The 133,038-nt window shown below is 45.9% G+C and overlaps 1 protein-coding gene across 7 annotated transcripts; it reads right to left on the reverse strand.

The window, feature by feature from the left end:
- Positions 1–1,902: 1,902 nt before the first annotated feature.
- KCNQ2 (potassium voltage-gated channel subfamily Q member 2) lies at positions 1,903–119,325 on the reverse strand. 7 transcript variants are annotated; one of them, XM_039499123.1, is made up of 18 exons: positions 119,030–119,325; positions 66,224–66,314; positions 63,700–63,826; positions 60,086–60,261; positions 57,845–57,970; positions 51,333–51,443; positions 49,416–49,511; positions 46,679–46,773; positions 40,621–40,650; positions 35,077–35,145; positions 32,938–32,967; positions 27,267–27,320; positions 18,796–19,019; positions 17,811–17,919; positions 15,259–15,390; positions 11,990–12,097; positions 4,772–4,895; positions 1,903–3,894 (listed from the first exon to the last, which is right to left on the reverse strand). In XM_039499123.1, exons 1-18 carry the CDS (start codon positions 119,323–119,325, stop codon positions 3,157–3,159), a joined length of 2,736 nt encoding a protein of 911 aa, XP_039355057.1. In that variant the 3' UTR covers positions 1,903–3,156. The 7 variants fall into 7 exon arrangements, 5 of the variants coding, with proteins under 5 accessions (XP_039355057.1, XP_039355058.1, XP_039355055.1 ...); XM_039499124.1 differs by lacking the exon at positions 27,267–27,320; XM_039499121.1 differs by lacking the exon at positions 11,990–12,097 and having other exon boundaries at positions 17,811–17,916.
- Between the last annotated feature and the right edge of the window lie 13,713 nt (positions 119,326–133,038).

Below are 133,038 nucleotides of genomic sequence, written 5' to 3' on the forward strand. Positions count from 1 at the left end.
AAGGATCATGTGAAGAGTCATGGGGAGGATTAGACTGCAATTTGCAATGAGAAAAACTATGTAAGTGGATGAGCAAAAAACCATCAATTAGGTCCAAATTCTGTTCTGAGTTACAACATTGTAAACATGGGGGAAATCCACTGAAACTGTGCTGCGAGTTTTTCTTTGCTGTGTAGACGTACCGTAGGTTTACGTGCATGTGCAAAAGCACACGTGTTCCTCGAATTGGGTAATTGTTTACAGCTGAGCAGTCAGCTATGCACATGCATTTTTTTTGCATAAGTAAACGGAATCACCTGCAAATATCACGGGTGCATTTCTAGTGGTCCATTAGCAAATGCATCTCTGAGGACCCCATTGGAGTTTGCCAATATTTTTGTGCTCACCTATATACACCCTTTTTTTGCACATGCTTAAATACAGCTGCATGTGCAAAAGCCAGATTTACACATTCATTTGCAGCAATTTTCCAATGACAGTCAGGCCGGGTGAGTTTAGAGAGAGCGTGGGAATAAGCTGCCCTTTATAAATATGGATTTTAATGTATGATAGTTCCAAATTCAAAGCAAACACTCTTATAGAGGTCAGGTGTATCATACAATAATTACTTTTAGTTAGATACATCACAGGAGCTACTCAGAATTCAGAATTCTAGAGGCAAACGAAGGCTCCAGGCAACTTGAGTGGGGAAGAAAGAATTGCAGAATATGGCAGGAATGGGGAGGAAGCTCTGGACCTGTAAAGGTCCCTCCTCTCTATCCTTGGAGACATAGATGCACAGGACCCCCTAGAAAGAGGAGGTTATCTCCCTCTCACTCATATACTGAGGCTAACTGGATCTGAAGATTATACATCATTTTCCCCCACCACACCCAGGCAAGTGCTGCATGTTGCCCCTGATTAGATGTATACAAGAATTATTTTATTTTCCCTCCAGAAGCCATAAAGACCCACCTGTTCAGTAGGGGATTTCCTGCCCTGGTGGGTGAATCTCACAGACTCATAGACTTTAAGGCCAGAAAAGACCATCATGATCGTCTTGTCTGACCTCCTTCACACTGCAGGCCATAAAAACCTCCCCCACCCACTTCTGCAATAGGTAACCTCTGACTGAGCTACTGAAGTCCTCAAATCTCATTTGAAAGATTTCACATTATAGAGACTCTCGTGGAATCACATTGAGTTCCTGGACAAGAGCTGTATGTTTCCCTCTAGGTGGTGTTTTATGGCTGCCAGATTGTGTGCAAATGCCCCATCCCCACACACATACTGATACCACTGAAATATAGTGTGTTATGCCTAAATTTGTCTTTTCCCTCCTTCGCTTCTCAGGCTGCTTCTCCTAATGACCAGAAGGAACGAACACACCAGGTTTCTCCTTTCACCACCAGCAGGTCAACCTTACAAAATGGAGGGATTGTACCTGTATTGGGTGCAGCGAGGCCTAAGGGAAATGGGGGCATGCCATATATTTGAAATATCATGAAAACTGGCCATTGACATTGGCGGGGGGGGGAGAGGGTGGAGGAGAGAGGGACAGAAATAGCTTCAGAAAACACGCAAGGTGTAGGGCTCTAGTTAAATGGGTGGATTTGGTGGACATGGCAATGGCTGTTGTGTAGCTGCCCTGGCTGTGGATCCCATAATGCACCAGCAGATTTCCTATGACCCATCCCCTTGAGCGACCCCTGCAGCTCAGTGACAGGAAAGGACCACTTTGTGACTTTGTTTTGGTCCTGAAAGAAACCTTCTGCATCATCAGTTTTCCCCCAGCTTCATGCGCCAGTAACGATGCCATGATCTTTACCTGGCTTTCCAAGAGGGAGAGAAAGAGAAAAAATAGAAAGACTTCCGCCACCCGCATTTGTGGATAAATACAGATCACAGGTGTATTAAAAAAAAACCAGGAGGAAACAAGGAAGCACCTCAGGACTCAGCATGAAGGATCTAAACAAAACAATGGAGAAGTCATAGCTTTGTCATCCAGGATGGGGTAGTGCAGGAAAGGAGGAAGGAACTTTGCTGGGAGTCTGGTGCATGCAAAAGCATCCAGGCATAATGCGAACGGTGTACAAAATGGTCAATATTTTGAGTTACGGGGCCCAGCTGCTGCTAATGCTCTCGTTCCTTGCCGTGATCTCAAGTAACGTCCCTCTCCCTGTAGCGGTGTCTCTTGTAGCTGTAAGTTCACCACAGTGCTGCTGGCAATATCAAAAATTAGGAGAGCAACCTCAAGTTACTACAACCCCGTAGGTGGAATTATGGCTTCCCGTTCTGTACAGCTTGGCGGGTACACTATTAAATATAATACATGGTTTAAATGTAAAATGCCTTATCCCCCACCCTGTGTGGTGTTCCTCTTTGCCTTCAAAGACACATTTTGTGTCTTTGACCTTCCTCCTCCACCTAAGCCCTGTGACAAATTTAATTTGAAAATCATTCTGGTTCCAAATGGTGCCTGCTAACATTCTACCTCGACTCATCCTGACAGCATATGTCTTCTTAGGGCAATGCCGTAACGTGAATGTAAACACCCCAATTTGTCAAGAGCCAACTGGGCTTCCATGTATTATACAGTAATTACACTACATTCCCGAACGGCTAATGGAGGATCACATTCCATAAATTCAAAAGTAATCATCGTGTAACCTGGAATGTTTTACAAGGCAGAAATAATCATGTATTTGCGGTGCAACGCCAAAGTATTTGACTGTGTAATCACCCAGTGTCATGGTATGGTAATTAGCATGTAAAAGATATGTTCAGTCACCAGTTAACCCACTCCCTCCCCCCCCCCCCAAAAAACAAACCCACCTTGCAGGTGATATTTGTGCCCTGTACCCTAAAGGATTACCAAGAAATGTGGTTGCCTACCCTGTACTGTGACATCGTTTCACCTAATTATCTTAGAAAGATAGTATGAAAGAAATCCAGACACTTCAAGGCTCTGAATTATTCACCACAATGGCCTCTTTCTACTGAATGCTGGCTCAGTGTCTGTCCCCAGAGTAAGCTGTAAGAAACAATCCACAAGCTAAGTACATTCTGGATTCATAAAACCTTAGCTGTTGATCTTCTCCAGAAGTTCGACGTGGGGACTGCACGAGTGGGCGGTTGGCCAGTGCTCTGACTTGGCTCAATAGATGTCAAGATGCTTCACTGTCTAGGGGCTGACCAGCCCATGTCACTGAAAGGTCCTTCACCTGTGGCTGATCTGGGAGGTGGGCCACAAGGTGTGCAGAGGTCAGAATCAGTGTCTGACTCTCCTTCTGCAATGTAGGGTCTGATTTTGGCACAGGGGGCCACTGCTGCATAGCAACCGTTGTTAAGGACGTCCAAATTTTCTTTGGACTGGGAAATGCTAAATCCACTAAAGGAGCGTTCCAGTTCCTCGTGATCCACCGACGGGATGGAAATGGACGTGTCACTGTCTCTCAAGGCGCTATCATGGTGTTTAGCTGTAATGTCTTCGTTCCTCAGGTACTCGGCACTGGCCCTGTTCCCGCTACTGTAAGCGGACAAGGAGCGCTCATGTGACGGTGGGGGCGGGATTCTTACCAAAGAGCCAGGATCTCCAACTGGGGAGGATCCATGGCTATGCCGCTGGTATGGCTGGTGCTGCCAGGACGTTGAAGGGGGACATGTGTTGGTTGGCATTGTTGGGGCTGGTGGTGCAGAGAAATTCTTTTGTCCCATTGAACTGGTGGACCTGATGATCTTGATGATGCAGCCATTTTTGTCCATGTGCTCCCGGCTGTCTTCTGGACTGTGGTAGGGTGGCGCCGGGTCTGGTTCTTTGGACCCAAAATAGGCTTCTGCTTCCGTTGGTGCGATACCCATCCGCTGCATGTAAATGTTCACCAGAAAGTCCAGCTTCTTCTCCATGGACAGAACCTGCAAAATGCCACACAGTTCCCTGTGCTGGGTGATGTCTGTGGACCAATACCCTGTATACAAAGAGCTCCACTCCTGTCCATGCTCAAATGGGGATCTGAATTTCATAGATAACCCCTTCCTACACTGGCACAAATCGGACTTCCTTGAACTTTGAAAGAGAGCTGGGATCCAAATCCAGTCTGAAGTTTGGCAAGGGCCTCTCTGCTTTTATGGAAGATGGATTTTTTAAAATCTTTTTAAGCTGTACCCCAAAAAATCGTCATTTAGTGCATTGATTTGTTTCTGCAATGCCCTTTGTGTTCTCTTTAAGCAAGCAGAAATGCTTGTGAAATGTGACAGATTTCAATGGGACTGGAGAACACTCAGCACCAGGCCAGAGGTGCTCAGCACTTCATTGGGTCAGGCCCTTACAGTGTGTGTCTGGGGACTTGTGTGAGCCTTGTGCTCTGGGGTGAATTTCACCTTGAACGAGGCATGGATCCTGTGGCAATTAAAATCATACCCACAGCCTCACTTGAAGTTGTTTAGGTTAGAAAGGGAACATTTCAAAGGCCCCAAGGTCACTTTGGAACCAATGCTCTGTTTTCAAAAGGGACTTTGAGACTTAGGGCCTATGACTTTCAATGTGTCTTAGGCACTTAAGGCTCAGATCCTCAAAGATATTTTGGTGCCTAACTCCCATGGGAGTTAGGTACTGACATACTTCTGAGGATCTGGGCTTTAAGTACCTAAGTCACTTTTACAAATAGGGTTTAAGCTGCTAAATTCTTTAGGCACCTTTGAAAAATCTTTCATCTATTCTTAATCTTAACTACTTTTAAAATCTCAGCACACAACATGAACTTTTTCCTTATAAGAAACATCCCTCCCATACCTGCTTTTCAACTTTTCCAAGCCTGCCCATCATGCTTGGGTCTTCTGGAAGCTCCCCCTCTGCTGACCCTTTGGTTCGATCCTTGTCGGTCATTGATGTCCCTCGTCCAACAATCTGGTCCACTCTACCAGGAACAGAAACAACCCCCCCACCCAGAAAAGGCCGTTGAGTTAGTCAGATACATCAAGGAAACAGGACTCTGCTAGCTGCTGACTCTTTGTGGACAAAGCTACAACCTCTCTCCCAACGAGCACTCAGAATTACTCTCACAACCAGGGAGAGGCAGCTAAGTGTTATCTTTGATGGAAACAAGTAGCTATGTTTTCACAGTAGTATTAGCAGAGTTTGAAATCTAGCGATACTGTTTCTATATATATAATCTGGCACGTTATGCTCAGTAAATTTGCCCACAGGGAAGAATTTCACTCTAAGCAGGGTTTCTACTAAATTAATTAGCATTATATTTGTTACTGTTGATAATTTTGTTGTGAATAAAGTTGTCTGCCTGCTTTATCTAGATGAGATTCATGTTTTTTCACATCTTTACAGCCGATTCTTTTGCCTCTCTCCTACATACTCATGTCCATCGAGATAAGAGTCTATAATTCAGCACTGGAATGGTTACATACCTTATTTGTAATCCCTTTTCCCCTGTCTAAGAATTTAAGGCTCCACATGGACGGCAGAGGAGTCCATATAGGAAGTCACAAGCTAATTATATTTAATGCATCAAACCTAAATTTGCTCTACAGGTAATTAAACACGGACATCTCCTGATCTAATAAAAACCAATAAGACATCTTCAAGACGGGACATATTCTTAATCTTAACCCGATATATAGCCATCTCCCTAAATATAATCCTGGCAAACTTTACTCATGCATAATGTACCAGAAGTGTAGGTGACAAAAAACAGATTAATTAATCTAGTTGAAACCAAGTTAGTTGTCTTGAGCAGGAATAAAAAATGCTTCTTATGCAGTTCTGCAGTGTGGGTAATGGATCCATGCACCAGTATGAGAAAAAGAATGGGCTGAACGCAGACAGACAAAGGAAAATTAACAAACAAAACTGAAGGAAAGGGATGAGACACAAGGCCATTTTCAACAACAGAGCAGTCTAGTTGGTTTTGCTTTTGTGTGTGTGTGTGGGGGGGCTAGTTTCTTATACTTTCTTTTTTTTAAATAGAGGGTGAGATCATCAGTTGATATCTAGTAGAACAGCTCCCTGGACTATATTAGAGAGATAGCAGTTCACACCAGGTGAGGATCTGGCTCAGGGAGATAGGGAAGATGCGCACCTCATAGCTAAGGTAGCAAATATATAATAAGCAAAAAATATTTAATCCAGGTGAACTGATTTAGGTAATCCTTTATTTAGGCAGAAATTTTCGGTACTACTGCTTCACCTATAAAATAATGTCTGACCATTTACTTACATGGCGAGTACCATGTGCTATAATTACAAGAGTGAGTAACAAAACTGTTGTAACCATGTAAGGAAAGAGACTTTTAACAGGAAAACGGGGGCTACCTTGATTTGGAATCAGAGGCCATGATGTAGTAAAGTCACACTCTGATCTCCTTTCCTGCATGTATAAACATGGAGACCCAGTAAAACAATAGTGGGGGCATGTGTTTAAAGAAGCTAAACGTCTAATCACTCCTGATTATTTGGAGAGGTCAAGGAAGGAGGTTGCTTTCTTGTCCTGGTGTAATACCCTGATGTAGTCATTGTACTGGAAGAGCTTTATTATTCTATATGAAACCAAACCCAAAATGTCCTTCAATAATAATTGCTGACTAAGGAAACGAGAGAGAACAATTTGTAGTACGGAGGAAATTAAGGCAGCCCCACTGAGGTGCCTCAGAGCACACGCTAACCCTAGAAATACTCTTTTGCTCTTATAACCCTGATCCAGAATTCACAGATGACAATGTAAGACGCCTATTGACTTCGATGCAATGACTTAAGTTATCCAACTGTTCAAAGGAGGGAGTGAGGGGCAAGCCTGTGCAATGGAAAGCCTTCCTGCAAGTTCCTCCAAAACCAGCATTTGCCTACACCAGCTTACAAAAAAAGGGCTTAACACACAAGCAAATGAATGCACAATTTCCCAGCTGGTTTGCACAAATATTTGTCCTCCCCAGTGGTATTTTTGTATGTGCATTATTTGTGCATACAAATAAGCCTCCGCTTTTTTTTTTCTATTTTTTTTAAAGTGGCCCTTACAGCTTAACATTTCTGATGAAAGGGAAAAGAGATTATTTTATAGCCCTCAAGTTTCGTTTCCATTTTAGAAACGTCGTTTGGCTGCATTTGGTTACTAATGGCCATCAGGGACTTTCAGCATTGGTTATTAACAGGTATTTTGCAGGCTGGCTGCTGTGTAAATTTCCTAAATACACCTCTGCTTACGTGTACACATCCTTGGCCTACCGCACCCTTTATTAGTCTAGTCTTAGCCCTGGTCTCCATGAATAACGTAGCTGAAGTTGACATACTTAGATCTATTTACCGCAGTGTCTTCGCTGCGGTGAGTCGAGTGCTGCCGCTCCCTCATCGACTCCGCCTGCGCCTCTCGTGGCGCTGGAGTACAGGAGTCAACGGGAGAGTGCTCGGGGGTCGATTTATCACGTCTAGACTAGACACGATAAAGTGATCCCCGCTGGATTGATCGCTGCCCACTGATCCGGCGGGTAGAGTAGACATACCCTTAGGCTCTTGCAGGGCATAGATTATTAACGCTCCCCTGTTGCATGGTGTTTTTACTGGGATGTCACTGAGACTGACCATAGTAATTTCTGTGCAGTGATTTCTCACCCAGATTTTCAGCAATGAAATTTAGTGTTAGGATAGGATTTCTAAAGGGGCACATAAGGAAATTAGGCAGCCAATTCCCATTGACTTTCAGTGGGAGTTAGTCCCCAATGCTTAAGGCACTTTTGAAAATCTCGTCACTTACAGTACCATTAAGCCCCTTTTTCATCATTTTGTATTGCTGCTTTTTTTTTTTTTCAGTTCAACTCATGGAAAACTAGATGTGCACAAAAAGAACAGGAGCACTTGTGGCACCTTAGAGACTAACGCATTTATTTCAGCATGAGTTTTCGTGAGCTACAGCTCACTTCTTCGGATGCATAGAATGGAACCAAAGAACCATAGAATGCATCCAAAGAAGTGAGCTGTAGCTCACGAAAGCTCATGCTGAAATAAATGTGTTATTCTCTAAGGTGCCACAAGGACTCCTGTTCTTTTTGCGGATACAGACTAACACGGCTGCTACTCTGAAACCTGTAGATGTGCACAAAGTTTCAATGATAAACCATCACACTAGGTCTTCTTTTAAACCTGCCATAAACTGAAATCAAAGGCATCAATTCTTAAAGGCAGGTGCCAGAGTTGTGTCCCCAAGTGTTGTGTGCCAACCCTTTGTGCACCCCACTTCCAGTAAATGAGCATTTCAGCACCCAAGTCTGGTAATTATGTACCTAGCAATCCAACTGTCTGGGCAAATGCTGGATTGCAAGCAAATGGCCTGTGTGTGTGTGAGCATGGGTGTGCTTAAGGGGGCACCTTTTCCCCTCTTACATCCCTGTGCAGGAATCAGGCACAACTGCAGTCCCTGTGGTCATGTGAGTGCAGAAAAGGCTCCCTTGCCAGCATCCCTGGGGCACTAGCCCCCACACACAGGGCAGGAAGAGGACCAGAGAAGGTCGAGAACATGTTACATTTTCCTAAAGGGGCGGTACAGGGTGAGTATTCTCACTGCTGCTGGGGAGATGGGGGGAATTCAGGAGGCCTCAGGCTTTCCCTAAGGTGCACCATGTGTCCTGGGAGTCCCCCTGGAGCAGTGTGCTTCTGCACTAGCCCCAGGGAAAAGGCTTGTGCCATAAAGACACTATCTGGTCCCAAATGGGTGCACTCACAAATTCCTGGAGATTCGTCTTAGGCATCAGCCTTTGAAAAATCTGTCCCTTGCTTTAGATTTGTGACAAAAGAGGATCATAAGATTGCTGATGCTATGTGACCTGCTATATCACCTGCTAGGTTTGCCTGGTTCGGCTGCACCTTTAGTTTGAAAAAGCTTTATTTATTATTATTTGTTATTAAATTTTAAATAATATCTTTCCTTCTTTTGAATGATACAGAAAAATGTAAAATTCTTGCATCAGCCATGGTGCAGTTTTTCTCATGCTTCATGCTTACAGTTCATGCAAAGAGGTGTGTCGAATGCCACCCTCCGGCCAGAAGCAGACATCAAAGGTCAAACGGCTCAAATGAGGAAAATATGAAAAGTTTGGAAATATTTATTCAGTTTTTGTTTTTGTTTTTGTTTTTTAACACAATCCAGGCACAGACACCAAACCCCCTTCATCCATGTCACATGACTGGCTACTTAACTTCTGATTGGTTAATAGTATTTGGACAAGACATATTTAATCTAATAATACCAACGACTTATGTCTATGCTCTCAAAAATATAGCTGGGGCTACCTGGATTTTAAAGTAATTGTATCTTGAATCAGCTGAGCATTCGAAGTTCATGAGCATACAGTATGTGCTACACACTATAGGCTAAATTCTGCCCTCAGGTACAAGCTAACAGTCCGTTGTCCTCACTGTGAGCTATATACATGTATCTGAAGGCAGAATGTGGTATTACACATCGTTGGGCTGCCAAATACAATCCAATCGGTTGAGAGAGTTCATGTGACTTCCATTAGTTTGGAACCACTGTTCTTCTAGCTGACCAACAGGTGGTTTTTATTTTATTTCATGTTTCTGTAATTGTCTGGCCCTCAGTTGGCTGAAATGAGGACATGTGATGTAAGAGAAGAAGCTCAATGCAGGGTAGCTCTGCTGCTGTGGCACATTTAGGGCAAAACCACCTCAGAGCTGGAGTGATTATCTTAATCACCCGCTTTGGGCCAAATCTGGGCGCTCTGACTCAGCTATAATGTTTGCTGTAGTTTTGCCTGAATAAGAATGTCTGGATTTGGGGCTTGAATCCTGCAGGGTGCTGAAAGCTCTGGCCCCGATCCATCAAAGCACTCAAGCAGGCGCTTAACTTAAACATCTGAGCAGTCCCCATTCACATAAATGGGGCTATTCATGTCCTTAAAGTTAAGCCCATGCTTAAGTTATTCTGGATTGGGGCCAGAGTGGCCAGTACCCTTCAGGATTGAACTCTTGGTCCTAGGGTCCATTTGGGACTCTGCTGCTGCTTTCTAAGGTTGTCAGCTGCACCCTAGTAAACAAAAATGACGGGGAAAATTAAATGAAAATGGGGCAATACAAAATACCCCTAGGAGCCCAATAATGCTGCAGGTAACAGTGGGATTATTTTCTGGTGCTAAAGGTCAGAAATTGTTTATATAGCAAGGAAAAAATTCACCCCAAACAGTGACTGTTAATTTTAGCTCTGCAGTCAACTGAGGGAGGGTCAAAGTTCCCTGCAAGCTAAAAATGGAAGAAAGTAAAAAAAAAAAAAAATTTCCCAAGGTGTATTATAGTGTTATGCATATAAACATCCTGTTTTCGATTGCGGGAGTTATATGCTTGTGAAGGAGCAGTATTAGGCTAATACAAAATAGAATTTTTAACATACAGGAGATATTATAATGCCTTGGGTTGAACGAGTGACCTGGAAAGGATAATATAAATACCCTCAGTTTGGCATTTTGGGCATCCTCTCCCATTGTTGGTCATTTTTTTCAATCTGCAAGGCAGTAATTTTAGTGTATTAACCTCCACTCTAACCAAGATGTTTTGTACATTGTACATAATACGTAGCTACAACTATATACAATCTTCCCATTTTTTAAAGTGCATTTCAAAATATTGTTATGGCTGAGGAAACAATTTCATGTTTAAAACCTGTTTTCACGTCCTGAACTTTCAGAAACAACTGTTACCTTTTGGGTGGAAATTTCTCAAGCTAGACCTAAGTTCAAAGTGGGAGGTTTCTGCAAGGTGCAATCCAACTGGGTTTTTTCCATCTTTGAGTTAGCAGAGTGTGAATAAATAGGTTTGAAAAAAAAATCACACATATTTCTCAGGCACAGATAACTCAAAACAGCTTATATGGAAAACTACAGATCTGTCATGTATCCATGTACTTAGTTCTAAGTGAGGGCAAACATATTTGGAAAAATATTTTGAAGGAATAACATAATTGTGTTTGAAATCACCTACCTGTGCACAGAATATGACTTTCTACCAAATATATACATACGTATTCAGGTGTGATGTTCTAGATAAATGGGGAATATTTTGGTCAAAATGTTTGTCCCCATTCTTAAACCGAAGTTCATCTGTGAGTGTAAATCTGAGTAGTTACTTTGAACTATCTCGTTGGGGTAACTACTTGTGCTTGTGCCTGCAACACATTTTGTTCGTGAAAGTTCACAGACGAGACCTCCCTCCAGCTGAAAATGTGCATGTAACTGAGAACACACTATTGTTTATTTCACTGATAAGACATACAGGAGTAAAATTTTCAAATTCACTTGGTGCTTCTGAATATTTTACCCAGAGTGAATCCTCAGTAATGTCAATAGTAAAACTCCCATTGATTTAAATGAGGCAAGGATTTGACAGATAGTTTATTTTTGTACACATAATTAAGGATTCTTTTGAACACTTGGCCCAGCATATGTAACATTTTTAGGGATACTATACATTTACTCTGGTCAATAGAGTTGGACCAGAGGTGAAAATGGTTCAGTGCATTTATTCACTTCCATCCCTATAAATATGAAACACGTTTGATTCTAATGTTGCCCACTGAAAAAAACATGGAATAGGTAGATAGATACACACACAGAGTGAGAAGTTTTCCATTCTTTAGTTAATCTTAATTTGCCTCTTCTTCTAGATGAAAATAACAAATCTTGTTGCTTTTGAAGATATTTTTGTAATCTTTTATAATTGGCTGCAATATCATAACAAATTATGATTTTGCCATCCCAAACAACTACTTGAGGAAGACTGAATAATGCTCACAGAAGAAATCAATGGTTATATAATTTTTTTCCTTAGACTTGCCTTAGTGTGAAAACCCATCACCAAAAGTACATCCAAGGGATTTTGAGTTATATGTGTCAGCGAGCTGCCTTATTAAGTGATACATGCCGTCATATACCTGGCATGAAAGGGGTTTGACATTAAGCAAATGAAAAATCCAGAGAAAGCGCCATTTTGGTGAATCCTAACCTAGGCGAGTATTGGGGTGACTCTTTGGAAGAGAGCATGGGTCCTTTGGTTGGATACTTCTTATGCCGGGGAGTTGAAGGGGGCGGGGGACCCACAATCATATCTATCCTGGCAAAGTAAATAAGAAAAAAGACACCAGCAAAATGCATAATGAAGCAACACGTAGAAAAAACTTGGTCGGAAAGTTGCGGAAACATAAGGAACAACTAAAAAAATAAAAAATAAAAGACAGAGAGAGAGAGAGAGAGAGAATTGGAAAATATATTCCGCTTGAAACAGAATGCAGCATTATATTGCCTGATCGTTCATGGTTAATGCCAAATCTTATCTGGCCAAACATAAGATTCATGGAACTGGGCATCAAAAGAACGTCACTGCTGCTTAAAATGGGAGTCACTCTGCATATAATAGGCAACATACTGTACACACTGGAATATATTTGCATATATGTGGCAGTGTCCCATTGGAAATGTCAGATATAAGACAATATATATTCACCTTTCTATTACAGTGATAAAACATCCTCAGCAAGGTGTAAATGAGGTACACTGTGGAATTGTACGCTCAGTGAATGAAATGCATCCATGGTTGGAAAGGTGTTGGAAAGGGATGTGAGCCAGGGACAGAATACCAAAAAGAACCAATTACAGACACGTCACAAGAGCAGTGACAGAGAGTTATGAATGATTAAAGAGAAAAGTGCATGTAAAGACCCCCCACAAGTTTGCCTGAATAAAGCTTTAGCCCAACAAAACACTGGCCATAGAGAGCTAATGTTAAACATCATCACAAACTCTCTCTCTCTCTCTGAGAGAGAATGTATTGCCTTGGTCCCTCATTGATGCAGGGGGTATTCATCTATCATAGCTTTACACCAGTGGCAAATTGCATTGTCCCATTTCCCTGCCCCCCATACCAGCTCCACTGTGCTGATCAGCATATTGTGGGACACACCCAAATCTCGGCCTCTTCCCCATCCACGCCCTCCTCATTCTCCACCAACCTGTTCTGGGGACGGGGGAGTAGGTGAGAGCACAATGTCCTGCGTGCATGAGATGAAGGTCCAGGTAGCCTACATGGGGCTCTAGGAGATAGTTTTACTCCTTCCTTCCTTCCCAGGATAGAAGGAAGTATAGTCTACGTCACAATCTACCCCAATGACTACTGCATCCCACTGCACGGAAGCAACCGAGAGGAGCATTTGGCCTTGTCTTTCGAAACAGCCACTCCCTGTTCCACTCAAAAATCAACCAGCCGAACAACTTTCTTTTTGGAACACACAATCTCAGAACAAGAAAAATGGAGGCAGGACTGGAGAACCTTGCCAGGGACAAGGTTCAGCTGAAGACCCCAAAAAGTATGGGTGCCCATCTAGATCTTCCCTAACCTAGACAGACTACTTTACTGGGCACACCTCGCCTGGAAATCTCAAAAGGAGAGATTTTACTCAAGTGATTTCATACTCTTACAGCTAAACCTGGGCTTAAGTGCTTTGCTAGACACAGTGGGTTTGGGATAGAAAGCTCAGTCCTGCTCTTCAAATGACTCTCACAATGACATGACGAATCAAGAATTAAATGGGAATATAGGTAACACACAGTACTCTGGCAACACAAGTACTTTTATGGGGAATATGAGGTAACAAACATTGATTTATCTCCAACTGTGGCTCCATCATTTAGATTTTGAAATTAAAGAAGCAAAGACAATGTTCACTGTTTCCTGTCATAAGCCTTATCCGTGCAAAGGACCCAATCTAACTCCTTTTGAAGTCAATGGAAAAATTTCCATTGGCTTCAATGGGGGTTGGAGAAAGACCCTTTTAGGCTGTAGAGTAGCATCCACTTGAGCACCCATTTTTCATCTACAAGTTTGCAGAGGCAAATATTTACATGACATTACTTGTTTGTGTCTGCCTGATACACAGGCACAAGCAGTTAGTTAGGCATATAAGTGACATTCACTTTGATTGAAAGTAATTTAAGGTGCAAAGTCATGCCTTGAGTTACATGTATCTACACATTGTAGGCCACAAAGGGCAGGTTTTCTTAACTGACACGATTGAGGGTTATTTGTAAGGAGAGAGGGTAGAGTTCTTACTGTCAATGGCTTTTCTCTCATCCACGCTTCATAGGTTTGAATTCAAACATTTTCTGAGGTAAAATAATTTGGGTGTTGGAAAGGAAGGGTGGAGTTTAAAGTATCTCTCTCTCTCTCCCTCCTTTTATACTCTTCCTAGTGTTTCCTCCTCCATACAGTTTAAACACAAGGAGCTCGATCTTGTTCTGTGTTAGATCCCCTTTATGCCCTCCCTCGCCTACAAAACCAACTCAGTACCCCCGGACAGTTATACAGCGGATGCAGTTTAGTTCCTGTTTCATTGAGGCTACCCATCTGGGCTGATATGTTAAACTCCCATAATTTTAAGACATTCTTCCCCCATTCCCACCCAATCCAAACAGAGGTCAGACTCCTCCCACTTCCCAGAGCAAAAGATGTAAAATTATTACAAGAGCCTCTCATACTGGGGCCATTTTTCTAATAGCTCCTTTATTCTTAACAAGAGGGCCAAAAATTGTACTTTCAAGGTAGTGCCTTTATTTTATTTCACTGCTGGAAAGGACACCCGATATGCCACACAGCCCCCCAAATGGTGATGTCAAATCATAAGTATCCAACAACAAAGCACTGAGACATATGTTCCAAAATGCTTCTGAAAGATTTATGTACTCCCTGGTCTGTTCTTTGACCACATGCTGGGCCACAGTGAGGGAAGTTCTTAACATACTGTCTGTGGGAGGCTGAAATGTGAACAACCACCTTGTGTGTGTGGAGTGGGATGGCGGGGAGGGCAGGATACTTCAGTAAGGATTCTCTGGTGGTGCCATGCTATGGGAGGTAACACAGGTTTATTGGCACAAGGAGATGGAACAGGGTTTGCTTCTGTTTCATAACAGAGCCTGAGGCTGCTCCTGGAGCCTGTCTAGCACCCTTACCCAGAATGCACAGCTCCCTCCCCTAGACTGGACACTAGAAATAATGGGCACTGTAAAACTCATCTGCCCGCCCGGCACTCTGTGCCAAAAATTCACCCCTTGTGGCCACCCAGAATAACCAGAAGTTATTCAGAAATCCATTGTTTTCCATTAGGCTTTTTCTTAGAAAGAAAAATAGGATATGGCTGTTTAAAGAAAGGACTTTATCTTAACCCTCTCACTCCTATCATCCACCACTGGGGGTTTATCACAACAAACAGTGGAGTCTCTTGCCTGGACTGGAGATTTTTAATCCGGGACAGCATGTCCAAGTGACCGGCTGAATACTGCTCGATGACATCCATCACATCGTAAGGCCGAAGGCTCTCCTTGAACTTCCGTTTGGAAACAAGAAATTTCATGATGCTAGGGGAGAGAGACAGGAAAAAATAGATTCCCCATGCTGGAGCCGTGTACTGTAGAGTGATAGGCATGCCAATGCTGCAGAGAGCTACTTGGGAGTCAGCGGAACAAGACATTTGAAAAGCTAACACCATCTGAGGCTACTTTAGAGAAAGCAGAGAGAACCAAAGCTCAAGACGTAGGGCTCCGTACGCTTCCAGGGCTGCTGGTCTCACTAGCCAGCTTGGTGGAAAGTCTTCCAGGTAGGGGAGGAGGCTCAGTAATGCACAGCATCCACAATCCCCAGCTTGCCCCACTGGGGACCTTGGGGGCAGATTGGACCAACCCAGCTGACCAGGGGTAGGGTTTAATCAGGACACACAGAGACGGTGCTGATTCAGTGCCTCTCTTAGGTGGCCACAGCAATTTAAAGCTGCTCCCCCTGGCAGAAGCCCCATAGTAGCAGTCAACCCTCCCAACCCAGAGGTGTGCAAATGGCAAGCCCCAATGCCTCAAAGGTGTAATTGTTATCTGTGGGTTAAGGTATCTAGGATGGGGAAAGGACCAGCATTTTCTAGAAGCTCTGTGCTTGCTTTAATATCCTCCTTGTGCCTTTCATGCTGATGCCAGCAGGAAGCACAGATCCGGCCCCAAAAAAGTTAATAATTGGACAATATTCTCTGGTGGCTGTATATTTTTTCCTGCTTATTCTTCGATCCTCATGCTGGGCAGCAATGCATTTAGTGAGGGCAGGGAAACAGCATCTATAAATCCCTGCCTCACTGAGGATTGAAGCACAACTCCCCAACACAGCAAAGGGCCCACTCATAATCCAAGCAGTACAGAAGGGCAAAGCCCTTGGTATTTGGATGGTGCACATTAGGTGGGGGTTCCCACTATCTGAATACTGTCTGGATCTCAGATATGAGCCAAATAAGAATAATAAGCCACCCCTTAGCCACAGAACTTTCCTCCCCTAACAACAAGCCCTGTGCTTCTCTTTCTCCGCTTACCTTTAGCCATTTTCTGAGGAGAGACTGATTTTTCAACCCCTCCCAGAAAATTCTTAGGGAAAATGGCTCCTCCTTTAAGACAATGGAGAGGAGTGGGAAAGACAGCTACTAGGTTTCTATCAGTAAATGGCTGAAAGTAATGGAGCAACCTGGGCCTGTGTGGGGTGGGAGTGGCAGGGGCCTCTGGGAAAGGAAGGGAATGGCTATCCCCTTCTGACCAGGATTGCTTTCCTCAGCCTCTGATGGAAGCCTCCTGTAATGACATGATATAGTGATAAAGGGTTAGGACATGAGCTCCAGTGATTCCCAGTGGCTCAGAAAAAACTTCCTGAGCTGGAAGGCATGTATTATACTGGGTGATCCTGTGTGAGTGTGCCTGCATACCCCAGTGATCTCTGGCTGCCAGATGACTAGAGGCTATAAATCTTAATATTGCTATTACTATAGCTAATAGAGATTATCATTTAGGGCGAGTCAGAGAAGCCCATGTTTTGAAGCCCAGGGGCCTGTGTCCCCTCCCCAGATCTGCACGTGTGCGTTGTAGATGATGACTCTTATGTCTAGATATGTGCACCTATGGATTTGTTACAATGGCTCATTTGCAACATGGTGGGTGAATTCCAATGTTTTCACTTCTTGAACCTTGCCACTCTTGAGGCACCCTCAAGGCGCTGTTCTAAAGCTACCCCCACCGTCCTTCCAACAGGAGGAGGCCGGGTCTAAGAATAAGACCTGGATCCTCTAGGTGGCAATTCTGTTTGCTAGGGCTTAGGTCACAGGAGAGGAGTGGAGATGAACACTGGTTCTAGCACCCAGGCCCCAAACAATAAGTTTGGCTCTGGGTCCAGAGCTGTATCTGAATCCTCCAGCTCTGGAAGGAGGAGGAATATCAGTGCTAGAAGCTGCCAGATTTTGGGGACGTTCTGCCTAGGATCCAAATCCAAAGTGTGTGGCTTATAGAGAGGGGTTGTCCAGCTGGACTCACCAATGTGAGTGGGGAAGAAGTGGGGATTTAGATAAGCATTTTGTGTCCTTACTTCTGGCAGCTAAAAAGGACATCATAGCCTTTTTAGCTGCCAGCGCCCAGCGCCCTTCAGTCCGTCAGCCTTGTGTGTCCTCTCTCCATCTGGTTTTGTAAATGTCAGCATTTAACCATGAAGCGAGTGATATGATTTGGATTTAACACTGTTAGGGTGTTTTCCCATTTCTCCCTTTACTCCTCCTCCAAGCAAAAACTGTTTTCCCCGCTTAGCTTTATACAAAGGAAAACAGAGCACCTGGGGCGGATCCAGCCAGCAGCAATGGGATTTGTGCATTATTCAATGCTGCTTGGTTTACAGATATCCTTATTATTTATTTTCCTTTAACATTTCACTCTGTAGGGAGGTCTCTCCATCCTCCTTCCTCCCCCTCCTCCTTTTCCTTTCTTACCACACTGCCCTGATGCCGACTTTAAGTCCTGGCGTTAAATCTTCCGTCACAAACTCGCAGTTGCAGCTTTTGTTATCATCGGGAATGTCTTCTCCAGGGAGGCTTGCTTCTGGGTTTAAAAGAAAGAAAGAAAAAAAAGAATCCACAGCTAATTAGAGTGTCGTTGCAGCAGGAGGAATGGGAGCGTCAGACTCCCGAAGTGAGCACATGGAAGACATAAATGGCATGTTACCTTTGCATCTTAACAAAAGCTTTCTCTCCCTCTGAGCTAGGCTAAGATGACATCTGATACCACCAGTTTCAGTCCCTATCTGTCTTTAAGGGCATCACATAAGTGAATGAAGCTCTCTTCTTTCCTCTCCCACCCCAGCATCTTCATGTGGATAAAACAATACCTTATGACGTGCTAATAAAGGAGAGAACGAAACAGTTCAGTAAGTCTAGATGGTTCAAATCCCCTTCATCTCCTCCAAACCGGCTGGGCCAGTAAGGATCCTGTTTAAACGAACTGCCTATTATCAAAATCTTCAAGTAAGAGTAAGAATCACTGGGTATAGAGTAAGAATCACTGGGTATAGATTCTCCAACTTCCCCTGCTACTGGGTAATCAGTATCTGATCCCTTTCATGGTAGGCACATAGATGGCTGGAGACAAAGAGAGATGCACGGAATATCCAAAGACAACTCTTGATCAAATTATTCTGAGAAGCTTAAATATCTAAATCAGAAGGTAAATAATTCAAGGATCAAAACCCCAATATCTCCTATGTGAAGCAGAATGCCTTATGCTGTACCAAGTAATGGAGATATTCTGATTGACTATCTGCTGGATTCACACCTGCCAGCAAAATTCCTGTTGTGGCAGCACCATGCAGATCTTCCATCCAAGCGCTGACCCAGCCTGACTCCACTTAGCTTGGGAGGAAACCAAGAGGATGGCAGTCCATGGTGACAAGGCAAAATGGCTGCCCTCAGAAGCTCTCACCTTCAGAGTTCTGTCGAGACGCAGCTCCCTTGATCCGGAACGCTTGCCGGGCTCGGCTCCGGTCTCCAAAGCTCCAGCTTTTGGGCACTTTGCTTGGGCTATCGTCAATGCTCTGATCAGCGCTGGGGGATCTCCGGAGGCTCTGAGCCTGTGGAGAGCTTTTCCCTTTAGTTCCAGAACCTCGGGGACTGGAGAAGACACGGTCTTTCAGGCTGACCTTCTGACTATTCATGGAAACAAATTGAAACAAAGACAAAAAGGAGACAGCAGGGGGAGTCACTCTGGAAGCCGCACATCCCTTCCCTTTCAGTCCTTAGAAACCCACGGCATTACAAAGCAGCAGTGAGATGTGTCCAGGTTTTATTTTTTTAGAGCACTTCAGAATGGTTTCCATCATCGTGAATGAAATGCGAGGGATCGTTAATTGGGAAAAAATAATGGAAGTTAAAACAGAAACCCCTCCTATTATTAGAGGGCTTGCTGAACAAAATGGCATGAAACAATGATGTTGACGATTCCTTACATCATTTATTGGTTCCTATCATGAGTTATGATGCTTTTTTCCACAGTTTCCCTCAAAAATCCTTTTTCAATAAGAAAATATTAACAAAAGTTTACCAAAAATGTTTCAAAGCTAAGTTAAAAAGCTATTTATGCCTTTTCAGGCCAGTCACCTGTTTCTTTTCCCCTTCCACTCACGCCATCTTTTCTACAGACTGAAAAAGTTCTCAACCCCTTTTCTATCCTCAGGTTAAAATAAAAATATTTTTCTGTACATGTAATGAATGTTAACTACACAGTTGTGAATTAAAATCCTAATAAGGATTTGAGGTTAAAAAGCACTTGCATATTTACTAGGGCTGCTCAAATATTTGCAGCAAAATTGGAACACTTCAAAATCTGACATGTTTGCATTTAAATGCAATTTCTTTAAAATGATCCAATTTTATTGCACAATATTCTGGTTTTTGCTTCAAAACCATCCTGATTCCCATTGATAAACAGTCTTCTTGTGGAACCAAACCTCTCTATTTTCAAATTTCTGAATTCTGAAATTTCAAATGAAGATGATGAATTTTCACATGAAACTTGCAAAAAATGATTTTGTGAAACTTTATGAAAGGAGCAAAAATTGATAATTGCAACATTCCCAGGAACAAAACCGAAAATATTTTTAGTTTTGCATAGACCTAATATTTGCCAAATTCCAACTGATTATTAACAGAAGATACTTATTGAGAATAGATAACGACTACAAAGCACTTCCTTATTTATCCAATATTTTATATGAATGTAAATTCAAGCCTGAGTAAAGTTCAGACCTAATTTCCAAGTTGTTTCTACCACAATAACAGTTAACATTCTGCATTGGAACATCTTACAAATTCAACAGCAGAGGTGCACATGAACTGACTGAATCAAGTAGCTGATTATGATTAGGAAAGTGAATCAGAGAGAAGGGTATTGTGGGAACTTATCCAATCTCAATGACTTCTAGGTCAAACTTGCTTAGTTAAAGTAGCAAAGATTTATTTTTTCTAGCTGTCAGTGCCGCCACCTCAGATCTAAGAAATAAGCTGCTTCTTATTTCATCGTTAATAATAAAAATTCTGCAGTTACAATATAGCTGTGGATATGTGAGACAGCTTTATCGGCTGCGCTGTGCTGCCAGGAGTGAGCATTTGGTTTTGTCAGTGAAGGAACCAGACACGCAGGGAGCAGATCCGGTGTGCTATTTTTACATAGTTGCTTTATATTGTGAAACTTCATTGTACAGACTGATCCAAATGCTTAACTAGAACTCTCATGCTAAGAGCAAAACACAGGTGCCCTAAATTAGAGGCACAGGTGAGGCTACTTTTTTAATCTGATTCTAAACCAGGGGTCGGCAACCTTTCAGAAGTGCTGTGCCGAGTCTTCATTTATTCGCTCTAATTTAAGGTTTCACGTGCCAGTAATACATTTTAACGTTTTTAGAAGATCTCTTTCTATAAGTCTGTAATATATAACTAAACTATTGTTGTATGTAAAGTAAATAAGGTTTTTTAAATCTTTAAAAAGCTTCATTTAAAATGAAATTAAAATCCAGAGCCCCCCGGGCCAATGGCCAGGACCCGGGCAGTAAGAGTGCCACTGAAAATCAGCTCGCATGCTGCCTTTGGCACACGTGCCATAGGTTGCCTACCCCTGTTCTAAACAAAGGGTGTTCTTGTAGCCTATTCATTTGTAAGGCTCATTTGTGTTGCATGTACCGTTCAAATTTCTTTATTCTGCAAGGTCTGTTTAAATATTTTATCTGACAAAGTCTGCCAAAAGCAAAAATCCAGAATTCAACCCTATCTCTTAGTGCTTCATCCTGAGAGGTGCTGCATGCCCGAACTGTTCTTCTTGAGAATTGTGCATGCTCGGCATATAAAGATTGTTTATCCATAAGAACAACCAGACTGAGTCAGATCAAAGGTCCATCTAGCCCATATCCTATCTTACAACAGTGGCCAATGCCAGGTGCCTCAGAGGAAATGAACAGAACAGGGAATCATCAAGTGATCCATCCCCTGTCGCCCATTCCCAGCTTCCGGCAAACAGAGGCTACGGACACCATCCCAGCCCATCCTGGCTAATAGGCATTGATGGACCTATCCTCCATGAACTTATCTAATTCTTTTTTGAACCCTGTTATAGTCTTAGCCTTCACAACATCCTCTGGCAAGAAGTTTCACAGGTTGACTGTGCATTGTGTGCAAAAATACTTTGTTTGTTTTAAACCTGCTGCCTGTTAATTTCATTTGGTGACCCCTAGTTCTTGTATTATGAGAAGAAGTAAATGACATTTCCTTATTTACTTTCTCCCCACCAATCATGATTTTATAGACCTCAATCATATCTCCCCTTAGTCGTCTCTTTTCCAAGCTGAAAAGTCCCAGTCTTATTAATCTCTCCTCATACGGAAGCTGTTCCAGACCCCTAATCATTTTTGTTGCCCTTTTCTGAACCTTTTCCAATTCCAATATATCCTTTTTGAGATGGGGCTACCACATCTGCACGCAGTATTCAAGATGAGGGCATATCATGGGTTTATATAGAGGCAATATGATATCTTCTGTCTTATTTCTATCCCTTTCTTAATGATGCCCAACATTCTGTTCGATTTTTTGACTGCCGCTGCACATTGAGTGGATGTTTTCAGAGAACTATCCACAATGATTCCAAGATCTCTTTCTTGTGTGGTAACAGCTAATTTAGACCCCATCATTTTATATGTATAGTTGGGATTATGTTTTCCAATGTGCAGTACTTTGCATTTATCAACATGGAATTTCATCTGCCATTTTGTTGCCAAGTCACCCTGTTTTGTGAGATCCTTTTGTAGCTCTTCACAGTCTGCCTGGGACTTAATTATCCAGCACTGAATAAAACTAGGCCCTTCTTCTGGTTGCCCCAATCCCATTTCCCAAGTAAATATGTTGCAAAAGATTCCATGAACTAAGGATGGCAAATCAAAAAGCACTGAATTTCCTACAGAACATGAGAGAGAGGAATTTCATATTAGGACATCACAAGGTGCAATATTTTACTCATTAAAAATATCACTTATGAATCTGAGGAACATTTAAAATCCATTCAGGTCTGATCCCTGAGTACTCAAACTCTCGACATTTGGAATGCCTCCAACATTCCTTTGTGTTAAACAAACAACAAACATTAACAATAAAGACAACATTGGTAATCCATTACGGTTTTCCTTCTGCCATGCAATTTTTTCAATGTAAAAGCTGACTAGAATCTGCATGCAGACACAGGCCCTGCAGTGGAAAATGCAGTTGAGAGGCGGCCGGAGCTGGGGAGGGAAGAATGCAAAAGAAAAGCAAATGCTTTCAGCTAATCTAAGATCATGTCCTCATCCAAGCAGAACATCATGCAAGGTGAGGTGCAGTGCATCAGAAAAGTGATTCTTAGATGCCAACCACGCAGATGGTAGATGGACATTATTCGGTAGTACAGTACGTGCGCTGAGTGGAAGGGGGAAGGGAATGGTTATCCCGACACACACAACTGCAAGAAAGGAGGCTTGTAACTGTGACACTTGCATGAACTGAGGGAGAATGGGACATTCGTTCTGCCTGTTCTAAGGGGAAGGGAGGATAAAGCGAATCACAAGGTTTTGTAACCTGTACTAAAATCTATGGGAAATAATCATAGAATCAGATGGTCTGGTTGGTTCCTGTATCAGAATGAGGTAGCTACTCTTGGTTAATATTTGTTTAAAACCCATTTTTTATTATTATGATTAAAAAAAGAACCCTACAGCGTTACTGCACAGACTTAAATGAGAATTTGCTCAGCGTTTAACCTGAATCCAGTGAAGAGTGGAAATGTATAATTTACCTTTTCTCTGCTACCGAAATGTGCTTTTACTTTCTAAGGCAGATTCCTAGCAACCATCTACTCCGATAAATGAAAGTCCATTCTTGACTAGCACGCTTAGGGGTCCAATCCAAATTCCAGTGAAGTTAATGGAAAGACTCCCACTGACTTGGCCGGGCTTTGGATTGGCATGTGATGGTTACAACATTCACCAGAAAGTGGTTAAGAACTAACCCTCTGTGTATATACACAACACGGAACAGTTGGTTGACACACAATGTGTTTATGGATATTGATGGTTTAAGTTCTTGTTGGAAATCTCCTGGGTTTTATGGGTTTGTTTCATAGCCTTAGCAATCTCCTGATGTTCCGGTTTTGCATTCCCTTACTCCTTGAGGACTTCCTGCATTCACCGTAATTTTGGATCAATAAAAATGATGACCTACTGTTTTTTGTCATGTATTTGAAATTACACTCGTCCAGCTGCTTCATTTTCTCCTTTTGCCTGCATATAGCAAAATACTAACCAGACTGATCAATACCATCCAGTAGGCAGTGGTATTGCAGCCATGTTGGTCCCTGGATATTAGCGAGACAAGATGGGTGAGGTGATATCTTTTATTGGACCAACTTCTGTTTGGTGAGAGAGACACAGAAGTTGGTCCAAAAAAACACAGCTCACCCACCTCGTCTCTCCAATACCATCCTGGACTAAATAGTCATTTATATACGAACCAAGCTGGCAATAATATTTGTTCTACTGAAAAGTATATCCAGGAGACAGAGGGACAGAGAGAGGAAGATTATGTCCTGTTGGAAATGGGGCTGTTGTTCAATCCACAGTTTGTGCCGAGTTCATGGCCTGTCAGACCAGTTTGTTAAAGGTACGCAGAACTGCTGAGACTGAAATAATAGCCATTGTTGACCACCAGGTTTCTGGTGTGAATAATGGGTAGAAGCCAACTGCTGAAAAGATCAAGGAAATAAAATGTGGGTACACAATGCTTGCCCTGGCTGGCTTAGAATTCAAAGAGGACAAAAAATCATGCCTGGTGTATCTTCACTGGCTTCCACAGAGTTAGAGCAGGGGTGAATATAGCCCAGGGAACAGAGGAGAAAGCAGGGCTCACAGAGTAAAAATTCCATTTAGAATGTGGTGGGAAATCACCCTTTCCCCTGCTATAACCTGAGTGGGCAGCAATGCTCGTACTGGGGGGACTATCTTCATACCTACAGCGCTGAGTTTGAAATAACTGAAAATGCTCGAGCTGCATTGGTGCCTGAGGCCTAAATATGTGAAGGTATTTAGGCATTGCTGTGCTCAGTGCCAGAAGGCCTCACTGATTTAGGAGCCTAGATCTCATTTTCAAAAGGGATTTAGGCACTTAGGAGCTAAAATCCCACTGAGAGTCACTACAATGCTACCTACACCCTTGAGACCAGACGGAGCAGGGAAGCCAGAAAAGAAACACTTTAGAAATGCATCTGGCTCTTATAGTGAATCAGGAAACCTATTTAACCCTGTGGTTAGGTATTTTTAAAATACTGCTGACTTTTTCCGCTGTTCTCCGCCTCGGCTGTTTCTAGCACACAGCTTTTGTCCCCCATGTTTTTTTCGGCAGTTAGAACTAGTATTATGGGAGAACATTCTAGAATGCACTATTGCATGAGTGAGAATCTTCTAGAAAGTCCTGACACCCTCTGCTCTTCGCAAATTAAGCCAGGTTTGTGCCTGTTTTGCATTGCTGGAACAGTGCTAAGCCTGCAGAGCACATCAGCAAATCTTGCCTATTCTTTATTCAACCAGAATCACCTAAACTACATTCCATTTCAGGCATCCCCCCATGCTACCCCATTCTTCTGCAAACACCCCTTGTCCATTATCAGTCCACACATCATTTCCTCCTGTGATTGGTAAGAATCTCTTTCTTGCTCCACTCTGTCAGGGTAGACTCCAAACATGTCTTTCCCTTCTACAAAACAAAATATGGCATCAGTGGTTGATTCAAATAATAAAAGAGATCTAGCTAAACCAAAGACCAAGATTCCTTTATGGCTCTGCATCCCCAATTCTTAGAGACTCCCTCTTGAGATCTTGTATAGATTTGGAAGGATCCTTAGCTAATGAATTGGTTCCTTTCCTCCTCCAGCAGAAGTCAAGAAGAGGGAAATAAAAGAAAAAGCCGAGCAGGAAGAAAGGAGGGTGAACAGCGATTTACACTGCCTTTGCATATAGGAAAGTATCCATCCCTAGGAAATCATACAAATTCACTTGGCCACTGACGCCAATGTCAGAAGACAAACAAGAGAAGATCAGAGTTTCCAGTTTTCCAGGAGGCGGTATTGTGCAACGACAGGCAAGAAAGAAGTGTTATTAATATTATTAATAGGTGCCAAAAAGAGCCCTAAAATTAAGCAACTGACACCATCAGTGCTCACAAAGGAGGAGCTAGACACACACACCTCCAAGGATAGAAAAGTCGGCACTGGTAGATGGGAACATTGAAGATAAGATAAAATTTAAATGTTCAGAATGAAGAAATATATTAATAATACCTCTAATTTGAAGCAGACTTTTTGTGAGCTATTTAAGTAATCTCTATGTAACTGACCATGCACCAATGATATTTAAATCAGACAATCCTAATATAAACTCCAGGGGAGCCATAGAACGGCCAGAACATACAGTGGGAGACCATATGAAGATTCTGGCTATTCATTTAGCTACAGAAGTATCTCACTATGGAGAATTGATTTCTGTGAACCTTCCCCTTTGTCACCCATTCAGACATGGGATTTACCTCTGATTCTGAGCTTTTGGTATATAAAAATATTCTCAGATAAACTAGAAGCTATCCATTCATGGCAGGTGTATATATATATATACATATAAAAACAATAGCAATAAAGGAAAAAAATATACAGGGTGGAATAATTCATTGAGAAAACCAGAGAGATTTCTTTAAAACTCTACTGTAGCTGCTTTCTAACAAAGACACAAGGACTTGTGATTTTGAGGATTAAAATGGATTCCAAAAAGAGCATGCATAAATCCCATGTCACAATCATGCTGCATCACTCAGCTCCCTGCTGCCCCTGTGCTTGTGATCCTGCACTCATTGCAAGAAATACATGGGAATTCACTGTCACTATTCAAAGCATGCAAATGCTGGGGATTAGTTGTTCAACCACAAGGCACTTGTTGGCTGCCTATAAATTCAGTGTTGGGGAAGGGGGAAATTGAATCTAATGTGAACAGGCGAATAATGGACATATTTATATGTCAAGAAAAGAAAAAGGACACTGGAAATTCTTTAGGATCCTCAGACAAGTGTGTCAAGGAACACAAGTTTGGGAGAAGTCTTTGAAGATGGTTAGCAGTCAAGCTGTCACCTTGATAAAAGATACTGTGTGTATAAGACTCTAAAGTCTATCTATTTATTCCTCACTCGACCTATATGCAGGATCACTTTTAATGCAAATAGGAGATATGCCCACAATAGGAGAGACAATATATCTCCTATGTCGATTATAACAGGTTGAAGATTAGTCCTTCTCTAGCTGCGTAGTAGAGGTGCTAGATAGGCAAGCCATGCTTCCAAATGCCACACGATTAGGAAAGGCCCATTCACAGGGATTCAGAGAGCCAAAGGAACAATGTTTAGTGGAGGTGGAGAGCTGGTGATTTTTCTGTTACTAAATTTGTATTGCTTTATAATACACAATTAACTGTGGAAGGGTTCCCTGTAGCTTAGGGTGGGGTAGAGAGATGATGAATGGTTTTTTTTTTAATGTTCTATTTTCCAGCATTATTTTAAGCTCAGTTCTTGGCCTCCTTCATTGCTACCAGTCTCTGGCTTGCTAGCCCATATCCAGTGTCAGCATTACACATTTCCCCAGCTTCTGTTGATTCTTGTGTGCCGCATTTTTGGAAAACGAGAAAGCCTTTGATTTCAGAGAAGGACATGGGGAGGCTCTTCAATTTGTTTTACTCATCTAGTACCTCTATTAAGCAGCGAAGTGATCAGAACGGGTGGTAGCAGGGTAGAGAGAGAATGAGCCGTGCAGCTTTAGATTAGTTCCGTGCGACGCATTTCCCGTGGTACCTAGAGTTTCCTGAGCAGCATCCACATAGTGACTCTCTGCATGGTTTGCTTTTACTGGAAATGAGGGGAGAGTAAAGATTAGACCCGGAAGCAAATGCCAAACAGGAAACTTTGATGATCGTTTCTAGGTTTAAAAGACAGGCTGTTTTGATGGCTGAGTTTGTGATGGGATATTAATATCTGACCATTTAATTAAAAAATGGGTTTTATTTGTTGCAGTGAGAGTAATGAAAGGAATTGTTCTGTAGTAAATTAGGAATGACCCGCTATTAGGAATGACCCCTTCTGCACTCAGTTGGTTGCATTACTTCACCAACTGTTGACTTTACTAAAAAAATGAGTCTGGCAGATAGAGCCTACCACCTGCTTGGAAAAAAAGTAGTCCCGCCTTAATTTCTTGTAAATAAATTTAATAGCTGATTTTTTCAGTTCCCCAAGCATGTGGAGTCCACGTTAATGTCCTAGGATAAAAACTTTCCTGCAAAGCCATTCAAGGGGTTTATTTCTCTTCTTCCGAGTATTTAGTGATTAATGAATTGCTCCTTCTCTGCTTGCCACAGTGCTATGTGAAATTAGGTGTTAAAAACCCACATCAGTGGAATGTGGCAAATCCCCCCAGGCTAAGGAATTGGAATTTCAAAATTCACAAAATCCATTTTTCGTATCACTTGCAAATCTGGACCAAAAAAAGTGTGTGTGGGAGGAAGGCAGTTTTGGACTTGTTAATGAATCAATAAAGTTCCCATGAATCTGACCCGGATCACGCTCTTTTCTGTGCTCAGGGACTTGCATATTGTTAGCCATTCACCAAGATAGGGTTCCCTTGACACGGAGCTGCCTTCTCTTTGCAAAAAGGTTACGAGGTAGCCCACTGACAGCTGTGCTCAAGCATTACTAGACAACTTTGCAAATATATTTAAATTTCCCCCCGTTTTCTTAAATTTGAACTTGGCAGCCTGAGGAGCTCGTGTTTGGCAACAGAAGGAATTTGCAAAATTCTTTCTGCTCTGTAGCAGCCAGGGCAAGTTCAAATGGAATCCACCCTCTCTTTCTTTAGGACTTGGAAGGCCTCTGCAACAAGTTCAGTGCAGACAGACCCTGCACCCACATAGAGCCCAAGTGACAGGTTAGCTGCCTGCATAGCCATACTGCTGGGCTCTGTAGATAACCTCATAGACAGAGAATATTCAGCATGCACAGATTCGGAGAGACACACTGGTTACTTGGGTTCTTAATCTCCTTTTCAGTCTCTAAAGAAAGTAGCAGTCCCATCTTTTCAAATAATCAGCCCCCATTATGGCCACTGATTATTCCCAGATTACACACAGTCACAGCATGAATATCTGACACCAGTTTTAATAACAATATCAGTCTAATATTATATATAGATATATACACAGATATATTTTTTTAAATAAATATATTGCAGAGGGACCCAATCCTGCACCCATTCAAGTTAATGGTAAAACTCTCTCTGATTTCAATGGAAGTGGGATGGGCAACCACAATCTACAGCTTGATGGAGACCTTTTAAACTGGTTGCTAGGGTTATTTATACAATCTCAGGTGACCCTAACTCATGCTGGAGCATGTAATCTGCTTCTTCTAACTCTACAATTCCCTAGAATTCTGTTTCTTTGCACTCTGACTTTGTTTTCAGTTTGCCTGATCCTGTCCTGAAAAATACAAAAGGAAGGGCATAAATCTCATCACAGATGCCTATAGATGTTCAACAAATCATTTTTAAAGAACATCTGACATATATTTCACATAGAAATCTCCACAACCCTAGCTAAGCCATACATGCGCCCCTTAATACTTTGGTCAGAAGACAAAATAAGCAGAGACAACTTGCCACACTGAATTTCCAGCCTGATTAGTATGTGAATAATCACATCCCATTACCCTCTCTGAACGGTAAGCCTTGCTTAGTAGGAGTAGCGAGAAAGTCACACCACATCCCTTCGGCTTCCCCTGAGGCTATCAGACAGGGTAGCCGGCTGGCCAGACTTCCATCTCTACACTGAGTGAGACACAAGAGACGTGTGCGCTTTTAGAGAGAGTGAGCATAGCTAGCTACCCTGTGGAGGTCAGCCATCAGGACGTGAAGAGCGCTGCTCCCCCACCCCTGGCATAAGCCAATTGCGATGCAGATGGACAGACAGCACCCAAAGCACTTTGCGACAGAGCAGACTGTATGAGGAGTTAAAAAAAAAAATGTAGCCAAATACCAGCATGGTTTGTGTCCATCACAACCTGCACTGCAGGTCACGGAGAAATGAGCTTATGTTTCTTAATAGCTGATCAGCAAACAACTTCACAGCGCTTGGTCACGGGATGAATGCAGACAAGTTTGAGTGTAAAACAAAACAGAGAAATGGCAAAGACAAAACCCATCTCCAAGCTGCGATGCCTAATTCAAATCCAAGGCAAAATAAACTACCTCCCTTGGTCATTAAAAAAAAGATATTAGAGTGCTAGACAGTAATAGGATAACCCCAAATAGTGTAACTGCATTATGTGTGAAGGGGCCATGACTGTCAGTTCGGGACAGCCCCTAGCATAGTGGGGCCCTGATGCATGATTGGAGCCCTTATATCATAATACAAATAATAAATACATTAATAATTGAATCCCTGTGGGCGTAAGTGCACTGCATATGAAATTAGGGGCGTCGTCCTGCAGAGTATACACTGGCTTCTATGAGACCTTCCAGTGCTACTCAATGTAAGGGTATTGGGTCTGTTCCGAAAGGGTCCTGACATCTATCTGAGTGGAAAGAGTTTCTTTATGAGCACTGAGAGTGCTGACAATTTCAGCCCTCAAGCAGGAAGATGTGCTGATCTTTGTCAAGTGCCTTCATCAGTTCTGCAGCAGCGTCAGAGTAATGAGGTTGGAAGGGAGGATTATTGCTCTAGCAAAATATTGGGGGGAAAGGTTTGGCTGCGCTAAGGAGGCTATTGAGAACGATATGGAAAATATTTTAATGCTATTATAAAAGTCACCAGCACACCCTGCAGCCACTGTCCTAGAAGGGCAACAACAATGATGAGAAGCATGAGGGGAATATTATAAGGACTAAGAAAACTGAGTCTGGAAAGGAGACAGGTGAGGAAGTTATAGAAAATAATGAATAGGAAAGAAAAGGCCAGTTATGCGACTCCGATTTACCTTCTCCCCTAACATAGGAACAAAAGGGTGCTGGATACATTAAAAGGGAAAAAATTAAAACCACTAACAAATATTATTTTAACACGTGTATTAACCTGTGGAGCTTACTGCTGCAGGATGTTAGTGAGGTTAAAAGAAAAATGCTTCTCTGATTGAGAATAGCATCTGCAGTTACAGTTACACAGGCTAATATAAAATCACAAAGGGCTTTCAATCCTCAGACTTCAGGGTCTGAACAGAACCTTGGCCGAGACCAAGTAGAGATTCTTCTGCATGGCCCAACTAGGTGCAGTCTGGGGATTTTAATTCTTCCTCTGAAGCATACAACATATGCCACTGGCAGAGACAGGAGACCAGATTAGCCAGATTCTTGGGATGACATCCTGGCTCCACTGGACTCATTGGCACAGGGGCCAAGATTTCACGCTTGGTCTCTTCCAGGAAAGCACTCCTGGGTTGTTTTCCTTGCTGATGATATTTGAAGTGGAATGGAGGACGGGAGGTTTCATTCCTTCTCACTGCACAAGGTTAGGCCTCAAAGCAGGAGGAAATAAGGTCTGAATTGTGAAAACATGATGTTGGTGATTAGATTTAGTTGGCAGCTTGTGGATGGAGCACTTTGGAGATCCTACATGCACAGAAAAGCTCAGATGAGTGACAGGAAGGAGATAAAGTGGAAATAACAGTAAAGCTGGGCACTTAATCCTCTTAGCTGGCACCTTATCTACTTAAATATCCTTTACTGGATTTTGTGCCAGGGAAAAGTTAACTTGTTTCTAGCCCTTAGATTGAAAGGTGCGGCAGATACAGGAACACCATCCTTAGACAGTTCTGGATGTCTAACAACTGTCTTGTTATATTTAAAATGTTAGTGATCTGCAAGAAGTGTTTAGATCCAACAGCATTTCCTTCTTAACATATATAGGTCATAAACTAAGTTGGGTGGGGTGGAAGGTTAAAAACATTCGGTTTGAAACTCAACCTGAAATTACTGCCAAGTAGAAGTGGTAGGATACTGAAATGCAATTAACTAGGTTGAGCTGGATGGAAAATGAGGAACATTTGTCTCAAAAATTGTCATCAGCATTTCCCCCTCGCCCGTTTTTCACTGGAAAATCTGTTTATGCTAAAACTTTCCAGCAGCTCTAGTTGACCGCTAGCATGCAAAAACATCGGTCGCATACATTATTCAGCAAGCTCTAAGGCAGAGAGATCTGGGATCCAATGAGGCGTACCCTACTTTAGGTGATTCCTCAGTTCCAGTACTTGCTGCCAATCATGCTAATGGCATCCTCTGTATCTTGCAGTGATGGTTTGAAACAGGTATAAAATGTATGCCTGTGCTCTTTAATTATATTGGGCCAAATCTTGAAGCTTTCCTTATTCATGCAAAACTCCACCTGAAGTCAATGAGTAAAGACTACGGCAGGGGTCGGCAACCTCTGGCACGCAGCTGCCGGACTAGTTTGTTTATCTGCCGCATCGGCAGGTTCGGCCAATCGCGGCTCCCACTGGCCGCAGTTCGCTGTCCCAGGCCAATGGGGGTGGTGAGAAGCCGCAGCCAGCACATCCCTCGCCCGCGCCGCTTCCCCAGCCCCCATTGGCCTGGGACGGCGAACCGCGGCCAATGGGAGATGTGATCAGCCAAACCTGATGATGCAGCAGGTAAACAAACTGGCCCGGCCCGGCCTGCCAGGGTGCTTTCCCTAGCGAGCCGCATGCCAGAGGCTGCCAACCTCTGAACTATGGGATTGAGTCCGTAGAGTATAATCAGTTATTGCACACAACGGGTTCTGGCAAGAAGGGCTAACAGGGGAGTGCTGGGAAGTATTTGGAGCTGTTGAGGTACAAAGCGATTGCATGGCATGGAGGGCCAGTGGACGTAGGCAATGCTCCATTTCTCCTAACTCCACGGCCTGGGAGAGTTCTGAGGGTGTCTGGCTGAACATGCTCTGGTTTTTGGTACAGGGGCTGAAAGAAAGGCAGAGCCAGGCTTGGGCTTCAGTCATGGGACGTGCAGTGGCAGGGGAACAGAACATAAAGTGTTAAAATTGGGTCTACATTGTTATTTCAGCTCCCGGATTCTGGAAACAGGCGGAGGAAAAAGAGGCATAAAACAGTCCCCTTTTCCCATGTATCCTGGACACTCATTTGCCAAAAACTCAGAAGACATCAGCCTGTGACAATACCTTTCTGAGGGCAAATTTGACACACCTCAAACTTCATCTGCTGCCAGCACAACCCCCTTAAACACTATCCATACACATAGCTACAAAATATAGTCACGGTATACTGCAAAGAAGGAAAATCTGATTTAAGGCCCAGCATTACATATATGTATGACACACAGAGACATGTTCCACAGCACAGAACAAGCACGTACAACCCACTATGCTGGTTTTAATGGCGCTCAGCTCCTTGTTGGTTACAGGCATACATAGTGTGCGCACTCTCACGTACATGTAAAGCATGGGAATGGCATGTTGGCAGTGATACAGACCTGGGTGATGGCTCAGGCTGCTGCTCTTTCCTTTAAACAGAAGCAATAGTACATTATCAGTGGTGTCAGGTAGGAAGGATGCTGCTGCATTCACTGTTAAAACATAACGCAAGGACAGTACCAAACAGTACAACTAAGTGAGGTGGATAGAAGGGAGGGCATGGAGCACTTACTCCTGGGGCTTCCGGACTGGAGAGAACATAGCCGCAGACTCACACCACCTTGGGAGGAGACACACGAGACGTATAGGGTCAAAAAGTCACAAAACCCACCTCTTTGTGCACACAGATTCCTATGGAGCCCCGCGGTTACACCACTCGCATGAGCAATGCGGGACAGCGAATGGTCATGCTCCTTTGAAAATTTGCCCCCCGCCCCGAGTTTGTTTCTGAACAACTCCCCAGGACTTTCACAGACCTTTCATAAACTTTTCTTTCAGTTCTTGGGCATAGAACTGACTGTGATGGGGTGTAGCCGGCATTTGCTGCCCCCTACCAGAGGCCCTGTCCAACCTTTGCACACCCCTCTCTACAAAGTGGTCCTTTTGGAAATGACAAAAAGTGAGTTTGGACCTCCAGGAATTATCTACAGAGATCTCCCAGGGTCAGCTGACGGTGGAACCAATGAGACTTGGTCCTCCTGCAGCTAGAAGGGCTGGGAGCAGGCAGAAGCCAAACAGGGCTCAACAAGTAAGATAAAAAGAATTGGCTGCTTCTTTCAAGAACCAGTTCTGGGTGAAGCTGTGACAGGGAAGGCAGGCTCTCTCTCTCTTAAACTTAAGAAACCTGGCCTATCAGGGACCTAGCTCTAACACCATTTTGCCTCACTCAACAAAGAGCCAGAACACCAGATTTCTCTGGGGAAGTTCTGCTGCAAATCCAGGGACAGATTTCCTAAAATGCTAGTGGAAATACAAATGCAGATCTCCTGGGCCTGGCTCTACTCAGCAGTGACCATTTTAGGTAGTTAAAAAGTGGTACTGATGAGCTCTGAAGAGAGTCCCATCTAAATTCCCCTGAGCAGAAGGAGAGCAGCCATGATACAAGGCCAGGGGGAACATAACACAGATGCCATTTACAAACAAGCCAGGAGCCATGCCCAATCATAGGATTAAATATACAAATTGTAAAGTCCTTTAATCAGGCATGTTAAGCTCCTGATGCTTTAGCAAATTTTCTGAAACATGAGAGAACTCCCGAGGTCTTGAAAAGCCCCAACCCCCTTCACCACTTTGCTCAGTCTGGCCAGGTAGCCAAAGCAGGAACCACTCTTAGTAAGTGCAGTATTGTACCTTCCAGGGACCCCTCCTCTGTAGGGGATCACAGTCCACTCGGGTAGGGAGCCTTGTTTAAAAAAAAAATTACAAGGGGACCCCCCCCAAAACTCACTCTGAAGATATAAATTGCAGTGGGACAGTACTTCCAGGTGTGGTCATTTCTAATTTATCATAGAGGGCCTATCAAAAATGAGTTGGATGCTTCTGATTTACATTGATTAATATCCATTGGCTAGAGTTTTTCACCTGGCTAGTTAAGGAAAGAAAAATAAATCCGCAAATAGCGTCCAAGCTTTGTGGCTGGGGGAAGACAGACCCCAGTGAACGTCCCTTCCATTTCTGGGTTACTAATTCAACCTTCCTGGTTCTGAGGGAGCAGCGGAGGTGAGGGATTTATTGGGCTGCAGAAAGAGCAGCATGCTAAGTAAGGACTCTGACTCCAGGCTGGGCTTAACACTCCTCTCACACCAGTGAAAATTGGGTGTAACTACACCCAAGTCAGTGGAGTTATCCTGGTGTATGTGAGAGGCGAATCAGGCCCTGTATCTCTTATCTACATCAACTACAGGAATCAACGCCAGGCTTTACCTCGTGACATATTTCTTTCTGTTGTCAGCTGAACACCCAGACGATGTTTAATAGAAGATGATGTAGGAAAGGGTCTAGCAAAGGAATTTACAAGCATCACCTGGGGAGAGGGATGGGTGCCAAGGCACCATGTAACCCGTTATATGGCAGCATCCAGATACACAGAATTCTCCAGGGCTGTGCACACACCAAGGAAGGAAGGAAGGAAGGAAGGAAGAAAGGAAATTGGATTGCCAGCTGGGTGTTTTCTGAGCTCTCCCAGCTCTGTTGCTAACCTGAAAGTCAGTCCCGATTTGCTCTTCAGGTTCCTGAGGAGTTCCAGCTGGTTCAGAGGTGGGATGAGTCTAAAGTGAGAAAATGAGAAACGGTGACGTTCAGGCAGAGACAACATCACAACTTCCTGTCGCGGGAACTTCCCCACCCACCTACTTTCAACCAACCTGAGCTTCGTGTCGAGGTTTGCAAACACTGGGCGGCTTGGGGAGAACGAACGGGGATTGGACCTCTAAGGGCACTTTTCAAAGTGCCCAAAGGTAGGTGCAGGAGAGATAGCAGGAGAGTGAGAGAAAGAGAGAGAAATTTCGTCGGCGTTCTTGTATCTCTAAACTCTCCGAAGTTGAGCAGTGGCCAGCGTTCCTATACAGTACTGTTACGTTTGGCAAGGCAGGTGTTTATAGCATGTTGTTTAGCAGTTGGTCCTACTTTGTTAGAGGTTCCATGCAGGCCCCAGAGACTACGGCTGGCAGAACTCAAAGTACAGTGTTGTGTGGTCCTATTGCCAGGGGGCAGAACTCCAGAAATTGGGGGTATCCTGGAGGAAGAGGCAGAACCTTACAGTGTGAGGGGAGACAGACTCCCAGAGGCTGCGAGTATCCAAGGAAACTGGCAGCAGTTTTGAAAACTTTAAACAAATGCTCGGTCCAGCTTTGAATTTGGTTGAATGTTTGATTCATACTTCATGTGTCCAGTCCCGGTGAAGACAAAATAAATGTATGATACGCCTTGTATCTTAGGGTAGAACTGAGGTTTCTTCCTCATCTGTGATCTGAAACTTACCGAACAAGAGACTGACCCTACCACCCTGATCATCCATTGGTTCATGAAAAATTCTGCCTCTCTGGCTTTATCTTTCTAACAACATAAAACCCACTGAGTTGCAATGGCACGGCAGGTATTAACTGTGCTGCCCACACTTATGTCAGCTGGCAGAAGCGTCGGAGAGACGTTTATGTAACGGGCAGAAAGAGTGCTACTGTGAGTTCATGAAACCTGTAGGGATCTGAGGATGGCTCTATAAATGTTTTACGTTGATATTCACAGTTGAGTTCTCAACTGCGAGAGAAGCAGACTGGAAATGTCGGGAGACGGGATTCGTCTCCGTAAAAGACACACTTGGCTGGAAAGAGCAGCATCCACTCAAGCGTCTGCTCAGGGACTCTGTGCTCAGGGTCAGGGACTGATGGGATTAATCCAGATGCTTATTGAAACTTTCTTTGCACTACCCTGATGTGTCCTTGTCAATATCTGAAACTGCTCCTTCCAGCATGTCTTCCTGGAGGTCAAGAAATCAGCACAGATAACCCTCCGTCCTGCCTGTGACAAGTCTCAAAATATTTATACTCGTCTGAAATAAATGGGCCCAGATCCTAGCTAGCTAAGCCTGGAATGGGTGTAAGAGCTTGTCTTCACTATCACGCTACACTGGTGCAGCTGCGCTGACAAAGCGCGTCTGGTGAAGACGCCCTATGTCGCTGGGTGAACGCTCTCCTGTCGACACAATTACTCCACCTCAATGAGAGGCGGAAGCTCTGTTGGCAGGAGCGCACCCCTGAACGACGTACATTACCTTGGCTTAGGTAGTAGTGTAGACAAGCCCTAGCTAGCCAGACCCTAAGCAGCTCTTGGCATTCAAAGGCAGCACAGCAAGGAATTTATACTCATTCAAAGGAGAGTCACCCACTCTGGACTGCTGCCCCCTCCTCAACATATACAGCACCTCCTACATGGCAGCTGACAAATGTGCCACTCGCAGCATGTAGGGGAGGGCAGTTCCTAACATCAGAACATCAGTGCAGTTAGCAACTAAGGAGGGCAGAGCATCGAAGCAAGCTGCACCTTCCCCCACCATGCTCTCTCGGATGGCCACTTCTGTGACACATCCAGACTCCTGGCAAAAAGAGCAGGAACCGTGAGGTGTCTCCTGCAAGGGCATGATATGGCCCAGCAGTTCAGATCTAAAACTGGGCTCGACACTTCAAGTAAAGGAGATTCTGCATTAGCTGTCAGCAGCTGCAGGACCGATGTCTACTCATTACAGGGCAAGAAGCATTACAGCACTTAGATGTTCCACATGGATTGGATGCACCTGTTCTTCCCAGATAAGCTATCACACTGGTCATAGACACTGGCCCATGTTTCTTATGCACCTGCTCAGACAATCTTGGAACAAAGCAGGGCATAATTATGGACAGGGTTCTTCAGCAGGTTTAAATTATAAGGGCAGCATTTTCAGTGGTCTTGCTTGACTGAACACATGATTACAAGAGCATGTGTGCTGCATGTACAGAACTCACATTTAAAAGCACAATGATCTACTCAGTGAATGTTATTGGGTGCACAAAATGGAGGTGATCACAAAGTTTCTAAAGAGGTTGACATAAAAATAGGGCCTCAAAATTTGGCCTGGCTTCCTTTACAGAGCTGCACAGCCACATTCCTCTTACATCTCTCAGCCAGGTTTTTTTTTTTCCCACCTAAAGCAGCGGTTCTCAAACTGGGGCTGCCGCTTGTTCAGGGAAAGCCCCTGGTGGGCCAGTGTGTTTACCTGCCGGGTCTGCAGGTTCGGCTGATTGCGGCTCCCACTGGCCGCAGTTTGCTGCTCCGGGCTAATGGGGGCTGCGGTAAGCGGCGCGGGACAAGGGATTTGCTGGCTGCCACTCGATGCTCAACTGCTGGCCAGGACGCGGACGCATTTAGATGCCCCCGCGGGCGCCATGGCGTCCGTGGGCACCAGGTTTGGGACCCTTGACCCCGGGGGTCAGGCGGGCTTGTACTCAGGCTGCTAGGCCACGCTACTGCCAGAGCTGCAAAGTCCCACATTGCTATTTTTAGTGCACAGCTCAAGCTGAGCTAGAGTGGGTCTGTCCACCCAGGTTGGGAGGCACGCGCCCAGCTGCAGTACAGAGGTCCCCTGAATGTGCTCAAGTGGAAGAGAATTGTGTGTGAAGTAGGGTGTTGTGTTTTGTGCTAGGACGTGGAAAAGAACCTGAGATTGTGGCGTTTGACATTTTCTCTCTCTTATCCCAACGTTCGTTTCACTTGCTTGAAGGCTGCATGTTTAAAGACCAGCAAGGCAAGAGGATGCACGCACCAAGGTACACTACTACACAGAGCTCATGGTACCCAACATAGCAACTGTTAGAACTGCTGCTCGCTGCACAGGCTCCATGGGTTTGTACTTGTGGCTCCAGAGTGACTCGTCTCATCTTTCTCATCAAACTGGCCACCCTGCTCTTGTTGATACATCACAAGAAACACAACACTAACATCAGGCAATCCCTAACCCCAGCAAAGAGCACAAAATTACTGTTGCTGGAAGCACAAATATTCAAGCATAACAGAGCCAGGACCATAGGGTTCTCATGCCTCAAAGCCCTCCACACAAAAAAAATACAATACCATCGCAAAACACAACACGGGGAAGAGAGCTGAACAAGGCAGTGCGCACGCACGCACACACACACACACACACACAGAACTGATAGTCATTATTTCATAATGCAGCCCCAGGGAGTGAGAAAGACTGAGCAACAGAGAGATGAGAAGAAGTGGATGTCAGAGCTGGGTGGACAGCATGGTACCGTGAGAGGCCCAAGATGCAGCAAGTCCTGTCTCTGAGAGGAACCCACACTTGCAATGAACCCTCCTTTGCATTGTGGTTTTGTCTTTATGGGACAGAGAATGATATACACAAAATTGATGAGGAACCCCATCTTACAGCTTTTACTCACACAATCAGTCCCATTGACTTCAATGGAATTACTCGTGTGAGTAAGGCTTTCAGAATTGGGTGCTATGAGCCGGATCTTTGTTGGTGTCTCTAGAGCTATGCTGATTTACACCAGCTGAGGATCTGGCATTGTATGCACATGAATTTTCAGCTGCAGTCCCTGATTTTTGCATGCCCATGTTTGCGTATGCAACTGATTCTGCTTGCAAAAATGCATAGACTCATTCTGCACTGAAATATGGGTACTCTGGGCACTGTCGTCAGGGTAGGCAGAAGTGCACACGCAAAGTTGAAGGCCAATTTGATGCTGGCGGAAGTTTGGGCCCAGTAACTTGCATAGGGTTTTCTTATTTAAATTCCACTTAGTCTCTGCAAAATTGTTATGTACTGTAGCTACAGGGGCCTGATCCTTATTCCAATGAAGTCAATAGCCTATATGGCATTCAGGACAGAAATAACCAGGCAGTTGGTCTGTAATTGTAGAGTAGTAAGTCTGTACACAAATGGCTAAAATATAACAATTGAGGTGAAGTATGTGTCCTGTAAAATAAACTATTTTCTGAAGTATGACTCTGTGGCTCTGACCTGAACAGCTCTTCATAAATTTTCCAACTTCGGGAAGTTTGTAAATACCTTTATTTTATGGACTGCAAACAGGAGGCCAGTTTTTTGTCTCAACTATACGAGAGTAAAGGCCTGATTTTCAAACTGAGCTTCCATTCCGTGCCGCAGTGAAGTATATCTACAACTCTGTACCTGCAGTTCATTGTTGCTTTTTTTCCTGTAAATTAACTGCAGGGACAAAAATGTGACTGCAGTTCACTGTGGCTGTAAAATGTGCAACTGCAAAAACTCAGACTGGGTTTGGAAAAACAGGCCTTCAATCAGATTGACATCAATGGAGTTTATGTAGATTTACACTGTCGTAACAGAGAACAGAATCAGGCCTGCAATTTTGAAATGCAAAGCAGCAAATAGGTGATCACTGTTCTCCTTCTTAAAATAAGTATTTACTTTCCTTTGGGATTTCTTCATGTTTAACATATCCCTGTGATTTGAAAATCCACTTTTAGTAGCCGCTGAGATCATATTTATTCATAATAAATCTTTTACATGTATCATATATAGATCCTTTCAACCTGAACGACCCCAAAAGGTTAGACTCACTGAATGAATTATTTATTGCAAACAGTTCGCTCAGCTCTAGCTCTGACTCAGAGGGAAAAGCGCCACCTACTGAATTGCCAATAACTCTTATAAACCTTGTTGAGGTTAAACTGCCCTTTCAAAAGCCAGCACAGGCTGTCAGGTGCGGTCAAAACCAGTCATTTCGGTTTAACATATCTTCATTGGTAGCTAGCGGCCACAGCTGCTACAACAAAGCGTGGATTGGGATAAGAGAGGGTTGGAGAGGAAAAGTTGAGAGATGGAAATAAGAAAAAAGGCTGGGAAAAGGGCAGAAAAGAACAGGGAGTTTTCTTGTTAACTGTCCTATGAATTTGAAGATGCTCATAACTTGAGCTAAGAAAACCAAGCTCATTGAGAAACCCTCCTGTTCTCCTTCCTGACATTGCCACTTAGATGTACAGTTTCCCAACTCTTGTGCAAACCACCAGCTAGACTGTTGATGAAGATGTATGGAATTAGCCTACAAACAGCTGAGCAGGGAGGCTGATTTTTGAGCTTTTTTTTAAAAAACAACAACAACAAAAATCGGGGGGTTGGTTGTATTACAGGCTTAGCGTGTTACGGTCCCAGACGAAGGAGGAGTGACATAACACATGGTTTCAGATTCACATGCAATTCATACCTGGAGGCACCATAGGTTTGCGTTTGCGAGCTTTTCAAGTGTTTTCACCAAAGAAAACAAAAGGGGTCAGAGAAAGAAAAACAGCAAAAGGGGTGGAGAGAGGGAGAAAAGAAACAGAAGAAAGAAAATTAGCATGTGAGCTACCTGTATTTCAATAAGCAGGTGTACTGTGAATCAGGCTTATGGGTGGCTGGCAAATCTGAATTGGCTCCAGCATTCCCAACCTCAGTAGGACTACAAATTGCTGCATATCCGTATCACTTTCAATAATGGCTAGTCTAGCGTTTGCTCAGAAAGCAAAGGTGGGCAAAAGAGATTGAGGCAAAAATGTAGAAACCTCCAACCTTTTGAGGACATTCCCTGGGGGAATTGTTACACTCTGTCAGCAAAAAGTTGGGGCCTCTTCCTGGAATCACATGATATCCTCACTCTGAAATGCTGACTAATGAGGTACCTCTCCAGAAGCATAGCTCCTGGGTTCAATGTATCCGAGAATGAGGTTCAGAGGACCTACACTAATTCCATACCATAAGCATATCTCTAGCGGCCATTGATTTATACTCTCTGAATGCCAATACACAGGGAGAGCATTCCCATCAGGGATAATAATGCAGTCAAGAGCTGGGTATCGTTATAACTGGTGGTGATGGACACAGTCCTTTTAAACAAATCTGGTTACAAATTTACACAAAAGTTTCTGACGTCTGGGTGTATAAGCATGTACATGCATAAATGTCCATTACAATGTGCTTTTCTATGAAGACTCAATATTGGCATGTATCCATATGTTTCACACGTGGTACTGACATGCTTTGAGTGTAAGGGTTCAATTGTAGATTTTCTTAGGGAATAAAATATCCTCCCAAAAGAAGTGAGCCTAACTCTAGTGCAGTAGGTCACTGCAATGAGAAATCTGCTGTTCCCCCAAGGCGTACGTAATCATTTTCCAGTATGAAACAATCCATTCTTTGTGGGAGCAACATCGAGAAGACATGTAAACCCGTGTCATAGGGCTCCTGCTGACAGCTACTTCTTGAGGAATAAGCAGTACAATGTGAGCAAAAGATGTGTCAATGCCAACCTACCTGCTTTGTGCCAAGGTACCAGTCACCACAACTTACTTACCACGCGGAGGAAATACCCACTTCCCCATACCCACTTCCAAAACAGACTTATGCATCCGCTAGATTACAGCAGAGGTAACCCACAGCAGGGCTGTCCTGTGTCATTTCAGGCCATGTGCCATGCCACAAGTGACTTACATTTTTATTTCATTCGGCAGTTTGAAATAACATATGAATTCCTTAGGGAAGTGTGTAGAAGAGGGCAGAATAGACACTGTGCCTTTGTGTGTGATGAAAGCTACAGCCAGAATATAAAGTTAACCCCCTGTCTCTTTTTTTTAAGGAGGAAAAAAAACAATTTGTACTGAGCTTAGCCTAACAGATTTCAAGGGATATTGACATGGGAGGTGATACATTATAGAGTGAACCCCATACATTAAATCATTCACTGTGGACGGCTACTGATGTTTCTGTGCAGCATCCAGGAGAATTTCAGAGGATGTACCACATCGGATGAGTGACACTGACACCCAGTGTTCAATTTGTAATGAAAGAGGTGCCAGGGCACAAGCAATTTTGTTAACTTTAATAACTGATGTGGCCAGAGGCACTGGGGGGCTCTGAACTGCCCAGCCCAGAGGTGCCTGGGGCGGGGCTGGGCCGGGCCGACTATGAACTGCCAGGCCCAAAGGTGCCAGGGGGCTATTAACTGCCAGGCCCAGAGGTGCCAGGGCTCACCCCTGGCACAAATGAAGCTTTGCTGGCACAGTGTTTTATCCAGCGTCTCGGGCACATTATGCAGCAGCACTCTGGTGGTTCATTTATATCATGGTAATTTTGGTTAAATGGCACACCTCTGAACATGTCAATTTAGCAGCTATAATAAGAGGATCTCTGATGGTTTACAAACATTTATTAATACTGCCGACACCCATCTGAGGCCAGGTTTATAATCCCCATTTACAGTCGGAGATTTTGTTATGAAGAGGTTACCGTAAATGACTTTTCCAAGATCGCACCACAAGCCAGGGATAGCGCTGAGAACAGAACTCTGCTGTCCTGGCTCCCAGTCCCATGTCTATAACCTCCCAATCATACATATTCCCCTGGATATGGTGTTATGTGGGACTTCATAGTAATGACAGTATTGCTACATTTAGAAACTGTAGTACAATCGAAACCTGTTAAGCATTAACAAGGTGCAAACCAAATCCCTAGACATGCAGACCTGCCATTTGGGGAAGTTCATCAGATCTTGTTCCACATTCAGATCTGGCTCCAAACTATATGTGGCTTAGGCCATATGTAACATATTGGTAGGACATGGTTTTCTTTTGACCTTTTGAGTGACATTCACTGTACCTGCACACAGCACAATAATCAGGGTTGATGCAGGTGAAATTAGGTGGGAGAGGAAAGTGAATTGGAGACAAAATCTACGCTCCCCATCGCAGGGAAAATGCATTGGGCTTCAGCCCCAGAGACTCAATAATGGCCACCATTTGTGAGGGGTATGATAGCCAGTGAACCCACGTATTCAAATGTCCCCAACCCTTAGTCACCTCCAGCTCCACCCTCTGGGCCAGCCTGTGCAGGACTAGTGGTGACACCTCCTCCAGGGATCACAGCTCATGCAGTTGTCCCTCAAACGGTGCTTAATTGACTTGCATCAACCCTCCACCCCCACCCACCACGAGTAACTCTCATCCCTGAGGGGGTTTTATTTAAGATGGCTCTACTCTTTCATAGGCTAAATTTCAATTCAATGCATCCAAAAGGTCTTCATTTAACAGACCAGATTAGCGTTCCACCTGAATTTCAGCTTGTGGTCCACGTGATGCAACGATTTTAACAGGTCAATTGCTTCAGCAAATAGTCATTGGAAAGGGTTTCACTGTATGTCCGGCTCTGACCATAGGCTTATTCTTTCAAACAGCCTCCAGGCCTGATCCACAGCCCACCGAAACCAAGGGCTGTGCTGCCACGGATCACAACGGACTTTGGATCAGATCCAATGCCCTCACCCTCGCTGAGAGCTGACTTCAGCAGGAATTATTTACCCTCAATTAAAGGCAAGGAGACGGGAGGGAGAGACTCAATGAATGAGTGCAATGCTATTGGAAAACAGGTTGTTTAAATAAAACACTGAAGGTGGTTCATAAATGTCTTCAGCTAATAGAAATAAACATAGGGAATGAATCCGGTGCAAAACTTGCTGACCATAATAGTAACGTGAGTTCCAGTGGACTTTGAAAATGGATCAACAGACTGGCTGCAGGGTTTCTGACAGGCCCACCCACCCTAGGAACCATATTCGGATTGTCTGCTAGGATTCCAACACGCACCAATAATCAGGGTGAAGAGAAACAGATTTAGATTTCTAATAGGCAGTTCTACTGTCTGACAGTTCCTCCCTGGGGTAACAGACCTCCCGTTCCAATACTGTACCATGTTATTCTCTAGTGGGGTAAATAAGAAATCCGTGAGCTGTCTCAATGCCCAACAGTGAGAATGACAAGACAACAGCTGGCACCATCAATCAATTCCTACAGTGAAACTAACCCGGTTGATTCATTCAGCATCACAGACCGTCCTGTGTAGCTCCAGGTAAGCACATTAAAATGACAGGGATGCACAATGCTGCCTGGTCAGGCAGTGCACGTTAAGCCTTGGATGTGTAAAATGACACTCAGTTTTATTTTTGGCATCAAGGGAAATCCGTAAAAAAAACCCACATCTTGGCGTTGCCATATTGTGGAGCCTGCCTGTGGGGGCGGGGGAGCACGGTCTGTTTCGCCACGTGCAGAGGACAGAGCGGGACTGCTGAAAAGGATCCTTATTTTTGTGAGCTTCTCTTCAGGGCATCATGCCTCAGCCTGGGGATTTCCTGGGATTTTCCTAGGGAATTTCAGTGCATCTGCAAGTCCCATCCTGAAGGGAATGCCACTCTCCAGCTATCCCCACTCTAACTGGGGTCATTTAAGCTTCAAGGGCTGCCTTAGTATTAGCAAGAGGCCATTCCATTGAAATCATGCCAAACTGACACGGATGCCATTCAGATGTGGTCGCTGCCCTGTGGCCAAGCAAATCAGATTTATTTCTTGCAGCTCTTCAGTCTTTCCCAGGTGTGTGGAGCTACTCATGGTGGGAGGGAGGGGCAGTGCACCTGGAAATCTGAATTTTCCCCCTTTGGGAGAAATTGCAAGTGACGTGAGTTGCGGGGAGAGGGATCTGGCCCATTTGCTGCCTGGCCATGGGGCAGGGCTGTTGCTGGCTTTCTGGGGACTGAGGATCAGCGCATCAGCTGGGGGCTGCATAGAAGATGGCTGGTGGGTAGGTGCTGAGAGCTGTATGGGAAGTGACAGCGTCTGGGGATTGTGAGGGGAAGGATGGGGGCTGAGGGCTGTTTGGAGGGCGTGGGGGGGGGTAGGGGAGAGGGCTGTGCGGGGACTGGCTGGTGGGTGAGGAGTGGGCTGGGCGCTGTGTGGGGTTCGGGCCTGGATTAGAGGTGAGGCCTGAGAGCTGTCTGAGGAGCGGCTGGGGACAGATGGAGGCTGGGAGTTGCCTGGAGAATGAGGGGGGTAGGTGGGGGCTGGCTGGGAGAGCATGATGACACTCCTTGAGCCCTTCCCCTTCAGTCCCTGCCGATTGCCTCCTCCTCCTCCTGGATAGCAGGCACCACAGCTCCTCCCAACTGCCAGGAGAAGCATCTGCAGCCCTGCCTGCTGTGTATGGGGACCCAGACGGGCCGTGTGACAGCACGATGGCACTGCCAGCTGGGCTCCTGGCAACCCTAGACTGCCCCCCTACCCAGGGTGAGCTGCAGGGTCAGTTCAGGATGCAGGCAGAGCTGTTACATACACAAGCAGTTTCTCCTATAGGTCTGATACTGGCAAAGCTGGGAAGTCAAACTTATCCGCAGGCCTCTGATAGGATGGGTCAAGCCTCAGGTCTTAAATAAGCTGTATACCCGCCCGGCGTCAGAGCTATGGAAGATGCCTGGGCATCCAAACCAGTTATCTGGAAACAAACTTTTCTGCTGCTCTCCTCTTGAAGATGCAGGAGAACTCACTGGGGCTGCGGCAGTCCTGCCTACTGACATGTCTCTGCTATCAGTCTGAGAGACGCGGTTATCCGATGTCACAAAGGCAAGCATGGGTTTCAGGCTGGGAGCAGTGTGTCCCTGGTGCCATGACTGTCAGAAAGTGTCCACTTGCAGGGAAGGCTGCAATGACTGTTCTTTTCATCAACATCAATCTTGGGTTGCCATTTCCCTCCTATTGCAAGCAATTACCCGGTCTCAATATTTGGAGACACAGAAGGGGAGGCTTTGCCTCATTCAAGCCCCCAGAGAGAGACGTGTGCTCTGTTTAATTTCTGACTGAGAACCATGACAATAAAAATTAACGTGGCTGTCCCAGGCCCTCATCCTCTCTTTACCCCACCAGTCTAGGTGGAATCAGAGGAGGCTGCCAGACCCTGTGAATGCCAATCACAACTCAAGTAAGCAGTAAACTAAGTGCTGCACTGTGGGAGAATGTCTGGACCAGTCAAGAGATGGGAGCAGAGGTTTGCTGAAAGGCAGAAGACCCATTAGAATCTGGTTACAACGACATGACAAGGCAACTCAGAACTAAGATCTGCATGGCAAGGCAAAGGACGCATTTACCTACTTTCCAAGGCTGCTCTGGTGGAAGTCTTCACACTGCCGTAGCAATTGTCACAACACAATGCAACTACCAATGGATACAGAAAAATAAAGGTGAAAACGACAACACACACACAAAAGAAAATTAATATCATGGACATTAAAATAAAGCAAAAAATAAATACAAAAGAACCCCAAAAAGAAACTTAAAATTACACCAGCTCTTGCAAGCTTTTCAAATCAAATTTAAAAAAATGCATTTAATTAATATAAAAAATGAATGGGCTGGATGGAGTCATTGGCACTGTGAAACAGGAACCTGTAAGAAGGGGTTTAAAGCAGGTACCTGTACATGGGAACGGTGACTGTCCGTTCATAGTACTGCCAAGTAGAGTGCAGGTCAGTTCGAGAGAGGTTGGTGGCATAGAACCTCCAAGCAGCCTGTGGAGGAGAAGGGAGCTGTACGTGTGAGTGAAAAACAGCTATAACTGTCCTTCCCACCCCAGCCCTCCAATCCACAGCAAGAGAAATCTGATCAGCAGATTCATCAGAGGGCCAGAGTGCTAGCCAGCTGCTAATGGAAGGGTTCTTCCGTTGATTCAGACCAGTATTTTTAAAAGCGATGACCAGGCGATGAGCCTGTGAAAATATACAGTAATGATTTGTACTGCTGCTCAGTAAACAGTTTAAAATTGAAGCTGTATCCCTGGCTCATGGCACCCACCTCTGAAAATGCTGCCCTCGCTCTGTGGCTGGTTACGTTAAAAACAAAATAAAACAAACAACCAAGTCTTAGAACCTGATGGTTAGAAGTACTGGTGCTTACAACCCCAGCTGAGTCAAGGGGAGCTGCGGGTGCTCAGCATCTCTGGAAATCGGACCCTTCAAGACTCTCAGAGAACACCATCCTGATAGTCAATTTCCATTCAGCTGGAACATACATCAAAGTTTTTGAGTGAAAGGATTGCATGGCTCACAAGTAGCTCAGTCTAGTAGCTGAAGAGCCTTTCCGCTCCCTAAACCCACCGAGTCAGTCTGTCACAGATCCACTCTTTGAGTCTGATTCTGATCTTAAATTGGTGCATCTCCATCGACTCCAACAGCGCTGGTACACCTGATTTATGAGAGTGACTGAGATCTGAATCAGACCCTCTGCCTTGAAGCGGCAGCTCTCACTGGGTTCCTGCTCTGCTGGGTTTTATTTATTAAAGAACAGGGTCTCCCTGTAGACTGGAAGACCTGACTGTCTATGGCTTTACTGCTGCAATAGCAGACTATTACTTAGATTACAATAGTGCCTTATGCACAGACATCTGTTTCCATCAAAAAATGCTCCCAACTGCAGCATCACATTCACAGAAATTTTCTCTTTGCATAAAACCAATTTGGGGAAAACAGGCTGAATTAATGAATTGTCTGCATCATGTATTAACTAAATCAGCTTGGATTTTGTCGTTTCTCCCCCCAGACTGGCTGACAGCATCTGCTGTCATCCTGTGGATGATTTCCTTGCATTTATTTTCAGGCCTGCTGTCTAGCACCTTTTGAGCTGCCTCAAAATGCCACCTTCCCTCCTCCTCCAGAGAGTCTCAAAGAATAATGAATTGGAAACGATTCGTCTGAGACAGTTTAATATAAAGTTTCCTTTGCTTGAGTCCCAGATGTTGGTCCCTTGGGTTCATTTCCCTCCTGTAATGTTCTTAAAACGTGTCACTTGCACTGTTTCATGCCTTAGCAGTATTCTTCAGTGCAAGAATAAAGGGTACGTCTACACTGCAAATCTCCCCCTCCCCCGGCACCAGTGAGACACAGAGTCTGGGTCAACTGATTTGAGCTCACAAGGTTTGCACAACAGGGCTAAAAATAGCAGTGTAGACGTTTGAGCTCTGGGTTGCTGGGTTTCAGGGCCAGAATGTCCAGCCCAAGCCAGAATGTCTACACTGCTATTTTGAGCCCTGCAGCCCGAGCCCTCAGAGCCCCTCAGTTGACCCGAGCTCGGAGACTAGCTGCCATGGGTCTATTTTCGCAGTGTAGATGGACTCTATGTGTCAATTCCTAGGAGGCTGGTTAGACTGAGGGTTAGGATCTGTTCCACAGCTCAAGAAAGTCCATGGGAAGACTCCCATCGATTGTGATGGGAATTAAGCAAGGCCCACAATGAAGAAGACCTTATAAGGAGAGGGAAGTGCACCTGCAACTCTTTACTTTGCACTAGGATGACTTTCAAATACTCTAACTAGAAACAGCATCCGTACCTGGAGGAGACAAAGTGGCTTTTTTTTTTTTTTTTTTACACTGGTCTTTCTACACTGGAGACGTGGGGCTAGACCATCAGCTGAGCTGAGCAGGGGTGAAGAAGCCACCTTTCTGTTCCCCAATTCTGGACTGGCTGGGGGCCAAAATGACCCCATAGGGACCACTGCACCAGCTGACGCCCAGGCAGAGCTCTGGTCACTTCACCCCAGCCATGGGACGACCCCTCCCCACCCCCTACATGTAGGCGATGTGGAGCCTCTTTGCCAGCAGGAATCTTCGGCTGTCCCATTAGGGGAGGTTTCTGCCTGAGGCTGTGGAAAGCAGCCAGAGCAGGGACCGAGGACCTGACCAGTCGAGTCAACTGTGGGTGAGGCCAGGAGTGGAATGAATGTGCCAGTCTCAGCTTAGCCCATAGCAGACACATAGTCACTTCCCCCAGGGCGCGATTTCCAGGCTCCAGGAGGGCAGATGGAGATGCAGTGACAGAGCTAAGTGGAGAGAACATGAGCAGCACCTGCCTGCATGGTGCCTTGTCTGGCCGCCCAGGAATCCTCTCAATTCTATGAGTGTAAAAAGATCTCCCTTCATTCAAGACAATTAATCAGAAGCAATTCTGCTGAAACCGTCCAGATAGACGTGGCTCCTTTGTGTCAGTTCATTCCTAGCCAGGTATCGTTACCGATACCTAAATGTAACAGACAAAAAACCCAGCCACCCTGGACTGTCATCTCTGGGTTGCAATGTCTGCTGAGACAGAGCAGCTGCTGGCATCGGAGGAGTTCATGCAGCACATCTGTGTCGTCAGGATCGGGGCACTGTTTGCTAACCTGAATCAGGCCCGCTGCAGGGTTTCGCCTCTTCTCAAAGTGCTTTTGCCGATGCTGTTCTTGAACCTTCAGGGCAAAGCCAGAACCTAAAATGCCCTGGAAGAAAGAACGACACCATTTAGAGTAATCTATGCGTTAGCCCTGCTCTGAAAGGTTGAGTTTGTGATAGCCCTACCCTGACAGCTCGCTCTCTCCTCTGATGTGTTCTCTTCTCATTTTCTGTCCCATTGAGATCATGGCGTACTCCCCCTCTCCCTAAGCTAATAATTTCCACCCACCATAAAATGCTATGACTGTGTGACATGGAGTCTGGGGGTAAATGCTTTACTTCTCTCAGGTGTTGCAATAAAGTGTAAACTGTTCACCCAGTGCTGCAGCTCCATCAAGAAAAAAAGCAGTTTTCTGCAATGAACTCCCAAACGTGTGCAAAAATGATTGTGGTAGCTTAATAAAATCTCCCCAGTGGACAAGGGGCGAGAAATGGCACTATCACTGGATTGTGACTATCTAGGGACAAAAACAAGGCCAATGGTTTCAGTTGCCCAAATATTTGTATTTATTTTGCAGCACACAATCCAGAATTTTTATCCTGTCCTATCATTCCCACCATGACCCTTATTCATTCATATCTAAGGAAGCCACTGAGTGCACGCAGTATGAATATACAACTGTGTCTCTCTCGTGTTGTCCTCTGTATTGATTCAAAGAAGTATGTGTAGCCAGAATACAGAGATGCACGGAACATATTATTCTATTGTTACTTGGCTGTTTTTCTGTGATCAGTTCCAGTCCACACAGATGTAAGCCCAAACAGTCTTCAGTATTATGTGGTTGTTTTCGTGTTTCGTGAAATGCCATGTTAGGTGGCAGGAAACAAAACACAAAACCACAGGCCCAAACTTTCAAAAATGTGCAGCCCCCACCCCTGGGACCAGGTTTTCAAGAGAGCTCAGCACATTTTTAAAAAAACGTGCAGTTCGTGGGAGCTGGGAGCTTTTGGAAAGTCCGGCTCTGACAGAGGAGTCCAAATGGGAACTGAGGTTCTTGGAAAATCTGGCTCCAGTTATGGGTGCTGGGCACTTGAAAGCTAATCTGAAGGGCTTCCGTGCAACTAATGGGAAAGTGCTCACCAATGCTCAGTCCAACCCTTTGTGTTTCTCTCTCATAAATAAGGATTAATTAAAAAAACTCCTTTCGTGCATAAGCCTTGGAACAGCCTTTGCTGCTGTAAACCAACGTGGCTACACTGATTTACACCAGCTTAGAATCCGGCCCTATGTATCTTATCTATGCAAAAGATGGAACTGTTCTAATCTTTTAGTTAAAAAGACTAAATCCTGAGAGGCACCAAGCAGACACAATGCTCACTGCAGTCCCTGGGCATCTCAGGGGTCCTGCCCCTCTTAGTCAGTGTTGCCAACTCTCATGATTTTATCACAAGTCTCACAATATTTGATGTTTTTCCTTAAAACCCCAGCTTCTGGATTCATGTGATTATGTGTGAGTCTCAGCTTTTATTCAAAACAAAAATAAGTTTGTCACCCTCATGATTGCACAGAAAAGCTCAAAAATGTAAACCCTAAAAGTTAAAAAAACAGAAAGTAAATAAAAATGAATCCCAAAATGTGTCCTTCCCCCTGCCCTCCCAATCTCATGACTCCATAAGGCAGCCTCAGGACCTTCTGTGCCCTGACTCGTGAATTTTGAACACTGGGTGCTGGCAGTACTGGGATTTGGCCTCTGAGCTGAAATCCTTTTCCTGCAATAAGTAATTAAATGTCTGCAAAGTTAACAACATCATCAAAAAAATTGGAGAGAGCCGTACAAGCGAGATGGCAGCCTCGGTGAATGTAAGCAGGACTGTCTAGAGAAAAGCTGGTGTTCTGCTTTCACGGTAATGTTTGGGTGCTTACTTACAGCAGGGAGGGCAAAAAAGGAGACCCCGATGAGGGTGAAAGTTGCAGCCAGGAGACGCCCATTCCAGGTCTGTGGATACTTGTCCCCATAGCCGATGGTGGTGAGTGTAATCTGAGGAAAGAGAGAGTCAAAGTCTGTTCACTCCAGTGCCTTTTGGCTGGCCCCGTATTGAAAACTGAAACAACAGCTGAATGCAATTCTCTCTTCAGCATAATCTCCCCCTTCCCTGGTTATTCTTATGCCAGCTCCCAGGATTCTATCCTGTAGGGTACTTCACTGGCATATTCATCACAGTGGCTATTTCTATAGAAATACATATGTACAGAGGGGTGTTGGAGCCCCATAGAGAAGTTTACAGGATCTTTTATGTTCTCTAGAGCGATGGAGCCACACTGCTGAGTACTTACAGAGGCAGTGCAAAGCTCCTCTGCTTGCTATATCTGTGCACAATGGAAACTGGTTTACAAGAATTGAAAAACTGGTTGAAAGAATTGAGTCTGTTTAGTCTAGAGAATAGAAGGCTCAGTGGGGACAGAACAGTCTTCAAATATGTAAACAGGGACAGTGATCAATTGTTCTCCAGGTCCGTCGAGGGAAGGAGAAGAATTAATCAGCTTTGCAGCCAGGGAGACTTAGGTTAGATATTAGGAAAAACTTTCTAACTATAAACTCTGGGTTAGGTTACTTAGCTGGTGGTGGAATCCCCACCCCTGGAGGTGTTTAAGAACAGGTTAGACAAATATCTGTCAGGGATGATCTAGGTATACTTAATCCTGCCTCAGTGTGTGTGCTGGACCCCATGGCCCCTCGAGATTCCCTTCCAGCCCAGCATTTCTATGATTCACTCACAGCAGTGCCACAAATTCTTTCTTTCTTGTGCCTACGTATCTGCCCTTAGCACGATGGCTGCCACCAGCAGCAGCCACAGAAACAACCAGCTACAATCAACAAGGTACTGCCACAGACACTCTGCCTACAGGGGGGGAACAGCATCTTGCCAAGGCAACTTCAGAGGTGTTCTAGCCATCTGCTTCGGCACGTACAGCACCCCCATCACCCGAGTATCTCAGCCCCTCCCAAAGATCTGTGGATGTATCCTCAGGCACCCCATGTATTGCTATCCCCATTTCACAGTGGGGGAAGCTGAGGCTCAGAAGACCAGATTTAACCCTTCCTTGGGGCCACTACCAGGAGGCAGCTTGTATCTCTCCTACTATGGGGCTGCCCTACTGCCATTGGCACAGGATCACCCCAGCCATGCCTCCTCCCATCCCGCTCTCTCCCTTCATTCTCTGGATCACCCCAGCCCGTCCCAGACCACCTCTGCGGTAGGAGGGAGGGGTTCCAAACGGGTGCTGGGGAGTTTACACCAGTCCTAGAGCCCCTTTCTACCAGCTTATCTTGCCTATGTTCACCCAGGGAATCTGTGGCACAGCTAGGCACTCAACCCAGAGCCTCTGATTGCCAGTCCAGTGCGATAGCCACCAGGCCATCCTTCCTGCATGCTGTGCGGAGGGGTATGAGTTTTTACTTCCGTCCCTCAGAATGGGCAGCTTTTCTCATTAAACAGGCGTATACACATCACGGCCTTCTGGGGAGAAGGCTTATGTGTTTTACTCCAAAGCATCCATGTAGGAGATGGAATGGCTCCTTCAGGACTGAGAACAATAACCCAGTCTTCCCCAAACTCACATCAAGCTTTTCAGCTGTGGCTCTTTCAGATGAGGCAGTGTTATTTCCATGCATAAGGGTCTGAAACTGTTTATTCCTAATCTTTCCAAAAGTGCCTATTAACTGGCTTCCCTTCCAATTTCCAAGCACAGTACCCTGAAGGTACGAATTACTGCTGCTTAATACAGCCTAATTCACAACTGTGAATATATTACTGATTATATTGCTATAATATTCCAAGCAGGGTTTCGGATGTTGGCAGGTATGTGTGTTGTGGGAGGAGGTGGGAGATTTGCACAGATACCCTTGAACTCCAGAATGCAGGAGAAGAGACCAGTATAGTTTTACTTCCAAGTGTCTGCTGGCAAAGGATGGAGAAACTTAGGCTTGTAGCCTCCAGCAATGGAGGCTTGTAGCCTCCTGCCCAGAGCAAGGTCACAGCGGGCTACAACCCTCCTTCCCCAGGTGGTCCAGCACAGCCCACAAAGTGGGTGGAGCAAGCCAGGATGGGGCGAAGCAGGCAGGGATGCGGTGATTCAGAACATCTTCCAGGCAGCCTGTGCAAGCAGCACTCCTATGTATCCCTCGCCAGAATTGAATCTGCCCCACCTCTTCAACTGCTTCGGGCACAGCTGCCTTTGAGGGTTCAAACTGCACCCCAGCCCTGCACCAATGGGGTTAATTAAACCTACTGCACTTTAATTTAAAACAAACTCATTTTTATATGAAGAAAAATATAATCAGTGGCTTTCCCTAAAGCATTTTATAGACATAAGCACTATAAACTCTTTCCATTAGATGCCATTTAGACAAAATATTTAGCAAAAAGTATCTTAATGATTGTTCTATATTGAAACACATCTTGGAAAGAGTTTTATTCTACATTCACTGAGGTGTTACTACACAGATTTCAGCAGGGAGTTATCTAGGCCGGAGTCACTAAGTGCAGATCCAGAAAAGGATCTACACATTCCCCAAATATGGGGGGTGCTTGGAGTGTGAATTCAGACCTACCTCTTTGTTGTTATTTATTTGTACTGAAGTAGTGCCTACAGGTCAGATCCCATTGTGCTAGGCACTGTATAAATCTATAACAAAGAGACAACCCCTGCCCTGAAGAGCTCACAATCTAAGGAATATGTGATCAATCACTCCTCCATTAAAGACAGTGTTGCTACAGACATAAAAACAAATACAATCCTGTAAGGAAGGATTGAACTTAGATACAAACTCGTCTTAGGTCGTTCTTCTGCCCTGTACCATTCACCGTCAGTTCCAGGGCCACTGATCAGTATTTCAGGACCATGGTCAGTGACCAGAACAGTGGAAGGTCAGATTTGTTCTTACCCAGAGACAGGTCTAATTTGCAAAATTTGGAACTTTGGTGAAATCCTGACCCCACCAACATCAATGACGAAACTCCCATTGATTTCTATGAGGCTAGCAGATCACCCCTGGATTTCAACCCCCCTGTGGCCGTCTGCTCCCTGACTTCCAGCAATCAGGGAGTTACATCTTTATTTAGACCTCACACAAAGTGAAATATTGAAGCAAGGCTGGGAGTGACAGCTCGATAAGGCTCTCAGAGGAATACCAGAAGCTGTACAAACAATTATTTGATAGTATAACTGTTCCAAATTTTCAATGGAAATTTTCATTGCAATTTTGAATATCAATGAAAAAAAACCTACATGAAAAATATTCAGTGAAGTGTTTGCAATATTTTCCCCATTTTTGAGCAACTCCGTTTGACAGATAAAAAGGATAACTCCAAATCTAGTTGTCTTGGAGGGGAGGGAAGGGCAGTAAACTTGGCTTTGAATTTTTCTCATTGTTTTCTAGTTACTTCAAACCACGTTTTGTTTTCCTAACCGTAACCAATGTGCTTGAAAACCTTGATGAGCAATTTACTAACAACAGTCTTCCCATTGTTGAATCAGCTGATTCCTCCCAAAGCTTGGAGCTGTTAAGATCTCGGATTTTGGTTCAGGGCCCATCTCTAGGTTTTAACAAGCTTTGTCTTGAAGCCGAGACTGGCTTCCAGAAGTGTTGGAGCAGGAGAACAATAGACAAAGTAGATTAGAACCTCGTTAATTCTCCCTTTGTTAATCTGCTAATCCAATAATTCACACACTCACACACACAAAGAAAAACTAAACAGCAGTGTCCTCTCTGCACTTGTCAGCAAAGATTTAATAGCAGAGCGACTTCGTGACTGAAAGCATTCTATTACTAAGACCTCATTACTTTTTACAAAATATGCTCCAGTGCATTTAACAGCACATTATGATGTATTATTATGAATAATTAAAGTAAAAAGCACTTGTCAAAATACATGCTCAAAATGCATTTAGAAATTCAGTTTCTCTGTTAGATATGGCTCAACTGTTCTGGTGCAACCAAGTCCCTGGATTTGTAATATCCCAGTGGGAGGTCCTGGAAGCATTGTGCCTCTGGTATTCCCAGTGACCCCACAGAGTGCAAGTGCTGTACCAACCTTAAAAGCCATCGTCCAGACTCCTTTGAAAAGACTGGAATGAGGAGCATTTCCTCCAGGAAGCCTAGGAGATGTTCGCCAACTAACACCGACTTGGCTGAAGCACATTAAAGGACTGAGGCTATTTAGTGCTTGCTAAGTAAATATTCTGGTTGATTGTGTGCTTTATCCCTTCCCACCAGCCCTTTGGAAGAAGCTTATTGTCTTCGGCAGCCAACTATTCAGGGCTGGAGCTTGGGTGAGATTCTCCAAAATGCTGAAGCCCAATGGGACTTGTGTTGCTAAGTTACGTAGACCTTGTCTACACTTGCAGGGTACATGTGGCTACACGCTGAAGCATGGATGCTGGAACAATTTGTATCGTGGGGGTGCTGAGAGCCACTGAACCAAACTGTAAACCCTGGATATGATGGAAACCACTTCAAGCCAGGGGGTGAGGCAGTGCCCTCGGCACTCCTAGATCCAGCGCCTATGCGCTGCAGTGAAAAGCAGGATGGGTCCCCGCTGTCTGCAGTGTGTTGCAACATGCAGCAGTGCAAGGCTCCAGCAGAGGGGAGCCTTTCTCTGCTTCCAGAGTCTTTCACTGAGATGGGGAAAGGAGCCAGGAGGCAGCAGGATGCTACAATGCTAAAAATAGCAGTTTAGATGGGGTGGGCACTGCCTAGGCCTTCAGAGAGCCATGTCGGGTACAGAACCGAGGGTTCAGACACATAGGGCACTCGACTTACCTAAGAAATGCCTCACCATCTACACGGCTATTTATACCCAGGCTAGTTGGGCATGCAGGGTCTGTACGCTCCACGCCACCATAAGTGCAAACCTGCCCTTAGGCACCTTTGAAAATCCCATTCTTTGTCTAGGGTCAGTATCCAGCACTTTTTGAACACCAGTGGACTAACAACAGCAGAACTTGCCTCCGACAGCTTTGAACTCCCAGCGTTTAAAGACTACGGTTGGGTCCAACTTGTATGAGGCTTAAGTAGGAAGGCCAGTGAACTCCTTCTCCATCTTATGTGCCTGCATAAGCGCTGAGCTCACTTTGGTCCACATTGTTTGTTGCTTATTCACTAGGAGTCTACTCCAAAGCCCACTGAAGCCAATGGGAATCTTTCCATTGGCCAAATTCCATCACCAAGCTGAGTCCCTCAGGCATTAGCATGAATTAATTAGGTTCTGCTGAACTGCTCTCATCGCAGAAGACCAAAGCTGGAAGGCAGATCGCATCCCAACAAGGCTTCCTAAAGAATAACCCCAGTTGCATGGGAATTGCCTGAGGCATAAGGGACCCTTATAAGTGAGGAAAATTAATTGAGAGAGGATACAGAGAAAGGATGACAAACCCCCTTGTGGCCACAAATACAGAAGAAACGTGGGTAGTAATACTTAGCACCTCTAGGCAGCTTGAAGTGTTCAAAGCACTTTACAAAAAATGAGTCAAATTCTCCTCTCTGTTGCCCTCAGGTAAGAGGAGAATTAGTTAACTAATCCTGGCCATCCCTCTGCGAAGTAGGGGAGCATCGTTATTCCTATTTTACAGGTGGGAAAGCTGAGGTACAGAGAAGTTACGAGACTTGCCCCAGGCCACGTGGTGTGCTGTAGCAGAGCTTAGATTGGAAGGCAGGAGTCCTGGCTCTCTGCTCAGCTCAAGCCACTAGACAATGCTGGTAGTTTCATATCCCAATGGCACAAGACTGGCATAGGGCAAGTCTGAATTGATTTCCATTCCACTCCCAGATTTTCAAGTATAATCGAACATTGTTTAGAGTCTGAATCTTCTTCTCCTTTCCTGATTTTGCTCACGTTTCCTCCCTTTCTTTCCACTCCCTTGCTCATGGTGCTAAGCTTCCTTGAACCCTACATGACTGATGTCCAAGATCAACCCAGCTCTCTCCAGACACACACCTACATGGTGACATCCCCGAGGTGCTCCCATGGGGGAGCCGCTGAGTGGCACTTCCTATAGCTCAAGCTTCATTTTACCAGGATTAACCTCCCGCCGGCAGAGCTGAACACAGCTCCCTTCAGAAGCTCATTAAAACAGTCACTTTTTGGGCAGCTGGTGCCAAAGTTGCAATGGTCAGACTGTCCTTCCCTAGTCCTGGGAGCAGAGGGTGCCTCTCCTATAGCTGTCCATGATCTGGCTAACTCAAGGAATGAAATAGTGTAGCATTCTCTAAGGGCAATATTTGTGAAAAGTACTTAACTGAGTAGCCGGAAACCATTTAATAATGATGCTAGCTAAACACACATCAGTCAACTCCTCACATAAGTGACAGAGGATGGGAGAGTTAATGGCCATTTCATTTTAATAACCGGCAGCTGCTGTTTTGTGGAAATTACTCACCAGGCCCCACCAGAGCGCATCTGCGTATGTATCAAAGTGCTCATTTTCTCCTTTCTCGGCCAAGTACACCAGGAAAGAGGCCAGAATGAGGCACAGGAAGCCAATATACCAGGCAGTAATCAGCTCCTGCAAGATAGTTAAGGAACAGAACAGAAAAATGTGTTTTCATACGATGCATTTCATACTCGGGGTGTTCCCGAATGCAGAGCTGGGGTTCAAACCTCAACTTTCCCAAAGTCTGTGGGTTTGGTTTCAAGATTATTAGTAGATGCGGTATTACAGTAGTGTTCAGACACTCCAAATGGGCAGGGCCCCATTGTGCTAGGAGCAGTATATACACAAAAGGTAGAGACAGTCCCAGCCCTGAAGCACTGACCAGCTGAATAGATAAGACAAGGTAGGAGACAGGAACTATTATTATACCCATTTTAAAGATGAGGAACTGAGACAGATCCCAAAGGTATTTAGGTGCCTAACTCCAATTGATTTTTAGTATCTTTGAGGATCTGGGCCAGAGACTTGCCTAAGGTCACATGGAGAGTCTGTGTTAGAGATGAGAACTGAACCTAGTTCTCCTGGGTCCCAGTCCAGTGGTCTAAGCACATCGGGCTCATGATGGAGACCACCTACAAAGTGTGAATATGAATCTGGATCTTATCCCCAAATTTCAGGGGTGATTGGATCCCAGGATTTTAGTCTGGGCTTACCTTTGCTAGAAACTTTATAATAGTGAATTATATACTGAACTGGTAAGATCATGCCTGCTAGGCAGCTGGAGCAGACATTTTAAGCTGAGCAGCAGTAGCCACATAACCTTATTGGAACTTTCATTATTTCTTACTTGTTTAGGAAAACCACCACTACTCGGATAACCCTCAGGGTTTGAACCAAGAGAGCTTGGTCTAACGAAAGCTGTATAAACAATGGCCATTTGGATTTGCATGGTCTTGGCTTGAGTTCACATAGCTTCGTGTGCACGCTTTCTTTGGTTTGGATTTGGGTGGGGTTGGTAACTCCGGAGTTTTGTGTAAAGGTTCACACCCAAGTGAAGCAAATGCACTGGGAAACATCAAGCTTCATTCACCAAAAAAGAGCCCAGATTGGCTTTAAATCTTCTAATGGAACCTGGATGAAGTCTGTAACACATCAGGAAACTGCTAGGTATTATATTGTATCTGGTTTCCTTGGAAACACTTTGTGCAGCTCTAGGTTTAATATTTCACCTGAATGACAAAGCATCTAATGGTGCAGAATCAGAGGATACCACCTAAATTTCCTCTCTTATTTTTCCGCTAAAGTCATACAATGTCGGAATGATAACATACTTGATCCACACCTAAGGAAAAGGTTTCAATAACCAAAGTTGCTAGATCAAATATTGAGGTATCTCTTCATCACATTAAACTGCAGATACAATAGGATGATTCATGCTTTCCCATTTCCCCAGCCTCAGAACCACAAAATTATTCTTTAAGAGTCCTTTGTTGAGACCCACTACATCCACATTTCAGCAAACTGCAGAAGAAAGGTCGCATTAACTACATAGGAAAATATGGCAGAGGTAAATTCTGCATCTTTAAACTGTCACATTCTTGGACAAAGCTAATACAAGAGCAGATGAAGGGAACCTGGTAGACTGTAGTTTTCTGGGATTTTTTACTAAGCTTTTGATAAATTTGCGAAGGCTTTTAAGGAAAACAAATAAACCTCAAGATAAGGGACAAAATATTGTCATGGATTAAGTGATAGGAAACAAAATATTGTTGTGAATGAATGTCCCTCAAACTGCTGAAAGGTGAATATTGAATACACCAGAGTTCAATTCTGGGCCTAGGACTAGTTAAAACATTCATTCATGATTAGGAGGAGGACATGGTCAAGATGGTGGTATCTGCAAATGGATGACCCCAAGGGGTAAATTTTCAGACATGCAGCCTCTTTGAAATACATCCTTTATATAAAGCATTTGCAACATCATCAGCATTTAATCACATATATATTGGCTGCTGCCAGATGCAGTTTAACCAGCCTCCCAGCTCCTTCATGGCCGTGGGTTTGTGCAGGCTAATTACTAACCCACATCGCTTCTGAAAATAGCCACTGCAGCCACCTTCAAGGTACCTCCCACAAATGATAATCACACAGGCATCAAAATACTGGGGGGTGGGGAACCAAAGTAGTGTTCATTGTGGGAAAAACGTGTAACGAGCTGATCGGTCCAGTTGTCCAGGTCTCACTCACCTTGCTGTGGGCATAGACCACAGACCCCAGCAGCTTCCAGGTGCCGCCTCTACGGTCCATTCGTATCATGCGCAATATCTGCAGGAACCGCAAACTCCTGAGAGCCGAGGTGGCAAAGACATTCCCTTGGGAGCCCGCTGCCAGAACGGCGATGGAGGCAATCAGCACCATGATGTCTGCAAGGAAGCAGGGCATAAGAGGAAGGATTTCATGGCCCTCACACACCAACCCTCACCACCCCCGGATGGGCTTTTACAGACTCCTCCATCGTTCCTACCTCTGTGGGTGATGAGATGTCAGGCTGGTGCTACTCTAGGGTGAGCCCCTTGCCTTTGGTCTGGAAAGGACCCCTCACACATCACCTCTGTTCTCACCTTCCCTTATTAGCTGGAGTCCGTTTGGTGGAAAGAAATAAAACAGTTTTGCTGCCATCAGCCAGGGTTGGGGGTGACTCTGCTACTGACTGACCATGCCAGTTTAGTGATGGATGCTTCTTCCTCAGGCTAAAACCTACAACAGCATCTTTTATCCACACAGGCCACCAAGACTCAGAAACCCCACTTCACTGCTCAGTGTTAGGCAGCCACATCCCCCAGCTGGCCTCCTGAACACCTCTCCCTCTTCCACGTCTTTCCTATCCAGGTATTCAGGGCATTACACTGACCCATCTCCATGGTATCTGAGCTCCTAACTCTGCAGAGCTGGAGAAAAGATAACATGCCACCTCAAAGATTCCGACACGTAGAAACCGCTAGTAAGCCCATTGAGAATGGGGTAAGTGCGCGTGTTTGTCTGTTATAAAAATGAGTGATGTGTCTGTCACATCTTATGGAGGAAGTACATGGCCACGTACAACTAATATTAACCCACGCTGTGTGATTCACTGCACGGTTTAATGAAATTCACATTCCTCTTCTCCTCACACCTCCTCCACCGGGAGAAAGGTTGCCAAGACTCCAAAGACTGAATTCTGGCTTGATGCACAATGCAGCATTTCTAGCCTGGAATACGCCTCTCCTAAGTGCATCAGCAGAGGTGCACGATCTTCTTTAGCCAGGCAGAGCAGTGTACTGCCGTTTCTAAGGTCCACCTTGGCATGGGAGTTCCCACTGCCCGTCGCATTCCGGAAAACCTAAAGGGCTGGGTTTTAGGAAGGCCTGTTTCTGCCACCGATGGAGGAAAGGTGCGGGGGGGGGAGAGTACTATAAGCACTCACCTTTGCCCAAAGCAAAAGCCTAGGTCTCAATACCCCAGTGCTTTCAGGGCTCTGAAAACCATCCTTCAGATCGCTACATGAATTATGTAGATGCCCCTGGTTTTATAATGGGCTAAACCAAAACCCTGCATACAAACATCCCCAGCTCTGTGAGGGTCAAATCGGCGTCCAGAGCCAAAGGTGGTAGCTTGAGCCCATCTCTAGAAAGCACTGAGAACAAATGCATCCCTTCTCTCCCTGCCCCCTCTGACCCCTCCTCACCCTGTTCAAAATAACTGCTTTGCACAGAGACAGCCCCTTCCACCACAGGATCTCGAAGAACTTTACAGCCAAGAATTAATTAAGGTCTATAACTCCCTTGTGAGGCAGATAATCACTGTAATATCAGCCTTATGGAACGGCAAATGGAGATACAGAGTGCCCTGTCAGTGAACCAATGGCAGAGACAGATACAGAACCCCAGACATTAGCTCCCATGCCCATGTTCTAACCGTCAGACTACTTCTCCTCTCAGAGGAGACCCAAAGGGCCTGATTCTGATTATTGCATCTTTCTCACACCCATGTTGGCACAGAGGGAAGACACCCGTCTCTTCCATCCCCCTCTGTCATTAGCTGCTGCTTCCATCTGGTCCAGGGTATTGAGCTCAGATGTTCTGCCTTTCCTGCTAAGATTTCTCTCCGGCTCCCTGTTTCCTCACACCAGTTGGTTTTCACTTGACAGCTTCATGGAGGAGTCTGTGCATCCAGAGTACATGCCCCAGATATGGCCAATGCTTCCTTCTAAATCTAGTGGAGACTAGCTGCAGGTTGGTGAGTTCTCGGATCTCTTGGTGGGTGGTGAAGTCTCTGCAGCCTATGCCCTGAATCTTTCCTAGGCACTTGTTTTCAAAGGGATCTAGGTTTCTAGCTAACATTTTAATAAATCTTCAGCTCTCATGGCCGTATGTTGGCTCTGAGCTTACGTTCAAGTGGAAAATCCTCCCTTTTGTTTTGGTGCTGTCTAGCTTTGATTTCCATACACTGCTGAGTTACGTGAATGCTGCGGATGCCTCTCCTATCCTTGATGTCACTTCTTTCTTGAGGTTTCCATTGGCTAGTATGGTGCTGCCCAGCTAACTGAGCTGTTCTCCTTCCTGGATCTTTTTGCCCTCTGATACGATGTTACTGCTTGACGTCTGGGTTTCAAAGATATTTGTTTTGGTGTAACTGATTTTGAGCCCTGCTATTTTTGCTAAGGATTCTATCTCTGTAGCTTTTGGGGGGTACTGCTCAAGCATGTGACATCAACAGCAAAGCCAAGATCTTCTAGGTGTTTGCCATCTACCCATGCTATGTCAGTGTTTGTGCTGCTAATACAATTCTTCATTATCTAATCCAAGACAATGCCAAACAACAGCGGAGATTGAAGGCAGCCCTGTTTCACACCAGCGTCCACACTGAACCACTGTTATCTGGTCGTCCACCCTTCCAGTGCTCTTTGCATTGATGATGTTGATGACTTCAGCTAGAATTCCGTAAGACTGAAGAATATTGCACAACGTCTGCCTATGCAGGCTGTCAAATGCCTTTTGACAGTCAATGGCACTGATAATACGTTCTAAGCGTTGTTCTATGATGGCCCTTAGTGTGAATATCTGATCTACCCAGGATCATTTGGGCCTGAATCCAGCCTCCTCTTCCCTAAGCTCTGCATCCACTGCCTCTTTCATCCTGTATAGCATCTTACTACAGAGGACATGAGGGGTCAGCAGCATTCTCTGCTGAGCAGCCACCATTACTGGAATGGCAGCCTGGTTTTGTTTCTATAACCATGGAGTTTGGGCTTGGTTTGTCTGTTTGCTTTTTATGAGGCTGGGTGATTGGCCTTGCACTCAACCCTCCCCCGCTTTATCTGGGCATGGGAGCGGCAGCCACATCAAAGTGCACTTTATGCCATTCTGAGGCTGCTCTAACTTTATCCAGGACTGGGCAGGGCCCGGCACAGGTCCAGAACACAAAGAACTCAAAAGCGCAACCACCTTTGTCCCCTCTTCCATCCCTGGTCCAGGCATGAGAATGCAGTAGCTCAGAATCAGGCCCAGACATACAATAAGCATGAATACTCCATGGTGGACTCACTGTCCTCTAGCTCCCCGTAGGACCTGTACACCAATAGTGTGCATTCCTCCCAGGCAGGCCTTGGGCCCACGAAGCAAACCAGACAGTTCCCCTTGACCCTGGTGGAGGGACTGGCAGAGCTCACATGCCTGGCTGAAAAGCCAGCTGCCTGTTCTGATAACATTTATATGTTCTCCCAAAGTACAGCAAATTCAGCGATCATCCTGAGCATGACCCACAAGGCCCTTATCCCATTCGTCGTGCACTCTCAGCAGTGGCTGCGGGGCGGCAGTTCTTACCAATGACGCAGAAGGGTTTGCGGGCAAATTTTAACCTTCCCCTCCAGCCCCGGTATCGACAGCAGCAACCGGCAGCCCAGATTCTCACAAAGTATTCCACACCAAACACCACGATGGTGACTATTTCCTGCAGGGAAGACAATGCAATTAGTCCAAGATGAAGGTGCAGGGAAGAAAGTGTTGCAGATTCAATGCAGAGGGCTGAAACAGTGTCTACTAATAAAGCTCATTTTGCTCCTCACTGTTAAAGTCCTTTCAGAGGAGAATTGTGACTCTGACCAAAAAATGGAATCAAGCCACAAAACTGGGATCTGGCTCTTGAGTTCTAACAGTTACAAAGAGATGAGATTGTGGCTACGTCTACACTACCGCGCCGACGCGCGGGCGTAGATTCGATTTTCGGATCGATATATCGTCTCATCATCTAGTATATCGATATCGATCAACCCGACTCGCTTCCGACCGCTCACGACGCAACGCCGCGCGCGCGCGCGGACATGGAGAGAGCCCTGGACATCGATCTGCCGCGGGTGAGGGGGAGAGTTATATAATCGAGATATATCGACTTCAGCTTCAGCTTCGTTTATTCACGTAGCTGAATTCTTTTTTCTTATTTTTTTTTCCCCTTAGTGTAGACCAGCACAGAGATGCACGATAAAGATAGAGGCTAATTGCTAGAGTCAGGTCAAGATCCAGATTCAGCTTTCAAATTCATCCAAAATTTGGGGGAAGGGGTTGTAATTTAGCACGGGTCCCTGTGGTTTAGGTCCATCCCTATTTTGAAACCTTCTCCCTTATTACAACGTTGATCTTACCCTTGTCAAGACAACTTTTCTGCTCTGTAAGGAGACAAAAGTTTAGCTTTGTCACAGAACTGATGGTTTCCTATTTTTGTCCCTATCGATGGACTTCAGGACCTGAGGGAAGTGGTGGGGAAAAGAGAATTATGAGCTGGATTCTTAAAAGAGCCCAATCCATTGGGCAGTGAGCAATTCTGAAAAATCTGGGGACAAGGGTCACAACGGGAGCAGCTGGAAGGTGAGCACCTTACGTCCTTAGTTCGGTGTCTAAGTGGGAGCTGAGATCTTCTGAAAATCTGGCCCAACTGTCAGTGCTGAGCAATTGAAAGTCTGGTCCTAAGCCCCTTGGAAAGTCTGGGCCTGTGTTCTTCTGTGTCTAAATACGTTTATATCGGTTTCTGAACTCTAATGGGTTAACCTAAACTACCTAAAAATCCACACCAGTCTCGACTGAGTTCCTACCCTGTTACAACAGCCTTCTGCCTCGCCAGCTGAGACGCTTCACTATTGACCTGCCGTTTGTACCAATACGCAGTTGCTTTTCTCCCCACAAACAGAGATACAGAGGGAATGAGCCCACCGTGCTGCAAAGCTCTGCTCACTGTCAGTATGTTACACTCTCTGTGATTTCTTCACTCACGGTGTTCACCTCATGTGGGCTGACGCTGAGCCGTACAGGGCTCTCATTAAGCTTTCACTAGCTTCTGGTATCTGGTTGATGTGCAGAGTGGGAGTGGATAAAGGGAAAGGCAAAGACAGGGAGATGCAATGAATTCTGGGAGCTCTATGAAGTAAGTGTCTATGCTGACAGGAATTCTGCTAGCTATCACTCAGCACGTTACCGGAAGCCAGATTGTCAGTGTAAGGCATGCCAAGCTTTTTAAGTAGTAAAACCATTCGACTTTATGTCAGCTCAGATAAATGCAGAACTGTATAGCATGGGGAACAGAGGCTACCATCTAGGCTGATTCTGCTGTGGTACAATGTCAGTTTAGCCATTTAGGGCCATACTTTTAAACGGGCATCAAACCAGCTTGTAAATGCGGGCCCACAATGCTGCAGGATTTTGCAATCGCAGAGAAACACACACACACACAAACTGAACATGCACCAGTTCCAGTTTTTAAAGTCATCCTTGAGACTGTGAGCCACATTCTTTCCTTGTTTACACTGGGGCAAATCCAGATAACTTCAGATTTACACTCAGTGTAAATAATAATTGATTTCAGTCCTGTGAGTGCAGGCTAAATGCAGTGCTATTGTTACCCAGACCTGAAACAGAGACAAGAAAAATTAAAGATGATTCAAAATGAACCAGGCGGCACCACGAGCTAATACACCAGCTTAGATTTGGAGTCATATTTGTCTTTCACCTTAAGAGAAAGTTGTTATTGCTGGATCTTCAGGATTTTTACAGATTAATACAAACACTCCCCATTCCTTCCAAGGGGTACTCTTAGGTGCTTGCTTTTAAAGATTTACATGGCTTTGGATTGGAAAGCATGTCAAATCTAGACAAATGTTTGCAGAGAGAGAAAATACTTATCCCTCACTTAGAAGGCTGAATCCCTCCATGCCCCAGTGACATCTCAGCCAATTCTTAGATATGGCCTCTGCCCCATCCATCCTGACCGCCGCAGCTCAAATGCTTGCCATGTTTGAAAAGCCCAATATTGTTTGTTTCTTGCTCGTGCTCTGTCTTATGTTTGCGACTCCCAACTTACCAGTATGTAGAGGGCCCCTTCAGAGCTGTCCTGATATTCATCGATGGTTGAAAAGACAGATAGTACCAGGCAGGAGAAAACTAGGAGAAAACTGGATGACACAAAGAAAAGGAGAGAAAAAATAATGCCAATCTTTAGAGTGTAAATTTTGAGTAGTTCATCGAGCTATTTAACCTACATCACATTTTGAAACTTTCCACGCAATGCTATTTTAACAGCACTGTCTCTCTTTATAAAAGTGGTCTCTAACAGATCGTCAGTGGAGTATTTGACCTGTGCACTCCAGGCATTCTAAAATGGGTAAGTCATTGATGAAATCCCATAGTTTGTTGCAAGCGTGCAAACTGAGCAGAATGTGGCTCCACAAAATATGATCAGAGTTCTCATTCAACAGCTATTAGAAAAGTGTGTGCACTGGGTCATTTCCCAATTACTTCACTTTACTTGACCAAACAAAATTGTTGCAAGTTTTGATAGCAATTGCATGGAAAGCAACTGTGAAATGAGTGCATATCACCACTGTAGATGCCAGGCAAATATATTTCCATATATATTCCCATAGTAATTATGTACTCCTGCACAATTTCTCAGTTATTATATTACTCACAAATCAATTCAAAATCTCTACCATGTCACATGTTGTTTTTAGCTCTCCAAAGAGAACTTCAGTTTAGGAAACAAACAAAAAAATGACCTCTGATTAACCTCTGATTAATTTTTAAGGCCAAATAAGCCTATGCAGAAGGAAAAATTTGGCTCTTAAAATTCAATTCTGTTCTCAGGTATGGCAGTACAGACCCAGTTTCATCCCACTGAAGTGAACGGAGTAACTCCAGATTCACACCAGCCTCAATGAGAGCAGACTATGGTCCTCAACCTATCCCTGAGTAGCTCAGTATTTACAGCATGGGGAGAACAGGTTTGGGTGGGACAGGAGAATGAACAGTCAAAATTTGCACTTATCCCTTTAACTGAATTCAGATCTTTTCCCCCATGTTTGAACAGCACCCAAAAGCAAACAAATGTTAGAATGCACAAAATACTACTGAAAATATTATGATGCCATTACATAATTCAATCATACACCCTCATCGAGAATATTGTGTTCAGGTCTGGGCACCCCATTCTAAAATAGGTACAGCAGAAACGGCATGAAAAGATTTCCAGTGACTGAAAAAGATTCGGGCTGCTTAGTTTAGAGAGGAGGCTAATGAGGGATGACATGATAAAGGTATATGATATAAACACTCTAGAGAAGGTAAATCAAGTGTTCCTATTTACCCTTTCTCGGGTCACCAGCAGAAGTGGATATTCAATTAAACTGAATTGCAACAAATTTAAAATTGATAGAGATTATTATTAATACGACGCAAATTTAACTTGTGGAATTCACTGCCACATGATATTATCGAGGCCAGCAGCTTTACAGGATTCAAATAAACATTAGATTTGTACATGGAAAAATGGGAGCATACGTTTAAATTAGGATAAAAAATATAAGGGATATCAACCCTCATGGATCAGGGCATAAGCAAATCAGTAATTGATGAGAGTCACAAAGAAATTTCCCTAGGACAAGTTATCTTATACTTGGTCCATTACTCTGGATTCTGACACATCTGGTCTTGGCCACCATCAGAGACAGACTACTCTATCTATCTGTCTTAGGGTTCTCTACTGCTAATAGTATCTGAGCACCTACTATTATTAAGGCTGAATATTGGATTCCATGGTCACTGCTCTGATATGGGACGGCAGTTCCTGTGTTCCTATGGTGGAAAAAGATCCAGCCTTCCTCTTTTCCAAAACAGATGCCTCTCCTTCTTCACAGCCTTCCAGTAACATTAAAGGGAACCATGTGGCTAAATCCTTGCATCTCGCACTGAATATTTAACACTGAATCTTACTTTAGCACAGTCTCTGTCCTGTTTGCTTTTCCCTGGGGAGTGAACTTTCTCTCTGTGAAAATGAAGAATTAATCTCGCTGTCTGGCAGCAGGCTTGGTGCCATGCCTCGGGGAGGAGGGCGAGGAGAAAAGTACTAGGCTAATGATGGAGAAACCTTACCCTAGAGGTGTCACAATTCATTAACCCCACTGATACAGCCCAACAAACCCCCGGGGAAACTAAAGGGATGGAAAAGTTAAAAGGCCAAAGGTACTGGGAGACTATGGGGGCAAAACACACAATCCACTTTTAGGCTAAAACATTAGCAAGCCACTAATAATTTGAAGGCGTTTAATGGCAACCTCATGCTTTGTACGACCCATACATGTTGGCAAGTCAGCACTAATGTAGAAATTACAAATATCGACCAGCCTTTTGAAGAGATAATTTCACCATAATCCAATTCCCATATGCCCAACCCTTTTGACTTTCCCTACGGCCATTCTGTCCTCCATGCAATCCCTAAAGAATGGCAAACATGTGGCATGCAAATCACCAGCCACAACAGAGCAGGTAGAAATATTCTTTATCTTACAGCAGCAGCTACTTCCAACAGAGCTATCAATTGGCTAACTCCTCATCAGGGCATAGGAGGTATTTTTTAGGTCACTCTCCTTTTAACTGGATAATGTATAATATATGTTAGCTATCTACAGAAACGACTGATATTATTGTGATTTATGTGTATTGCAACAGCGCCTAAGAACGCCAGTCACAGAGCAATGCCCCATTGTGCTGGGTGCAGGTGCTGTACGGACATGTTTCAAGGAAGACAGACCTTACCCTGGCCAGCTCACAATCTGAATGACAGACTGGATTCAACATGTGGAAGAAACAGACAAGCTGAGGGGGGGGAAGATAAGGTGACAATAAAAATAATTTATCAGAAAAGATACCACCGGCGCCTTTTTATATAGCGACTAGAAGTGAAAAACTAGGGTGAAAATACACCATTCAAAATAATGTCAAGAGGGTTTTTTTTAAATGGTGAGGAATAGTTAATAAGAATATGACTCAGTAGAGAACAGCATCTTTCTCTGAAAGAGCTTAACGCATTTTACATACATTCATAAATTAATCCTCCATGTGAGAGAAGGGTAGTGTTATTGCCAGTGTTCGTGGGGTAAACTGAGGCACAAAGGAGTTATATTAGCAGTTCTCAAACAGGGGGTTGGGACAGGTTATTACATAGGGGGTCGTGAGCTGTCAGCCTCCTCCCCAAAACCTGCTTTGTATCCAGTATTTATAATGGGGTTAAATATATTTAAAAGTGTGTTTAATTTATAAGGGGGGGATCACACTCAGAGGCTTGCTATGTGAAAGGGGTCACCAGTACAAAAGTTTGAGAACTACTGAGTTGTATGATTGTGACATATCACATCACTAGCGATACCACCCAGGAGTCCTGCATCAAAATCCAAGTGTGTAACTACTAGACACCATTTTCCCCTATAATATTAATTGACTATCTAGGTTTATCTGCAAAAAAATAAAGACGACTACTCTGTATTTGTACAGCACCTAACACAATTTGGTGCCAGCCACTGCCATAATAAACATGATTAATTAATTAATTAACAAGTGTAAAAATAGCACTTTGGGCAAATCCTACAAATGCTAAAACCCAGGGCAAAACTCCCATTTACTTCAGTGAGATCTGGATTTGGTCTTTTGATACTCAATTAGCCTAGCCAGTGCGATCTAGCGGGCTTGTGGAATGTTCAAGGGATGAGGTTACGAAGATGCAGATATGGTGCTGTCAATAAAGCAGTCTCATGAGTCCTCCTCCCCATCTCATACGCGCTGCAAATGAATGGAGGATCTTCGTCATCCCTCCAGGAGAATGCAAAGATTAATAGGCCAAATGGAGGATCACAGCTGATGACGTCTTAGCTGGAGAAGACGGCTGCTATGTTTTCATTTGCACTGTGAAAGGGAGGGGCTGACTGCACTGGCTTTAAGCAAGACATATTACCAGCAGGCATTGTACCAGCTTCCTCCACAGTGCTGTCGAAAACTCAGTCCTGACCTAGGCCACAACCTGTTTAACCCAGTCCTACACCTCCCCTGAGTAAAGAACGCTGGCCGTGCATAACTGAACAGTGGAGCGCCAATCACTAGAGGCCGGGACAAGAACCCCAGTAAACTCATCCCTGGGGTAACCTCATTGACTTCCCTGACCTATTTGCTTTTTAAACGTGTTCAGAATGTGGGTGCAGATCTCTCAGTGCAGAGGCTTAGTGGACCAGCCCTGAGCACCGCTTCATCCAGCATCTCTGTTGTGTTCCATGAAAATTGTGGGTGAGGTTTTCAAAAGCACCTAAATGATTTAAGAGAGCATGGATGGCCCAGTGACTGGGGCACTAGTCTATGTCTTGAGAGACCTGGGATTTAGTCCCTGCTCTGCCACAGACTTCCTGTGTGACCTTGACTAAGTCCCTTAGCCTTTCTGTGCCTCAGTTCCCCATCTGGAAAATGGGGGCAATCCCATCCCTCTGCATCCCAGGGGCATCATGTGCATCAATACATTAAAGACAGGGAGGGGCTCTGGTGATGGGGGCCATGTGACTACCTGAGGTTGACAGACGTCCCATTAGCTTTCACTGGGACTCACGTTCTTAATGAAATTAAGCACTTCTGAAAATCCTGCCCCATCTGGATTCTCTGAGATGAGTGGTGCTGAGATAAGGAGCATTTTCCCACTCAGCCTCCAGTTTAGAGCCAGCCCACAGCAGCAAAAAGTATTATCAAGTAAGTAATATTACCGTCCAGTGGCTCCTTGGTGGCCTAGGGAAAACAAGGTGGTCTCTGTCTTCTAATCCCTAGTGGTCAAACACCTACAAATCCAAAATCTACTCTTAGGATTGAATCCTGTGGCACCTTATAGACTAACAGACGTTTTGCAGCATGAGCTTTCGTGGGTGAATACCCACTTCGTCGGATGGTATTCACCCACGAAAGCTCATGCTGCAAAACGTCTGTTAGTCTATAAAGTGCCACAGGATTCTTTGCTGCTTTTACAGATCCAGACTAACACGGCTACCCCTCTGATACTCTTAGGATTGGCATCCTCATGAGCACACTCAGCAGAGAAAAGCCAGGGACTAGCAGGGCCCTGGTTCCAGCAATCTTGTCACCCACAGATCCGTGGATAAAGGCAGAACTTCGGTCTCCAAGGCTGTCTGTTTTGTACTTTTTTCAAGCACGAGATGCACTAAAACCAATTAAAAGACAGAAAGAGAATGACCCTGACTCTATTGCCTGAGGACGTAATGAAATCTCAGGCTATTCGGAAGCCTGGGACGCCTTGTTAAGAAGATATCTGGCATCAAATCACGAACCAAGCAGGTATCAGTCAGTCAGCAGCAACGAGAACTGGCTCAAACAAGATGAGTGGAATTAATTTACTAACAATATATTTAAAATACACTCAAGGACGCCAGCTCCGAGATAAACTAAAAGCCTGCACTTTGTAAAAACATTCAATAATTCATCCCGCTGGCTCCGCTTGACGCCGCTGCAAATTGAATTTTGACTATTTCTAAGATTATGTTCGTTCGGGGGGCTAGCGTTCGCTTCTGTGTTTTGTTCCACTGAGCTCAGTCGATGCCACAGATCTGTAGATTCGCCCTGGCCATAAACATGACAGCAAAAAGTCCAGGTGGGATGGAATGACAGTATTTATTTGAACCCTGGTATACGATGAAAACGTGCTGCCTCCCGTAGGGTGACAGACATCCAGAGAAACCTCAATAATGCTGCATTTTCGTGAACACAGGCCCTACCCCCGCAGATGTCGTGCAGTGACTGTGAAGACCCGGACAGGATCCAGTATATGCTTGTTCACTATGGAATCCTTTGTCTGACATCAGGGTCAGCACACAAAGGCTGAGGACAATGAGGGCGAGTAACTGAATAGCCGTTCGATCCTTATAGGCGAGAGCTTTTGTACATTTTCCATACGGCCCCCAGTGGCCTGTCTAAACAGTGGCTCTAGACCAGTGGTCCCCAACGCGGTGCCATCTTAATGCGCCCGCATCCTGGCCCCTGGGAGAGCACCCGCCAAAATGCCGCAGCGGGGACGCCTCTCGATGACGACACTTGTCGCCAACAAGTGATGTCATCGAGAGGCGTCGCCCCCGAATTTCGGCGGGGACGCCTCTCGCTGACACCACTTGCTGTCGACAAGTGATGTCATCGAGAGGCGTCGCTCCCGAATTTCGGCGGGGACGCCTCTCGATGGCGTCACTTGTCGACGGCAAGTGGCGTCATCGAGAAGCGTTGCCGCCGCGGCATTTTGGCGGGTGCTCCGCCGCCGCTGTGGTCCTTCGGCTGGTGCCCGCCAGCCAAAAAGGTTGGGGACCACTGCTCTAGACAACACAGCCAACACACCTGTGACTTCCATGTCACTCAGCGGGAGCTTCAGGTGTGCCGCACCTCTCAGGGTCTGATCCCAAGTATTTCCTCCTAGTTTATGTATCTGTGGGAATGCTCAGCACTGGAGCGCTGCGTTCAAATTCTGAGCTCAGTCACAAGTGACATTAATGACGGTTCCATCCTAGCGCCTGTCCCCATCGCAAAAGCATCATGTCACTAAGCACAGCTGGGGGATGGTGCTGCAGATCAGGAAGGAGGCCCCAGCCTCTGCCCCTAGTGCTCTGAGCGGCAAGGGCGTGTTTAACCACAACCTCTGCTTGGGTAGAGAGTGGGGTTTAAGGCAAGAAACTTTAGTGCCAAAAGCATGAGCCTCCACCACTTGAGCTAAAGAACTAAAACCATTCACTGGAAACATCAAATAATCCTGTCGACACAGGGACCGGCCTCTGGAGAGGGGGAAGAACCGAACTCGCACCTTATATTTCTGGGAACTCCGCTTATCTTTGCGCTAGCTCTGGCAGATGGGCACAGCCAAGCATGGGCTCCCTGCGATGGAGGCAGATAACTAATCAAATCAATCAGAAAGGAAGATGAGAGCTTCTTATAGACATGCATGTTCACCAGACGATCCAGAATCCTGGGCTGCAGAACTCAGGGGGTCTGTATGAGGATGAGCCAGCCCCAGTGTCTCTTTAACCCTAACTAACCATTGTGACTCATCCCTTGGGCTACCCACGGCTACAGCACAGAGGGGGGTCCTCCGGGCACCACGCACCAAGAAAGCAGTGTCCTTGGCCAGTAACATACGAGGCTGATGGGAAGTTGAAGGGGTCCAGTCACAGGATTAATCTCCACAGTGAATCAACCCAGGTGGGTAGGCAGCTGTGCACTGAGGCCATCCCTCTCTTTCTACAGTGGAGAGAGGGTAGAAGGCTCTGACTGGGTGTCTAGGGGGACCCATCTGAGAGCTCCTCCCCCCTCCCCACTGTTTCCTGCCCAATTCCCATCTCTCTCCTCTTCCTGCTCAGCATATTTTGGGCAGGAGCTGGGGTGGAGATGAGGCTTAGGACCCCCATCCGGCTGAGCAAGCTGCATTGCTCTAAAGTAGCCAGCGGGTCCCTTTCCTAAACGGAGCTGTGGAGCAGGCTTGCACGGCTGCACTGGGAAGGTTGGCTACAGTTCCGCCCAGCGGGCCCAGTGGGATCGACAATCAAACCCGTCACCCCCACCGAACACACTCCACACTGGCAGAACAGCAGTGTGAGGTGTTTAGCTACAAACACAAACGGTGTCAGAATCAGTCCCCATCGAGGAATGGGGGACAAAGGAAGGCGCACTCAGCACTACGCTTTCCCCGTCCAGTAGGAGCGTGCAGATGCTCTTTAGCCGCACATGAAATGTTCCAGCCACTGGTGAGCCCAGGGTAAGACATCGCTGTGGAGAGAGACCTGCTCCCCGGAGGGACTTGCTGCTGTCCTTTGCTACAGCTGCCAAACCCAATCCAGAATCCTTTGCCCCTCTGTATTTTACAGTGCATCCACCACAGAAGAGGCCACTGATTTGCAGCAGAGTTTTACTGGGGGACCATAGATGAGTCAGCCACCCCTCCAGCGTGCACCTGGTACAGCACTCAGCTCCGCAACCCAGTCTAGCAGGCAGCCACTTGAGTCCACTAGCTCTTGATCCCCAACCCGCCCCCCGTTGCTGAGCCAGCCCCATGACAAAGCAGAAATAACGGAGCAGTGCAGCCTATAAGGGAGTGTGGGACGGGCACCACAATGGGCTGAGAGACAAAGAGCAGGTGGCCTGTGGCTGCATGATGCATCAGCAGGAGGGAAGCTGAGCGGAGCAGCAATCCTGGAGCAGCCACAGCTCCGAGTTGCAATCAATAGATGTGGTGCTACCCACATGCCAAAGAGGTTTGACACTTTAGATCTCAGAGTCTCAGCATTTGGCTCCAGTCCCCAGGCCTTCAGCTTGCCAAACTCAGGCAGCTTCTGGTTATTCTCCCGTGCCTTGCCAGATGTGCCATCAGTTACAGCTGTGCAAACTGGGCGTAAAATGCTACCACTCTGATTTAGCCGGATCAGGCCCGGTGTGTCCCTAAGATGTTTTCTCTTCCGCAGTGGATATTGATTCCCGGATCAGCTCACCGTTGTTGAGATGAACTGCTCTGGCCTCAAGTGACTCACCCAGCTGCACAAATGCTCCTAGAGTAAAATTATTTCCTGACTGCACAAAGCCAGGTTATTTCCGGTTCCTGCAAGGAACTCCACAAGAATAGGGATATGCGACTGGCACATCTCCAACCCACAGGAAAGGAATCAGAGTACAGCACAGCCCCTCCGTGGCTACGTCCTCTCCGCTAACCCCTACGTAATGTATTGGGGCCACTGGAATACCCCCTGGCCTGCCCAGGGTCCACCCCAAGTGACCTGTACATCCCTGCCTATTCAGGGATGCTCAAAGCCCTGCTTCATGCCGTAAGTGGGTGCTTTGTATGGGTGCTTGGCGAATTTCTCCCTTTGAGACTAGCTGCTAGATAGAAACAAGAGCTCAGGTCCCATAGTGGAGGAGAACGAAAGTGAAAACATACAGATAGGCCAGGCCTTCAGTGCTAAGGACAACGCTCAGAGGAAAGGCTGTATTACCCTTCAGAGGCAGGAGCTAGGGGCCAGTAGTTGCTGGTGGTGGATTTCATCTTTACCCAAAGCTTAAAGTAGGAAAACACAAGTAATACTGCAGAGCTGGGAAGCAACACAGGGTAACGCATGAGGGACAGCACCGCGGGACAGTTTCTGAGTTAAAGGGACATTGGCAAGAGAGGCCTGAATTGGACACCCCAGCTGCACTTTGGTTTTCAGGAGCACAATTCACACAGCCCCAGTGCATTCCCTGTGCACAAAGACAGGGCAAACCGGCAGGGCGAAGGGGTGACGTGTAACAAGCTGGCACAGAACTGGAGAGGGACTTAGTGCCCTGGGCTTGTCGCTGGCGAGTCAGTTGGATTTTAACTTTTGCAGCAACCTAGTTTCAGTCACTGTGCCAGTCCCATTCAGGGCACTGGAAACAGGCAGCCCCACGGCACTCCAGGTACAAGAGACACCAGCAGGCTCATTTGTCTCCAAAACTCACTATTCATTGTAAGTGTTTGTAAAGTTTCCAACAGATGGTGCTCGTTGGCACTGAATACGGCTTCCGTTATGAACCACACGGAGCCTGAGCTGTCAATCTGATACCCCTTCCCTAGCTGTTAACCCCGGCCCTGCTCCAAACAAGGGTAGGAAATCAGTCAGATTTCCCCACCCCTCTGTAAGCCGCCTGGGCTCATGGCACTTCACTGGACAGGCAAACAAATCTCCAGGTGTACACAGGAATGCATTGCCCGAGTGAGGAGGGAGCGTCCAGAGGACCATGACCAAACACATGGCTTTAAAAAAGCAGGTGAGATGAACACACTCCAAGTGACATTCCGTATCCTGATGCACGTCACAGCTGATCTTGGCGATGAAGCTTGGGGGCTTGCAACAAGTGAAACTCCTCAGGCCCCAAGAGGTCTTTTCATCCCTAAGTCCTAACCATGTCCTGAGAGTGCTTTTAATGAAGACGTATGGGCCCCTAAATGGAGGTCCCATAGAATAGACCCCAGCCTGCAGCCCTTCTGGAGACCCAGGCCTGATGCCTTTTCTTGGCTTCTTCTATCCGCAAGAAGCTGAGGTCAGGAGCACAGCGGACGGAGCCCCTCAGCGCTGGCAGAAGCACTGTCGAAGAGAGTTGCCCAGCACTGATTCTTTAGAGGCTGATTAAGAAGTAGAAGCACAGTCAGGCTACGGGGAAGAGCTGTCCAATCCTCCCATGCCAGGTAAACTCCACCATCGTTTTTTTTTCCCCCTAAACTTGCCATGGAGCTGATCTAAGGGCAGAGCCAGAGTAATTCCTCAGCAGGTAATAGCTTCCCGCAGTACTCGAGCTATTTCAGAAGATTTGGAGTCTGCCAGGAGATTTACAGCTACTCATCTCATTTACATGGATCAACCCCCTTGAAGTGGCAGATTGTAGCAGAGAAGCCAACCAAGCATTACCGAGTGAAAGAAATCAGTCTGGGTCAGCCAACCCTATTTGTGGCCTGGCCTAGATTTTGCTGCAAAGACCTACTTTGGAGCAAGAAAGAAAGAAAGAAAAAAAGAAAGAAAGTTAGTAACTTTCTTTCTTTCTTTCTTTCTTTCTTACAGGGCCTGGTTAGTGAACAAGGAGGTGGGTTACATTTTTGATAGTTTTATTGATAACAGGCTCTTAAATGTCTCAGCAATAAGTGCTGATACGAACACACACGCAAACCATTTCGCCTACCTAAGCTGAAAATATAATTCAGTGTGTGCAATTGCTGGGCAGGAGGCACAAAGAAGACACAGACCACGTGTACAGAAATGACTAGTGATCTTTCCTTTGCACATGCAAAGTGGGTGTGCAAATGAGGTGCCCTGCAGTATGGGGGGTTGCTGATGGTGCAGCAGCCTGGGTCAGGGCTGCTGCCATGGGACACTGGCACTGAAGGGTGCTGGGGCTGGTTGAGGCTGGTGCAGGAGGCGATGCTGGGTAAAGAGGGCTCCTTTTCCTCCATCCCCTCCCCTGCCACTCAGCCTCTTGAGGTGCTGAGCATGGCATGAGCGTGAGGAACTGCAGCAGAGCATGATTAGGGTAGAAGTGAGGCAGGGCACGAGAGGAGCAGGAGCAGCAGCAGGAGGAAGAGGGAGGGAGTAGTTTCTTTCATCCCCTTCACTGAGGCCTCCTGAGACCTCTCCTCCATGGGAGTTTGATGCTTTTTTTTTTCTTTTCTCCACCCCTGGGGTGCTGCAAACCAGTCCAGCCCCCGTGCATCTGGCCCCAGAGTGGAGATGTCTCAGGCCCATCTTTCCCCTTCGGATGCCGGGGTATAGAATGCAGCATGCATTCCTTTACAAGACAAAAGGCAATTTTCCCGTATGCAGAACTGCTGCCTTTCCCATCGGTCCCCAGCTGCCAGCTGCATCTCTGACATCCGAAGAGGAGAGTGAGATGGGAGCAGTGACATGTGATTACTCTGCTCACTGCCAGTGAACAGTCTCCTTAGTGTTATAATTGATGCGAGCTAATGACACAGGTGCTTGCTGGTAAGCGTTCCCCTGGGCTCCGACTGCCATGGAGCCCAATTAAGAACTGATGCCGATGACACTGCCAGGTCCAACATTAATTACAGCGTCCCCACGTCTCTGCACTGTGTGGGAGGCTGCAGGAAAGACACTGGCAGTCTGATGGCCAGGCTACTGGGAAGCTGCTACTTCCTGCTCTCAGCTCCATCGGTTCTATTCATCGCTGAAGTTCCACAAGCAAAATCCCCTCGCATGGACCAGAAACCAGAAACCCCAAAAATACAGGGGTCCTCCGGGAACCAGAGCAAGACATGGTACCTCGTGATTGGTACAATTGTTAGCAGCAAGGCTGAATAGTTGTGCCATCAAGGAAATGGCTTTCTTTCTTTGGCTGTAACAGAAAGTGCTCGCCCTTTAAAGGCAAGGTGCCACCGTCTCCTCCATTAAAGGGTCTTTTAAGGGATTCTGAGTGCATGATGGCTGAGAGACAGGCCTGCTGGGATACGAAAGAGGCAGCCTTTCTCTCAGGGAGAAAGGGTGTCTCTCCGATGGGACCATAAAGAGCTGGCAGAAGAGGGGCTATACCCAGAAACCTGTGAGCAGCACAAGGGCAGCCTGAAAGGGGCAATGCAGACCCTTGCAGGCCAGGGACGATGGAACACTCTGCAAACCGTAGGGCTGTGGGAAGAAGGGTTATTTGCAACCCCTAGGGAGTGAGTGGAGCGACTACTACGCCCTGGAGTGGTGGGAAATGCTAGAATGCCTGTGCAGCCTTAATTCAACCCTCTTTACTATCCACCCTTCAATTCCATAATCTCCTTTTTTTCTCACCGGACCCCTGCCTCATTCCGTGCACAGGCCGGCCCTACTCTGGGGATGGATCAGGGCTGCGTAGTGAAGGAGAGTGTTGTCTGCAGGACCCCTCTCTTATTTGCTATCGAAGTTTTGTAGTGGGAAGGCAGGGGAACGCAGGAAGAGAAAGGATGATCGCATGGTTAAGGCAAACCGATTGCCACCCGGGAGGACTGGATTCTATCCCCTGTCTCTGCTACAGAGTTCCTACCTGATATGCTGAGCAAGCCACTTCAGTCAAACTTTTCACGGGTGCCTCATTTTTCGGGAGCCCAACTTGAGGCACTTGAGATCTGATTTATAGAGGCTCTGGCCACTCACAGCTGCATCTACATTCACTACATTATTACTAAGCACCAAGACACAGCACTGTCTGCCTAAGAGAATGTCAACGAACGGGTGGCCCGACTCTCCAAAAGCAACGCTGTAATATAAAATAGCCCTCAAAGTACCATCCTAGACCAGGGCTTCTAAGCATTGTCACTGCACAATTACTAATAATATATAGTCCTTACTGGGTTTAACAGGCAACCAGCTGGTATACCTTAACCGCCATGGAATGATGCGGATTTCACCAGATGGAGAATTGAAAGTGCCTCCCCACTATGGCAGAGGGGAGAAACAGCTCTTAGGAGGGCTCCATTTCTAAGCATTAAGATGGTGTCTGTTCCTACTCCACTCACACAGATGGAAAATCTGGAGAACCATAATTTTTGAGCCTCGTTTAATTTTGCCTAATCCACCATGACAATACAGGAAAGAGCTAAGGACAGAAATGGATAGCTGGGGAAAGGGAAATGAACCAGCAAAGGGTGTGGAGGTTGGAATGAAATCTAATTTTTAAAGCAATACATCGAATCAGAGCCAATTATCTCTGCAGCCCTGACTCTGGGTAATGTTAACATGCAATAAGGAATGTTAATGTGAAATTCATTGGCGGGGGCCTCATTAAAGGTGCCAGTTCTGGTTAGAACCATGGTGGAGACAGTAGCCTGCCCCAGAAGAGGGGGTTGCGAGGCCCGGCAGGATGTTATCACTGGAGGTAGCAGTATTGGCTGGCTCTCATGTGCAGAGCTGAATATTTATCAACTGGGCTATATAAGAGGGAGGTATTTATTATTAATTATTATTATTATTATTATTAATTATTACTACTTGTAGAAATACAGCTTCTGGTAGGATGCAAAGCTCAGAACTGGTGAAACTTTCTGAAGAGCAGGGGTACTCAGATATGGGGTCATGGTTTTGAACCTATTTTTAAGGCAAACATGGACCAGCGGGTTAGAGCATTGGCCTGGAAGTAGGGAGATCTGGGTTCCATTGCTGGCTCTTCTGTGTAACACTGAGCAAACTGCTTCACCTCTCTGTGCCTTGGTCTATCCTCCTACGCTTTGTCTGCCATCTCTGCTCAGACTGTAAATTCTTCATAGCAAGGTACGGCTCCTGCTGCAGGTGTACAGTGCCAGGCACCATGAAGCCCCAACTTAGATGGGTCTTCTAGGTGTTCCTCTCATAGAAATAACTAATAACTCCAAAGTCTGCTGAAATCAATGCGTTTCTGTCCAAGAGAGATCCAGATGCTACGTTAAAACAACCTTGCAAACTGACAATTGACCAGCCCTGGCACAAAATCTGCTTGCCACTCTGATTCATGATGATAAATGATAATGAAACGTACGTTGTATTTAACGTATCCTCTCTGGAAAAAAAGTAAATAAAATAAAGCTACTTGCCCTATGAGATGAGTGAAAAGATTTTTCCAAGGCTATATTAATGAATCAGTATAAAGCTAAAAAACTGACCTGCCTTTAAAGAGGTATGTACTTGTGACTCCTCTGACTCTAAACACCTCTTTTTCACAATAAAAAGTGCATCAATTTGTTGCTGAACTAATTTTTTATAAATAACCGCTGTTTACATAGGTCCTACAGAAATGCAGTGCCATGCACCTGTGCTCCCTCTGGTGATGCAGCCACCATATCATTTTCACCATATAGTTATAAAATAAATCAATTGGAATATAAATATTGTACTTACATTTCAGTGTATAGTATATAGTGCAGTATAAACAAGTCATTGTATGACATTTTAGTTTGTACTGACTTTGCTAGCACTTTTTATGTAGCCTGTTGTAAAACTAGGCAAATATCTAGCTGAGTTGATGTTCCCCCGGAAGACCTCTGAGTACCCCGGGGTACATGTACCCCTGCTTGAGAACCACTGACTTAAACAACAGGAAAGGGGAAAATTGGAAGGGAAAAAGCATTTTGTTTTATGGTATTTTAGAGCCACACAATAGAGAATAAAAATAAATTTCAAAATATTTTTTAAAGGACTTGACAATGGTCTTTTGGGAAATAAACTAAACAGTAACTGTTGCACTACAATAAAACCAAAATGATTACTGGCAATGTGCCAGTAATTCCAGTAATTCTGTGCTGCGATCTCTGGAAACTGCTGACTTTAAAGGAATTCAAGACTTAGTGTAAACTGAAGGCTATGCAAATGCACCCATGACGATAAACCAAGGTGAAATGGCATTGACATTTAAGGTGACCAGAGCTGTAAAACTTACCCTGAAAGCCATCAAGTACCAGAGGCATTTACAGCTACATTTTAATCATCTGTAGCTCTTTAAAAGGCTGTGATGAGAACCCTGAAGACGGTATGATTTTACGCAATGAAGTTTTTCACCCATTTCCTGCAATTCTTTAGCCACAGGAGTAGTCCAAATTCACATGAGTAATCTCAGCATCCCTTCAAATCTGGTCACTTAATTTACATGCACAAACATGAATTTAAGTGCCAGATTTTAGGCTCCCACGTCTGAAAATTCAGGAAGCACCTGAATTTCTGGGAGCTTTGGATATCTTTCTAAAAGCTTCTCTCCAGCTCAACCACAGGTCACTGGAGCTGATGAAGAAATCACTGGGGAACGTTCTAATGCCTGTGCTGAGCAAGAGGTTGGGCTAGATGATCTCAGTCGTCCTTTCTATGACTCCAAACCCAAACCCAGCTCCCAACCTTATGAGATCCATTCATCACTAGTAATGGATGGAAGGAAAGCAAGAGGATTATGGATGAAACTAATAAAAAATACCTTATACCTTTATCTGTTCCCAAACAAAGCCAAGTTCTCCAGCTTTGCACCAGGCCAAAAAAGGATCCATCCCCTTTTCCCAACACCCAGCATGGTTGTGGCCTCCTTCTCTCTCCATCCATTAAGACTCAGATCTTTCTTGCCTTCCCTTTCACGCTCCAAAAGGACCCAGATCGCCCTCCTTTCCAACCTGCAGTCTTCTAATTAGTAATAAGAACCACCTGTGTCAATGGCCTAAGAAGTGGCAGGGAACAGACTTGCTTGTTTGTACAGGTACAGTTACCATGTTGAACTAATGCACTGAGAATGAGTTTAGTCCTGGTGAAAGTTCCCAAAGCCCCATATAACCTCAGCTTCTGTGGCAGGAAGAGCTGGCAAGACCCAAGAATGATTTTCATGGTTTATAAACTTTTAAATAGCTAAATCGGTGAGCAGAAGCCTGCCTGGATTAATGTTCGCATTTTCTGTTCCATCTGAGCGTATTTAATATCCTGTCAGATGAGAGCCTCAGCTAAAAGGTGTTCTGTAAATGCAAAGCCCTGAGTATTATGAATGACAGCAGCATAAAGTGGGAAGCGTAACATCTACAGAGCCCTCCAAAAGGGACAACTTCTGGCCGCAGCCTAAATATCTGGGCTGTGCTCTGGGGAAGTCCATAAGGGGTAGGTTGGGCTGGATCGCCAAGCTGCAGAGGGGAACCCCTGCACAGCGCAAGCAATATGGCTGCTCCTCTGGATACTACTTGGGGGTGGCAGCAACCATTCCCCTCGGACGCAATGGAATCATGTTGCACCAGTGGAACCAGACTGCAGTCAGTGCTGTCTGCAGATCCAGAGAGAACATGGGTAGGATTCGCCCCACAGAGCATGTCCTAATTTTCAGAGACAAGTCGAGATGAATGATGACACCCTGAAATTAACCTTTCATCTATTTCCATCATACTACATGAGGCTACTACGGGAGCCTCGTCAGGGCACTGGGGTTTGAAAACAGACAACGTATCATTAGTCTCCCTATAACAAGTCAACATGCAAGAAGACAACTTAATCAGGCCCTTTGCTAAAGACACAGAACGACGTGCTGGAAAGGTTAGACGGAGTCGCTCGGCATTTCTTTAGAGCTGCGGGGGAGGGGAGGAAGGGGTCATTCTGAGTAGACTGAGGCTTTTTAGGAAGTAATTTTAAAGAATATTTGGTTCTCTGGGGATTTTTGTGAACATAAAGATACCGGTGGAAAAGTGACTCTTTAAACACAGCACTGTGTTTGCACACACCTCTGTCTCCCCTCATGTCTATCTAGGCACGTCTCCCTGTTTGCTTCCCATGACCATTTGTGTGAATGAGGTTTCGACTGCGCCAGTTTTCAGGGTGAAGCTCATTTTCGTTTTTGTGCAGGTATCTGCAGCTCAGTGGCCCACGTGGTTGTCTTCGACTGGCACTGAGGAAACAGATGAAATGGGCATAAAAACAAGCGGCCACAACCGTCAGAAAGAGGGTCTGTAGTTGTACTCACACAAACACAATAACCTGGGTATGGATGAAAGAAGAATAAACTGAACATAAATTCTGCTGGAAAAGACCACTACTCTCAAGGAGTCCTGTGGCACCTTATAGACTAACAGACGTTTTGGAGCATGAGCTTTCGTGGGTGAATACCCACTTCATTGGATGCATGCAAGCTCATGCTCCAATACGTCTGTTAGTCTATAAGGTGCCACAGGACTTTTCGCAGCTTTTAAAGATCCAGACTAACACGGCTACCCCTCTGATACTTGACTACTCTCAAGAGCTCATATCACTCTCTCCTCAGAGAGGAAAGAACTTTGTATTTTAAAATCTGAGTCCCGTGTATTTAACCAGTAATGCTTTTTTTTTTAAGGAAAAAGGGCAGGATATTTCCCTGCCCCTTAGAGAATTAATTTCCCCTTCTCAATCCCAAGACCTACAGCAAGCATGTCTACACTACAGTCACACTGCCGCAGCGCCATAGTGTAGACACTTTCTGCATCGACAGAAGGGAAATTTCCATCGATTTAGGTAATCCCACCTCCCTGAGCAGCAGTAGCTCGGTGATGGAAGAATTCTTCCACCAACCTAGCTGTGTGTGCACCGGGGGTTTGGTCAGCTTACCTATGATCAGGGCTTACTAGGCCTTTTCCTCCTGTTTATAAATTATAGCCACCCAACCAAAGTACAAGAACAATGCCACATGGCTTGATTTCCCAGTCATACAGCTCAAAAATTGAATGGCAACTACTGAGAAGTTGGATATTAGTGGCTCAGTCCATGAGCCACTCTTAGGCTGAATTATTATTATTATTATTTTTTTTTGCACAGCGGATCTGGACCCAAGCCCAGGAAAGCATTAGGCACACGCATACCTGGAATGCATGTGGTTAGGTGTTTTGCTGGATTGGAGCCCTGTGAAATAAATGCAAAGAAAGAAAAGAAAAATTAAAACCAAGACCTATTAGTGGAAAATCCACTAGTGGGGTGGAGGAAAGAGTTCAATCTGAGAACTGAAGTGTTAAGAAAAGTTTACCTGGCGCTAATCATTTGACTTACTTGGGGCATCTGATCATGGAACAAAAACCTTATTAATAAAAAGCAATGCAGGCAAAGTTCCAGCCTCATTTGTTTCTCTTTGTCCTAATCTAACATGAATTATTTGCTTACGCTCATCCGCATATTCACTTTGCACTGTGCAGACAGCCACAGAAGAGCCAGATGTCTGGAGGAAAACCCTCAGTATTAATCAAGACACTGCAGCTGCCAAGAGGGTCTGTGCTGTGCTACAATGCAGCTCCAGAGTGCACTGCTGGGCTGAGAGATCTTTCTATAAACTATGCACTTGACCAACTGGTATGTATGAGAGACTCGGACAATTACAGCACCTTATGAAGGGAAGTGCGCATTAAGTCCATTTATGTTTAGCACCCGTTGTTTGGCATTTAACCCATTTCAAAGCAGGCTGTGTGGGCGTTTATTCAGAGCCCATCCTTTGAATTTAATATGAGTTACAAGGCTCAAACCTCATGCAATATTCTACAAATGTTATTCACCCTGAAATATGAGTGAAACCTTTGATTCTACAGCGCACTCCGAAAAGGGTGTCTCCTCTTCCCCCACCCCTTCTGAGGCCACGTTTACACTTACCTGCTGGGTCGACGCGGCAAGTTCGACTGCTCGGAGTTCGAACTATCGCGTCTGATCTAGACGCGATAGTTCGAACTCCGGAAGCGCTAGTTCGAACTCCGGTACTCCACCGCGGCAGGAGGAGTTGCCAGAGTCGACCTTGGAGCCGCGGAGTTCGCTCGCGCGTCTGATCGGTAAGTGAGTCGAACTAGGGTAGTTCGAATTCAGCTACGTTATTCACGTAGCTGAATTCGCGTACCCTAGTTCGACCCCCGACCTTAGTGTAGACCAGGGCTGAGAAACTATCCATCCCCGCACCAGAGTTCTCTTCTTGCATAAACAAACCAAACCACTTTGCTCCTCGGATGTCAGCCCCTGCTCTGCCTTGGTCTCTGATTTCTCATCAGAAATACACAGTAACTCAGAAGAAAGTTGAGAAAAATGCCGTGTGATCTAATGGCTCAAGCATGTGAAGCATCAAGGATCCTCCTGCATTCTTCTCCTCCTGAGGTCATGCTTCTCTGAGTGACTTCAGGCAAGTCATTTGACCTGAGTTAACTCCGCTGTAAAACTAGGTGAAAAGCATGATTTTGGTGACAAGCCAGATGTTGCATCTGGTCTAAACATTCCATGGGGGGAAATGAAATATACAAAAACAGGGACTCTCCACAGGATGCAGGCTAAGTGCAGGCAGGACGACTGTCTCAAAATGCACATGTATTGGACCTTACTGCATACCGGAATTGTAGCAGTCCTGCCCCAGAACATGAGATTCAGCTTGCGCCTGTAGTGTACGCCATATGAAGGACAAGATCTCTACCTCTCAGCCCACCTAGGCTCCATTGTGTTCTGCTTGGCTGTGTGTGTGAGAGCAACCCAGATTAAAATGCCTTGGAAACAAGCACCAGACTCTGAAAGCTTACGTCGGGGATAGTTACGGTTGCCAAGCCTCCAGGATTGGCCTGGAGTCTCCCAGAATCGGCATTGATCTCCTGGTGAGTGTTGGAAGCAATCTGGGAGATTTTAATAGGATACTTTAAGAAAATGACACCACGTCATGTTGGGGGGGGGGGAGGGACGACTCCCGGAATAGCTTCAGGCTGAGTTGGCAACCCTAGGGACATAGCCATGCCTTTCCTTCTGAAGTGAATGCAAGTTGTATCGCAAAGTTGGCTTTGCAAATTTCAGCCTATAGGTCCCTGGTCCTGGCCTGCCCCTAGCTAATGCTTTGTTCAAGGAAAATCAAGTCAGCAGCCACAGAACTGAGGTCCTGGGTGCACTCCATGAGAGGATGGAGCTTTGGTCTGACCCAGTATGGTTGTTCTTATGTTCTTAAATGAGGAGGCGGTGTGGCCTAATAGATAGAGCAATAGACTGGGACTCAGGAAACCTAGGGTCTATTCCCAGCTTTGCCTCTGGCCTCCTGCATGACCTTGGGCAAGTTCTGTCCTGGCTCGGTGCCTCAGTTTCCCCACCTGTAAAATGGAGATAACGACACTGACCTCCTTTGACAAGTGCTTTGAGATGTCCTGATAAAAAGAGATGTACAAGAGCTGGATATTATTATTCAATGAACAACTAACACTAAGAAATAATTATTTAAGGTCCCTGAGTGGTAATTCTGATGGTTCACAGGAGATTTCATCAGTGCAAAGAAGCCTGTGCTCCACTGTAACTTAAAGGCTTTCCCTTCTTAAGGAACAAGTGAGATTCAGGCCCCAGCACCATGACTAGCAGCAAATTATAGCAGTTGCCTGCAGAACTGAGAGTCAGGAGACCTGGGTTCTGTTCCTGACTTGGGCAAGTCACTTCCTCTCCCTGTGATTCTCTATCCCTGCTTGCATTTTGCCTGACTTGTCTAGTTAGATTGTAAGCTCCGCAGGGCAGGGATTGTCTGTTACAGTGGGTGTGTACAGCTCCTAGCGCAATCGAGTCTCGAGTTCCATTGGGGTTTTTAGGCACTGCCATACACATAAGAGCAACCATTTTTATTGTGGAATATCTGCCCTGGCTTGTTCGAGTCATTTGCCAGCTGTCTTGTTCCTCACACTGCCTGGATAATGCACGAAAATAAGAAATTGGTGTCTCTGAGCCACAGGCTAATGAGCAGTGCAGATCTGGGGGGAGGGACACTTCATAACCACAATTAATTTAATTTGCTCTTTAGCTAATTTATTGAATTAACTGAGTTCAGGGGAGGGGGTGGGGGATATTTTCAGGCATCTAATGTGCCTTATACTTGGTAATTCCTTCATCTGTTTAATTGTATTTTCTGCTGTCTCACTTAGTGATGAAAAGAAACTCTGGGCCAAGAGCCAGTAGCTCTGATTCCTGGCATTTTTCTCATTTGCTCTCCAGAGGCGGGAGACCCAGGAGATGGGCGCGAGGAGGAATGTGCACGATATAAAGAATAATGGCTGGGGCGGCGGAGAGGGGAGTCACATTCCTGCTAGAGGTTCGGCAACATTAAAACCCACAAGACCAGACTGAATGAGTCCGACTCTCCTCTCCTTCGTCCCAGCATAAATCATTAGTAGCTCCACTGAAGTCAACGGAGATGCACTGATACAAGAGGAGAACCGGACTGACTGTTACCAGAACGCGGTGACGTGGTATTTATTCCCTATGCCTTGCTGCAAGGCCAGTTCAAAGAATTAAAATGCTAATGCTCACAGCTTGTAGAAATGATTGGAACTATTAAAAAGGGCCCTGGATTAGAGAGTTCTTAGTTGAACTCTGTGAATGAATTGAGGCCAATGGGAATTTTGCAGGGATGATTCTGGTAAGAATAAAAGTGAAAGTACTGAAGTCACTTTCAAACTCGGTGTTCTAGCTGCCTGTGTATCCTGCAGCCCTTACTCACATTGGCAGACGTGCTACTTCTCGTGAATGTGCGTGGTGGCATCCAGCCCTTAGTGCATTATATGAGCAAAACGAGGTTTCTGTCAGGACCAGAACATTTCCCATCAATTCCCCACAGGGATGAGTATATTAGAAACGCAGGCAGACTGAGCAGCTAGGGGCACCAATAAAGAAGGGCTGCAGAGTGAAGCGAGATTCCTAAACAGCTCTGAACAACAGGGCAGGACCTCTGGCCCCAGAAAAATACCTGCAGCAGTGAGTAATGCTCCTGGAAGTGAGGTGCGTGAGGCCGGAGGTGTCAGAATCAGAGCTGGGAGTCGAAATGAGCAGTTCCCGGCTCCCAGCCCTGAACATTTTCACGAAGCACAAACCCCTCCCGCATCTTGCTCGCAGCACACAGCTGCCTGGCTCACCACGGACCTTCTGACTGAAGCTCCAGTAAATCTGCACCGGTGCAGAGAGAACAAAGTCAGATCCACCATAGCGAGGCAGCGCCCTTTCTTTGCAAAGCAGTGTGAATTAATCCCCTGTGTCAGCCAGGGATTAATCACTGCTATTACCTCAGACTTCTTCCCTGGCATAACTCAAACACAGCAAGCAGGTGAGAGGAGGGGTTGGGCTGGGTGCTAATTGGAGAATCAGCCTGCATCATGTATCTCCTGACTGTCTGGAGAGTGAGGGAGAGAGGAAACTATGCCTGGCTGAGCGGTTTAAGGCAGTCAGTAGCTACGCGCATTAAAGCAGCCCCAGTGGCCCTAGCTCCCGACCTGTCCACACTGGCAAGGCACTTAGAGCGCCTGGACTCTGCAGCTGGAGCGCTCCTGGTACTCCACCTCCACGAGAAGCAGAGCGCTTGTTGCGCCTTGGCTGAGCGTCAGTGTGAACGAGGTGTTGCATTACAGCGCTTTGATCGGCCTCCGGAAATGTCCCATAATCCCCTTAAGTCAGGTGAAAAGAACGAGGAGTATTTGTGGCACCTTAGGGTACGTCTTCACTACCTGCTGTATCGGCGGGTAGCAATCGATTTCTCGGGGATCGATATATCGCGTCTCATCTAGACGCGATATATCGATCCCCGAACGCGCTCCTGTCGACTCCGTAACTCCACCAACGCGAACGGCGGTAGCGGAGTCGACATGGGGAGCCGCGGACGTCGATCCCGCGCCGTGAGGACGGTAAGTAATTCGATATCAGATACTTCGACTTCAGCTACGTTATTCACGTAGCTGAAGTTGCATATCTTAGATCAATTTTCCCCCATAGTGTAGACCTGCCCTCAGAGACTAACACATTTATTTGGGCATAAGCTTTCATGGGCTTAAAACCGGTTTTAGCCCACGAAAGCTTATGCCCAAATAAATGTGTTAGTCTCTACGGTGCCACAAGGACTCATTCTTTTTGCTGATACAGACTAACACGGCTGCTCCTCTGAAACCTTAAATCAAGTGGCCACTCCTATCATTGTTCTGGAACCGGCTGTAGGCATGCGGATATGCCCTTTCAAAGCTCTGTTTCTGACAGCCGGCTGCTTATCTGCTCCGGGACAAGCAAGTCATTAGTGTGGAATGCGGCTTGCTGTGAGTGTGTGAGAGAGAGGCGGGGGGAGGGGGGTCTGAACTTACGAGACAGCATGCTGACACACTCTCAGCACCCCAAAAACCCACTCTCTCTCCTCCCACATACACACAACACACTCTCTGTCTCACTCCACCCCACCTCCCACATTTGAAAAGCACGCTGCAGCCACTTGCACACTGGGATAGCTACCACAGTGCACTGCTCTCTGTGGCGTTGCAAGAGCTGCTAATATGGGCACGCCAGTGCGCTTCCAGTTGCGGTCTCTGGAGGCTGGTTTAACTCCCAGCGCTCTATATCTGCAAGTGTAGCCATGCCCAAGATCCGGGGTCGGCAACCTTTCAGAAGTGCTGTGCTGGGTCTTCATTTATTCACTCTAATTTAAGGTTTCAAGTGCCAGTCATACATTTTAACATTTTTAGAAGGTGTCTTTCTATAAGTCTATAATATATAACTAAACTATTGTGGTATGTAAAGTAAATAAGGTTTTTAAAATGTTGAAGTGTCGCCTAATAGAGCTGCTGGAGGAAAAGATCCAGGGCCTAGAGCTGCAGGTGGAAACCCTGATAGAGAACAGAAGGGGGTTTGAGAGGCTGATGGAGCAATGGCAAGCAGTAACTGAGGGGGAACGCCCAGGGGCACAGGGGGGAGCAGGGGCTGAGGCCAAGGAAGGGGGACCACCAGAGGAGGAAGATGGGCGGTGGAAGCATGTGACCGTGAGAAGCAGGCCAAGGAAAAGGAGAGCCAGTGAGGGGGAAATTGAGCTAAGGAACAGGTTTGAAGGTTTGGAGAATGAGGAAGGGGTACAGCAAGTGGTAACTGACAGTGAGAGGCCAAAGAAAAAGAGGCGAGCGGCCAGTCCCATAGATAAAGGGGAGGAGTCGATGGAAGTAGTACCAAGTTTGGGCCCAGGGGAGATACAGGATGGCCTAAGGGGAACCACAAGGGATGATAGGAATGGAAGGAGCTTGCGACCAGGGGGAACGGGGGATAGGTCAGAGGACCGTGCTGTCCCCAGGCGAAGGCAGGTCTACGTGATTGGGGATTCCATACTGCGAAGGTTGGACAGGCCTGTGACCAGGGCCGATCCGGAGAACAGAAGGGTGTGCTGTCTACCGGGTGCTAAAATACGGGATGTGGACCTGAGGTTGAAAAGGATCCTAAGAGGAGCGGGTAAGAACCCTTTGATCATCCTTCATGTGGGAACGAATGACACGGCTAGATTCTCGCTAGAGAGGATCAAGGGAGACTATGCCAGGTTGGGTAAGACGCTCAAGGAAATGGAGGCTCAGGTGATCTTCAGTGGGATTCTACCTGTCCCTAGGGAAGGGCGCCAAAGGGGTGAGAGGATCGTGATGGTTAATAGTTGGCTGAGGGAGTGGTGTTACAAGGAGGGCTTTGGGATGTATGGGCACTGGGAGGCTTTTGGGGACAGACAACTGTTCTCAAGGGATGGGCTCCACCTAAGTAGGGAAGGAAGTAGACTTCTAGGAGGGAGGCTGGCTCATCTGATTAAAAGAGCTTTAAACTAGACACTGGGGGGAGACGGTCGGGAGAGGTCCTGGTGCTCTCCACGCCAAATTTTCACATTGGGAGTGAGGACAACAAGATAACAGATATAGCCAGAGGGGGGCAGTTAAGTGTAAGGAAGAGTGGGGGGACGGATTCTAGATCTACAAGTCATACTGGAAGTACTGTGTCCCTACCGAGTTGGGTAAAAAGAGTGAGAGGAGCCCAACAGGAAAAATTAGGATGTTTGTTCACCAATGCAAGAAGCTTAGGTAACAAAATGGAGGAACTGGAGCTCCTGGTCCGGGAATTGAAACCGGATATCGTAGGAATAACAGAAACATGGTGGAACGGTAGCCATGACTGGAGTACAGGTATGGAAGGGTATGTGCTGTTTAGGAAAGACCGATGCAAAGGTAAAGGTGGGGGAGTAGCACTGTATATCAATAATGAGGTAAAATGTAATGAGATAACTAGCGCTGCAATGGACAATACAGAGTCTGTTTGGGCAATGGTCACATTGGGGAAGAAAACTACCAGAGCCTCATCCAGGATACTGATTGGGGTGTGCTATAGACCGCCGGGATCTAGCTTAGAGATGGATAGGGAGCTCTTTAATGTTTTTAAGGAAGTAAACACTAATAGGAACTGCTTGATCATGGGGGACTTTAACTTCCCGGATATAGATTGGGAAACAAATGCTAGTAATAATAATAGGGCTCAGCTTTTCCTAGACGTGATAGCTAATGAATTCCTTCATCAAGTGGTTGCTGAACCGACGAGGGGGGATGCCATTTTAGATTTGATTTTGGTGAGTAACGAGGACCTTGTTGAGGACATTGTTGTAGGGGACAACCTTGGCTCGAGTGATCATGAGCTAATTCGTTTCCAAATAAATGGGAGGATTATCAATAGTGCATCTGAGACTAGGGTGTATGATTTCAAAAGGGCTAATTTTACTAAATTAAGGCGACTAGTTAGGGAAGTGGACTGGGCTAACATATTTAGGGATCTAAGGGCAGATGACGCCTGGGGTTACTTCAAGTTGAAGTTGCAGGAGTTGTCAGAGGCATGTATCCCGAGAAGGGGGAAACGGCTCGTAGGTAGCAGTTTTAGACCGAGCTGGATGAGCAAGCGTCTTAGAGGGGTCATTAAGAAAAAGCAGAAAGCGTAACAGGAGTGGAAAATGGGAGGGATCAGCAAGGAAACCTACCTTATTGAGGTCAGAGGATGCAGGGAAGCTGTGAGAAAGGCAAAGCGACGAGTGGAGATGGATCTAGCGAAGGGGATTAAAACCAATAGCAAACGGTTTTTTAGCCATATAAATAGGAAGAAAACCAAGAAAGAAGAAGTGGGACCGCTTAAAACTTTAAATGGAGTGGAAATTAGGGATAATCTTGGAATGGCACAATATCTGAACGAATACTTTGCCTCTGTCTTTAATGAGGCTAATGAAGGGCTAAGGAATAGTGATAGAGGGACCGATGGGAATGAAGATATGGGGGTAGACATTACGGTAGCTGAGGTAGAAGCCAAACTGGAACAGCTTAACGGAAGTAAATCGGGGGGCCCGGATAATCTTCATCCTAGAATATTAAGGGAATTGGCGAGGGATATTGCTAGCCCGTTAGCGATAATCTTTAATAAATCCCTAAATTCGGGGATTGTACCGACTGACTGGAGACTAGCTAATGTAGTTCCTATATTCAAGAAGGGAAAAAAAAGTGACCCGGGGAATTATAGGCCTGTTAGTCTAACATCTGTAGTATGCAAAGTCATGGAAAAAATCTTAAAAGAGAGAATGGTTCCGGAGCATGAGGCCGATGGCAACTGGGATAGATTACAGCATGGATTTACGAAAGGTAGATCGTGCCAAACCAACTTGATCTCCTTCTTTGAGAGAGTAACAGATTTTTTAGACAAGGGAAATGCGGTGGATCTCATATATCTGGATTTCAGTAAGGCGTTTGATACGGTACCGCATGAAGAATTACTGGTTAAATTGGAAAAGATGGAGATCGAAGTGAAAATCCAGAGGTGGATAAGGAGCTGGTTAAAGGGGAGACTGCAGAGGGTAGTATTGAAGGGGGACCTGTCCGGTTGGAGGGGGGTTACCAGTGGAGTTCCTCAAGGCTCGGTTTTGGGTCCGATTTTATTCAATCTATTTATTGCTGACCTGGGAACCAAGAGTAGGAGTGGGCTGATAAAGTTTGCGGATGACACCAAGTTGGGGGTATTGTCAATTCGAAGAGGATCGATATTCTCCAGGGAGATTTGGATGACCTTGTAAACTGGAGTATTAGTAACAGGATGAAATTCAATAGTGAGAAGTGTAAGGTTATGCATTTAGGGATGTCTAACAAGAACTTTAGTTATAAGCTGGGGCGCACCAGTTGGAAGTAACGGAGGAGGAGAAGGACCTAGGAGTCCTGGTTGATCGCAAGATGACTATGAGTAGGCAATGTGATGTGGCCGTTAAAAAGCTAATGCGGTCTTGGGTTGCATTAGGCGAGGTATTTCTAGTAGGGATAAGGAGGTGCTAGTCCCGTTATATAAGGCGCTGGTGAGACCTCATTTGGAGTATTGTGTGCAGTTTTGGTCTCCCATGTTTAAGAAGGATGAATTCAAACTAGAACAGATACAAAGAAGGGCCACTAGAATGATCCGAGGAATGGAAGGCCTTTCGTATGAAAGGAGACTTGAGGAGCTCGGTTTGTTTTCCTTAACCAAAAGAAGGATGAGAGGAGATATGATTACACTCTTTAAATATATCAGAGGGATAAATACCAGGGAAGGAGAGGAATTATTTCAGCTCAGTGCTAATGTGGACACGAGGACGAACGGATATAAACTGTCAGTCAGGAAATTCAGGCTTGAAATTAGACGAAGGTTTCTAACCATCAGGGGAGTGCAATACTGGAACAGTCTACCGAGGGAAACAGTGGGGGCGAAGGACCTCCACGACTTTAAGATTAAGCTAGATAAGTTTATGGAGGGGATGGTATGATAGGATAACGGGCTTAGTCAATAGGTCAATTATGTGCCTGGTATGATGTAACCTTTTCCAGAGGGTTTGGCTGGAGAGTCTTGCCCGCATGCTCGGGGTTCAGCTGACCGCCATATTTGGGGTCGGGAAGGAATTTTCCTCCAGGGAAGATTGGCTATGGCCCTGGAGGTTTTTCGCCTTCCTCCGAAGCATGGGGCAGGGTTCACTTGCTAAGGAGTGGGTGGATCGGCTTATGTGGCCTGCATCTTGCAGGAGGTCAGACTAGATGATCATAATGGTCCCTTCTGATCTTGAATTCTATGATTCTATGATTCTATGATTTAAAATTAAATTAAAATGCAGAGCCCCCCGGACCGGTGGCCAGGACCCGGGCAGTGTGAGTGCCACTGAAAATTAGCTTGCGTGCCGCCTTCGGCACCCATGCCATAGGTTGCCTACCCCTGCCCTGGATGTCTGACTTATGCTGAATTAGGAGTTAGAGAGCAGGCCAGAGGGTTCCTCTGCTCTTGCAAACCGGAGATCCTCAGAATGCCGGGATCTCCGGTATTTAGTAACTAGGACATGCCCATTTTTAAAGCCTTCTGAGTTATAGTCAGTTGCTGTTTTTTCTAAATTACTCCAGGGCTCAGTTGTACGGTGCCATTTAGTGACGGCCCATCGCGAATGGCACTGCAGAGCTGCTCAGTTCTAGGGCATGCCTGGGGGGCATTCTGGCGGGACGCCTTCAGGAGCTCCCCGGCACACAGGATACCGCTTACTACCACGGGCCTATCTCCTCTAGGGAGGGACCAGGGAGGGAACACTCCCTGTATTCCCCTGGGTCAAATTCATTACAGTGCGGAGAGCCAGAATGAGGCCTACACGACACCTAGACCCATATTTAGTATATTTTAACAGATGCCTAGGTCTTGTGCTAGCTCTCTCCACAGCTCAGTGTCACATGTGCACCCAGCCCGGAGCTCAAGGGCTGGAAATCTTGTGCGAGCAAATTACATGCACAATTGTGCAGGAAAGCTGAGACGTGGTTAATGGTGTGAACTAGGCTCTTCCGCTATTTTTAGCGTTCTGTTTTTACTATAGTGTGACAGTAAACGCCACATCAAGTGTAAAGTTGCAGAAGCAAGAAGAGGGTGTCAAAAAGAAGGCACAAGCTCAGAAAATTATTAAAATAAGGAGATGAGAAAATAAAGCAGCCTGATTATTTATCATCCTCCTCTTATGATGGTTTCAGCTGGTGAAATGGGGTGGGGGCCTGGAGACATATCCTAGCCCAGGTGGCAGATGTATCTGCTGCTTCTCGGCTCTGTTTAACCCTGTATAACCCACCACGTCATCCAGAGCGTTAAAACGCTGTGCTCATTCCTGAGCACCTTGTTACTCCTTCCGATGCACTGCCTGACCTATTCCGTCTTTATGAGAGAGCCTCTGTGAGGAAAAACCTCTCCACTATCCAACCTAACAGCCAACACCTGCATGCAGTGTTCACAGGTAGCTGCTGTTGACCTCAATGGAAACATGTGAATGCATCCAAGGGTGGAATTTCACCCTAAATGTGCCCTCCTTTAGTGCCAATGAGCACACATCTGTCCTGATCATGGGTTTGATCCGGCAAATCCTGGCACGTGTCATCCTTACACAAACAGTCCCACATGACGAGGCTCTTCAAAATAAGTCAATGGGCCTGCTTATGAGAGGGAAGGCTACTCTCAGGAGTAAGGATCAGATCCAAGGTCTTTTTATAATCTCCAGGCCCAAGAATGGTAGGAACCTAGAACAATAAAACTAAAGAGAAATGATGTAATTTCCACTTGTTAAAGTCATACACATGAAGCTATAGAGGAGCTGCACGCGCCTCTGGAAAGTGACCCATTTTGTTACTTAGGAAACATCCTTTCCCTTTAAAATGGCAGGACAAGGTTTGGCAAAAAGGGTAACTTTAGCTCTGTCATATTTTTGCAACTAAGGAGTTGCGGAAAAAAGGAGAACGTATTTGCACACTTTGTGTCCGGGAATTAGACAATTTCTGAAGGAAATGATTAAAGAGATTCATCTTATGACAAAATGCCAGCTTCTTAGAGGTCTGCTGAACTGCTGACTTAATGCTCCAGTAAAAGATCTACATTTTAAACAGAATGACAAATGAATTTATTTTCTGTTGTTAGCAGCTAGACTCTGTCTTGCACATTATTGAAACAGTGTGGCCCCTCCTCCTATGGAATCGTGGTACAGTCAAATATGGACTGTGCTGGAAATGGACAAGCTGTCATACCAAGTACATACATGAAAGAAGCACCAAAAAGAGGACAGGTATATTATTAAATAGCTAGAAAACATGACCTATGAGGGGAGACTGAAAAAATTGGGTTTGTTAAGTCGGGAGAAGAGGTGACACAATAACAGTTTCAAGTACCTAAAAGGTTGTTACAAGGAGGAAGGATAAAAAATTGTTCTCCTTAACCTCTGAGGATAGACAAGAAGCAATGGGCTTAAACTGCAGCAAGGGCGGTTTAAATTGGATATTAAGGGGGGGAAATTCTAGCTGTCAGAGTATTTAGGCACTGGAATAAATTGCCTAGGGAAGTTGTGGAATCTCCACCACTGGAGATTTTTAAGAGAGGTTAGACAAACACCTGTCAGGGGTGGTCTAGATAATACTTAGTCCTGCCATAAGTGCTAGATGACCTCTCGAGGTCCCTTCCAGTCTGATGACTCTATGAAGTTTGGTCACACTTTCTAGCATACCCAGCCAGCTAGCCAGAATCTTTAGCCAGGTTCTTTGAATATTAACCTGGTCCTGAATAAGTAATACACGATGTAGAATGTTAGGGTTTTATTGTAGTTTTGCCTCAATGAAAAGGATTTTTTGAACGGGTAACATTATCATTGCTTAAACCTGACGTTTCCGCCTTAACTCAGGTGTTGAGTGGATTTTACGTATAGCTGGTCAAACTGTTGGCTACCAAAGTTTGTTACAGATGCGTAATCCTTTTCTGATTAGTGAACAGTCCTCATGCCCAATTCCTCTGAATGTGAGAAATCTGTGAGAAATTGCCAGAATATTTGCATAGATAACTTTCAGATTACGGGTTGTTTACAAACTGTTCATAGTTTGAGTGTTGGCTATTCGTCAATTGCATTAATTTGCCTAGGACATGTGTTATTGTCTCTGCTTCCAGATTGGCTGAGTTAAATTTATTAAGCAGGAGAACAGTGAATAATACAACTCTTGTCTGGATTATTCCTGCTAAAATCCATGCACTTCTGCAACTACACAGCTGCACTCTGATTTCTCACAAATAATAAAAATATGACCCCATGAATTATAGCAAGCTGAACTTGGCATTTTTAATTGTGAAAACGTCTACACATCCAATCTTTTACTAAATCACCTCTAGTCTTCACCTGCATACAAGACCCCTTTCATTTGTACTTTCTAACTCTAAAATAACAACCATTTTAGACAGGAAGTCCATATTTTGCTTATTGTGTAGGACAGTGGTTCTTAAACTTTTGTACTGGTGACCCCTTTCACATAGTAAGCCTCTGAGTGTGACCCCTTTTATAAATTAAAAACACATTTTAATATATTTAACACCATTATAAATGCTGGAAGCAAAGCGGGGTTTGGGGTGGAGGCTGACAGCTCGTGACCCCCATGTAATAACCTCACAACTCCCGAGGGGTCCCGACCCCCAGTTTGAGAACCCCTGGTGTAGGAGAAAACAAAAGTACTGAAACACAAACCAACCCCCCTGGACAATATTCTAGTCTGGATTTGTCACTGGGGCTGTCTGGAGAACACAGACAACACCACCCGGTTAATAACAGAAAATGTTGGGCACCTAGCATTCCCAGAGCACAATGGTGGGAATTTATCTCTGTAAATCTGGCATCTTAGAATTTACAACATCAAACACTCTGCAGCCTAATTACCTTCACAAATTCCAATTCAGAATGTTTCACCATAGCAATGGTTGCCAAGGAGATCTGCTTCTTGAGCTACAGGTCCAGGCACCTTCATCACAGAAACAGCTGAGACAGCCTGCACAGACTCTGTTAAAACGCCATGCTGTTCACCCCCAGTGATATGCTGCCTTGCTCTGAGTCCAGCAGACCCATCCTGGGTCCATCATTTATTTTCCATCAGATATTTAAGGAATTATCACTCAGGGGCAGTGAAGTAAAAAGGAGTCATGAGTGAATTTTAGGATGCTATCAGGAAGGAATGCTTAGATACAATAGAGATGGTTTCTCCATAAGTCAGGCAGACACTGTTGACAGATAAGCCGAATAATTTTTTCTGTTATTTTTTAAGTTAAAGGAAACAGGCAAGTAATTTTTTCCAACAGATTCCGCATCCACTGAAAGCCTAACCACTTTCTTTGCAGAGTCCCCTCACATTAGCTTTTTCTTTACATTACATTACATTACAGATCAGATTGATTTCTTTTTAATTCCATTCATTGTAGATCCCAGAGGCAGATGAAGCTGTATGTTTACTGTGGTCACGGGTTGTTTATTTAGGAAAAGGGGCAATCCTCCATGCTGAGAACTAGCTGTTTCATAATAGCTTTAATAATGGAGCTCAAAGTACTTATTTAATAATTAGTGGCTTGGGAAGGCTTTGGATAAGAGATATGTTTTGGCCAGTATTCTAGTCTCAGTGGAGATTAGTATTGTCATCAGAGAATGGATGATCTTGTGGTTAGGGCCTAGGACTCAGGACAGGGTCAGTTCCTGGCTCTGCCACCGACTTCCTGAGTAACCTTGTGCAAGGCACTTAGTCGCTCTGTGCCTCAGAAAATGGGGATAATAATGTTTCCCTCCCACACAGAATTGCAGGTTGAGGCTAAATCCATAAATACCTGGGAAGTGCTGACCTCCTACAGTGAGGAGGGCCCTCTGGGTATGTTTACCCTGCAGCTGAGAGCGAGCCGGGTCGAGAGACTCCCACTAGCTTCTGAACCTAGCGCTAGTGGAGCCTGAGCTAGCGCTTGGAAAATGTCCGTTCTGAAGCCTCTGGGGTCAGGTGGGCTGGAGAGTCCAAGCTTCTGCCTGAGCTGGAACATCCACGTTGCCATTGGTAGTGAGCTCACTTCAGCCCTGCCAGCGTGAGTCTGTCTACCTGGCCTGGGAGATTCGCTCCCAGCTGCAGAGTAACAGACCCAGAGAGGTCACACTGAAATAGCTACCTAAAGCCTGGCATGACATGCACCAACATCTGACGCTAACGCAGACCGCTGCCAGGGTCTGGAACCATAGCGCACAAATGTCTGCCAGCCAGGCGCGCCGACTGCCACCCGCTGTCGTGAGACAGGAGCACATGCCCACATCCGACACTGGCACCTGGATCACGATGCACCCGTGTCTCCAGACATGTGGCCTTCTCTTTGTTATTGATTTGCTGGCAAGGGATCATACCTTGCACATCCCATTTACCCAAAATGTAAGAAGCCCATTCGAAAATAAAATGCACACTTCAGTATTTGTAGCACAGTCCTCTGCTCAGGCATCCTGATTCTTTGCTCCCAACTAAGCCGGGTGAGTCACCTTCACTTTGTAGCATCTTAGAGAGGTCTCCTTGGCGACTCAACAGCAGACTCCTAGATATGCTCAGCCTGTCTGGGAATTCTGTCCCCAAGCATGACAAATATCAAACCGATATTTTATAATCTCTCTCTCTCGCTCTCATTCCTTTTCCTTCTCCTAGCGGGGAGTTGTTTTGATCTTCACTGAGAATCTGTATGTGCTATAAATTAAGGATGACAATAGTGCTAAAAAAGCAATGAACGAAGAACAGCTGTGCATTGTTCTGACTGATGGAATCATCAGCCTGCCTTTTCCCAGACTGATAAGCAGCTTTGAGAGTAGCCTTAAAATCGTTGCCCATGGTATATTTGCCATAAATAAGGGGTCACTACCCTGCACTCCCTTGAGGAGCAAATTCTGTTTCCATTGCTCTAATGAGAGGGGCTGTGCAGTTTCGTTTTCTCTGTATCCCATTACGTCAATCCCTTTCCCTCCACACCAGCTAGAAATAGCAGAGTGGGGAAAATTCAGCTTCAATTAAACTTCACTTAATTTCTGCAAGGCCTTCCGCAAATGAGAAATCACTGAACCACCCAGCCAGGTTCAAGCTGGCTCTGCTCCTCCCTGGGCCAGCTTTCTGCTGACTCACTGTCTTTCGCCTTCCCAAGATCCAGCTCCACATGGAAGCTTGCAGAGGGGCCCGCTGCTCATGAGATGCTGGTTAACGCATTGCAGGGGCAGGCTCCTCTCCAGCTGCTGTTGTATGCTTACGCCACACTGGGATTTGGGTCCTGCCAATAGGCCTCTTTGGATTTGGAGGGGAAATGACATTCCATTCACGTAATGAATTTCTCCAGGGTACTTTAAAGAACTGCCTGTTCTTCCTGCAGGAGGTGGGCCCGAATCAAAGCTCCAGCTATGGAAAGCAGATCTGGAGACATCTGGGTATTGGCCAGATTGAAAGGAACTATGGGTAAAGCTGAGAAAACTGCATTCTCTCTGCAGAGCATTTGCAAAGTGGCAAAATTCATTGACTAAATTACTCCTTAGGCATTGTCTCCCCCCGCAGTGGGGCGGCCTGGTAAAGAGCCACTGTCATGTCTCTTAAACGTGTCACTTCACATAGGTCACATGCAGGCAACTGAGAGATTTCTGCCTCTTCCCAACCAGGAACCTGGGGAGGGGAGGGAGAGGGTTGGTGAGCAAGGCAGGACCAGCTATTCATATTCAAGACATTATCTCACCAAGGTGCACTTAGAAATGGGCCTAGTGAAGTCAGAGGCAGGCAGCCAGCACAGGGCTCTGAAGTCAGAGATAGCGGCAACATCCCACACTGATCCAAGAGTGAGTGAGCACCACTGCAGCTCCCCGGCTGGAAACGGGGTGGAAAATCATATTCCAGGCACCCACGTGTTAAACTCTCTCTGGCTCAGGCTTGGGACACAGGAGTTTGCAGGCTAAGGTTCATTAGCTCATTCTGTATCACTCATCGTAACTTGTGAAACATCAGCCTTCTGCAAATGTGACTCTTAGCTCATTAGGGGAATGCAGACCGAGTGTCCTAGAGGGGCAGGCAAATCGTATCTCTTTTCCATTGTGCAAAGAATGCTGGTCTCTGGAACTCTCCTTCCCTTCCCTCCATTAACAAACCGCAACATGTTAAGAGTCCAGCTAACAAATGGCAGAGTATCATTAAAAAACCCAGCTGTTAGCACTGGGCCCAATCCTAGCCGCACTAATGTAAACATGAGCAAGTGATTTCAGGATTGGGCCCTTTGATTTTTGTGGTCTGTTGTGAACTACTCAGAATGAATAAACAAAGGGTTGATTTTTCCATGCAGAGAGCACAGGGTCCCACCTGCAGCTCTGCCTCCTGGTGCATCAAACTCCCCAGGTTGCACATTGAGAAGTTCCCCCCCCCCTCCACACACACACACACACCCGCCCCACAGCCACATATACCACAACGAGGTATCTGTACACCAACCCTCCCAGACTCTGTCCTAGCCTCTCCCAATACCCTAAGGAAGGCAGCTTCCAACACCTGGGAAAGGCAGCAGACCCTGCCCCCCGTGTGTGCCTCAGGAACGGATCCCTGCGATGTCTCTATCTGTATCACATGGACTGGTCCCTTCGAAAACATCTCTGTTCCTGTTTCCATGACGCTACTGGAAGGAGGCTGAGATGGCTTCCCTTCAAAGCAGTCACAAGCTACAACATTCAGCAGAAAGATAAAGAGCTATTTTTCCTCATCAGGTTGCATTTTCATGACTTAGCACCTCACAGCTAAAAAAACCCTCAGTGTCAGTGATTTTCCGGATGGTGCTAATTTGCTACCTCGCTGTCAGCCCCTCCACAGCAATGTGAACCCAATCTCCTGAGAAAAGAACCCAGGGGAAGAGGTCCCAGTATCATAGACTCATAGACTTTAAGGTCAGAAGGGACCATTATGATCATCTAGTCTGACCTCCTGCACAATGCAGGCCACAGAATCTCACCCACCCACTCCTGGAACAAACCCCTAACCTATGTCTGAGTTATTGAAGTCCTCAAATTGTGGTTTGAAGACCTCAAGCTGCAGAGAATCCTCCAGCAAGTGACCCGTGCCCCACACTGCAGCGGAAGGCGAAAAACCTCCAGGGCTTCTGCCAATCTGCCCTGGAGGAAAATTCCTTCCCGACCCCAAATATGGCGATCAGTTAAACCCTGAGCATGTGGGCAAGACTCACCAGCCAGCACCCAGGAAAGAATTCTCTGTAGTAACTCAGATCCTACCCCATCTAACATCCCATCACAGACCACTGGGCATATTTACCTGCTAAGAATCAAACATCAATTAACTGCCAAAATTAGGCTATCCCATCATACCATCCCCTCCATAAACTTATCAAGCTTAGTCTTGAAGCCAGATATGTCTTTTGCCCCCACTACTCCCCTTGGAAGGCTGTTCCAGGACTTCACTCCTCTAATGGTTAGAAACCTTCATCTAATTTCAAGTCTAAACTTCCTAGTGTCCAGTTTATCTCCATGGAGTGAGCCTCTGGTTTTAAAGGGTGAATTCAGAGACTAGTCTCAATCCAGACCACTCCAGCCCAGCCCTTGGGGTGGCTCTGGATTTATACCAGTAAGCCTGAGATCAGAATCTAGGGCCAGATCAGGCCCATACACAGGGGAACTCTTTGGCTACTGATTCCCCCCAAAAGTGCAAATGGGAGGGGTGCTCAGGTGCCTTCAAAGCATTGTCCGTCCGTCCCCTTTTTAGGACCAGTGAAGCCCTCTTGATGGGGGGAGACGCAGCCGCACACTGAGTGGGGTTGGGGTCAGGGAAACATTGTCCCCCAGCCAGCCCCACAAAGCTTACCCAGAAAAGGTAAGACAGCCTGAGGAGTCTCTACTGACTCCTGGGGGAAGGCCAGCTGGGGCATAAAGTCAAGGTGGGAGGCCAGGAAGCCCTGACTTCCCACAGAAGCTCCCTGGGGATCCTCCAGGGGATGCAAAGAGGTCAGAAAATACTATGTATTTATCTAGGTTTTTATATTGTGTTCCTCCCCAGAGTAACTGAGCACCTCTTAAGAGACAGAACAACGATACTGATATCTGTCTGATTGTCGTAGTAACCATAGCCTGACTGCATTGCATATACAGAGACACACGTTTTACACAACAGTCCCTAATATAAGATAGTGGACATGTGCAAAAGAGAGTGAGATCCTAGTGCTGGGGGAAGCACAACTTTGAATTTGTGTGTCTGACTCCACAGCTGCAAGGTCACATTAACAAAGTTTGTTTTTCACAGAATACATATTAAATTCCCCAGTCCCCCCGGCTTCCGCTGTGCAGCCCGCATGAAGCACTAGCAATTTAGTTTTAAGACATAATAACATGAGGACTCTCCCCGCTGGCTCAGAATGAAATGCCTAATTGGGTGTGAACGCAGCTTTAGGATGAACACTCACTGCCATTAGCTAGAAAAGGACCTCACTTCCTTATGGAAGCTGGATACGTTGCAGGTATTTGGGGATCCATTACATGGACATAGGGTGACCAGATGTCCCAATTTTATAGGGACAGTTCCGATATTTGGGGCTGTGTCTTATATAGGTGCCTATTACCCCTCACCCCCGTCCCGATTTTCCACACTTCCTGTCTGGTCACCCTACATGGACGAGCCCATTTCTTGCTCTTCCAAATTGTCCGCACTCTGAGAGACTGAAATGGACCAAAATGAGAAATGGACCTAGGGGAAAGTGCCCCAAATACACTGTGAAGCCCTATTTTGAGCAGATGGCTCATGTACTGTGTACACCTCTGAAACCTGACCTGTCTGTCCTTATTTACAGGTTGGCCTCACTAATTATGCCACGGGAGAGAGAGATGTGCTCAAAAATATCTCAAGTACCTCACCTCCTCCTAGGCAAAAAAATCCAACCAACTAAAAAAAAAGTCAACAGCCACAAACCCTGAAAAAAACCACCCTTAAAAATGAGAGTAAACTCATATAATTATGTACATTTATTTATGTATAAATGTTTACACTTATAATTTATTAATAAAGCAAAAGTAGAGGTTTTTATCCCAAAAAGGGAGACATTTCAGAAATGCCATGAAGCCCACTACTGACTTTCACTGTTGCTATCACTTTTATGAGTAAGGCACTCAGATACTACGGAGATAGGTGACTGCACAAAGCCCTGGTAGCAAAGACAGAGAGATCTCCTAAGACAGAGCCAGATTTTGCCATCCTTACTCACACTTAGTACCTTAGGGCCAGATTTTTAAAATCCCATTTTGATTTCAGTGGGACCTATTTCCCAATATACCTTTACAAATCTAGTTCTTAATCTATGAGCAGCCCAATTAATTTCAGTGGGAGGGGCTATTCAGTGTGAATAAAGGGTATCCCCTCCAAGGCATTTACATTACTTGACTTCTAGGTGCTGTACAAACAGAAGGATGCTACAGAACCTGCCCTGGAAAGCTTGAGGTCTAAGTTTAAGGTGAGAGACAACAGATGGATTCAATAAAGTGATGGGGAAGCAAAAGATACCAGTGAAGTGATGCTGGTCAGTGATAAGCAGCAGTCCCAGGACACCAGCTGCCTGACCACTGTCAAGGTTTTGTACATGGACCCTATGCACAGTTACCTGCTCCTACAAAACCCATGGTCGAGGTTGTGGCTCAGGCAGTTGCCCACAGAGATGGGAATCTGTGCCCAGAAATACCCAATTTGTGTACGTACATACTGGTTTTAAGGACACAATTAACTGTGCATGTGCATATTCCGTGCCCCAGTCTTTGAAAACCGGGGCCATGATGATTCCATAAGACTGCAGCGAATAATATACACAGAAGCTCAGATTCCTAGCTGCACTTGGTGCATCTCAGGAGGGGTGAAAAAGTAGATCTCATCCCCCTTTGCACTCCCCCTGTTCCTGGCTGTGAATTAGAGTAGCCTGAGGTCTGCTCTAACTTACACCAGTTGCCCAGAACACACACATCACCCAGGGCTGTTCTAGCAGTCAGGGATCCCTGAAGTGAACGGATGTCACAGACAAGCTCCTGTTCCCCTAGTCATGCCCCCTTTGCCTAAGCAGAGCCTAAGCAGTCCGGAGATTCCTGCGGCTTACGCCAGTTTTAAGGCTCTCTGGGCTGCTGACTCAAGCCCAGAGTACATATAAAGAGACAGGGCAGGGTCCGGGAGTGGAAGAGATACACCCACTCTTCTGAAATGTAATATAAACACTGAAATAAATAGCTCTCTGCCTAACAAGATGACTCAGGAGTCTCAAATCAACATGCTGAGGCATGAGCAAAGGTCTAGTTAGGAGGATTTGGCTAGACAGACTATGGCAGTTCCAGTGGTGTCAGACACATCGAAACAAGGATCTATGAAAAGGAAACAAAACAATGACCTACCAGCTCAACAGCTACATCAGCCTGATACCTCCAACTGCCCTAGCTTTATAACTGTGACACTTTGGTCCTCATAACTTAGCACAGGTTCTGTAACTGCAACATGTGTACGGTTTGGCTGGATCAGGGTGTTAGACATCAACTGCACTACTGATCTCACTGTGTACTTTGGTTGGGCAAATTCAAAAGCACACCTAGCTGCAGAATCCACCATAAAACCGCAGCACAAAACAGAACTGGTGGTTCTGATTCACTTCTCTTACCCTTCCCTTTATTAAATGCTGAACCATGAATATCGTGCTCCCATTTCTAAACAGGCAAGAGCAAGATATAAAATGAATCTCATTGATTTAAAAAACCCTTCTTCTTCTGAGCCTACCTTCAGGTATTTTCATTCATTATTATTATTATTACTGTTTATTATTCGTATTGAAGTAGCTCCTTGGAGCCCATTGTCATAGGCTCTGTACAAACCCACAACAAGTTTATGTGCACACATTGCATTAATTTGAAATGCAGAGACCAGACCAACCTTGCCACATGCACAGGTTCACTGCTAAAGCCAGATAAGGTCAGTGGCCATTTCATTACTGGAGTATGTTATTCTGCATTGGACCAGCCCAACAGAAATCAGAGTTTCTGCTGGGACACTAGAGCGTGGAATCAATCCACAAACATACACCCACTGCCAGAGTGTTGAAGTAGCACTTTTAACAGCATAGGGTTTGTGCAGGCTAGAACTTTTGGCCAGATTTTGCAAGAACTATTTGATCTCAACTGTTCAACCTATCCTGTTGAACTACACCCATATAATAAGTGCCCTTTAGAGCTGGAACCTCAAAATTTGGTGCACTCATTCATCACAAACACGTACCTGATTACAGAAAATAAAACTAGTATGTGCCATATCTGTCATAGGGCACCACAAGGTCATTGGCCTAACAAGTCATCAAAAATAATATTAATTTCTTCCAGGAAGCAGTTACATTGCCCATAAGATATGCACTTTGTAGAAATTAACTGTAACGGAATCCCCGGGGTGAAACCTGGAACTGTGGGACTACTCTGCCCTCTTAACTCTCCAGCCTGGGCTGTCTCTCACAAAGCTATGCCAGTGACAAGCAACCAACGCCCCCCAGGAGCTACAATTATTCAGCCATCAGCATGTGGAACCTCACACCCAGCGAAATTGCATGAATGCTCTCTAAGCCTCTCGCGAATAATACAGAGAGAGGCACCAGCAGCTCACCCCAGCCTTGCACCCCAGAAATATACTGTTTTGCACTGCTCAAGACTGTGCAAGCTCATTAATTAGTTCGCCACTTTGTCAAAGAAAGTGGACGTTGTAATCTGAGCTGTGATTCCCTGAGCACTTCAACCAAAACCACACTGTTTTAGATAAAATATAAAACAGATTTAGTAACTACAGAAAGACAGATTATAAGTATAGGGATCAGCGTTGATTACACAAGAAATAAAAATAAATTTGCAATCTAAATTCTATGGACTAAGCAAGATTTGAATCGAGCTGTCTCTCACCCTAATAGATGTTACAGGGAGCTCACAGGTCTCAATACACAGGCTGGATTCCCTTCCCAGCTTGGGACCAATCACCCCAGTTCAAAAGTCTTTTTTCTTCCAGACAATCTTCCAGGTGTTGAGATGGGAGAGTGGGGAAGAGGCCAAGTGATGTTATAACTGTCCCTCTTTTATGCTTTCTTCCAGCTGCTAAAAAGATCTTTGCCTGGATGGGGGATTAGGCCGCCTCCATTGCACAGGTCTCTGAGCGAGTGGATTCTTCTTGATGGGCCATCAACACCTGTCTGGCCAGGGATAGTTGCTCCTTTGTTGCCACTAACAGGCCAGCTGTGGGTGTGTCCCAACCTCACAACGTATTTCAGTAACACACACATAGCAATACTTCATAACTTCACATCCAATGATAGTACACACCACTCAACAAGATATTAATGTTCCACAAATCAAGGCTTTTTAAAATGATACTTCACAAGGCATACTTCAGACAAAACATATCATAATCCTATCACAGTGGTGAATACGGGTGTGACGGTGCCCCCCATAAGGCTTTATGGAAATATGCTTATGAATGTATATATGACATAACTAGAATATGTTTTATGCTACATATGCCATGTAACATATCTCTGTAAAGGTCTATGATCTACTGAATCTATTAATCTTATTTGTATGCATGTGTCATTTTTGTATTCAAAGCTATGAATATTGGCTGTGTACTGGCTTGATTTTTAAGTAACCGTAGTAAAGCATTTGGTCAGCTTCTTGAGAAAGGAATGTGCAAATTAAGTGCCCAATCAAGAAGCACTTAAGGGATAATGGATCTTGGGAGGCTCCAATCCACATAAGAAGTCTATATGAAGACATTCAAAGTAGCAGGTAAGCAATGGCTGCTGTCTGTAAAAACAGAGTCATGCATGGACATGTGACTTGCCCATGTGACTCCAAAACTCCATCTTGGAGCTGGACTTTGCATAGGAGAGAGGAGCGGGTCTCCACCCACAACAGAAAGTCTACTTAAACCCCTGGGAGACCCCTCCATTTTGTCTTCAGCTGACTAAAGAGAGAGCCTCTCCACCCCTAAGGATACCTGAAAGAAACTGGAACAAAGGACAGTAACCACAGGGGGTGTGAGTGATCGCTGGACCCAGACTAGAAGGAGACTAATCTGTAAAAAGAAGCTTACTGGAATTCCTCTAAGGGTGAGGTTTTTATCTGTACTCAGTTTTCTCACTGTATTAGACTCAGACTTGTGTGTTTTATTTTATTTTACTTGGTAATTCACTTTGTTCTGTCTGCTACTACTTGGACCCACTTAAATCCTACTTTCTGTATTTAATAAAATCACTTTTTACTTATTAATTAACCCAGAATATGTATTAATACCTGGGGGGAGGCAAACAGCTGTGCATATCTCTCTATGAGTGTTATAGAGGGTGAACAATTTATGAGTTTACCTTGTATAAGCTTTATACAGGGTAAAGTGGATTTATTTGTGGTTTAGCCCCCATTCGGAGTTGGGCATCTGAGTGTTAAAGACAGGAACACTTCTTAAGTTGCATTCAGTTAAGTCTGCAGCTTTGGGACACGTGGTTCAGACCCTGGGTCTGTGTTGGAGCAGACGGGCGTGTCTGGCTCAACAAGACAGGGTGCTGGAGTCCCAAGCTGGCAGGGAAAGCAGGGGCAGTAATAGTCTTGGCACATCAGTTGGCAGTTCCCAAGGGGTTTCTGTGATCCAACCCTTCACAACGGGGGTTCCAGGGTGCTATTTTGAGGTACAGAGTGTTACAAACTCAACTGGAATCCTTGGATCTATGTACCCTACTGTAGCTAAAGATATTGTTGAAGGCAAATGAGCACACTGTAGGCTGTGACACTGATAGCCAGGTCCAGGCAAAGGGTGGACAGCTATCAGGTAGTATCTTATCATGGGGGGTTCTCAAGAACCGCATCATTGACAAAGGGAAGGGAAACTGATGCAACTGGACATTTTGCTGATATGCATGTGTCTCAGAGATAACAGGCCACCTAAGCCCCACATGAAGGACATAGCCAGCATTCCTCAAATGCACCATCAGCAACACTTGGGACAAAACACAGGGCAAGGCCACATTTTATGAAATACAGTGGAGAAAACAACACAGAGGATGCTGGAGATTGATATTTATGATTACGTTATTCCTGAGCAGGATGTTCAGGATCATCATCATCAATTTCCTATTGGGCTGGAAAATCTGAATAAGCTTGTCTTTACCACTCCACGTTCCTATTAGCGCCTCCCCTCCTGCCTTCTCCTCACCCCACCTCAGCCCCAAGAACTCAAGACATTCTTTTGCAAACCCCAAAAACAAAAGCAGAAAAAAAACAAAACAGAAATAACATCAAACGGTAGAGTGGAACCAAGATGATGTTTGGGCAGACACCATCCTGATAGCTGTCTGCTGCAGCCCTTTCTCCTGTCTTTCATCTGTCTTGTCTTTTTGATACTATAAGCTCTTTGGGCACAGGACGGTCTCTTACCATGTGTACGTGCAGCACCAAAACGGAGCTCTTATTTCAGCTGGGGACACTGTTAGCATAATAAATATGGATTATCGTTACTTTTTACTACATATCACGTTAATCTTTTCTTTGACTTTTATATTTTCCTGTTGCACTGGGTATTGAAATTACCCTTCAGCTGCACTGAACAGATATCACAATAAAGAGACGGGCTGGGTGTCTACTAGGAAACAAGCTCCTGGGTTTACTCGTTCTTGAAATATGAGACGGGGTAGTTTCTGTACGTACGAGTCACCGTGTATGTCAGTATTTATGGTAATGCTTTCCCCCTGTGGGCGGTAATAACTTCATAAGGACTGACAGCCCATCAGCAGAACCTGTGTTCTTATCTACTGCCCTAGTGCTGTAAGCTATTGCAGTGCACGGCAGTAACCCCAGCTATCTCAGCTGTATTTCGCTCTGATTTTGTCATGTCCCTCGGCGGCACAGCTATAAGAAGAGAGCACCATAAAACAAAGCTTTCAGGAAAGCAGGAGTCCGTTTACAAACGAGGTATCTGGAAATTCACTGGCCTGAAAGTTCATAACTAAGAGGGTCTCCTCCTTTCGAACTAGTGGCCAGTCCACACACACTCAGAAGAGAGAATAAACCTCAGTTCTCCAAGAGACAACGTGCCAAACATCTCATGATTCACCCTGGTGATCCTGCAACCAACGCCTCTTAGTACAATGGTTGGGGAGCAGACAGGCTGTGACTGCCGCTTACTTTGTCACTGTAACCTTGTCCTTCCCCTCATTTCACTATCCATCTCCAACCGTTGTCTCTCATCACATGTTTAGAGAGTAAGATCTTTGAGACTGTCTCTTTGCTATGTATTTGTACAGCACCCAGCACAGTGGGGCCCTGAGCGGGTTATTAAGTGCTACGGTGATTAATGAATTAATAATAAAATAATAATAATGATGATTAATAATAAATAGTTCCATAGGTATTGATTCCTTATCACACCTTCCCACATTTCTGTACTCCTGCATTCTCTCCCACATTTTTATTAGGGTCTGTTATAAAGTTCCCTTTGTAAAGAACACCTCACTCAGGGAGCTGAGCAACACACCAGTGGTTGGTTTGGTTTCTCAGAACCTCATCAGCTGGGTTTAGGCTTTGAAAAACCAAAACCTGGAGAGGCTCAGCTCTAGATCTCATTTTGCCTGAATTTCAGGGGGGTTGGAACAATGGCTCTGTATTTAACCCACCTCTAGTTTCTACAGAAATGGACCAAACCTGGGCTGGGGCTCGGTTTTGCAAAGTCTTCTCAGTCTGGTTTTTAGTTTGCATATCAAAGCCAGATTCTGTTTTCTATTCCTGTTCCATTTCAGTTCTTATACCATCCTCACCACCGGAGTATCTGAGCACCACTGTGTTGTATCAAACAAACTTCAACAGGACTTTATTTTTACAGTGGAAACCTCTGTACCAAGCTGCTGCTGCACCCTCTGTAACTCTCACTCTGCCACAACTCCTCCCCCCTCCTTCCTGTCCTTTCAGACTCCCATCTGCCTGTGCTCCTAGTTCTAATAATCACAAGCAGCATCTAAACACCACACACTGGCACTCTGACTGCATCCTTTTTAAGATGCATGATCCACACAGGAAATGTGGGTACTTTGCCTTTGGGCACCTGTCGAGCTGAAACAACTGAGTATCTCGCTGACACTATTAATCTGTTTTTAGCTAATCAAAACAGCAGCCTCTCTGAGTGACTTGTCTTCTGTAATCCAGTTAGAGCTCTAATAGCAAAGGAAAGAGCATCAGTCTCAGTAGGTTTTGACTGTGCAAGTGCATAGCTGTGGCACATCAAGGTTGCTAACCAGTTCCACTCCATGCGATCCTATAGAACAATCTGTCATGGGACTAACAGATCACTCGAGACAGGGCTCTTTAAGGTTCAGGCTATATCCAAGGCTGTTTATCAACTAAGCTTCATACACATCATTCTTGGTGTATCTTTCAAACACTCAGAGAAGCACAGCAACGAGACAGAAGAAAAAGAACTATGAGATCATCTAATCCATTCCCCACCCCAGGAGTAAGATTATCCCTTATAAGATATTATCTTTCTATAGAGGGCATGAGTTAGATTGGTGCCTACAGGACATCACCGCCTGTGGAATCCAAGATAAGATTTTAAATGTCTCAAGTAATAGGGATCCCACCCATTCACGTGGGGAGTGATTCTGTAGTCAGTTAATTTCATGGTATTCAGCCTATATCGTCTCTTTCTTAAATTCATTTGATTGCTTCTTACCCCCATGTGACATCCTAAGGGATCATTTCTCTTCCATACACCAGACAGCACTAAGCCCTAGGAGAAGTCCTGTTGTAAATGCTTAAAAACACAGGGGTTGCACAGCCAACCCTGAAATAATGGATTTCATCCTGATTGCACTTTCTCTTCCTTTAAACCTTAAAGGGATACCATATCCTTAACGTTCCCCATCCCTGCCGTCAACCTCTTCCCCCTGCAAGCCCTGTTTCCCCACCAGGTGCCTGCACAAAACAACGTGGTTCTACGGGGTTTGCTGCTTTTTGCATTATTTCTTTGTGCATGTGCCACAGCCATCAAGAATGTCCGCATATTTCCAGGACTTAGATTAGTTCGTTAGCTTGGACTCCCTCTGAAAGAACTGCTGGGGCTTCCGCTGTGCAGAGGGAACACAATACTCCACATGAATTGCTGATTATAAAATTTGTTCGTAAAGTCTTTTTTTGTGGTTTAGGGTTTTTGGAGGGGGAGTGTCAGAAAAATAACTTTAAAAAGTAGGCCAGGCACCCTAGTAATAGCCAAAGAGCAGGCTTTAGGGGAGAAAGGTTCTAACATGCCAACAGCACCTTAGAAATACTGAAGCCAGACAGAGCTGGCGGATAGGTGGAAGAACTGCTTAGTTTAGCTCCCTATTGGCTGTCATGCAGTTAAAAAAGCCCAAAGGTTACGATAAAGCAATCTCCTCTCTACACCAGCGCATGACTTCTGCTTGAGATATTTCCCACCAAGCCGTCCACACTTTTATATTTCAGTGCTTTATAATAAATGGGTATGATCCCCCAGCTTCTTCAAGTTATATATTATAAGGTGTCATATTCTGGTTGGCCAGGATAGAGCTAATGGAATTGTGTGGGGAGCTGAAGTCGCTTGGCATGTTCAGTGAGGTGAGGACATGGCATCATTCATTTTTACTGTGGAAGAATGACTCCTGCCCTGGACTCTGGATGGAAAGGAAAGACAATTGAGAGTCCGCATTTAAAGAAAAAGTACTTCTCTGCAATCCCAAGGGTCCGTTCTTCCCCATAGGGTAACTGTCAGTGCAGCTCAATTATTTTTACTTAGAATATAATTAGTGTCCCTTTAAATAATTGAAGTTGTGGAAATAGAAGATCTAACAGCACTGGATAGAGCCAGATAGAGGGCTGGCAAGATCCCGCAATATGCAATACGCCTCTGTGCCAATCTGTGATACCTTTATTTAGCAGCAGTGAGATCGCCAATCATCCCCCTTGTAATGTGGGTCTGTTATAACTAGATAACAATGTCTATTGTAACTATGTTCGGGAGACCGACTTAAGGTCACCAGAATAATTTGCTTATTTTCATTTGAGACTTGAGCCATTTTTGACCCTTGATCACCAGAAGCCATAAGTGAGGTCAATAACCTGTAACTGTGCAAAATACTATGTGATACAGGGCCTGATCCTGCCAGGTGCTGAGTGCCATCAGCTCACATTGACTTGGTGGGAATTAAGAGAATTCAACACCAACAGAAATGGGTCCATGTTTTTGTAGGAAAGACACTCCAAAACCAAAGTTGCATTATTTGATATGGCTTCACTGCACCAACCTAACCCTGTTCTCTCACAAACACTGTAGTGGAGCAGAACATGGAAGTATTAAACATGGTTGTAATTTTTTTAACATGGGTAAAACACTGTATTTTCTCTCAACCTTGTTCTGAGAAATGGATGAATGATTTTGCTTGAAATTAAAAAAAAAATCAGCTTGAGGCACATACTTATGTGATAAATTTACTAGTAATAAGTCACCAGGACCTGATGGTATTCACCCAAGAGTTCTGAAGGAACTCAAATATGAAACTGCAGAACTACTAACTGTGTTACGTAACCTATCATTTAAATGAACCTCTGTACCAGAGGACTGGAGGATAGCTAATGTAATGCCAATTTTTAAAAAAGACTCCAGAGGTGATCCTGGCAATTACAGGCCAATAAGCCTAACTTCAGCACCTGGCAAACTGATTGACACTATAGTAAAGAACAGAATTATCAGACCATATGAATACAATATGTTGGGGAAGAGTCAATGCGGCTTTTGTAAAGGAAAATCATGCCTCGTTATTCTATTAGAATTCTTTGAGAGCGTCAACAAGCATGTGTACAAAAGTGTACTTGGACTTTCAGAAAGCCTATGACAAAGTCCCTCACCATAGGCTCTTAAGCAAAGTAAGTAGTCATGGATTAAGAGGGAAGGTCGTCTCATGGATTGGTAACTGGTTAAAAGATAGGAAACAAGGGGTAGGAATAAATGGTCAATTTTCAAAGTGGAGAGAGGTAAATAGCGGGGTCCCCCAAGGATCTGTACTGGGACCAGTGCTGTTCAACATATTCACAAATGATATGGAAAAGGGGGTAAACAATGAGGGGGAAAAGCTTGCAGACGACACAAAATTACCCAAGGTAGTTAAGTCCAAAGCTAACTGCAAAGAGTTACAAAGGGATCTCACAAAACTGAATGACTGGCAACAATGTGGCAGGTGAAATTCAATCTTGATAAATGCAAAGTAATGCACATTGGAAAACAGAATCCCAATCATACCTATAAAACAATGAGGTCTAAATTAGCTGTTACCACTCAAGAAAGAGATCTTTCTCTGAAAACATCTGTGCAATGTGCCATGGCACTCAAAGAAACAAACAGAATGTTACGAACCATTAGGAAAGGGATAGATAATGAGAAGAAAATATCATAATGCCACCACATAAATTCATGGTACGCCCACTTCTTCAGCTTGGGAAAGAGACAAATATGATAAAGGTCTATAAAATCATGAATAGTGCCAAGAAAGTGAATAAGGAAGTGTTATTTACCCCTTCACATAACACAGGAACCAGGGGCACCCAATGAAATTAATAAGCAGCAGGTTTAAAACAAACAAAAGGAAGCACTTCTTCACACAATGCACAGTCAACATGTGGAACTCGTTGCCAGGGGATGTTGTAAAGTATAACTGGATTGAGATGAAAATTAGATAAATTCATGGAGGACAGGTCCATCAATGGCTATTAACCAAGATGTTCAGAGACACAATCCCATGCTCTGAGTGTCCCTAAACCTCTGACGTCCAGAAGCTGGGAATGAACAACAGGGGATGGATCACTCAATAATTGCCCTGTTCAGTTCAGTCCCTCTGAAGCATCTGGCAGCAGCCACTGTCAGAAGACAGGATACTAGATATTGTATCCTATGAACAGATTACAGTGAGCAAGATAGAGGAATTTGAAGAAATATGTGAAATAGGCAAAAGGGAAAGACAACCTCAAGCCCGAGTACCAGCCACCCATACAACCTCTGTGTAGTCAGCCAGTTCAAGGCCTAGGCACCAGCTGTCTCCCAGGAAAAGCCTATGTTGGTACGTAAGTGGGGCAGTATCAGGCCCCATGCTTAGGTCAGACTCTGACAGAAGAAGTAGAGCGGGCATGAGAGAAATAATCCAGTGAAAATCATAGATACAATGGGACTGATTTTCAGTGGGGGCAGAACCCAACCTTCACTCCGGCAGAGAGTTTTGCACATGAAAATTCTGTCCCCTGCATGCTTGGCTGTTAGTGAATGAAAGTGCTTGTGCAAAATTGTGTGTTTACAAGTGAAGGCCAAGGTCAGAAAATTAGGCCCATTTTATATCCTATGAACAGGCCACCACATGTGTTAGCCTGGGGAAGGTGTCAAAAAAATCAATCACAATACAGAGACACAGAATAGTCCGTGGTTTTGCCCCCAAACTGGCACAAAGGGGCAACAGCACATGTCCAGAGGGAAGCAGACCCTTTGGGATGAGACTGCATCTCACTTGGATTCCTGTGGTGAGTTAATCATCAGCTGTGAAAACTGATCACCAGCACTGGGAAACTACCTATCTGCTCACCTCTCCAAGAGGAAATTCAGGGGATCTGACCTTTTAAAACCAAAGTACCAGCCACCCACACAATGTCAAGAGAACGCCAGCACACTGCTGTGGTTTGCCAAATCCCATACTTCATCCCTGAAAGAAGACAAGGTCCAACAAGAACATGCAGAGCTAGCATTGGCTGAGAAAGCACCTTTATGCCCAGAATGCCATTACAGCTAGGGGAGTGGAACAGAGGACAAAGCAGATCAGTCCCAATTGTTATATGGCTGTGTGCCATAACTTTCATATATGCTTTCATAGTCAACCACAATACTGCTTTAACTACATTTTTGGACTGAATTTCCTTTGTTTTTTTAAACAGTCATCATAGTGTGAGATGTGAGGGTCAAAAACGAGGAAAAACAAGAAAAATCCTGGCTGAGACCTGCATGTGGAAATGAACATACCATGCGCACTTAGACGTACGATAGTTTACTTCACTGTGTGATGTCAGACTCTAATGTGTGGTGCTCCAGATGTACATGTTACAGAGTTACCTATGCAAATGCATCTATCTGCATTTAAAATAGAATCCATGTGCATTTTTTCAATGTAGGAGACAAATGTGTTAGGACATTTCGCTGTAAGGAGACAATATTTGAGAGTCTAATCACTTACACAAACACACCTGCCTTCATTTCAGTGCGTGAAGCACTCACTACCTGCACGATGGCGCATGAAAACTCCCCAGAGCTCCGCACCCTGGTGGAAGCTGAGTCCAATACTACACATGTGCATCGCAGATGAAATTCACTCCTGTGCGGATGCACCACTTATGCTCCCCAAACAGGTTCAACTGAGGGAGGAGGTAGCAAGGTCTAGTGGCTAGGGCACTGCCCTAGGAGTCAAGTGACCTGGATTCTGACCCCAGCTCTGCCACTGCCCTGCTGTGTGATCTTGAGCAAGTCATTTCACCTACCTGTGCCTCTACTCTCTCACCCTTTGTCTGCTTTGCCTACTTAGCCGTAATCTCTTTGTAGCAAGGACTGTCTCTCACTACATGTAGGTGTTGCACCTACTCTAAGGGACTAGTGTTATTTGGGTTCTCTAGGCACTAATGTAATACAAATAAATAATTACAAACACAAATGGGGCAAAACTGGTGCACAGGCTTTCGTTCGTCTAGATGTGTATTTTGTTCTTTACATCTGTCAATGAGCAACGTACCAGGGCTAACTCTGGCACAAGTATGGGCCAAAAGACTAGAATGCTTGGCAGCTTCCCCGTCCTGTGTAACATGCGTCTGAAGCATCACGACATGTGGGCCCTTGAAATGGTCACTGGTCCAGCACTGCATGCAGTATAAGCTTGGACTGCATTTTCCTGATCGAGGCTTGAGGGGAAATAGTTATGTGGCAGAGCCTTTAAAAAACAACACGTCTGGAGGTTTGGAATGCGCTGAAGTATTCCTGAGAGAGGGGGATAGGTGGGAAAAGTTCAGGGGAGGTGCGTCACAGGGTTGTGGAAATAAAAACACTTATTCCCTGGACGTGGTGCCCACATACGGCGCATAGAGGGTGAAATTCAGACACTTACCACAAGGTCTAAGCCCCGCTTAAGCCCGGTTTTGAGGACTTCAGTAGTACAGGCCTTGTGATGGTCCTCTGCATGGGGCGGGATTTCACCTCTGGGGAAGGACTATGAGGGATGATGTAAAGTTTGTAGCTGCATGAATCTGGGATGATCCCATTACTCCCTCAGGAATAGCAAGTGACATTATAAAGCTTTGTTTCTGAAAGGGGCCCTGAGGAGATAAATTCAGGACAGTGTGTCTGTCTGGATTAATCACACTGGAGTCAGACAGGTTAGCTACACTATTCTCTTTGTACTAAAAACGCTTCTTTGCATGGGGTTAATCTGCCACGTGCCATTTTGCTTTCATCCCATTCCACTTGTGTCATCTTTATCCTGACACACTGGCTATCGCAGCTACAGTGTCAGCCCCTAGGGACTGATTAAGCCTTTATGTGTATTTCATCATCAAGTATCCTGGGCACACATACACAGGGCTTGTTCACAAAATACGAGCCTGATTTTCGGAAGTGCTGAGCAAGGGAAGCCCATGACAGCTGAAGGTGCTTGACCGCTCTGAACATTGGGTAACGCGTATTCTAATTGTGGACCAAATGGAGAAATGAAGATATATTGGTGGGATTTGCTTCTCACTCAGTTATGATCTCTCTGGGAGAAACCTGGGCCCCGTTGAAGTGAACAGCCATGCTCCCCTGGACCTCAGTGGAGCCAGAATTTCATCGTCCAAGTTTACTCAGCAACAAGATCTCTCTGAAATGCTTCCACTTACAAAATGGCTGAGCACCTGAATGCACTTCCCAACGCCTTTTGGTACCATCGCCATCACGTAAAAGGGAAAAACATTAAAAAACAGGTCGGGGGGAGGCGAACCCTCAATTCAAAACAAACCCAAAACCTACCACAACAAAAGGAAAAGCCAGACACATGCCTCTGCCTTACATCAGGTTTGGAGAAGAGCCTGGTGGGGACCATGGAAACTCCCAGAGGGAAGGGAGTTGCAGTAACACAGCCGCACATCATGCAGCTTGGCATCCCCTTTATATTCCCACAAACAACAGGAGCTGATCTGCACTTTCTTCCAACTGATCAGTGGAATACAAATATGACTTGTTAAAAAAAGGGCATCTGAGTGCAAACGTCTGCCTTGGGACTGCTCCTTTGTCTACCACTCCCTATCTCTGCTGTCAGGAATCAGACACTGATCAGCATTTCTTCCCTGACACAGCACTACTTTAGCTGCTGCCCATCAATACCTTCCAGTCCACAGCCCAAAATGCTGCCAGACACAGATCCATCAAAGCTGGGGGTAGCGGAAGGGGTGACTGGTGGGGTAGAGAAGGGAGACAGCACAGACAGCAGCACCTGGGCCAGATATTTATTTATTTTTTTGTTCCTTGCTGCTAACAGCATTGCTAGGATGATTCCAAGCAGAACCAAAAAAAACAAAAACAAAAAACAAAAAACCCAGCCACTGCTCCACCTAAACCAGAACCAAGTGATCAGTGAGCATGTCATGTCCCACAGCACATTGTGATCAGGCAGAGGAGGCAAGCCCCCAGATATACAAGCGAAGGAGCTAGGCGAGTGTATTCACCTAAGAACCAGAAGGGTTTGTATTGCCTCTGGTACCGTTCAGGGCTGGAAATGTGCATCATCGCTATCAGTCTTCCTGGGATAAGCGACCCTCCAATTTTGCAGGGCTGCTTGTTTGATTTTTTTGAGGGGGTCCCTCCCCCCTCCTTCTTAAGAACTGCACCCTGCATTGGGGCCCAGGCAGGCGAGGCACGACACACAATGCAGGCTCGGGAAGGGAAGGCTCAAAAGCTGCTGGCTCAGCGGGTGTTTCCGAGCTGCAAGATGCAGACAGGCCAGCGTGGAAAAAAAAGGGGGGGGGGGAGCTTAAAACCTGCCACCCTGCAGCTCGCCTCTCCCCCTGCAGCTCGGGTTTAGCCCCCCGGGGGATCAGCTCCCGCCCGGGCTGCCCCCTGTCCTGGCTGCAAGGTGAGCTGCGATCTCCAGCCCTCTCCGGGGCAGGCGGCGCGAAGCCGCCCGCGGTCGCTACTCACACGTAGGCGTGGTAGATGAACGCCCAGCCGCGGGGTCTCTCCAGCACGTTGTAGAGGAAATTCTGCAGCTTGCGGTAGAAGGCATTCCTTTTGGGGGGCTTCCCCGTCCCGGAGATCCCGGAGCGGGGCTTGCTCAGGATGCTGCCCCGCTTGGTGCTCTCCGAGCCGGCGATCAGCAGCGCCCCATCCCGGTTGGAATCCGGGGCGCCTGGATCCAGCCCAACGAACCCCACTTTCAGCTTCTTCTCTCCGGTCGCCCCCGGGTACACGCCTCCGTTGCGGGATTTCTGCACCATCCTCTCCCCGGGACTCGGCCGTGAGCCCGGGCTGGGGCGGGACCGAGCCTGGCGGGCTTTCAGAGCGGGCGCGGGGCGGGGGGCGGCGGGCAGGGCAGCAGCCCGGGGCCGGAGAGAGGCATGGCAGGGCCGGGGCAGGCAGCGCAGAGACTCGGGAAGGAAAAGCCGCAAGGGCGCTCCGCAGTCTGGCCAGCCCCCTCGCCGCCCGCCCGCCCGCTGCAGCTCCGCCCGCCGCACACGCTGTCCCTGCCTCTCGGGGAGGGGCACCCCCGCCCCGCTCCTCGGGCCCCCGGCTTCGCGAAAGCGCCTTCCAGGCGTGCGGCTTTGGGGAAGCCCGCGGAGGGGAAGGGCCTGGGGATAGATCGATGTATTGGGGGGGTGCAGTGCTGGCCTCCTCCCTCCGCCTTTCCCCCTTGTGCTTTGCAAAGGAAGAAAATCCAGCCGCCTTCCCCCTGGCTTAGCGGGGACACGGCTCTGAAAATGACCCCCCCTTAGGGATGGAGGTTAATGGTGGCGGTGCTGCTATGCACAGGGCTTAATTTGTGCCAGGGCTGAGCCCCAGCACCTCTGGGCTTGGCAGTTCCTAGACCCCTTGACACCTCTGGGCCTGGCAGTTCAGGCCCCCCGCCCGCACCTCTGGGCTTGCCCCATCAGTTATGAAAGTAAAAAAATGACATGACCCCATCACCTCTTTCATTACAAATTAAGCAGTGGCTGTACACCGACCAAAGGTGCACACAACTCATCTGTGGGGAACGCATGCCCTCTCCCCACCCTCGTTAGCCATCACCCATCAGCCCATCCCCCAATATGCACATCTGTATCCCTTCCCAAGCCAGGAAGCCAGCCCCCTACTCCCCCACACACACACACTCCAGGTCCAGAGTGACTCCCCTCCCAGCCTTCCCCACATTCATATTATCATGCGGACACACAAATGGCTCCCCTCCCCAGGCCCAGATGGATTCTCTTCCCCCAGTTCTTCCCTGCTAGACCCTGATTCTCTGGGAAACAGACAAGCAAAAGCCCCTGCCAGTAGAGGTGCTACTACTCCTCCCACCTGCCCGTTCCTCTGTTCAAGAAAGCGAGCAGGGGCCACCCCCACTCTTCCACTGGGTGAGGGGAGCAGGAAAGAGTGGGAGGAGAGCTGCCAGGGTAGGTCCTCTCTACCCTGGAAGGGTTGAGGGGGAAGCCAACTAGGAGCTAATCCTTCCCCTTGTCTCTCCATGAGGAGAAGACACTCACTGCTTCTCCCCAGGATGAGGGGAAGGGATAAGGCCAGGAACCACTGTCTCTGACTTTGCTCTTCTCTGCAGGAAAAGGGAGAAGGTTATCCCGGGTGGGCTGCTGGCTGCCTCTGTCGTTCTTGTGCCTTGCTCCTTTCCCCTCTAGATAGGAGATGTGGGAGGAGTGGCACCCAGTGCAGGGTGCTCCTCTGCCAGAGTGCTGGCAGAACTTCAGGACTTCAATGCAGCAATCCTGCGGAAGGCATCAGGGCAGAGCCAGGTCTGCCTAATAAGTCACTGGTCTCCTTGATGTTTAAGCCAAGTTTCAGGGAGACACCACCCAAAAAGCCTTACAGAGCATGTATCCCAGGACTGGCTCTGGCTTTAGGGTCCTTGATCTACCTACCGTTGGGTTTTGTACAGTCTCGCATCACCATAATATTTCGACACCTCCCAGGAGAAGCTGGCTTAGCAAAGTGAGGTCCTTAGTGGACTAGAAGAGCTCTGTCTGCTCTTCAGATTCTACCATGTGTGGTCCAGAAATGAGTTCATTTGGGACAGACGTACAGTAATGTGCATAAAGGGGAACCCATAGTGCACTGTCCCTCCAACACAGGTCAGAAAGAGAAATCATCTGTGCAAGTCGTTCAGAAAACAAGAGCTAGTTGAATAATAGAAAAACTGATGCGCAAGTCTATCCATGAAGAAATTACTCAAACTCAGAGTAGGGTCATGCTGTTCCTCGTTTGTGAATTTTTGTGAATAGTTATAAGAGCACTAGTGTTCTTTAAACATTTGTGCCCAAAGTGCCTTATTATTCTGGTAAGTAGTTTCAGCCACGCGAGCAGAGTGTAGAATACATACTATGCGACCAGTCACATGCCAGGGAAAGCGAGTGACCTAGCTGAAGGGAACAGTTTGAAAATTATTTGTCCAAACTATTGGGCAAGCGTTTACAAACGCTACATTCACCGTAGTTTGCAAATGTTTTGTGAGCCCAAAAGAAACCCTCACATGCATTGCATACCATTCGCCCAGCTCGCCTGCTCATTATTCTGTGTCGTACTTCAGTGGTGCCCATCATGCCACAAGGCATCTGAACAACAGGGGTAGAGCCCATGGTCAGAGGACCCGGGGCAGACCCACAAGTGAGAGACAAGGAGGCACACACCCAAGTGCTGCCAGCTGGCCATGCTTGTTGCCTCACTTGGGAGGAAGTTCCGGAGGGAGTGGAAAACAGGAGCCGACTGGAACTGAGAACAGGAGTTGGTAAGGGAGATGGAAGGAGCCTGCCATTTTGAATGAAGTCCCAATATAACTTTGAGCCGCCCCTGCCTAACCCAACTAACCCTACCATGGAATCTAAGTGTATCCCCACCTCCTCTTGCAGGATTTCCTATAGACTGTATTTTGTGGCACAGTGTCGACCGTCACTGTTCTGCAAATTGAGAGGTGCCATGGTTTAGTGGTTTTGGACATCAAGAGAGCTAAGTTCTATTCTTGGCTCTGCCACCAACTGCTGTGTGACCTTGAGCAAGTCACTTCTCTTCTGTTTCCCTTCCCGCTCTTTGTCTGTCCTGTCTGTTTAGACTGGGAGCTCAGTCTGTGTTTGCTCAGCGTAGCCGGGTCCTGATCTCTGCTGCAGCCCTTAGGTGCTACTGCTATACAGACAGTAATAAATCAGAGAAGTGCTATATCTGTGCAGAGCAGGGTCATTTCACAGAGTAATTCCACTTGTGCTAAGATACTTTTGTTTGGGGCAAAACCTTTTCCTTTCTGCGCCCCTTGAGGGGGCGGGGGCAAGTAGGGCAATTTGCCCCAGGCCCCACAGGGGCCCCCACGAGAGTTTTTCGGGGGCCCTGGAGTGGGGTCCTTCACTTGCTCCAGGGGCCAGGAAAACTCTCGTGGGGCCCGGGCCGCCGGAGCTTCTTCCGCTCTGGGTCTTCAGTGGCAATTCGGCGGCCAGGGGTCCTTCCGCCTCAGGACCTGCCGCCGAAGTGCCGGGTCTTCGGCGGCAATTCGGCGGCAGGGGCCCCCCGCCATCGAAGACCCCAGGCCCCCTGAATCCTCTGAGCGGCCCTGTATGCTGGTGTGTTGTGATGATTAACAGAGGCTGTTGTGGCTGTTGTACATTACATGACTACTCTTTTTTAATCTAATTTCAAATGTGGCCTATGTCTCAGATGTTCACAATGTGCCCGTGTGCATGAAGTCTGGCATTTGCAGTTTAGCTAGAGGAACCCAAAGATGTGTGGAAAACAGTGCAGGATTTCCAAAAAGCAGCATTTACAAATATTACCTCTACAGAGGTTAGAAAATATTTAATTGGGCCAAATCTTGAGACTAAATTCCACCATTAAAGCATGACACAGAGGGATTTTAGTCCTGTTTTACATGCAAATCTCAGTGCAACCTGAACTATGAGGTCACTCCCGAGGCCTCCATAATTATATAGGTGAAACACAATAGTTACTATCTGAGACTCTCTCTCAACCTTTCTATCAGTAGTGCTGATGATTACGTGTAACAAATATCAGGTCATTTTTGGTTCTGAGACCAGAAACCCTGCATTAAAAGAGAGCACTGTTCATACAAAGGAACTCATCCTTGAAAGAGCTACAGCTTTAGGGTTTGAGTCCACAAAGGAAAATCCTCTACAATTTAAGAAGGTCCCTTTGCCATTGGCCAACACACCAAACCTAGGAAGGTCACAGGTAAAGAAGTGACAGTCAGTACTGTTCATTGTATTTCAAGTGACAACAGCAAGTCAGGTGGATCCATGTTTCCATTGCTTAGGTATATTGTATTAACCAAAGCATTGTATTTTCCATAAGCTTCAGTTTAGTAGCTGTGATGAGAGGAGACAGGGAGACATGTCTTGTGCCACTACAGTGCAAAGAAGAAATCATTAACATCTACAAATGTGAACCACCCAATTGTCTGTTTGACTATGGAAGATTGTAGTGGGGTGGTCACCCCACTCCAGCCCCGAGGAGGTTAAATCATCCCTGGAGAGGGCTGTGGCAGAGAAATGCTAGGCTGATTGGGGGAAGCAGCCACAGGTGGGGCCACGCCCCAATCAGGCCACAGGCCCTATAAGAGGGCTGAGGCTCAGCGACTGAGACAGTCTCTCTAGTTTTAGAGAGACAAGGATCTGGCTGTCTGGGAGCTGAGAAGGGTTTCTAGGGTGGAGCAGTGCTGGGGAAGGGCAGAGGGAGCTGGGGAGCTCCAGCCTAGCAAAGCCCCAGGCTGCAGGCCGAGTTAAGGACCCACAATAGTACTAGGGCTGCGGAGGGGCAGCCCAGGAATAGGCAGAGGCAGCTGGTCCAACCCCCTGAGTGGTTTACAGACTGCAGCCCACCCCAGGGAGTGGGGGCTAGATAGTGACTGGCAGTAGCCACTGAGGTGGGGTTAGGGGGTTGGGGGTTCCCCTGGGAGGGGAGACCCAGAGTGAGGGGGTACTGTGGTGGGCAGAACCCCTGGGCAAAGGACACTGAGGTCTGGGAAGGACACAGGGCCAGCAGCAGGCAAGACACTGGCCTGCAGAGGGTGCTCTGGGCTGGAAAGAGCTAATTCCTTGGATGACCAGCAGGAGGTGCTGTGCTGCTGAGTCATCGCCCCGCCACAACGATCCTGTATCAGGGATTTTTGCTGCTTCGTGATGAAGCAGTTTGTGAGCTTAGGTTATCTCCGTAATGGTGCAGATCAAAATTAGTGCCAATACTACATATTTATTATTATTTGTTTGTATAATGGCCTAGGAGCCCTAGTCATGGACCATGATCCTCTTGTGCTAGGTACAAACATAGAAAAGGATGGTCATATGTTGGGTTAATGTAAGTGTAAATGATGGGAAAGTGAGACTAATGATTGACCCAGGGGCAGCAGGATCTGGGATTGCTGAGGGAGTGGGAATGCCAGTACTTCATCAGGCAGAAAGGCGAGAAATGGATGTGATTGCACAAAAGTCATAGTATAAAGGAGAGGTAAGAATTCAGATGGCTGAATGTCACTGTGAATTACAGGTAATTGTGTCAGAAGGAAATGGGCCTTCACTGATCAGCAGAAATTGGCTGAAGAAGTTTAAAGTGGATTGGAGCTCTGGGCACCTGTTGTTGGGTTGGGGAGAGGAAGGGAGGGGATTTAAAAACAAATTGGAAATCTGTGTGGGATGCAGACATGAGGCTAATGAAAGGTGCATTGCCATAGTCCCATGTATCTGAAACACCATTCACAAACTTCCTAAGGGCTTGTCCTGCACCTTGAGCTTGACAGGAATCTGTAGAAAGGCAGGACTGCAAAACTAGGAGATCCTTTCCCCTGTAGAGCCGAGTGGGCTCCACCAAATGAGTGTGATCCCTCCAAAAGATGGAAACATGCAAACTCCAGGGGGGGAGAGAACTGCAAAATCACCATAAGTCCCCTAGTAGTAGGTGACCCTCAAAAAGGGACTGGAGGAAGATAAATGCCAAAAGCCTGTTCTTGACAGGCATCTTCAACCACAACATGAGCACAGATCTCCCTCCATATTAAAAATAAAAGGGAGAGGAGGGTAGTGTGGTATATGCCGCTTATTATGCCTTTTACTGCAGCTTTAATGGACATTGGCAATTTTAAAAAAATAGAAGGTAAGCTGTTGGGGTCAGGGACTATGCCTTCCTATGGATATGTACAGCTCCTGGCACAGTGGGGTCCTGATCCCTGATTGGGGCCTCTGGGCATTACTGTAATAAAAACAGTCAAGGATTTTTAAAGGAACCTAGGGAAGTTAGGTGCCTGGGGTAATGGTACTGATAAATAAATCATCAGCAGCACTTCTGCCTAAACATGTTCTGTCAGCTACTGTTAGGAGTAACATCTAAGATGACTATAAATGAAAGAGTTTTCCTCTGTTCTCCACACACACACACACACACCCTGACCATTTGTCAACACTTTGTGTCGAGTCAGTTTCACGTTTCATCTATTAATCACCAGTTGGTAATTCAGGTTCCCTTGTTGTTAGTCTGGATCTGTCACATAAAAACATGGCAGAGAAAAATGTCTTTAAAAATAGGAAAATGTGATTGTAAAACCCAAATATTAGCAGAGGGCTCATGGCCAGATGTAGAACCTAAAACTACATTGTAAGCTGTTTGGGGCAGGGACCGTCTTTGTATTCTGTGTTTGCACAGTGCCTGGCACAATGGACTCCCGGGCCATGCCTGGGGCTCCTATGTACTACCAGGCTACAAAGACATTCATGATGGTCCTGTGATGGGTTAGATCACAGAAACCCTCTTGGGAGCAGCCACCCAATGTGTCAAGACTACTTCTATCCCTGCTTTCCCTGCCAGCTGAGGACTCCAGCACCCCGTCTTGCTGAGCCAAACACTCCCGTCTGCTCCAACACAGACCCAGGGTCTGAATTACTTGCCCCAAAGCTGCAGGCTTGTCTGAAAGCAGCTAACAGAAGTGTGCTTGTCTTTAACACTCAGATGCCCAACTCCCAATGGGATCTAAACCCACATAAATCAGTTTTACCCTGTATAAAGCTTATACAGGGTAAACTCATAAATAGTTTGCCCTCTATAACACTGATAGAGAGAGATGCAGAGTTGTTTGCTCCCTCCAGGTATTAATACTTGCTCTGAGTTAATAAGTAAAAAGTGGTTTTTATTAAATACAGAAAGTAGAATTTAAGTGGTTCCAAGTAGTAACAGACAGAACAAAGTAAGTCACCAAGCAAAATAAAATAAAATGCCCAAATCTATGTCTAATCAAACTGAATACAGATAAGATTCTCACCAGTTCCAGAATGCTCCCTTTTACAGACTAATCTCCTTTTAGCTTGGGTCAAGCAATCACTCACACCCCCTGTAGTTACTGTCCTTTGTTCCAGTTTCTTTCAAGTATCTTTGGGGTGGAGAGGCTTTCTCTTTAGTCAGCTGAAGACAAAAATGGAGGGGGTCTCCCCAGGGTTTAAATAGACTTTCTGTTGTGGGTGGAGACCTCCTCCTCACCCCAATGCAAAGTCCAGTTCCAAGATGGAGTTTAGGAGTCACCTGGGCAAGTCACATGTCCATGCATGACACAGTTTTTACAGGTAGCATCCATTGTTTACGTGCTACCTTGAATGTCCTCAAGTAGACTTCTTATGTGGATTGGAGCATTCCAAGATCCATTATCCTTTAAGTGTTTCTTGATTAGGTCCTTAATTTCAACATTCCTTTCTCCAGGAACTGACCAAATGCTCTACTATGGTTATTTAGAAATCAAGCCAGTACACTGCCAATGTTCATAACTTCGAATACAAAAATGATCCATGCATACCAATAGGATTAATACATTCAGTAGATCATTACCTTTGAGATTTGTTACATGGCATATGTAGCATAAAACACATTCTAGCATATTTCCATAAAGCCTTATGGGAGATACCGTCACAGGTCCCTTCTGGCCTTAAAGTCAAGTAGTCTACAATAAATAAGAAGATTGACTCAATTTCAAATGCCTGTGTCTCTTTCAACGGGGAGAAGTCTCCTTCCATGCTGCAAAAGTAGCTGCTGTTCTGCATTTCAATAGAACATGCTGCAGAGGAGAGAGACATACTATCCTCTCATATGGAAACCTTACTGTGGTTGTCCTCTTAATAGAAAGTTAAAATCACTCAGACTTAAGAATGGGGTTGTGCTCTGTGCCAAGGAAGAAAGTCGTTTGAAGTAACCGCTGCCTGACAACATGTGAAATAGGGAACAATAGAGAACAAAATGACACTGGAGTTTTGTTGAAGAGACTCAGTGTGTGTTTTTGTGATCAAGACATTGTCTGGCTATCTGCCCATAAGCTCAGATAACTTCCTGTAGGGTCCGATTGTTAGCGATGACTATCTTAGCTTATTTGCCAGTATAAATATTAAGGGCTAAATTCATGCGCGTGCCGCTGAGGTCAATAGGATTGCACCCTCTTGCACCAGGGTAAATTTGGCAGTAAGCGCCAAATCCCAATCCTCTCCTAAATGCTTTCTGCACCTTTGGCAGCCAAGGATTTCCATGTGACAGGGGCATTCTGAGGAATGTGGCTGGTTGGGAGAGTCAGAGCATGATGCATGTGATCCTGGTCAGCAGAGCAATCCCTTGGGAGCTGCTGGGGCAACTCTGAAGATGCTGTTACTCATACCAGGGCACGCTTTCCATCCTAGCAGCCCTCATCATGAGGGAACGGCAATATAGAGCCACCTGTGCCCCTCACCACCACCCCAGGAGTGCCACACTCTGCTGTGGCATCCATAAAAATGAAGTGCAAAACATTGCTGCTAAAAAATCCTGCATTTCCTTGCACTGGGTATTTAATAACAAGCACATGAGTGGGGATGTTTGTGGTGCTTGGTTTACATTTGGGTGCAGTGCGTTTGATGTAGTGCTCTCTGACTGCTGCATGTGACGATGTCACCAGAGAACGGGAAGGGACCCCCCCACACCCCACCCCTCTCTGTGGCAGCTAGTCTGATGTCCCTTGTGCAGGACATTGCCTCGCTCACCCCTCATCTAGCCAGTTCTTGAGGAGCTGCAGTGTTAGTGCCACGCCCTGCTCTCTTGACAGCCTGTTCCACTGCCCAGTTCCCCTCAGTTAAGGACTTTTTGTCCTAATCTCTAGGCTAAACTTTTCTTTCTTTAGCTTCCAGCTATTGCTCCTTGTCCTACTTTCCTCTGAGGCCATGAACAATTGCTTCCTTCATTTATATTGTTACCCTGAAGGTATTTTTAGACCATGTGACCCTGAGTCTTCCTTTTCCCAGACTCTCTAAATGTAGCTCCCTTAGTCACTCCTTGTGTCCTCACTGACAACACTTGCGTTGTTTCCATTGACCTGCTTGTGTTTCTACACCCACGGGGACGCAAGCGGCACATAGGCTGGTTCAGATCAGTGCATTATTTCTGCACTTTTACAGGACACCCTTGAAAAGAGTGCTGCAAACCCCCTCCCCCGCCGCCATCTCCTTATTTAGTTAGCAGCCCTTTAGCCTTCACTGGATTTGAACACTTCCAGTGAGCTGTCCCCCTCCAGTTTGTTTGCACTGGTTACTTTCTCTGTAGATGGATGGCTTTATAGTGGCGGATCAAATCTTGTTTTGTTGGGCCTCTGATCTAACCAGGCCTCTCGAAGTTTGGGTCCATCTTATGACCTGATTCTGCTCTCAAGGAAGGCAGCGGCAAAACAACCCCGCTGACGTCAATGGGAGCCAAACCTGGCAGTTCACTGAGATCTGGATGATCAGTTAGGGATTAGAAACCATCATAACAGGCACCCCGACCCCTAAAACAAACACTGGGTTTCTTGTGTGCGTCCTGTCATTCCACATGGAAAGTAGCATGTTCCCAGCAGTGCCCCAGCAGCAACATCATAGGGTGGGATGGCCTCACTGTAGCCCTGGGTCAGGGAATGGTCCTGGAAGGGGACTTGCCGCACCACCTAAGTGAAAGACCTGGCTGGGGATCCCTGCTATGTGGACAGAGGCTGAAGTCTTAGGAGGGGCCAGATGCAGGACCTACTTTACCTGGTTTGGTTGGTGATGAATGGTGTTTGCATTTGAACAATACATGCATCTCTGGGAGATGGAAATCCTGACACTGTTGGAAGTATTACTAATGCAACAGACTGGTGAGTCAGCTATATGAGTGTGGGGAAACTGAGGCATGGACAATGAAGCATCCCAGAGTACTAGAGAACCTTTGGCATCAAGATGAGGACTGAGGGGTATTGATAGGAGAGTACTTGGAAGCTAACATACCTCCTAGCCACAGCACAATACTATACAATGCTATTCTTTCTTTCATACAAACAGTATCCCCAAATGTCCTACTAATACAGCACAAGAGTAAAACAACGGACGGAGAAGGAAATTCATCAGTGTACCTTGCTCCAGTCAGTGCTACTAGCTCTTTACTTTCATAAGCGCTGCCATGCATCAGATTCCCTCACAAAATGCAGAAATAAAAAGAAGGAAATTAGCTAAAAAGTATCGGCCAACTCACTGGTTTAATCCTCCCACAGCGATGTATATAGTGCCTACGTATCGCTAATCTGCTGAGTTGGACTCTCCTAAGCATGTTATGAAACAATGCAGTGTATAAAGTTTGCCTTCCCCAGTTTCATACATTTCATAGAATCATAGAATCATAGAATTCAAGATCAGAAGGGACCATTATAATCATCTAGTCTGACCTCCTGCAAGATGCAGGCAATGCTCCAAATCATGATTTAAAGACTTCAGTAGCAGATAATCCATGTGGGCAAGACTCTCCAGCCAGACCTCTGGAAAAGGCTAACAATATCCCAAATTGACCCTTTGTTACTAATTACCAGTAAACCCGTTATCCTATCATACCATCCCCCCATAACACATATCCAGCTTCTAAAGTCATGGAGGTCCGGCTGTTCCAGAACTGCACTCTGATGGTTAGAAACCTGGTATTTATCCCTCTGATATATTTAAAGAGTGCAATCATATCTCCTCTTATCCTTCCTCAAGTCTCCTTTCATACGACAGGCTTTCCATTCCTCGGATCATTCTAGTGGCCCTTCTTTGTACCAGTTTGAATTCATCCTTCTTAAACATGGGAGACCAAAACTGCACACAATACTCCAAATGAGGTCTCACTCTACTAGAAATACCTCGCCTAATGCATCCCAAGACCGCATTAGCTTTTTTTACACATCACATTGCCTCTCTCATAGTCATATAACTAAAATTCTTGTTAGTCATCCTAAATGCATAACCTTACACTTCTCATTTTTGAATTTCATCCTGTTACTAATACTCCAGTTTACAAGGTCATCCAAATCTTGGCAATACCTCCCAACTTGGGTCCTTACTGAAATCAAGATATATTAGATCCACTCTCTCCTTTAAAATTTTTTCCATGACTTTGCATACTACAGATGTTAAACTAACTACAGATGTCAGACTAACGATCCCCAGCAGATGGCTTCTAATCATGGTTGGGATCACACCACTGCAGTGCTGATGCTGACTCAAGATGGCGTTCTCGAGGGATGCACTTCGTTAAAGGGCCTGTAACAAAGGCAAAGGGGGGGAGCGGAGGGTGTCTTGGCAGACTCAACAGGCTCTTGTTGGATTTTTCTCTGTCTGTCTCCATCCCTCTTCTTCCTTCCTTCCTTCCTCTCTACTCTGTAATCCATACAATGAGGCAGAGCCATCCTTAAAGTCTCGTGAAGCCAGTAGCCTCTGGCCTCCCCAACTCGGGGAGTTCCCATTGGAATGAGGGGCCTCAGCTTTCCTTAAAAAAACACCAGACAGTCCCTAAGGCGGAAGGGAACAAACAACTGCATCCAGCTTCTGCAGCCCAAGGCTGGCCACAGAATTGCTGAAAAGCTCTAAATTGTATTGAGACACGGGAGGTGAGGTCATAAGTTTTGTTGGCCCAATGTCTGTTGGTGGAAGGGACACGCTTTTGAGCACCAGGGCTCTTCTTCCGGTCTGGGGAAGGTAACCAGGGAGTCTGGGCTAAATACGAGATGGGACAGATTGTTAAGCATAAGGGGTTCACAGATAAAGGGGCATTCTGAGGGACAGCTCTGTGTCCCTTCATAAACTGGCTACCTCCCGCACCTTGCCTCTCTCACATCCTGGGCCAACAGCACTGCACACTAAGTATTGTTATCAGGAGCGGGACCCTCTTTGCTAGGTGCTGCGCAATGGAGGTGGCCAGGCAGGGCCCCCCGACCCCTTCCAGGCTAAGGGCTAGACGGGGACTTTGCAATCTGCCCTGCTGCAGCACCGCAGGATCCTGACTCCCTTCTCCCTTGTTGTTGTTCTTCATGGAGGGACACCCCACCAGCCCTTCCCTCGGGCAGCGTCCTCCCCGCCACGCCACCAGCTCGCTTGTGCAGGCCAGCGCTGTGGTGGGGCGGGGCAGCATGAGCTCCGCCCACTCCCCACCCTTGCCCGCCCTAGTCCCTGCCCACTTGCATGTGCGCAGGGATGGTCATCCTCACGCTGGGACCAGGAGTCAGGCAGCCTGTGCAGGGCCGTAAGTAGGGGCTCCCAACGTAGCCCTATGGAATCCTCAGCAAGATCCCCCCACGCTGCTGTGAAATACTGGGGTGTCTGCCTCCCTCCTGCTGGAGCCGAACCAGTGTATTAACTCCCAGCCCCTTTTCCTAGCACAATGTCATTCTTTTAAATTCTCTTGACACCTTCTGACAGATTGCTGGAATGGCATCCTCTCAGCAGGCTGCATCATTGCCGCCAAAGACTATAACGGCCCATAATTGTGGGCCATCTGGAAAACTACCAGCCGGTGTAAATGCTTTGCCGTGTGCTCTAATACGTCTGCGCTGCACGAGTGGGGAGTGGGCTTTCGAGCCTGAGCTCCCTCCCGAGCCACGAGGCCACAGCACTCTCTGCACAGCTGTTAGCACAGCACGAGCATGAGCTCCAGAAGCCCAAGTCTGCAGACCTGGGCTGGGAAGCTCCGGGCCGCAGGCACTGTTGACGTACCCAGAGAAGGCGATCAAGAAGCACAGCCCGAAATACCAAGATATTGGACTGTGAGGCCTGCCCACCCCATCACAGGTCTCTCAGACACCGGCCTTGTGCTGTGTAACTGTCACTCCTATCTCTGCAACATGGCCGCAATGAGTGGTTCAGGGGAAGGCTCCATTAGTCAGTGGAGGCAGGACCTGCTAGCGTGTCACAAGAGCCTTGTCCCATGGAGGCACTACTGTTATTCTTAGTCATGTTTATTATGGGAGAGCCTACGGGCCTACCCAGAATGGGGCCCACTGTGCCGGTCACTGTGCCGCGTCACCGGCAGTCCCTGCCCCGAAGAGCTTACAGTCTGAGAGAGAAGCCAGGCACAGGAAGGGGTAGAACACGCTAACAGAGTGAGCAATGATGTGACAACTGGCATGTTAGCTCTATGAGTCTTTGGGGGAGGTTTAAATTCAGAGGGGAGCAGCTAAACGGGAAGGGAAGGGGGGCAGAAGGGGCGGCGGGGGAGAAGAGGGTAAGAGAGGCAGGTATACGGTCAAGCTGTGGGAGCAGGAGGGCTGGAGCAAATAGCTGATCCGCACAGGGCAGAGAAAGTCCACGCAAACTGCAGGAAGTTATCCCAACGTCCAGAGGTTCCTGCTGCAGCTGTTTCTGCTCCCACTGGCTGCAGCTTTTGGCTAGCTCCTCTCTGCAGTTCTCCCACATGGCAGGCAGAGGGAGGCCTAAATAGCTCCCATGGAAATCAGCAGCAACATTTCCACTGACTTCCATGGAAACAGGATCAGGCCCTAAGATGGGTGGGCTCTCCATCCATCCGGCCCCCACAGAAGCTTGCTTGGAGGCTGCCGGCTTGAAGGATGCTGAATGTGGCTGAGATATTCAGTGGGTCGAAGGGATGGTTTTGGCTAAGACACACGAGCAGGCTCTCATCTGACAGAACACGGGCTAGTAATGCTCAGCAAGGAACACGTGGAGGAGCTGTAAAGTACA

The sequence above is a fragment of the Mauremys reevesii genome, linkage group 13 (genome assembly GCF_016161935.1).
Source record: "Mauremys reevesii isolate NIE-2019 linkage group 13, ASM1616193v1, whole genome shotgun sequence".
Classification (NCBI taxonomy): domain Eukaryota; kingdom Metazoa; phylum Chordata; order Testudines; family Geoemydidae; genus Mauremys; species Mauremys reevesii.

Excerpts from the sequence above, each read along its gene's own strand:
- KCNQ2 (XM_039499123.1), bottom strand. The coding sequence starts at position 119,325 with ATGGTGCAGAAATCCCGCAACGGAGGCGTGTACCCGGGGGCGACCGGA. Across the intron at positions 57,971-60,085 it reads TGGTCTATGCCCACAGCAAG|GAGCTGATTACTGCCTGGTA; the intron begins GTGAGTGAGACC and ends ACTATCTTGCAG. Across the intron at positions 3,895-4,771 it reads TTGGAAAAGTTGAAAAGCAG|GTTCTGTCCATGGAGAAGAA; the intron begins GTATGGGAGGGA and ends GGCATTTTGCAG.